The sequence below is a fragment of the Diadema setosum genome, chromosome 5 (genome assembly GCF_964275005.1).
Source record: "Diadema setosum chromosome 5, eeDiaSeto1, whole genome shotgun sequence".
Taxonomy (NCBI): domain Eukaryota; kingdom Metazoa; phylum Echinodermata; class Echinoidea; order Diadematoida; family Diadematidae; genus Diadema; species Diadema setosum.
The window spans coordinates 25,365,624-25,509,802 of record NC_092689.1 but is presented as its reverse complement, the minus strand read 5'-3'; the positions used below and the strand labels follow the sequence as shown (position 1 = coordinate 25,509,802).

General features: G+C 37.5%; 2 protein-coding genes across 4 annotated transcripts in view; both read right to left on the bottom strand.

Annotated features, from left to right (window-relative positions):
• LOC140229222 (ras association domain-containing protein 2-like) overlaps positions 1-40,378 on the bottom strand; it is a 49,559-nt gene extending 9,181 nt beyond the window's left edge. Inside the window, exons 1-7 of one of the 3 annotated variants that reach the window (XM_072309494.1) lie at positions 40,242-40,378; positions 11,184-11,322; positions 8,256-8,433; positions 5,480-5,561; positions 3,676-4,170; positions 2,969-3,122; positions 1,840-1,958 (exon numbers count right to left, since the gene is read on the bottom strand). In XM_072309494.1, coding sequence (XP_072165595.1) covers positions 1,840-1,958; positions 2,969-3,122; positions 3,676-4,170; positions 5,480-5,561; positions 8,256-8,311 — 906 coding nt within the window. In that variant the 5' untranslated portion in view covers positions 8,312-8,433; positions 11,184-11,322; positions 40,242-40,378. Of the gene's footprint in view, positions 1-1,839; positions 1,959-2,968; positions 3,123-3,675; positions 4,171-5,479; positions 5,562-8,255; positions 8,434-11,183; positions 11,323-27,666; positions 27,801-39,191; positions 39,213-40,241 lie in introns of those variants that run through there. The other 2 variants (XM_072309496.1, XM_072309495.1) reach the window with 2 other exon arrangements.
• A 22,448-nt stretch (positions 40,379-62,826) lies between these two features.
• LOC140229221 (uncharacterized) lies at positions 62,827-141,167 on the bottom strand. The gene is made up of 6 exons (XM_072309492.1): positions 140,623-141,167; positions 131,603-131,674; positions 117,781-117,951; positions 67,558-67,722; positions 64,978-65,037; positions 62,827-62,940 (listed from the first exon to the last, which is right to left on the bottom strand). Exons 1-6 carry the CDS (start codon positions 140,923-140,925, stop codon positions 62,827-62,829), a joined length of 885 nt encoding a protein of 294 aa, XP_072165593.1. The 5' UTR covers positions 140,926-141,167.
• Between the last annotated feature and the right edge of the window lie 3,012 nt (positions 141,168-144,179).

Below are 144,179 nucleotides of genomic sequence, written 5' to 3'. Positions count from 1 at the left end.
TGTACAGTACTGGTTGAGGTGGGGATTCATGTTTTGAACATTCCTAAGTGAGATAATGAAAAACCTCTTATGAAATATGAAAGAGCGTGTAATTTTAAGAAGGATTCAACGTTTATTTGATGAAAATTGGTTTTCAAATGGCTGAGATATCCAAAAAAGTGCTAATAATAAAAGGCGACATGCCACCACTTTATTAGGATCTCTTTGTTTCACCTTGTTTTTTGATATCTCAGCCATTTCAAAACCGATTTTCATCGAATAAACGTTTGATACCCCTAAGAACTGCATGCTCTTTGACATCTCATAGAGTGGTTTCTGAATATCTCGCAAAACATTAAAAGCTGAATCCTCACCTCGACCAGAACTGTACACACCCTTTAAACTCAGTGAACCAAGATGAGCAAATGTTGATTACTAAGTTATTGCAGAAGATAGAAAGTGACTGTGAACTATTCAGACGTATTCATGCCAATATCATTTAGGGGAAAAAATATGTGTATGCATATTTTTTTCCTCTTTTTTTTTCCTGGCAAATTCTCATCAATAATACATTAACATGATGGACAAAAACACAGATACAGATGTGCTGGACATTTATTAGTTGCTGTACACCTTAATGGCTTATTACAGTACGAGGCACTGGGACATCAGACACCCAATGCCATGACAAAAACACATCTGCATATCACACTGTATTTACCCTAACCCTGGTTATAACTTGAAATAGCTGTGGCTTCAAATGAAATAAATGAAATGAGTTGACCATTGCTCTATGGAGTTAATTTCTCTCATAAAAATGCCGGATACAAGGAACCAGTGTGGTTAGTGGATAAGTCCCTAGACTCCCAGTTGTGAGGTCCCTGGTTCATATCTGCTAGCAGTCGCAGTTGTGACCATTAGTCGTTCGGAAAGGACTTACAGCCATCAGTCCCATAGCAGCTGCTCATAAGCAAGTGTTTTCTGAGTGGCCACAGAAGACAAATCTACAGACAAAAGTTCAGTGCTACATCTGACACAAAAGATGAAAAGGTCTGTTGTAGGAAATTATCTGTGTCACTTTCAAATTCTGCTATTTCTGTCTTGCCTCTTCTTGGTTCTGGCCTAAATGAACTTTTTCTTGGATGATTAGATTTTAAAGCTTGGCATATTAGAGAAACACACTTACATCATCACATTTATGCCATATTAACCTTACATAGTACATGTACACCATAACATTGGTAATCATGTCAGAAAATCCTTCAAAAAAAAAAAATGGCCTTTATTATTACCAACCATTCAATGATTGGTAATATCACTCAATTTTGTGAGAATAAAAACAACCCACACAATCATTGTAACATTCACTACAGGATGAGTTGAGAAAATCCTGCGTTCTCACTGGTCAAGAGCCATGCATAAGTATTTACTGGCTGCATGTTCGATACCAAATAATCATTGTGATCACTAGGGATAGACATTGTAAACATGTTACCACATGCACTTGCAGCAAAGAGTTTGCACACATAGCGAGAGCTGGCTAGCCAGGCATTCAGTGAAATCCTGACGCATAGTTCTTATCAATGGCACGGAAATGTATTCAGTACATTTGCTAAGTGTCAGCAATTGTCGGCAATACAGTCCAAACAACAGCTTTCCGACCAAAATTTGTCCACTTTTCTATTAAACAAATGATGTGCCTTTTCGTGCATCAGTAGGAATAGTGTGCACGTGGTAACTATGGAATCTAGTCTAAGCCCATTTACACAGGCCTTATGGTTAAACAACTCCATAATCACCTTGTGCACACAATTCCTGCTGCTACATTCAGACCCATGCACCATCTGTATTAATACCTACTTCTTGAGATACTTGACTTGTCTGTCTGTCCATGACAAAGATTTTGGCGATGTTCTCATCCGGCCCGAGCTGTATTCTCCTAATGAGAGGGAAATCATGAACCTTCAGTTCCTGGGTGCCTGTCAATGGAGAAACAAAAAGGAGTAAACCATTAAGTCTTGGTATCAGACATTATGTATCCAGTGACATGATAAGTTCAGATTCAGAAAGAACGCTTCATTCCTAGTGTTTACTAATTTCAACTACTGTATAAGCTGTTATTTTCGTGAGAGGTTTAATTTCTGCAAATTTTGCAAATCACTGTTGGACCGTGAATTTAAACATGTGAAAATGTCACACATGCACTGGTGTAATAGTACACTTTTGACAGCTTCGTGTCAGTTCGCGAAAACAACATCTTGTGAAAATGTCCATGACCTCCTCATTCACGAAATTATCTGTATGTGAAAATAATAGCTTATACAGTAACAAAAAAAAAGAGGAAAAAACCTATGAAAACTTAAATATTACCTGAATTTCCCTCTGCAAAATGCTTCAAGCCATTACCAGTTTTGGCAACAAGTCCTACTCTGTAACTGGGATACAATACTACAATAAAACAACCAAATTAAGTGTTGTAAATTATTAGTTTCAGGATTTGTTATCTTATTCCAGACTGTCCACATTACCTCAAATATAACAAACAATGCTGAACCACCATGGGCATACATGCATGGGCATGTCTAGTACTACTTGTGAGAGGAAATGGTTCCAACCTACCAAGGTATAACTTACGATTAATGAAATACCACTAAAATTTTGTCCTAATCCATGTTTTCATATGTGGTCCCCCCCCCCCCCCCGAAAAAAAAATTACAATGGCATTTCTGCACTGATAACTTTCAAAATGATTAAACAATCTGAATGCTATTTCAGGTAATGAAACTATAACTTTGTGTCTAAATTTTGCAGAAAACTCAGTCCGATTGTATTTTTTGGGGGGACATACGGTATATCAGATTACATTACATCACACTTTCCTACATTCAACTGCACTGCACTGAAATGCACCACACTGTGCTGTGCAACACAAAAGTGCCGGTACATTACAAAAGAAACAGTATCTCCAAGGCAGAAGAGATGACAGTACCTCCACTAATGGAGACAGAGAAGAGACTGAACTCCTCGGGAGGGTTTTCCACGGCAAACTTATTGAGGAGGAGTTGGATGACCTCTTCTGTAGACTGGGTACTTGCCACACGGATGGTAGACACGGTGCCGTAGCGTGGACGGAAGATTCTCGTCTGAAAATCAAAGAAATGCATGCATCATTTGTACTTCTTGTATCCAAATACCTGTTGCAACAGTTAACAGAATACATGCACTGTGACAAAAACGGCACGGTCTTTGTCAGTCTAAGATATTCAGACCAAAGTTGGCAATGACAAACTTGCCAAAGTGGCTGTGTATGTGTTTATGACTGCAGCGATGCTTCAGTTTCCTCTAAACAGTCTTAGGGCAAGCTGAACAATTCTATTATTCAGACTACAGATGTAAAGACATACTGTCATATTGCAAAGTGCTTTAATTTTGGATATGATAACAGTCTCTGACTCTATCAGGACTATTAGCAGTGTTTGAAATGCACTATAAATATTACCTTCATTTGCTAGTTTTGAGCAGTTTGGACAGGGTAGATATCCAAAGTCATGTATTCATGCATAACATGGAAACTACAACAAATCAATCATACTTACCTTTCATCAACTATCACTTCCAATGACATGGCATGAAACATGTAGTGCATTCTATATCAAACTGTGATAGGCAAGGGTTTGGGTCACTCCCACATCATACCTTGGTGTTATACATGTGCCCACTGAAGGACATGGTCCTTCTCCGTAAATTCTTCTTCTGGGCGAGTGTCAAGGCCCCCTGCAATCCATCCTCACTCTCCCCGCGGCCATTGGCCTCTCTCGTCTCAATGTCCCCAATAACATGATGGTCACGATTGAGCCCACGTCGAGGCAGTGATGCGGTTAACCTGTCCGTGCCTCTATTGCTATCCTTCTGTCCATGGAACACATTATTGCTGCCCTCTTCCCCCTGCTGATCCGCGCCTTCCGACTCTTCCTCGGGGATCTCCGACACGCTGTCTCCAAGTTTCGTCAGAGACCGTCTATTCCTCGCTCCGCTTCCCATGGCTGTCATGAGTTTCTCCTCCGTGCCGTTCTCGCACGTCAGTCGGATGCTTCGTCTCTTCCACGTCGGCTCTTCTTTCTTCAGACGAATCACTCGCTGTGTACCCCAGTACAGCTTCAGGATCCCATACATCACTGGCATGCCCTTATACTGGGTGAGGAAGAAAAGCATCAAAAGAGTTCATACAGGGGAGAGTAGAAGTAGAAATTATTCACAGAATGAGCAGATGAATCGGATGCGGAGCATCTGGCTTCTGACTTCTCTGTCAACAAAGGTTGCATACTTCCCCATCTTAACCAGGCCTTGTTGAGGGTGATTATAAATGGCAAACATGACTTTAAAGGTCCAGTTTACCTTTGGGAGAAGTGATTTAAAAAAATGTTCAAGACATCACATTTCAGCATATGTGTAGGTCTGTTGTATCACAAAACATCCTACCATATAACATTTTCGTAATAAGGCCTAAAATATAAGGAGCTTTCAGTACTTTTCTCAATAAACCGTAACTGTAGACGGTTTAATCTGCAAAAATTCTTATTATAACTATTGTTCACATTTTGTGTATTTACCAATACTTAACATCGATTATACGGATTCAAATTTTTACAGTGGTTGTTTCTATCCCTAACTCACATTTTAGAACTATTTTAAAACACTAATGCTGGGTTTTTGTTTCATTTGCAAATGGTAAATTATGCCTTTAACAAGAGACCAAGGGGTCTCGCACTCACCCGAGTATCGTAAGTTCACCTTTCACATGTTCTGGCAGATTGTTACCCAAGAAGAACATACCAACACTAGGGAGCCTTGGGGAACCTTCAGGAGGGCATGGTGTCCATTTGTATATTCTATCACACTGGCAATAATATCTGCCAAGTTTGTAGAAAATTTCATGTGCATTTTTCAAAAGAAGATCAGCAAATAAAAACTGGCTCCTAATTTGGTCTCAGCCCCAAAAGTGCCACCTCTGGATCTGCCACAAACAAATGTGCGAGTACTTTCTACATCTTTATTACTCAGAGTATTTCTGGACATACAATACAAAACTTTTTAAAGATTCTCTAATTTTTTAGTTCTGGCCCCCCAAGGCCCTGTAGTTGAACATGGAGTTTTGTTTGAACAATTATGATCCTGTCACCCTAGGGATGCTACCTGCAAAGTTTGGTGAAAATCTGTCAAATGGTTTTCAAGAAGAAGCTGAAAATGTGAAAATTGCCCCCTCCCCCCACATCACCGATGTATGAGCATACAGCACTAAATGATCTACATTACTTTCTGGTTCTAGAGTAAGAGAAGATGTTAACAGATTCCTTAACTTGGGGGCTTTGGTTCCATCTGGGCAACATAGGCCTATTTAAGCAAACTGAGATCATATTATTTACAAGTTGAATGTTTGCAAAAGCACATGCAAGCTAAAAACTGACTGTGAAATCACTACATTAAAAGATTTAAACCTCACCTCATGAATCTTGAGTTGCTGGTTGCTTCTTGTTTGTGACTGGTAGAGATTGTACTGCTTCAGGCATGATGAGAAGGTTTGCCTACCAGTGCAAAAAAAAAAAAAAAAAAAAAAAAAAAAAGAAGAAGGTACAATTAAAATGGGACCTCACACATCTCTGGAACAGATTAGACATTACAGAATGGCAAATATGTGACAGGAGGCCTCCGCACTGGATGGCAGAGGTGCTACTTATTCCTTTTATTTTATCATTACTATTCTAATTATATCTGTCAGTTGAAAACAAGTCAATTTGGTAAAAGTTTATGAAGCTAACACATTTCTATCCCCTAATACAATACTGTATCTGGCTTTTCATTATTTTGCAGATATGCATTCATTTTTACAGCCCTCTAAGCGTCCAAGTATAAAGGTTTAAAAGTCGTCATAGACTCAATCCTTTTGTTTGCATTATGATATGTTGTATTCTTCCTTAACCCGTTGAGGACGGTTTGATTTTGCTACAACACACATTTCCCATAGACATCTGCCCGAGTATACTCGGGACTCGTCCTCAATGGGTTAACTGTAGTTACTATAAAAAACAATGACATCACCCAAATTGGGTGTGTACAGTTCTGGTTGAGGTGAGAATTTAGCTTTTAACGTTTTGCGAGATATTCAGAAACCACTCTATGAGATGTCAAAGAGAATGCAGTTCTAAGGGGTATCAAAAGTTTATTTGATGAAAATCGGTTTTGAAATGGCTGAGATATCCAAAAACAAGGTGAAACAAAGAGATCCTAACAAAAGGCGTGGCCTGTCACCTTTTATTATTATCACTTTTGGGGATATCTCAGCCATTTGAAAACCAATTTTCATCAAACAAAAGTTGAGTCCTTCTTGAAATTACATGCCGTTTCATATTTCATAAGAGGTTTCTCATTATCTTACTTAGGAATGTTCAAAACATGAATCCCCACCTCAACCAGTACTGTACAGTCCCTTTAAATGGAGAATTGAAATATCCGACTTTTACGTTACAACCCCTTTTCAAAACTTCTCACACTGATTCACCTACTTCTAAAGAAGGCATTGTATGTTAGCAACTGTGGAATGTTTGAAAGGAGACAGAACAAATGCTCTGACCCCCTCCCCCCCCCCCCCCACCTCAGGCAGTCATCAGTATTGCATGTACGCAACATTAGTTACGTTCAGACGGCAGGCCCTAACCTCGAGGTTAGAAAACCTCGAGGTTTAGTTCTTGCTCTCTAACTACGACATGTGTCCACACGACGAATCTTAACCTCGAGGTTACGAAACCTTGAGGTTATGCTTCTGCCCCCCGTAACTACGAGTGGGTCCCACTCGATGTTAAACCCACAAAACTGGAAGTTTCAGTCCACACTGCTAACAAGGCGTCTATTTCTTCTTTAGTCCAACCCTGTCGGACTCGCTTACCGGTACTCTTTTTCCCACCGGCGGCACCAGCTTCCTCTATCATGGTATGCAGAGATAGCACTGCACTGATGACTTTATGCTTTATGAAGATATTCGTCGAAAACAATTTTTTTTAGTGTCGGAGAAGAAAATAGAATACAGTAGCGAGTTCGACGTGTTCAGTTTCAGAGATCAAGCGCATGGGAAGAAAAGATGATGTTGTTGTGATGTGCGTCATAGGTTTTTCACCTCGGGCGCACGTGTAGTGTATTTGTGGTGTACGTTTGGGAGGTTGACCCGGAAGCAGAGGGAAATTGTGGGGGCTGGAGTTCACGGCGAGGTCACTCTTAACTTCGAGTTCGTTGTTTTTTGTGTCCACACGGTGCTTAACTACGAGTGGGGACCCCCCGCAGCTCGTGGTTAGAGCGCTGACCATAAGATTTCTTGTGGCTCGAAACATCGAGCAAACCTCGAGGTTTGCTAACTACAAGTGTGTCTTCACGGTCCCTAACTACAAGCTCTAACCTCGAAGTTTCCTAACCTCGAGGTTAAGGGCTCCCGTCTGAACGTAACTATTGGGGGAAAGGGGTATATTTTGGGGGCTCAATTCGGGAAAGAAAAAACAAATCAATTAGGGGTAGTTTTCAAATCTTTCCAGAACAATCCTAAAATAGGGTTTTGAATAGGTTAGTTTCAAACTCCTCAAATATTCCAAATTAGGGGTAATGCCACTTCTTGGTATTTGCCTTGATTCTCCAGCATGCAAGACGGGCCTTCTTTTGGCGGGATATTTTGGCACATATGCTGCAAGTATGTCATGTTGCTTGTACGTATGCTAGCAGGCTTCCCTTCCAAAAGGGGGTCAAAATCCTAGTAACCCATTTCCATCCTTAAAGGGAATATCTCACAGAATCTGGAACAAGTATAATTATGTGTATGGTTTGCTGGGGGGGGGGGGGGGACTGACACCAACATACATATACTATATTCATTTAAATTGACAAAACATATGTGTAATATCTATATTATCAAAAAGTCCCAATAGAATACATTTAGCTGAGAATCTCAATCATGAATGTAAACGTTTATTACTGTTCGCCACAATGTTTACAGTACCAAAAAAAAGTGAATTTTTTGTTAGATCTCTTGAAAATCCTGCCAAACTGAAACATTCATACAGTAGAATGTATCCTACAAACACAACCTTTGTATACAACCTATAGATAGTACACTAAGGAATTTATAGCAAAGTTGTCATTTACATGCCTATACTTCTTAATGCCATTAACTAAAGTCAGCACACACAATTCATATGACACCATGGTCCAAGAGTGTGGAAACAGGCTGCAAGACTTACCTTGATACAAGTTCTCTGTATCGATCCTCTAACACGTTACCCCCTTCCTCCGTCATGTCTGCTGCCCTCAGTGGTGTGTAAAGACAAACATGTGTTCCGTGCCAATACTAGGATGGTGCCAGCGTACAATGTGTAAGACAGCTCTGCAACTAATTCATTGATTTTCATAGGAAGGAGGCTGAAAACGGGAAAATTGGTGAAAATGGGAAACTCACAAATATATACAAAAATAAGCTAATAACACCTAAAGGAAAGGACATGTTACATAATATACCAGTACGAGCTGAAATACATAATATAATGTAAGCCATACTACAGACTTGTGCATATATGACTTCACACTGATTTTACAAGTAAAAGACACAGCTTACCTCATTAACATAATATACTTTGAAGAAGAGATCCACTGCCCATTAGTACACTGAAGAAATATTGGCAGTATATTTGGTTGGGACAACGTTCAAAAATATATGTTGCTGATATCAGCCATGCTCATGCTGTTGCTTTCAGTGAATACAGGGGGATGGGGTGAGAGAAGAGTATCCCCCCACCCCCACACAAACACACAATAGAGCTTATTGCATTTTCAGTATTTGAATTTAATGATCTGATGCATACTTTTGGTGGAACATTTGGATAGTTTTCAATCAAAAATGTAAGACAATACATTGGTTATTTTTTTTTTGGAAATTGCAATTAAAAGAAACAAAAAACAAACTTAATTCTTCAATTGTTGTGAATATTTTTCACTTACTCATCAAATAATTTGTAATATAGTGTAGCAAACAGGCGGGGGAGGGGGAGGGGAAGAGTGTGGGTGGGCAGTATCGCCTTCCACACTAGAATGGAAATTAAACAATTTGGCGTGCACTTGGGGTGGAATTTGGAAATTTTTAATCAAACAGGTAAGATGATACATTGGTTTATTTTTCTAATTTTGAAAAAAAAAAAATATATATATATAATTCTTTAATTGTAGCATGATTTCTCCTTGACCAATCAAATTATTGGAAAATTCCAATATCTGAGTCTTAAGAAAAAGGGGGGAGGGTTGAACTTCTTTTTTTTTTTCTTCTTCTTCTTTTTTTTTTTTTTTTGGGGGGGGGGGGGGACTGCCTTCCCGTGCCCTCTTCTGTGTACAGCTACACAGAGGGGTATATCTTCATGCAAAAATCAGTTTTATTCAAGTAAATGATCAGCTTGTCTTAAATAACACTTCACTCTAATAATAATACCAGTACACAGTATGATAAGGTCATCTTAAAGGGATTGTATAGTTTTGGTTTAGACCTAATTTCAGGTTTCTAACATTTTTTTTTTGCTGAGATGATGAGAAACCTCTTATGAAATATGAAAGAGCATGTAGTTCCATGAGGAAATTCAACATTTATTTAATGAAAATTGGTTTTGAAATGGCTGAGATATCTAAAACAAAGTGATTCTAATAAGTGTGGGACCCACACTTTATTATGATCGCTTTGTTTTACTTTGTTTTTGGATGTTTCAGTCCTTCCAAACCCGATTTTCATCAAATAAACTTTGAATTCCTCTTAAAATGGTTAGCTCTGTACTATTTCATAAGTTTTTTCTTGGTATCTCGCAAAAAGTTAAAAGCCCAATTCTCATATCCACCAATACTGTACCATCCCTTTAAAACACTTCATTTTAGTGCACCATAATACAATGTGGTCTGCTCATGAATCTGAAAACACTCTACTCCATTACACAGCCTGGTCTACTTACAGCTGTACCTGAAAACACTCCAACATTATATACCATTACACAGTGTGATCAACTCATTTAAGGGTGTGTTTATGCTTCCTTTGCGAGGGCAGAATGTGCGTTTTGAAACGCCAATCGTAAATGCCGATCATAAACACGCTTCCACGGGGTACTGTTTATGCTTCCTTTCTGAGGCGAACGCTTTGAACTCCGCGCTCTTCAGTCGGAATCTGCTAGGCTCAACTGCGCATGTATGTTTACCCTGGGGAAGGTAGGTCAAACTTGGGCGCGCGCTTTAATTATCGAAAAGTAGGCTGCTACATGATAGCGAAGCTAGCTACTATTCTCTCTCATCTCTCGTGCATGGTTTGTTCGTGTACGTCCGATCACATATCACCGAGACAGGTTTTCAACTTCACTCGTTTGCGTTTGATGATAATCAGTGATAACACCGTTGTCTTTTTGTACCTCTAGCTACATTTTCGCTCATTACTCGATCGTGCTGCCATCTTATCAGCTATTTAGTCGAACACGGTCTTGTTTCTGGCAAAACCGTTCAGTTCTTGCTGTGTTTCGGGCTCGGCCAAAGCAAGGAGGAGAGCCGTGAGTTCCTCCTCACTATAATTCGAGCCCTTCGAGCTAGCCATAATTACCACTAGACCATGGGATGGAGGTTAGTAACTATTGTCCAACGTGTATTGACCTGCCGGCCAGCTGCAAATCTTAACCAACTCAAGTAATTGACAAAAATAGAAGTTCAAAAAAAATCAAAGTAAAAAGGGAAGCATAAACACGGCCAGCTTGCTGTTCAGCTTATCCGTTGTCATAGCGAGTCAGCGGCACGCAGTGTGCATGCTTCCATCCATACACATGTGGTGTGTGATGTGGCCAGCGGCGCGGGGTTTTCGCCGGAACCGGAAGCACCTTTTTAATGACATCATTCTAAACGTCTTTAAATTTTGGTGCCTGTTTATACTTCCCCTCGAACAGCGTTTCTGTACGAACGCCGATCGTAAACGCACTATTTTGTGCGTTTTGAAACAACGTTTTGAAACGGCGTTTATGTCGAAATGAGCAAAGGACGCAACCGTGTTTTGAACTAAACGCGTATCAAAACGCTGATTCTGGCCGGAAAAGGGGAAGCATAAACACGGCTAAATACACATCACCTTTGACACACCATAATACACAATGTGATCAGCTCACCTTAGAGAATGAAAGATCAATTATCTGTCTCTGTCAGGAATTCACTCAGACAATTCTGGCTTTACTCTGTGTGTCAGTCCTTGGGGATATGTCTTGTAGATCAGTCAGACTTCAGGCTTTCAGGGCGTCATCTTCTCATCTTTAAAGGGGGTAAAAGAAAAAAAAAAAACACAACACAATATGATGCACGGATGCCACACTGATGTTGTTTGCATGTTACCACATCATAAGAATTAATGGAAAGTACAGAAGCTGTTATTTTTGTACAGTTTATGCCTGATATACACCTATGCAGAATTCATGGTGTAGCTTACCTATAAGTTAATAGCAACTTATGCCCCAAGTGATCTATAGTCCTGACTCATGTGTATTGCAATGACATAGTTGCTAAACATGATGAATGCATTATCATTGGTGACATACCACATGTACCAGTACTTGAAAAAGTCAATGGGGGAAAACAGGCTGTGGTTGGTTTGTTCCCAAAGGTACTTGAAAATTTGTAGATCCACATTTTCTTTTGTTTTCTTTTTAGGGGATGGAGGTCAATGGGTGGGTTAACAAAAACAAGGCAACATTCCCATATCAAAATTATTCTGAAGAACAATTAGGGAGATACTTTTACCATGTGAACTGTACATGCATCTACAACCTTGGGCAAAAATAATACCCCACTCGGGAAGACGTACACTATTGCAGGATCAGGGAGCTAGACTTGGCAGCTATACATGGTACAGCTTTCGGGATTCGAAACAGATATTTCTTTTATAATTTACACATACTGGTATCAAAACCCACAGATATCTTCTAAAGTGCAGGATAAACAAAGATTCAACTTTGGACACAATGCTATCAAATGGACCGTGTCATTCTCTTTCCCTAAGCCATTATGGCCATTACTTGCAAGAAATCACAACAGTTCTGCATTCCTCCAAGGGTCCATTTGCTTAATTTTCTATTGCTTTAGAGGACTGTCAAGTTTCCCAGAGCCATTTATTTCCAGATTCACTTGGGCTAACGATAGGAAGGAGGCTCTTGCTAGCTTCCTGCATAGGTCTGTATCAGCCACACAGGAAGTCATGTGATCTACTCAGACTGTGCACTGATGTACACAGCACATCATGAACTATGTGATGCTTGGCTAGGCATGAAGTATCTACAGGACAACCCTGTACAACCTATACATTGTTGACATGCAGCGCATTGCTTGTCAATGTGTGATCTCTTCATTCAGTAGAGCAACTTCACAAAGTAGCAATAAGCTTTGTGAAAAAAAATTATTTCAATACAACTGCATCCTGAAAATTTGTGCTCAAGGTTATACATAGCTGTAATATGACTTTATGTTGTAGTCACATACAATCTAAAATCTATCCAATCAGACTGAGAAACCAATATCTCGCATAATTAATTGAAATTTCAGAAGTGTAATGTACAGTAGGCTGATTAATCAGATTCTGCAGCCTAAGAAAACCAAACCATCTTGTAGACTGTCACCTCTGTACGGTGCCACATGATTTCAAGTCTCTGTTTCTACCGACCCTATACTTAACTCTGAGACAACTTTCACTATATCTCCATGAATCTCATTGTGTGATGAATAACCTCTTCCATCACATTTTGACATTTAGTGTTGATAGTAAGGCATAATAAAAAAATGAACATCATGACTGACAAGGACATCATGTATGCACACTAACACTGATTCAAATCAAGGTGCTACATGTAGGTACCCTCTATATGATTAGCTTTCATGACCCTCTAGTTACGTTTCTCATTGCTTACACTGACTGACTAGTCAAAGACTTAAGCTATGTCAGCTACATGATTGACTAGTTTCTTTGTACTGCAATTGTGTACATTGTATAGTTAATCAACTTGCAGTTGTGGCAACGTTGCTACCTGTACTAGTCTTAGTGATTGAGATGGAGGTAGTGATAGCTTGAGTAATGCCAGTTGTGGTGGTAGTATTGCATGCAGATGCCCACAATGTGCTGGTCCATACTACGTGTAGGAACAAAAGGATTTAATATATTACTATTCAAACTTTTTTAAGAATTACAAGTACATGTACAATGTACTCTAAAGCATTGCTGAAAAAAGCAAACATGAGGCTCTAACCCAGCAAACTGGCATCCACCTAATATGGTTTATTAAGGAACATACCTGTTAATCATATTCCCTGGGCTAATATATGATGCTAAATAAAAAAAAAATTGAACTCACCATGTGTAAAAACTGTATGTCATATGATGTCCACAAAACCACAAAACATCAACAAACTACCTATCAATCAATTAATGCATTCAGTCATGATCACGTACGCTGCAGGCCTACTGTACGAGCTGAAATTTTCGCGGTGGTTTTATTTTCGCGAATTTCGCGAATCGCCTTTGAACCGCGAAAATAACAACACGCGAAAATAACAACGTGAGAATAGGATAAGTACAGTTAGACCTCCCAACCGCGAAATTAAACAACACGTGAAAATGTCCTCCTAGTAGCAATTCGCGAAAATATCTGTACGCCAAAATTTCAGCTCGTACAGTATCATTTACATTATAGGAAGCCACCAACTCCTGTTGGAAAATTGGATGCATTACTAAAAGGAAGATACCTGTATACAACCCCTCAAAGAAAATGGTGATCTTCAAGACTACAGCATAGTATACAGTAGGGTTGAACAGACTCTGATTTGGTAACATACATGCAGAATGTGTTTCAACAGTAATGACTATCAGAAATTTTACAAAATGCAATGAGAACAATTGATTTTGGCAAGGTTTTAGATCACTTGTACCATACAGAACACACATCGGTATAGCCTCATTATACACTACATCTCTGTCTCGCTATATACATGTAAGAGCACGTGAAACCACAACTTGTACACCATACATGATTGAACATTTAGAGTCAAGGTGCCATTTCAGAAAGTTTTATTCTGATAAAAGATTTTGATTAAATACAACTGTACCTCTACCATTCTAGTCATCTGATTTCACTTGATTTTGATCAGAGTCAACTGGAACATGGTATGAAATTGCACCTATAAGGGATTACCAGACTGTTTTTGTTTTGACTGAGCAATTAATACCCTGAAACTGCAGAGAAATGTACAAACAACCTTTTACACATTACAGTGTAGTTTCACATCCTTCAATCATTAGTGTGTATTTGATACCATATTAGGTGGCCAAGACCACAGCAGATCCATTACTAACAGTTTCCCAACTTTACAGTCTAGTGCTCTTGAGATGTGAGAAGTCAATTGCTGATGCCATAATAGTATGATATATGATGCCATAGTCAGCATGATTCTTTTTTCCCATATAACTATCAGTGAGTCCAATGACTGTTTCCGTATTTATTACTACAGTTGCTATATGATGGCACCTGTTTTAAAACACAGGAATAGAGAAATACACTACCTGTCAATGTCGGACCAGAACAGTGTAACAAGACACGTACATACGTACAATTGTACAAGTATACTCTATGTTTGTCTTGTTTTCAGAACAAGATCAATCCAGACTGATAAGCATAGATTTGCGATAATCATTAACTAGAAAATATTCTTCTTGTGCTCAGCAAACCTCAGGCTATTCCTATGGGACATTACAAATGCATGGCATGTTAGAGAGAACACTTACTTCTGGAAGTTCGATCCCGCTAGCATGCAGAAAAGCTTTAATGCTACCCAGATATATTCAGATGGACCCCTTGAAAGAGGAAAGTACTTTTGTAACATACTTTCTGCATTTTGGAAGCTCTGGATAACTCAAAATATTGGAGACACCATTGCATTAGTTCCACACTGAAAAGTTTGTACGGCAATGACAGATACACATATGTATAACATCACTCACCAGGTGGCCCTGTGCTTGCAGGAAATTAGGTCTTGGTGGCAAATTACCTTGGACAGGTGAATGGCTTCCATTACCGGTATTGAGATGACCCACTATTGTTCTCTTTTTATTTTTAATAATGCCCACCAATTTAAAATTGTAACTCAATGAACATTTGAATGGAAAATCTGGTTCACTAGAGGCTGTTTTCTAATTGAGATTTAATCACCTCATTAAAATAGCATGATAATTTCCTCAAGTGCCAATCATGTTAGACAAGGCATTTACTATATGTCTTGAACACATACAGGATTTCAGGATTTTGATTTTGATTCTAATTTTTGATTAATTTCTAACCTAGACATTGAATAATGTACAGTGTATGGTTGATATGCCATCAATACATGCATGTTTAATACTGAAAATCAAAGTTCAGTTAATGCAGACTGAAGCATTTCAAATGCTGTAAAACACGATATATTCACAGCATGAAAATTTCGTGACTTGCCACTGGCATCCAATGTATATTGTGTGGCCAAGAACTTTCGCATGCATTTTAATTTTGCAAATGTTGCCACTCGCGAAATTCGCGAAATTAAAATGCACACGAACATCTCGTTTTACAGTATATATTTTTCATAACAAACACTCCACAATGTCTAACATGAAAAATCCATGTAGAATGAAATAGAAAGAATACAGACTGTGGAAAACAGTTCATGTGGATTGGTCTAGTGTGGGAACACAACAAAACATACTCGTGTATAGGTAAAGATAATGTTATCACTACCTGTGTGCAATGATTCACAGTTCCCAACCAATCTCTTACTCTCAGACAAATATTCTTGTGACTTTGTCAGAACAATGGAATATCAGGCACAGATATTTTGGGTTTGTGATCATATGATGGAGTGAGATACTGCTGAATCTGTTGATGCTGAAGGCCCACAATTGTCCTAATGCTGTGAACTATGACCATGGCTGACTTCAAGTTCAATAGCAGGCAGAGGATACAATGCAAAAGGAATTTCGTGATGGTTTTCCTTTCTCAACAACAGTCCATTTTGTTGTTTCCGACGATGCCAAGAGTTAGTAAACTATCCAACATATCACACATATCAGATTTCTTGCCATGGCTGTTGCCACTCTGTTAAAGGGAAGATAAACCCCAAGAACAATGTGGATTGAGTAAAAGCAGCAACATTAGTAGAACACATCAGTGAAAGTTTGAAGAAAATCGGACAATCGATGCAAAAGTTATGAATTTTTAAAGTTTTGGTGTTGGAACCGCTGGATGAGGAGACTACTAGAGGTTATGACGTATGAGTGGACTACAATATCAAGAAAATATAAAGAAAATACTACAAAAATCCATATTTCATGAAAATTACAAATTCCATCAACTTGATACTGACATATGTTAAGGGTAGCAATTATTCCCCCTGCTTTCTGAAAGCGGTTGGTCCACTGCTCTTTCATAATTCTAGAAAAGTGAATTTTTGTTGAATATCCTTTATATTTTCTTTGTATTGTTGTCCACTCATACGTCATATCCTCTAGTAGTCTCCTCATCCAGCGGTTCCAACACCAAAACTTTAAAAATTCATAACTTTTGCATCGATTGTCCGATTTTTCTCAAACTTTCACTGATGTGTTCTACTAATGTTGCTGCTTTCACTCAATCCACATTGCTCTTTGGGTTTACCTTCCCTTTAACAATAATACAACTTGCAGAGCTATGTATGTACATTTCCTGAGTACATCATAGATAGCTATTTAGATGGATACACAAAATTGAAAAAGAAATCACAAAATCCCCAGAAATTTAATTAATGAGATCAAAGGAAGAATAAGTGCAAATCAAACTCTTAAGAGTAGAAGCTCAGCTCAATTTATAATGCAGCATAATAGACAATGTCCATTTTTAAATTTGACTAATAATTGATATATATACACCAACATACATGTACCCAGGAACATATTATTTCAGAATCCTTTTGTGCTATCACCTAATCAATGATACGTGGTTCAGAGAGATTATAAGTATATTGCAAATGACTGCTTTGATGAGATCCAGTAACTAATGAATTGTGCATTTTAGCATATTCTCTACTAGGAATCACATACTAATGAGGTTTAGGATATTCTCCTTCCCTTGGTACGCCTACATCTCACTGATATTCCGTTCATTCATTCACAGAACCAGCAAATCTTTCTACATCATGGTAAACCCGTAATTCAGGAACAGGAAAAGTGATGAACTTTGCTGACCCTCTGAGGCAAAACTCAATTGACACTATCAGACCTGATCCTGTTCTATCATTCACAGTTGAATGCAGCGGCGTGACTTGTTGTAGACAAGTCGTACACTGTCCAAGCAGGAAAGAGTTTCATCAGAGAGGCTAGTTTTTATTCAATTTATATTCATTAATACATTCAATGCATAAAAATGTCAAAGTCTGAATCAAATGCTAGATATTATGTGATCATTGCATACAATATGGTACTAGAGCATTTATAGTGCTCTTGTTAAAGGTCCAGTTTACCTCTGGGAGCAGTGATTTCAAAAATGTTCAAGATAGCACATTTGATGCGTATGTGTAGGTCTGTTGTATCATAAAACATCCTACCATATGAAATATTTGCAATAAAACCTAAAATATAAGGAGATATCAGGGTTTTTCTCAATAAACTGTAACTGTATACGGTTTAGTCTGGAAACATCTTTATTACAACTATTGTTCACATTCTGTGTATCTAACAACACTTTACATCAAATATACAGATTTAAATTTTGACAGTGGTTGTTTCTATCCCTAACTCACATTTTAGAACTATTTTATTTAGAGCACTAATGCTGGGTTTTTGTTTCATCTGCAAATGGTAAATTATGCTTTTAAATGCTATTTCAGAATTCATATTCTGTTTCTACAAGTAATATATCTCAGTACTTAAGTTTTATGAATTGTGGTAATTCACAAAAATCAAAGAAAACTATGCTGTCTGGGTGTTACATAACTTCTTCTTTTTTTTTTACCACTTGCCCTGTTGGGCAAGCATACATGTATGAATTTTCAGATGGTTGCAGAATACTTGCCTGAACATTAATTTTACTTGCCTGAAAAGAGACATTTGCTATGCTGCCATATAAGATTTTCTTCATGTGAAGATATTTGTCAAATTCAAAGTAATTTTCATAAGCTGAAGAGAAAGTCACCTATTCAACGGTACCCAATGTACGACTAAAACTTTGTAAAGTTTTCAAAACAAGAGATGCCTCACAGTTTTGCATTGACTGTGGTGTTATCAACCATGGAAGGATGGACACGAAAACAAAATCATAAACCTGATGTTCATTTCGCCCTCCTGATGAAACAAGTGCAACCAACCTCCATCCGAACCAGGGCTCTGTAAATCATGTTGGGTACACAAACTTGGCTGCAGGATGCAAACAAGCAAATCTAATCACCATTTGACAGGCTCAATGGTCAAAATATGTGTCACTCTCCTCACAGATAGGAAGCCGCTTGTGAATTCCAGACACACAAAAACAATTAGGCCATTAATTAAAAACATCCTCTCGTAGATCGTCAGCAATATGCCGAGAAAGAGAGCAGCTGATATCATGTCCCTCAGCCACACACACTAGTACTCTTTACCGATATGCTCACTCTTCATGTTGATCACTCTCAAGAGATCTCATTTTGAGATCAAACTGCATCTTGAGTCACTGAAACCCCAAAAACCCATGCCAACAAAAATTGGTTGCCAGAATATGGTACAGTCAAACCTGCCCTAGTGGCCACCTGCCTATAGCACCCACCTGTCGATGTGGCCACTAAAAAACAAATAAAATCTTTTGAGAGAAAAGCCATGTTTTTAAGACCATACCAGTGCACCCACCTGTTGAATGGAGCCAGCGACTACTAATTTAGTATCCCCTGATAAATTTTAAGTGCATATATTGGCCACAGTCAAACCTGCCCTAGTGGTCACCTGCCTATAGCACTCATCTGTCGATGTGGCCACTAAAAAAAAAAAAATCTTTTGAGAGAAAAGCCATGTTTTTAAGACCATACCAGTGCACCCACCTGTTGAATGGAGCCAGCGACTACTAATTTAGTATCCCCTGATAGATTTGAACTGCATATATTGGCCACAGACTCATATGCAGCTGCAGCCAAGCTGATAATTACCTCCACCTAGGGAGGAAGTTATGTTTTCGTTACCGTTGGTTTGTTTGTTAAGTTAGTTTGTCCGTGTGCAAAATAAAATAACTCAAAAAGTTGTGCATGGATTTGGATGAAACTTGCAGGAAAGGTTGAGAATGACACAAGTAACAGATGATTATATTTTGGTAGTGATCCGAGAATATTTGGGGAATTTATGAAGGATTTTTGATATTTTGGCAGGTAGGGTCAATGAACTTAGGAGGTCAAGCTGCGCATTTTTGAAGTTTTCATACGCGCACTAAAGAGGGTGCTCCATTTTCTGCTAGGGCGAGGCGCGCTGCGCAGCTGAGGGTTTATGACATAACAAAGGCTTCCATATTGGGAAATTGGGCGATTTTTCAGCATGTATACCTATGGGTGGAAATCACTGATCTCTATGGAAGAGCCCAAAGTGCTTTTCCCCAGTGGTGGAGAGGAGAACAAGGAAAAGTAGAAATAACACGGTGCGTAATATATGTCCCCGCCAGAAGTAGCATTTTGTAGCAAAATGTACAATATAGGTCAAAAATCAAGGTCAAAGGTCAAAGAAGTCAAAGGTCAAAATTCTGTGTAGAAGTTTTGAAGCCCTCACCTAGTGCCATCACATAAAGCAAACGGAATCGAAATCGGGTTAGAAATGGCGGAGGAGTAGCATTTTGTAGCAAAATGTACAATATAGGCCAAAAATCAAGGTCAAAGGTCAAAGAAGTCAAAGGTCAAAATTCTGTGTAGAAGTTTTGAAGCCCTCACCTAGTGCCATCACATAAAGCAAACGGAATCGAAATCGGGTTAGAAATGGCGAAGGAGTAGCATTTTGTAGCAAAATGTACAATATAGGTCAAAGGTGAAGGTCAAAGGTCACAACTGAAATTCTGTGTAGAAGTTTGAAAGCTCCCATTGTGGTGCTATCATATAAAGCAAACAGAATCAAAATTGGCTCATAAATGACAGAGAAGTAGTAAATTGAAGATTTTGATCACACACGGACACACACACGTACGGAGCCCATTTCATAGTCCCCTGCTCGAACTCGTTTGGCGGGGACAAAAATCTCTTTGGGAAGAGCAAGATCATCGGTGGAAAGTAGCTGCTTGGCGGAGGTCTGCGCTCTCAGAGTGCTTTTCTAGTTCAGCATGTTTTTCTGCTTTGCACCCATGCTGCTCATCCTCGGTGAAGAGTTCAATGATCTGTATTGCTACATTCACTATGCAGTAATTTAAAGTTTGCTGCTGTATACATGCTATTGTGCAATAACATGTAATCAATAACAACATTGCTGAAGGTATGAAAAAATGAACACTTACAAGTATGCAGATACATTTGTACAAAGGATTGTCCAGATTTCCTCAAATTTGCTAATGTGTTCTACTAATAGCAGGTACTGCTGCATTCACTTGAAAAACATGTATATTTTAATTTCATTACCCTTTAACATTTATAATTCATATACAGTCAGGTTAAATATGGTTATTTATCAATGCCAAAAGATTAATCTTGTAAGTTTAATTTCACTCGCAAAACAATCAGAAATTTAGAAACACACAATCAAAAAATTTGAGCGAAGGTAATCCCCCTCCCACTCACACTCATAATTACAGTATCTGCATTCATACATACCTGAAATCAACAGTTTTTGAAAATCAATTTTTGAAATGCAATGTGAAAACTGTGTGTGTGGACACAACATCGTTAAACTGTCGAGATCCATTTCTATAGCGATAATTTCATAATTTGCCCTGTGCGGTGTGTGCAAATGGCAGGATGATACCTTTTTTAAAAATCCAACAAAGTAACTCGCTATAGTAAGTCCACACACTGAGATGACCATAGTCATGTTCCAGTCACTGCTGACTTTTTTTTTTCTGAACTCTCGCCATAATTTGTCCTGCCCAGCATGCATGCATGGTGGCAAACATATTTTTTGAATCACGATGCAAAAGCTAATAACCCCTGTGTGTGAATCACTGGGCACTTTTTGCAGGAGCCATAAAAAAATTTAAAAAAATGGTTTCAGCTATATGGAAACAACAGTGTCTCCATTTACTTATTGTGAGAAAGACAAATGGACATACTTTCTTTGAAAATGAGCCAAGATAGTGTCTTAAGTGGCTTATTTGTCAAGTTTGTCATAAACTTCGTTTTTCCATGATTTTAGCAATCAGTAGCCTTGCTTTTGTCCAAACTTTGGGTTTTTGATGAACACACAACCTTCCTATCCAATTTTCACAAGTTTGAAGTGCCATAGTGATTCATTCTGATATCGTCTCCACGTGTTTCATCTTATAGCAACAATTTAACAAAGCTGTCTTTTTGTCATGTTTTGAGCATTACACGTAATCACACTTTATCCGCTATTAACATCCCCTACAAGAAGCTTCTGGCAGCAAACCCCGAAACAGTTCTTCTGTTTTCTGCAACGGTTTCACTGAAAACCAAAGTAATCCTGCCGTTGTTATTAATAGCATCATAATCTCTTGCTTTGTCTCATTTACCTTGCCAACCCTGGGCGATACCACAACACAGACGAGTAATCGAGACATAAGAGCTTTGAAGGGACAGCAACTTCAGCCATGCATCATTTACTAGCTGTAGCATGATTAGAGTTCTGAGCGACATTTTGGAATGATGCATAACAAAAAGGATCAAATTATGATATTTAGGAACAGCATCAGCAAATTTAAACAAGGTATTCAAAATAGGAATAAAGCAATTTTCAAAGTCTCGGGTGCAATCCTCATGATTGAGTAAAATCAAATACAGAATTGTAGAGGTTTCACTGAAATATGAATTGAAATAAGAAAGTAATGAAGTTTTAGTATTTCACATGTTATCAAAAAAGAGTTGTATCATTAGCAACCACAAGAAATCTACAATGAGCATGTTTCTACTGAACGATAAAAAGTTGAGGCATTGCAAGGTAATGTGAGGTGATATGAGGTAATACCAAGGAGGCACTCATACCTCCTTGGTAATACGAGGGGATGCTCACTGATGCCGAGTAACACCTCAAATTTTTCCTTGCAGTAGAAACACATTGGGTAGTGAATGACGTAAGGTTGTGTGAGGTGATCCACTTTTTTAGGTGGTCGATGCGAGGTGATGCGAGGGACGATTTTCAGCATAATCAGAGCATGTGATAAAATTTACGGAAGTCTTGGAATTCTTACTGGGTGATTCCGCATGCTATTCCATGGATCATATGGGTGTGCACCCGTGACCTATCTGTGACCTTTATCCATGGCTATTCGGCAGTTTGATAGTTCCTTCGCATTACCCAGCATTACCCAGCATCACGGCATATTTTATTGCTCCGTAGAAACACATCTCATCTAAGTTGCACAAATGTAGTTTCAGCTCATATCATTGTTTGATGCAGATATATGACATGAGAAACTTTAAATCCTTCGGCTTTCTTATTCTATCATCAGTATGTATGCTTAAAATCAAAGAAACGTCCGTCATTCTGCTTCTTGGATTTTGCTCCACCTATCAAAACATAGTTCTCATATGTCTGCATAACTGTCTACTATATTGCTCCAAAATGTGGATGTACATGCATAAGAAATGAGTGAAATAGCACTGTAATAACACAATATCAATTGCATTACCATGACAAAAAGCAAAATATTATTTACAGAGGTTCGCCAGAAGTCCACAATCTCAGAGTTTACCCGATCATGGTTGCTATGTAATATTTCAACTCGATTATCCATATAATGAACTGGGTTGCAGCAATTTAATCCATTGAACTTCCGTGCTAGATTGAATTGATAATGTAATGTTCTGCCTGCCCATAAAGCTAAGCAGGGAGGTCTCTTCTGGAATAAAAGCCTTGTATAGGTGTACAATGATAAAAATTCATCAGCCAGGTAAGTTTCATAGTAATCGTAGACCCCTTCGATATAATTGCAAGCATATTCAAAATGGTGGTTCAAAAGGAATTTTGAGCTCTTCTGTTCTGGCTTTAACTATCAAGCCACTGCACCTTAGATTCAATGTTACAACATACAATGTATGATACATCCTGGGCAATAGATACAGAGAGTGTGTGGCTATTTCAATACTCATCTGAGTCAATGAGTGCTGACATCAGATTACAAGTTCAAATCTCTTCAGAGAAATGAATTTAAGATCTGTCTTTTTTCTCCCCCTTTTTTCCTTTACATACAATGTATTTGCTACTCAGAGTCTATCAAAAAAAGAAAAAAGGCAGGTGTTCATTCTGATCCAAGCAACAGCCATGCTTGAAAGTGTGACTGTGGTCAACTTCCTCATATTCTAGTTGCTAGTTCCACGCTTTGCATGAAAAGACATTATGAACACTAAAACATGGATAATGCAGGGAGGTGGAAGAAAGCACTGTACCAACACAACATTGTGCCTAGTGGTTACAGACTGCATAGTGGAGTGCACTATTATAGAGAGCAGAATACTTCTCATTTTGAAGCAAACACTTGGCAGTCATTTCCTGGGTCAATAACTCAAATTAAAACATTGATTAAATACAAAAGTGTGATTTTCTATATGCAGATTAGATAATTGTGTCAAATGGCATGCATGAAGAATTCCATTTGTTACACCAACAGACCCAGGGCCTATTGTTATCAAGACACAATTTTGCAATTTCCATCTTTACAGCTATCACTAAAATCTTCACCCTTGAATTAATGAAGTTTTATCTACATGTACAAAGAAACTTGTAATAACATCTTATCTGTGTCACATCATTTTGAATTCATGGTGCAAAGATAATTTCTTTAAGTTCTTTGACTTTGATCAAAGTACTAAAGCCATATTCCAGACCCCGGTCTACAGATCAAAGACTACACCAGGCATATCCCCCTCTTCAAATAGTGAAATAATGCCTTCTGGAATCAGAGTGAGTTCTCAACCGTACATGTTTCTACTCTATAGGTAAATGAGAAGTACACTTGCATTGCAGTTGCTTTGATCCCTTATGTGTGATCTTACACAGTGTACCGACAAGTACTGTATGTACATATCCACCAGTGTATACTATGTGAGTGATTTTTGATGTCGCAATATTTTCCATATTCACTGCTTTCAAATAACGCATGATTTTTGCAACTTTATTTACATAAGAAAACAACATACAATACCCTAACAACCCTGCAGCAAAAACACTAAGTGAGATAGACACAAGATAAGTTACAGTGTACAACTGTAAGTGTTTCGAACATCTGCTTTGAAGCTACATGTAAAGTGCAGTCAAGAAGCATTTGAAACAAAATAATGCCACTTGACAAAGTACTGTACCGGATTGACATGCTCACTTGAACAACTTTTTTTTTCTTTTTTTTTTTTTCTTTTTTGCTGTACAATCGTATCACAATGTTTGTAATTATATTCTGAATTTAATTCAACTTTTTTGTTCTGTATCAAAGCACTTTCAAAACGCCTGTATGAAGGATAACAAGGTGTATGAATGTTATCTATTCGTAGTATTATCATCTTTTCATCTACTAGTACTAGAAATTGGTCTGAATACAGCACAGTGCCTAGTCCACCAATCTAGTTATCTGTTGTCACAATCCCCTTCAGACTTTGGGGTATAATACATTACTGGTTACTTAGACTTCAACTGAGCAACCGAACAAATTCATTGGCTGCTGTTAATCCTTAGCCTGCTTGATCCGCAGAAATTATAAAGCAGATGTAGCTCAGACTAGAACAAGGAAGCAACACTTACGAAACAGGGTAGATTGCTAAATTATTAATTACGGTATACTGCATGTGAGCAAAAATTCTGCTGCCACAACTAATTTGAGTGACATGACAGAATTGATAGGTAGTGTGTGCCATCACAGTTGCACCTAATAGATGAAGTAAACTATTGTAGTGCAATGCACACTTAGTCCATGCTTCAGTTACAAAGATTTCACTGCATCACAATAGGAGAGTTTCAATGGTCTTTTGTTAAGGAACACAAGTCCCTCGTCAACGGTCTGTAAAGTTTGGCTCTATGTTGGCAGTCTGCCATAAAGAACTCCTGCACTCAAAGGTTGCTAATAGCCTAGGTAGTTATGATCATTTCATTTCATTAATATGATGTATCACATAAACTAAAGCCCCATTAGTTCAGACTAACTATACAGATCATGAATTTGAGACTTCAGGGAATGCTCTGATTCCATAACCACAATGAGTTTTAGTTACAGGATAACGGTACAGGCATCTGTGATATCCTATCAAAAGGTCGAGTAAAAGTACATAAAATGTACTCATTTTGAACTAACATTTCAGCTAAACGGTTTCAACAGTAAATCATAACACTGTAAAATGCCAACATAATTCACCAGAGACAATTTGAAACTTGATCAGCACAGTAATCATGAGTTTTCCATGCAAGAAAGAAAATAAAACGAAATATTAACAAATCTTTATTAGTGATATCATGAAATGCCAAACAGTGCAAAATGAAAGTTTGGAAATGCAAACCACATGAATTGAATGTGTTATACAGAAAAGAAAGAGAAAACTGGACAGTTCATTTCACACTTGTGTTTCAATACTGACATGAATTGCTGTCTCGCATAATGCATACTCATGACCAAAACCATGGTAGGAATTTGCAATGCCATCGTAGGGCCTGTCATTAAGTGTCACCAAACCATCAACATGAACATACAGGTCCACCAATATTCTCATCTCAATAATGGCCTTTCCAGAAATGATTCTGGATGGCTGGAATAGTTGTGCTGAATGCATCTCGTACCCTGAGTATGCTTCGAGAACTCTTTCCTTGGTTGACATACAATCACACCCTGTGTAGACTGATAATGACTGTTAAGAAATATGCCATCTAATCATAAAGGAGTTGGATTTATTTTGTCTGTTAATAGTGTGCTCTCCATCAAATACAAATGAAACTGCAAACAAGCATGTGAGACTCTTCTACCATTGCCATCAAAAAGGTGCACTGATATATTTTTTAAAACTTATGTAGCACCGAAATGTATTAAAGAGCTCTAATGGCTCTGTTCTTTTTAACAAGCTTGATCCATTATGCAATTCATGTAAGCATTGTCCTACACACCCATTTCAATCTGACATTAAGTGCATTCTAGTAAATCTACATGTATGCATGGTTTGGCAGGTTTGTTTTAATCAAGCTCATGCAATGGACAAGTGGTTATTGTAACATTTACATCCCAGCTAGGATGTTAGCTAGCCCGACCAAGACGCCGTGCAAAGCACGGCACACTTGTGTACATCGACAGGGCTGTGTATGGTTAGGATGTTAGCCAGCAACTTGTCTATCAGCAAGAGGCCTACAATTTCTCTGTTTAGATTTCAAAGAAAAAAGATAAGAATATTTAGATGCTAATATCAAACTACCAACTTAGTACACTATTCAATCACCAATTTAATTTTGTCACACACATACCAAACTAGAAAAGCACTCTGAGAGCGCAGACCTCCGCAAAGCAGCTTTCCACCGATGATCTTGCTCTTCCATAAAGATCAGTGATTTCCACCCATACATTATATTTATGCATGCTGAAAAATCCCCCAATTTCCCAATATACAACTTGTAATAGAAGCCTTTCTGTCACGTTATAAACCCTCAGCTGCATGGCGCACCTCGCCCTGGCAGAAACTAGAGCATGCACTTTAGTGCGCGTATGAAAACCTAAAAAAGGTACAGCTTGAACTCCCAAGTTCATTGACCCTACCTGCCAAAATATCGAAAATCCTTCATAAAATCCAAATCATCTGTTCCTTGTGTTTACATCTCAAACTTTCCTGCTTAATAGTGCAAGTTTCATCCAAATTCACGCACAACTTTTTGAGTTATTTTGCACACAGACAAACAAACAAACAAACAAACAAACGGTAATGAAAACATAACCTCCTCCATTGGTGGAGGTAAAAATCAGAAAACACCATAACTTCCTTTACAATATAAAACAACAATCGGTTTGGTTTACAGGAGGCTGATCATGGAGCTACAACGCAGTGTTGCACTGCGAATAGCTCCATGCGGACCATGCATGGTCTGATCACATAACGACATGAGGCTAGCACCGCAGGAGAAACTAAGTTTCTATTTGAAAAAAAGAAAACAGTTTCTTCGCTTAATTATAGTCAAAATAGTTTGACCAGTAGGCTAGATCTAGAACCTCTAAGTACAGTATCGCTGAGACACAGGAATACGTGAGTACAGTCGAATACATTCTCAGCAGCAACACACAGGGGGTTTATCGGCTGTGCGACACCCGAAGAATCTCGGCGGTTCACCACCACCGGTCGGTCGCAGTCCCTTTCCAGTGCTAGCGCAGTGGCACGCAGCGCGCAGTGCAAACTTCGATTGTCTGCACTTCTCTGCCTGTCATGTTAACCTGAGCATAGTATTTCTTGAAAACAATATCGGATCACCGAAAAGTGGGATAATAAACTTACCGATGAAAGTTGGTGTGCTGATTGAACACAGGTAACCGTTACCTGCAACGGACGCGAGTAGCGATAGCGTGACAGTACTGGCGTGCCAGAATTAGGCACCGATACTTCCGGGTACGCAGCTTCCACCACGCTTGTCCACCACCACACTGTACTCGTGTATTAATACGAGTATTGGCCAGCGTTGCCAGGTCCCAACAAAGCAAAATCACCAAAAGGCATGTGAAAAATCACCAAAAGCCATAAAAAATCACCAAATTCAGAAACGCTGGGTCAGGCTTCAATTTAAAAGACAAAATGATGTCAATAAACCTTCATCAAACACTCTGCTCTGCGCTAGTCTCGGTGCAATTTACGGCGCGCGCGCCGTAGTCAAACACACTAAATGCAAAATGTGCACGATGTGCATGGATGAATATCTGTGTGTGGTCAGTGGTGCTGAGTGACAAAAAAGGGGCACATGTTCTGTTTCTACGGGAAATAAGGGGAAAACTTTGGGCAAAATGCATTTTCGTTTTCTTTGGTGTGATTATTTTCCATTGGTCTAAAAAATCACCAAAAAATTACCAAAAATCACCAAATTTTGATTTGGTTACCAGGCTAAAAATTTGTCACCAAACAACTTCAAAAATCACCAAATTTTACCCTTTTTGGTTACCGAAATCACCATCTGGCAACACTGGTATTGGCTCGTTACAAGTACTGTACTAGTACATTAGTATTCGATCTCATTGTACTGTATTCATCTCTTCCCACCTCCCTGGTTGTTGTGAGTTGGCAGTGCTGCTTCAGAGGTGCCATGCGCCAGTGAAATTCAGTGGGACCCCCCCCCCCCAAAAAAAAAAAAAGAAATAATAATGATAAATAAATAAATAAATTAAATTAAATTAAATTAATAAATAAACAACAACACACACGCACACACGAATGCAAACAAAAACAAAAACAAACAAAGAACTAGACTTAGAAATTTGTCATATTATAACTGACAAACATGTTTTCAGAGAACAGATACTAGTATTCGAACTTGGCATTTTGCGAACGATAAAGCTTTACACAATGAATATTGCACAAAATCTCAGCAACATTGAAGTCTGCGTTTCAATTAACCCGATTCTTAGAAAATGATTGCAACATCCAATTACGGCCACATGACAATGCGTATTCGAAAGTGCCAGCTATAGGCCCAAAACCACTATTTCGGCGCAATTGGTCAAAAATCGTGTCGCTTATGTTCCTACTCACCTAGGAGAGATAAAAAGCTCTTTCAAAATGCCCCTGTGATTTTATGTGATGCCAAGGGACATATAAACAAAAACTGAAATCATTTCGAAGGCGAAATTATACCAATAAGCCATTGGTGGAGGGTTAAGTTCGGCCAACAGGCTTAAAAGTGCATGTCGCCAACGATGATTTTTTATGTTTTCTCAACTTTGTGGGAAAATATGAGCATAAAGAGGAAGCTTACTCACGGTTTCAGAAAAGTGGCTTAAGGTTCTACGAAAACCTAACACAACTTTTTAAACTAACCATTCTTTATCAACAAAATAACTGATGGAAATGTGTCGCCAGATCCGCTGAAACCTACGTTACCATCTTTGTACTGCCAACCTGGTTATGCTATTACAGTGAGTACTACACAATTGTATTGTTTTTCTGACCAAAAGGGGTGTAAGTTTATGTTAAAAGATATTTCATCACTCAGCTTCAAAAGACATGCGACTGCTAATCTCGCAAATATAGATTTTAAAAAGGTAGATTTAAGAGAAGTAACATACGTTACCATCTTTGTAAAAAGTATGAAGGTGCATGGCTCTGAATGATTGTTCTAGAGTTGAGACTAATGGAGTAGATTGTCGTCATACCCATGGGTGGCAAAAGATTCATTATTATGTTGCTAACTTATACGATTTAATCCACAAGTGTAACATACGTGATGTAACTTACGTTACCACCAAATAACAGAAAGCTTAATTACACCATTAATTACCACCTAAATGTACATTTCTCGAATCTGTGCCGTCGATTTGAGGTCATGGGATAGCTCAGCAACTTCTTTCAATGGCATCTTGAGCATTAGCAGCGCGCAAAATACCTTTACATGATGTGTTGAAAAAATGAGTAAGTATTTGATTGTTGGAAATGTGTTGTTGTTTTTCATAGAATCATGCTTTACTTCTGTTTATTGCGTCTTTATTAAGTCAGTAGATTCCACCGTAAAAATCCAGTTATTGCTTTGCTGTACAGGTTTATTCTTTTGAAATAAATCACTCAATTTATTACGTAACGTATGTTTCAAATTTTGGTAACGTAAGTTTCAAGATGTTGTCATGTTGATAACAGACAATCCACAGAAAAGCCCATTTAATTTGAGACAATTTAATTGTTGCAGTTATGATGCTGATGAGTTTCTCCGTCAAAACATATCAAATTCATTTACAACTGTACGTTCTTGTTTGTTAGGAGGATGCAGTAAAAGGGGACATAATCATAGTATCTTTGAAAAAAATCGTTTGGTGGGCGTTGATGTTCATCTTGGCTTTAATGATGTCATATTCCAGGTATAAACAATGAATTTAACATTTTTTAAGAATATTCAATGAATAGCTAATAAACTTAGGGATAACGCAGATCTCTACTTCAAAACTATTGGATCAGGTCCCTGCATTAATATAGTAACGTAAGTTTCTAGTTTTGGTAACGTAAGTTTCATCAATTCATGTCATTGAAAAAGGATATTTTAGAGAATGTGCGTGGATAAAAATAACATTTAATTGTTCTAGAACTATAGTTGAAGGAATTCCATAGGGAAATAAGTCTTTTCAATTATATTTATCTTCGGTTATCATAAATCAATATGGTGACTTACTACTACCTGACTTTTTTTAGCGGAGAAAATTAACTCAAATTTGTGTCGTTATATCGTTGATGATCTCAAAGTGAAGAAAAACACACTTTGAATGAAGAAAAGGTAACAAAAATACATGTGCATTTAAGAAATTTAATTTTAACTATTACTGAGTATACCATCATAGATCAGGCCTACATGATAATAATAATGCTAATAATAATTATAGTGATGTATGTTTCAGTAAGATATATGTTTAAGACATCAACATTTTTTGTTCTTCCTTCTCGTTGAAGTTAATGCAGTTGCAATGGGGAAGAGCAGTGCTGAGATTAAAACCCCATATATAGGGAACGTATAAGCTGCAATCAGATTGGCGAAAAATCATATCTCTAAACAAAGATTCAAGAAAAAAAAAACATGTACCCGTCACGTAGTTGACAAAAAAAAAGAGAAGCAAAGTCACGCATCTTTTTTCCTTTTTTTTTTTATTTACCCTACCAGGGTAACTATAGGGGAGGGGGTTCGAGGTCCCCCGCCCCTTTGCCAGCAGTCAAAATATAAACAAAAGGAAATAAAAAGAAAAAATGAATCGCAGAATCCTCCTCCCCATTTTGAAATAAACAAATAAAAAAACATGAAATTGGGCTTGTACTGGCAGCATAGAATTAAGCTGAAGCTTTTCTTTATATTTCTTCAATTTTCTTTTTTTTTCTTTTTTTTTTCTTGCTTGTCAGTCGATGAAACCCGGTAAAAGAAAAAGAAATGAAACAAAAGAAAAAATGGCACAGGAGCTTTTATTTTTCTCCCAGTCAGGTGATTAAAACTGGAAGTAGTCGACTTTTTCTAACTCTGACCCCATCCCCCACCCCATGAAAATCCTATACTTACGGGCCTGCCTGTAATCATTATCAGTACCTTTGTTGTGCATGTATAGCAATTTGTCCTTTCACTTTTCTTTTGAAAGATTCAAAAACATTTTTCCATGCAGGAGACAATTTCCAGATACGGCAAGACTTATTAATGCAAGACTTGTTATTCCTGTTATCCTTGTGGATTATACTGTCTTATGCATACATAACAAGGACAATCGAGTACATTGTGATCATTTCACTAATGACAATTTCATTCATCCTACCCAGTATTGTGCTAATGCAACTATGTGATTTGACGTTATTTCATCGACCTCATTTGCTATAGTCAACTTAGTAAAGTGGTCATTTATTTAATTAACAAAGAACATTTCTTGGTTCCTTCTGTCCCTATCTCTTGTTTACCGAGTTCAGAAATTTCAAATACAAGCAATACGGCGTTATTGTTCATTATGAAGCACTTTAATAGAGTAACCATCTCGTTTCTACCATTTCTTGTTTCATACAGGTGTTAAAAATTTTGTGAATACTATTGTATTGCAACTGCTATTTTCAAACTGTTCCTGCATAGAATAACTGTTGCGACAGCAAAGTTATGGAGTCTGTAAAGTTATGGATTCGAAACATATCTTTCAACAGCATGAAGTGACAGCTGAAGATAACAAGTTACAAGACATCAATATGAAGATAACACGTTACAAGACGTCAAGCATACGAAAACTTCCATTATGATAAGATTAAAGTGAAACCTACGTTACCCACCACTCGTTTTATATTACACGTACATCATGACAATATTTTCGTCCGTGAAGGCACGTGAAAGCATGTTCCCAACTATTATCATTTCAATGCCATAAATTCATAAGTATGAAGCCAATTGTCTTCAAAATATTAACAGTAACGGATTAATGTTCTACTCCAGAGTTTATAAGCGGACATGTTATAAAGTCTTGCAATTTTACAACTATTTCAATTGTAATTTTTGAGAATTGTATCACCATGATATTGCGACATCTTGTTGTAATATACGTTCACTTAGAGTTGACGAGAAATTAATGTAAGAATATATACCAAAACCAAAAAAAAAAAGTACCAAAATCAGTTGCACATGTAGTAGTAATATCTTTGTAACTTACGTTACATTAACGTGAAACATACGTTACGTGGAATCTGACGAATATATTTTTGCGCACATAGATTGATATGTTTCATCGATGATACTCAAGAATTGGCTGGCAATTTGGGACTGATAAATGTTGAAAATATTTTCTGAAGAAAGTCTGACATCAAATTATCGAGAAAACAAATGAACATTACATGAAATAAGATTTAACACAATAGGACATGCTGTGTTCAGTATAGCATACAGGTCATTTGCCATTCTTCCCATCTGCAGGCAGCATTTACAAACATGGCAGCCGATGGTATACTTCACATCTGACGCATAATTATCTCAATCATAGACTGTAGTCACAAATCTTAAAGCATTTGAAATACAATGACATTGGTAACGTATGTTACATGATGAAATCTACGCCCTATGAAAGAAATTATCACACCACAAAAATAAAGCAAGATTGTGTGTTCATATTTTTCAACTACAAACTTGAATATTTGTGTCATGGATTGGTATAAAAATGAAACCTATTCTAAAAACTTCCCAAATTTTCGCGTTTTGCGATTGTCCAATTGTGCCGAAATAGTGGTTTTGGGCCTATAGCGAAATCTGGGAGAAATCCAACCTGACTGAGCTACTGCTCAATGAATATAGTCCTATTAATTTTTGTTTCAGAAAAAAAAATACTGCCATAATGATAAAACGTGAAATAATCAAATTTTGCAATCGATATTCTCGCCATTATGACGTCATCAAATTGAATTTTGAAAGAAAATTTAATAATCTACAATAAGCTAAACCATTTCGGTACAAATTGAGATACTCTGAACTTGAAATCTGATCACGTAATTATGAACTTCTTTTTCTATTTCATGCAGAAATTTGATACTTTTATTTCCTTTCGCAAGACTTATAGACCCATTAGCTGACACCTATCTCTCATCAGCTGTCAGAATATGTAAGAAAAAAAATGGGGGGTCATCGTCCATCCCAACGAGTTACAACGGATCTAAAATAAACAGTTATCGCACGTTAGCACTGTCATCAGAATGGTGGAGGGGGACGACGTTGCAGGGCAAAAAAAAAAATAAAATAAAATAAAATAAAAATAGATAAAAAAAAATAAAGGTCTTCAGTGAAAAAACATAACCTTACGTACTTCCGGGCTAAAAAAAAAAGAAAAAAGTGTGGGGGCCCAAAGTGATGATACCTTATGTATTCCTTTGTATGGTGCACAAAAAGTGTGGGGGCCCGAGCCCCCACGGCCCCCACGGTTCCGCCGGCCATGTACAATAACCACCAGGTAACCACCACCACCACCACCACCACCACCAACAACAACAACAACAACAACAACAACAACAACAACAACAACACTCTAAGTAAGAAAAAAAAAATCCCCATCTTAGCCACAGGGAAAGACCGATGAAGGCCTAACAGTATAACAATTCAAGTCCCAACCAATGAGAGCTTGGAGACAGGCCAACTAGGCGGGCTGCGCTTTGTAGAAATGCGCTTCTGACCCAAAGGTAATTATCAATATACAAATATAATTTGCCTTGAGAGTTAAAACCATGGGTAGAGGTGACTCTAAAATAGTATTATGACATATTCACAGAGGGGCGAAGCCCCGAAGTGCATTGCACTTTTGGAGACACCGAGGCCCATAGTTTTAGCCATACAGAAAATCCAAATTAGGCAGAGTATATTTGTATTACATTTGTAATCAAAATATAGGCGTAAGACATCAAACAAAAGGATGGGAAAATATGAGTCGAAACGTGTGGTTATAGGTTGTAGAGGGATCCTACAGTGACCGTATGAAGCAAGGCGCGAGGTGTTAATTTTTTTTTCTTCCAATTTTGTGCCCTTTCACAAAGTGACCGACGAAGCAGCACGTGATGTCAGAATAGCTTTGTGATGTCACAATTACTTAGATAGATATTGTTACTAGTCATAGAGCTCTATGTTACTAGTACACTTCAAAAAAGTGACTTTACGAAGTATTGCGCGTGAGTGACAGAATTGCTTTGTGATGTCATTGTTGCTCAATGTTAGAAATGGTTACTACAGTAGTACATTGCAGAGTGATTGCACAAAGGAACGCGCCATGTCAAAATTGCTTTGTGATGTCACAATTGCTTTGTGACATCATTTCACATACAATTTTAATGTCAAACAGGCAAACATTCTGAGATAGTTGAACATACATGTAATCACGTGAAACTATCAAACAATCACTAAACCTTACTGCCTTCAAAATCTGAACAAAAGACCTTTCTTTTTTATTTGGTTTTTGTTCCAGACCATACAGCAGCGCAGCGACAAAGTGAAGTTTTACATCACTTACAAATCCTTCAATAATCAGCTATCCCAGTGAGAGACACGCTTCGTTCAGAGTTGCAATATTCACTCTCTATCTTCTACATTTACATCTGTTTTGTTTTTCTTTTGACATTGTGTTTGGCTTCAGTCTTCTTGAGCATGCGTCGGTATACAGAATCATTTCACTTTAACGATCGAGCCATTCACACATATAGTAGAGGCTCCTATGTAATCCCGTGAGATTTTTGTGCCAAAATTGATTTTATTAGCTAACTTTGTCAATTTGGGGGTGCTGAATCCAAAAAAACTTTGGTTCCATTTTTTCCAACCACGTCTTCATCCGCCATTTTGAATTTCAATATGGCCGCCATAGCAAACTGTATTTTGACCCATATTTCATAAAGTGAGCATTGCAGAAGCTTCAAATTTGGTGCAAAATGCATGAGTGTGATGTCAGACACTCTGATATATCTTTTTCTGATATTGTGGATTGTTTTGTATAGTTTGTAGGCTGCCATCTTGAAATTCAAAATGGCCGCCATAACGTTTTTACCCATATCTCAGGTTGCAATTATTGTAGAAGCATCAAATTTTTAAGAATGCACATGCTTGTGGTGTCCAACATTCCAGTACAGCTGTTTCCTAATTGTGGATCATTAGACAGGCAACCATGTTGAAATTCAAGATGGCTGCCATAGAAAACATATTATACTGTTCTAAGCGCCTTAGATGAATTTGCTAAAATTGTTCTAGATAGACCGAATTCATTTACAGGTCAAGCAGAATGACAGCCATCTCTCAATTCAAAATGGTCGCCGTAAATTCAAAATGTAAGGACGAGGTTCCAATGACGTCATCAAGCCATGCTGAGGGGCAAAAACTGCGTATGGGGGGAGGGGGCATACCACCCTCCCATACATGTGGGCAAGCGTGTAAGCGTTACATCTCATATAGCCAGGCGGATATGCGGTTCGCGAACTGCACGCTAAAGCGGTTTGTTTTTGCCTCTCAGGGAACACATTATTTTGCATCGTGGAACCTCGTTAATGATTGTATTTAAGCCAAGTCAGTAAAATATTGTACAAAAGCAAGCATTGATACAACAGCAAGTGATCTTCAAAAACTTGATGCTGCCTCGAGAGAATGAAGACAAACAAGGAAAAGTCTCGCAATGGCCAATGGCAAGAAATGCCATGGTCACCCTACCAGGCATCCCATTCACAAGCTTGTTTGTTGGCCACAAACTGAAACAAGATTTGCTAGACGCTAGATATAATTCTGAAATAATACAGAATGAATAAAGAATGAGTAGGCTTTTTCCTGATTGCCCTTGAGTGGGTCATCTTCAATTATCAAGACTTCCAAAATGCTTACTGCTGTACAGCCAATGATTTTAAAACAACAAAGGAGTAATAATAGCTCAGTTCTGTGGCGCTTTGCATGCATCAGAATTCCTCCACAATCTAGAAGACCATCACATGAGGGTAATCTCAAAAATTGTCATTGCCTTGAAGCTGATGAATGTGGTGTTTGGCAATCAGCTATCGGAAACATTCAAGGGGGATATTTCTAGAAAGAGATGAAAAGGACAGTTTTCATTTTCTGTAAGACTAGGAGAATTAAAATATATTAATCTCTGGGAAAGTATGAAAAAGGGCAGACATTCAACTCGTGCCATTAAAATACACCATGTAATATTGGATCCAAAGTCATTAAGCTTAAAAGGATCACCAACTTCTCATAACATTTCTACTGGCTCTACAGTCTGATAGACCTGTCATTATCCAGTCATTGCTGAACAATACAATTATTGGAAGGTATAAGTTCTAAGTAATTCCACAATCACTCTTCATCTCATAATTTCATGGTCTTGTCCTCATTCTCACTAACAAAGGTTCATTTTCCATACCCATATGCCTTAGAAACCCACAAAACTGAGCCATATAATCAGCATGAAAGTTGAAATACTGAGCAGTCATTTCCATCTGACACAGAGACCACATCACGGAAAGAAAAGAAACAAAGGGTTCATCAAAGATGCCATGGGAGCTGTCACCCGTCACTCACAACGAGGAAACAGATAGCCTTATTCCACTGTATGTAGATGCTACTTCAAGAGCAACGGGATAATCAGAGATATTGATGATTATTACGTAGACACTGACATTTCAATTCTAATCATGGATCTTGTAAGTTTGCTTAACTTACTGCATTGCATGATATCTGCTCCATCACTGGAAAAGGAAATAATAAAAGTACAATTGACATTACTGAGAGATTATGTTCTGCAGTTTGTTGCGAAAAAACAAAGGTCTGCTTTTTCATGCCTTTTATGGTGCTGGTTGAAGTTGAAAATTTGAGGATGTCTCAAAGAGCAGATGGACCAAGAAGTATCTAAACCTGGAATCATGCAGAATGTGCAATGACACAGTCCATGCCTTCCAGAAGTTTGGCGTGGATGACTTCAACCATGCAGGACAATCTCCCGCTTTACCCTCATAGAGTCTTGATACAGCAAATCCAGAGAGCAAGCTCGTAAACTCTCACAACCTAATTTGTGCCTCTACTACAGGGAAATATGATATATATATATATATATATATATATATATATATATATATATATATATATATATATATATTATATTGTAGTTATTTCCAGAGGGTATGCATAAAATGTTCAATCAACCAATGCTTTGAGCTTCCTACACCAACGGTGGCCACAGAATTCATTATCATGCTCATAGCAAGAAACGCAAAAGTCACTGTTTCTGGAAGTTTTTTATAGAACTAATTCTAAAAACATATGCAGGGAATGAGCCTAGAAGACATTTTCTATTAAAGTGACTATCCCATGAATTTTTAGAATGTAGGGCTAATGTTGTAAACTCTCCAACCAAATAGTCTAAATGGGGCATTTAGTCACTCAGACACAGTTATTAAGAGGTTCTTTTGAAATTCATTTGTTTTGACGTCAGATTCACATGATTTCCCATTCACAATTTTTACCCAAACGCAATGCTTTTAAAGGAATGTTTCCCATGGCAGTGTACCTACAGGACAGGAAGCAGTCCCGCCTACGCAGTTCACTGAAGTGATTGACTTATACATGAGCGTTCCAGCATGCTTGGGTTTGCAGTTTAAAGATCTTACAGCACCAAATATGGTCGAAATCAACTTGAATTTCAAGAGTGGCGGCCAATGCGAATAATCCATTATTACAGAATGTATAGGCCCTATGTGTGTTTTTTTAAAGAATGTATACTGTACGCCACCATAAACATTCATATGTCTAAATGTTGCTTGTAAACAGAGATATTAGCTGAAAAACAGCCATTTTGAATGTTAAGATGGCCTCCTCGAAAGTGATCTGCAATTTAAGGGAGGGGAAAAGTGCATCTGAATGTTCAACATCATGAGCCCGCTTTATGCCCGAAATGTGAACTTTCTTTATAACTTATAAACATGAGATATGGGTCAAAATATACATTCTGGTATGGCGGCCATTTTGAATTTCAAGATGGCCACCTTCAATATCAAAATGAACCATCGTTTCAGAAAAAGATGTTTCAGAATGTCTTATAGCATATGCATGCTCTTTGCCCCAAATTAGAACCTTACACAAAGTATACGATATGAGATACAGGCCCAATTACATTTGTTATTGTGGCCATTTTGAATTTCAAGATGGCCGCCAATGAACATGATCCATCATTTAAAAAAAAAATTATATACTATATTAGCATGTCTGACATCACAAGCATGCTTTTTGCCCCCAAATTTATACTTTCCATAATGCTTACAACTTTTATTTATATGGGTAAAATATAGTTACCAATGGTGGCCATTTTGAATTTCAAGATGGCTGCCTAAAAACTGTATCAAAACTATCTACGGTATCAGAAAATGGTGCATCAGAATGTCTGACATCATAAACATGCTTTTTGCATCAAATTTGAACCTTCTATGATGCTCACATTATGAGAATTGGGTCAAAATACAGTTTGCTATGGCGGCCATTTTGAAATTCAAAATGGCGGCTGAAGACGTGGTCGGAAAAAATGGAACCAAAGTTTTTTGGATTCAGCACCCCCAAATTGACCAAGTTAGCTAATAAAATCAATTTTGGCACGAAAATCTCACGGGACCCAATATTTCGACATAGCAGACTGTACTAATACCACTTAATGCTCATTTTTAGATCAGTTGGCAACGTTATTCCGACAATGTCAACTTCTTAATTCCATCAGTAAAACCATGTCCATCAGTACTTGTATTGTTACTATGATCTTGCAATACTAATAACTGCAAAGAAAATTAAGATTCTGATGTTTTCAGGCCAATGCTAACTCCTCAGGAGTACTTACTGCTTGGTTTTGACTGCGTTTACATCGCACTATCAAGATGAAAAGAGACTCTCCCCACCTCCCTGGTCCATCCGAGAGCCCTTCGCGCGCGGAAGGGCTCTGGTCCAGCAATATGAATAGCGCCATCTTGAGTTCGTGTAACGCTCATTCAGTTTGTCCATGTGACAACTTCTCCTCCCCTCCCCCTCTTCCCCCCCCCCCCCCTCACTTCCTTCTCACCCCACCCTCCATCTCTATCTCCCTGCCTCTGTCTGTCTGTCTGTTACTGTCTCTTTATCTCTCTCCCTCTATCTCTCCCACCCTCTTTACTAATTTTTCTTCTTCATCTCGTATAATACATTGCCATGATTTCTCTTGTACATCTTTTCGTGACCATTATTACCTTGGGAAAAAGACACTGTGGAAGCTCACTTTATTCATCCTTTCGGTTTTTTTTTTCATTTATCATATAAAATGCTGTGTTGAAGGTAATAAAAACTGAGAGGCTACAATATTAGTCCAAATATAAATGACTTTCTGTTCAGCCGCACCATACCAGGGGAACATTCAGGGGGGGGGGGGGGGTGGGGTGGGGATGAGGTGACTGCGATTGCATATGGCACGTTGAAAAAATTATAAAACTTGTTTAACCCTCTGACATTGAATTAAAAAAAAAGTTCTTTCATAATTGTCATTGAATAAAAATAATAATAACAATAATAATTTCTTTCATAATTGTCATGTCCTCGTTCCACCCTACCCTCCCTCCCTCCGACCGTGAGACCAGGCGAATTATGAAGTTTTGCCTTCAGAGTGTTAGAAACTTTTGTGACAAAGAGAAAGACATAAATAACTGCTGTCCTATATTTCAGTCGACGATACAATATCACACAAGATACAGAATGTAGGCCTATATTCAATTAATTCTCTCAGAACGTAATCAAAACAATCCATCCGCATGATTTTCCTGAACCAATTGCAGAAATTTAAAAAAGTTACTTGATCGACTTAAAAAAAATAATAACTTGTCTGCCGGGGTTGGAAGATCCATGCAGTGTTATCAAACCGAACTCAAAGGGTACTTCGTGCCACTTGAAGCGGCCACTGAATGTGTTCAGCGTCTGTTGTCGAAGGCCGTCCGTGTCACGGTCGCTCCGTCACAGCTGCTCTGGATGTGCTGACTTGGCAGACAATCCCGCTCTGTACTCTCCTCAGCTCCATGCAGACTCCCCGATATACATGATTGAAAGAATTATTGGTTATCGCTTGTCGGAAATCCCCTCAACACAAACTTCGATAAATTTTGAAAGAAAGCAGGTGCCATTTTTATACGCCTGGTCCGCAACAGCCAGCCGAGTTCTTCAGGCCGATCCATCCTGCATCCCAAGTCTTCGCCCACACAATACACTGTTGGAATTTTGATCGAGATGCATCTACCAAACACCTCAGTTTTATTGTAGCTCCATGGTTTGAGTGACGAAATGACAACCCACGATCACCCAACCGTGTTTGTTCCGGAGGATGATTAATCATCTTTGCCGGGCTCATATTAGATACCATACCTAGAGCAGATTCACAGAAACAACAACAACAACAACAACAATAACAACAACAACAACAACAACAACAACAACAACAACAACAACAACAACAACAACAACAACATCATCAACATCAACAACAACAACAACAACAACAACAACAACAACAACAACAACAACAACAACTAGAAATGTCGCTAAGGCGACTGGGTAGGTAATTGCCTTCGCCACATAGCATATTCTTCTTCCAAAGGTCTCCTGTACATCTTGACGGTCGGTGTGAGATGACAGTTTCACATAATTGGTTAAAAAAAAAAATCACAATCAACAAGTTTGAAAGTTTGATTGCAAAACCCACGGTATGTTCAGTGTTTATGAATCCCCTGAACCAGATTTTACTGGGATAGCTAATTGCTCCAGAGACATTCATTCGGGAAATTAAAAATTTTCACCTGACTCTTGCCCTTTGACCTCTTTGCTCACATTTTTCTCCAAAATAATCAATGGCTGGCAATATCCAATTTTCATGAGAATACTTTGTGCTTTTCCCCCAAAACTACGGGTAACAAAAGTGGCAATTTAACATGATCATTCAACATTTGATCCCATGGCCCAAATATTTCCTTACATAATCATTGCGTATACATGTATAGTCATTATACATGAGTGAGTAATTCTCAAAGTATGGAGAAAATAATTATATAGTGTAATTTCAGCATTACATAACAGATTTTGGGATTTTCACCAGGCCTTTGACCATTGACCTTAGATCCCATAAACGAGATATTATCGAGAGATTTATTGCCAGGCAATATGCATGCATATATAGGCCTACTAAGTTTCATAAAGATAACATGAGCCATTTGCAAGATACGGGGGAAAAAGCGAAATTTTAGCATTTTTGCTTGACCTTTGACTCCAAGGCCCCAAACTTTGCTTATAGGATCTTTACCTAATACATATTATTGCTTCATGATTATAACTTCAGGCATTGCAGAGATATGGGGAAATACTGAAATTGTGAGAATTTGACCTTGACCTTTGACCTTGAGAGTGTGCACCCAAAAGTTGATAGGCACAACTTGCAGGTTTCATTTCAGTGCCTCAAACCGTTTTGAAGTTACGCTATATCCTCAAAATCGATTACAGACGGACGGACCGACGGACGGACAACCCGAAAACACAATACCTCCGGTGTCACTTTGTGGCAGAGGCATTCCAAAATGAAATAAAAGAAACCGTTCTCTGAACAGAAGTCAAGCACCTAAAATTTCGTCATGGAAAATTGAAGGGGTCGGTGCATTATAGTGCTAACCCACACAATGTTCATTTTGAGATAATCGCTTTTGAAAGTTTGAAAAAATCCATAAATCAGGTTAATGACTCGAGAAGGCCAATTTTTTCGTACATGAACTTTTACATACTCAAGATTGAATAGTGTCTTCGGGAAATTTACTACGCTGATATTTTGGCGGATTTAAGAGGATTTTTCAAGTCACATTTTGAATTTGTGGCTTAGCACTTTATTGCAGCCAAATCCGTCGTGTATACAAATACTCTTTATTTTTTGAAAACTCACAAAATATCAATATCTCTTCGCTTAAAATGGAAAATTAATGTAATATTTGAGTTGTCCTCCTTTGTGAAGTGAAATCAAAATAAGATATACTTGTTTTTAGCTGTCTGTATTGTATAATCTGTGTGAATTATGAAGACAAACTTTGCATATATTTCAGACGCACACACATGCACAAAATCAATCATATACGCATAAAGACATCTTGAAATGTGGATATTAAACAATTTCATCAATTCAAGTTTTAAAAGACAAAGCATTCAATGTCATACAAATAATATGATTTGTTTGGGGGGTTACATCTCATTGAAGATTTTACATCTTTCATGTACCTAAAAGCAGGGAAAGAGTCCCTTCTTCTGCATTATGCATATAATGCATTTTAAATTTAGAGTATCTACATCAGAGAAAATAAAGTAAAATGGTACATATCAACATATTCCAGAGATTATTGTCTTTTGTTAAAGGAAATAAAATACCATAAAGTAGACATTAAGGCCTTGTTTAGCTACATTGGTTTTCTTGTTTAGGGTATCAAAATCACCAATAGTACTGTATAATCCTTCTTTGTATGGCAACGAATTTACCAAAAAAAAAAAAAATGGCGTTGCATCAGAATTATGACTGTACATGCCTCAATGAATCCCCTCCTCCATGCTCGGTAAATGCAGGCTGTATGAAATTATGCAGGAAAGTTCTTATCACAAAATGAACGACTAACTCTTAATGGCCAAAAAATCCATGAAAAGAACATTTTTAAAAATTGGGAAAAAATCTCTTTGGAAGTCTGAACACTTATTAATTTCGTATATTCGGATAGACCATACAAGCAATGTGCCGAATAAGACCAAAATAGCCTACGTATTATACCAAGTTGGTGTGTTTATATACATATATTTTACCCCATATGCACGTTTTCAGACTACATTTGGATCATGAAGATCATTTAGGAACAAGAAAAAATGTTCTCATGTCAAAGCTGTTACGGTGACAAAAACGTACACGAAAAAATGAAAAATCTATATGCTGTCAATTAGTTTTATCAATCACAAATCTCCAAATTAATTTGAAGGAAACTTTCTTTCTTGTAAATTAATCTTAAAAACAACCCTGTGAAAAAAAAAATAACTGAAATTTGTAACAGAATACAGCAAATACATTTTCTTTCCAACATGGACACTTCTTCATAAAAATGCATGATAAATACCGAGTTTAAAGGGTAAATTCAGAAGTGGGAAAAAGGGAGCTATTGACTCACAATGAAATTACGTTAAAAAAACACTATAATATCAGCATTGATGCTTTAAATTCCGCTTTGATTGCTTTCAACGTTTATTGATTTAAATTGAGAAACCCTATAGAGGTATCAACAACGTGGAACTATGAATTTTATACGACAGCGTTAGATTTGAAAAATAATGTTTGCAGTTATATCAAAAATGTAACATCCTTTCAAAGGATGTTAAACATGTAAGTATCGTGTCTCGGTTATATAAGAAACTACAGGGAAGCACAGCTGTATTGACAGCGGCAGGATTTTTTTTTTTTTTGGAAAATTTGAGGTAAATAAATCGATATTAAGATACATTTTGTTTTCATCCATTTTCTACTGTCTATGCCTATAGCTAATCCCCCTAAATATGGCTGTGAAAGCATAGCAAAATTGCATTTTATTCAAAAGAAGTTACAAATTAATCAATTACAATTTCAAATGTTGTTACACTAGTGATCTAACTCTGTAAGAATTACTAACAGATAAGGCACATGTTCAAACATCCAGCTATCCGTACATTTTTTTTACCCATATGAACGTTTTCAGATCACACTTGCATCGGGAAAACTAATAAATTTAGAGACAATACACTTATTACAATAAGCCATTTCGATGAAAAAACCACACATAACAAATGAAGATTTATATTTTGAATATATTTCATCAGTTATTTAACTACTGATTAATTTTGAGGAACCTTTCGTTTTGAAGCGAAATGTCAGCATGAATAAAGTGCTAACCCACTAATGAAACTTTAAGGTGCTGGGACAGACCATGAACGTTGATTAATTTTCTTATAGGTCATAATGCACAATGCTAAAATACTCCTAAAACCAGTGATTGTGGTATTTTGGTGATAAGTTCAACAAAAATAAAAAACTGGCGAAAAATGTCATGATCAGTAGAATTAGCATGAAAATAGTGCTAACCCCATACACAGTACAAAAATTAACAAAAAATACTCATTAAATGCTTAAAATTTCGTTAATGTTTATCTCATCTCCATTTTCATAACTGGCAGAAGAGTACAAGTTATGTTATGAATCAGAATCACTCATTTTTGCAGATGAAAAAGTTTCCTCACTGTTCAGATTTAGATATTTTTATGACAACCTTCTGTCTGCTACCATGGAGGTCGCCATCTTGAAAAGTGTGGCTTAGCATTATATTCCTGCCTATAAGATGTGATTAATTTTCGGGGCAAAAACATGACTGCATTAAAAACCCATTTATTGCTTAAATTTCAAGATGACATTTTTAGGGATTATAGAGCTGTGATTCAGGATGGTGTAAATGCATGTAACTCATTTTTCACCAAAGTGTGGGTTAACACTATAATGCACCGACCCCTTCAATTATATGGCTATTTTGTTTGTGAGAGTAGGGACGATCCGTGTTATCACAGAGCTACCACGTAGCTCCATTGATGGTGTCATTCAAGCTTGTCCAGTCATGATATATTGCCTCTCAACGAAATTTTCTTGCCTAAAACTCTTCGCACACATGTATTTATCTTGCCTTCTTTTGTTCTATCGTGATGGTCACACAAGCAAAAAGCTAGCTACATATTTTAGTATGGTTACTTTCGAAGGTAAAACTGAACTAAAGTACTACTAATTCTAAACAATGTTTTATAGCATCTTGCAGCGCGATGGACTGCGTGTCAATGAGTATTACAACGGCGCCTGTGGCTTTATGTGGTTACTGAAATACAAATTCATGTGAATTCAGTGAATGTAGAAATTATTAGTATAGGACACTTAAGTTAAGTTTGAGGAAAATCAGACAGTCTGTTCAAAAGTTGTGAATTTTAAGATAATTTACAAATCTATAACAAGACGAGAGAATTGACCTTTTTAATACAAATGAAATTTCGTGGAATTCTGGTTATGTTTTAGTTCTTAAATTATCATTCCTAACTGTGATATCACGAATATTGCTGCTGTCTTCTTATCAGCGATGACAGCACGTGGCTTTAACCAAAACTTTTGAAATTCACAGTATTTGAACAGACTGTCTGATTTTCCTTTCATAATTTCATTCTTTGTGGTATTTTTTTTTTACACTTTGGGAACAAAAATAATGGCTTTGTACAATTACCTCTGCAACAGTTGATCAAACTGCATTTTTGTTTGTCAGTAATCCTAGAAAAAAGGGTTCTTTTATCTTATAAATCATACTGCTTCTCCTCTTGTAGCTTCGAAATATTAAAATGACTTGTGCAAAATAATGTAAATTTTACATCCTGGACAAGGCTGTAGAGTCAGGACTCAACATATCTACTATTAGGAGCCTATACGGCTGGAAAAAAAGAGGAAGAATAGTGAGTGATATACAGTTATTTCGAATCATTCTACGCTTCAGTTCTGCTAAATATTATACAGTGTACCTTTACTACTCACAAAATACGATTATGCCTGTAACATGCTGCATGCATCGAATCTTGCGCTGTGGAGTGCAATATTCCATCCACTCCAATAGCGGGTGGCATTTAAAATGGACTAATATCAAATAAAAGTGGCAAAAGTTATGGAGATCAAAGGTAAGATAAGACAAGTGATGGAGTTTAGAAGGTTCACACGTTTTCAGGGGATTACACGGCGATACACTTATTCATCGTTCGCACATGATATGCAAATTAGACAAGGAAGTCGTTACTCCACGACCCTCCACGGTACACAATAAATGCACTAGGCATATATTCGTACATATTATATAGATCTAGTATTCAATATTGTTAATTCGCTATAAATATATACAATGTAAATGATAATTCACTATCATGTACCATATCCCTTTACACTAAAAGTTACCATTGTTTTGTTAAAACGGGACAACACAAAAATAATGTGATTCAAAGGATAGGACACTAAGGTAGCAAAAAAAAAAGAGTAGATACATGTACTCTATTGTAAAATTTTGTCAGTGTATAATAGGAGACATAATGTGATTATCTTCACCTCTTGTAATTTGCATGTTTATGTGAAGTTGCAAATATATTAGTTCGATGAAATCATGCAAAAATGTATGGGCACAGTTTTATGAAAGTTGACAGCCTTGCCAAGTTGTCAGTCTCTTACAATTTCAGTAAAATCCTTGGTTTTTATTTGCTTGAGATGCTCTGGTCACTGTCGCCATGGTAATTGTCAGAGACTGACAACTTGCAGGGCTGTCAACTTTTATGAAACTGTTCCGTGGAAAGCTCCAATCTCTTTTATTTTATGTTCATTTTTTTTTGAATTCAACATCTCCCGTTTTGTTTCTTGGATGTCATACCAGGGAGGTGCGAGGGAGTGAGACCAGGGCCCCATTTCATAAAAAAAGTTGACATGATAGCAACACTTGCTGGAATGGCAGTTGTCATGGTAATGACAAGAATCCAGCTTCCTGATTGGCTGTTGCAATGGGAAGTTGCCATTCCTGCAAGAGTTGGTATCCTAACATCTTTTATGAAATGGGGCCCTCATCATCTACCTTGTAGTGTGGTTTGACATGTCTTAATCTGTGTGGCCGTGTCTTTGTACATGTTCTCGGCGAGCCATCTTTTGATCAATGTACATTATGTGTGGTCAGGTCCGGTCAGAGCAGCATATGTAGCTGTGAAATTGTGAATACATTGTATCATAATGTATGCTCATCTTACATCTTGTATGCTACCCTTTCAATGATCGGTTTTATCAAATCCATGTACATGTAATGGAAAGTAAAATCTACATATTCACCTGAAATAAAATGTATGTTGTTAGTGAATAAGAAACATAATGTGATATGTATACACCTCTTGCAATTTGCATAATGTTTATGTGGTTGTGAATATATTTGAAGAAAACATGCAGAAATATTTGGAAGGCCTTAGACTCTATTTCACGTTATGTTTTTTTTTTTTCATTTTTGATTCTTTGTTTTTTCTTAATTGTTACCTTGAGGTCACAACGTGAAGCACAACGTACAGTGATCACACCAGCAGTAGCGGATCCAGAGGGGGCGCAACCAGCGCACGCCCCCTTTATTTTTCGTAAAAAACCCCCAAAAGAAATAAAAAGAAAAAAAAAATGAAATGAAACCCGGAAGTGGCGCCAGAAATATCAGTTGCGCCCCCCCCCCTCCCCTTTACAGAATTCCTAGAACCGTCCCTGCACCAGGGAGGTGCGAGAGAGACCTGTTCATACAATGGATCTTAGTGTTTGACTGCTTTTTATTTGTTTGCTCGTGTATCCATCTTTTGATTGTGTGGTCAGGTCCTGTAAGATCAGGATGCTTGGCTTTAAAATTGTGAATACATCAGTCATCGTATTACATGTACACTTAACAACAACAAAAAAAAAAATAAAGAAGAGAGAAAATAAACACTTTTTCAAGCTCATATTTTTCATAGAATATTTGGCTAAACATTGATGTTTTATATACCATGTTCAACGTAATTCAATTGGCTACCACCCTGGTAGGTCATTAAAAAAAAAAAAAGTTTACGCATGAGTCAATACACGAATTTTTGTCTGCCAAGGCACAAAAGTAAAAATTGCAAAACTGGTCAAGTTCTCATTCATGCGTATGTGCTCTTCCATATAACACAGAGAACAGACAGATTTAAAACAATACAAAACAAAAATTAATTTGCAAAAATCACCCACTGATCTCTATAATGTCTTTGTAGCCCCGAAAGGTAATGAAAGGCAAAAAGTAATGGAGAAAATGAAGAATCTTCTGTAAAATCCACATTCAAATGACATCAGAGAAGGGGCAATATTAACAAAAATAGTAGAAATTCGAAACGTTATTTCAAAGTAAGAAAATTGAAAATGATATTTAGTTCTTGAATTTGTCTCATAAATTCTTACAGAAATTCTTTTCATTTCATCACCTTTGCGGCTTACTTCCTATGTCGTTTGAATTTGAGTTGACAAAAAACTCCAATTTACCCCCTTTAGTTACCCACGCTTTTGAGGATATAAAGAGATACAAGGGAACAAAAACTTATTTTTGCTGTTTATTCATGTCTTTCATTGTGTTAAACTTATCTTTTGTTACGAATCAATGCTATCGTGAGGGGCATTTGCAAATGAATGACAAAATGTCAATTTTTGCAATTTTTACTTTTGTGCCTTGGAAGACAAAAACGGATGTGTTCACTCGTGGGTGAAATTTCGTTTTGTACTATACCCTACTGGGTTGATAGCCAATTAAATAGCTAGCCATTAATATAGTATATGAACAAAGATATTTATGAAAATCTTCCTTAATAATATGTAATGGAAAAGTTGTTTATTTTTTATCTTTTTTTTTTTTTTTTTTTTTGGGCTGAGTGTATATAATGATTATATACACCTTACATGTCACCTCTCAGTTACTGCATAGTGGTTATATCAAAATCCATGTACATGCATGTTGCAATGGAAGGTAATGTTCGTTATTCCGAGACACACAAATTCCATATACCTAGATATTCGTTATTCCGGGGAAAAAAAAAAGTTAGTTAATCCTAACATCTGTGGCGTGCTTCCGAAGGTTCTTTATTCCGAAAGTTTGTAATTCCGAACATGAATTGAGGTTCGTTATTTCGAAGGTTCGTTAAACCAAAAATGAACAAAGACTATTCCGTATTTCTGAAAATGCAAAGAAAGTTCGTACATGACATGTAGCAAACCAACCGTCAGAATTACGAAACTTGTTTCGTTTTCGGAACAACGTACCTTCGGAATAACGAACTTTCAGAACACAATGTAAAATGAACCTTATTTCATTTTTGTATTAACAAACTACTAACCTTCGGAATAATGAACTGTAACCAGATACATTAGATGTCGCCGGTAGTGCATTTACTCATGCATAGTCTCTATCGTGTTGCTTGTTTGTTTGTGTGGGTGTGTGTGCGTGTATCTAGTGCCTTTCTACATGTATACTTTTGCATTGAATTGACAATTCATGCTTTGCTCTGGATATTGCAGTGTAGGGCCTAATTTATACTCTTCATTTGATGAATCTTTGATTCTCGCTGGTTGGAATCGCGAGAATAAATTCAACAAATGTTCGTGCCGCATCTGTTTTATAATACATTGTATTCAATTAATAATACATCAGTGAGAAGGGCATTATACCCACGCACAAGGTACCTAAACACGCAAGAGGCGATAGCAGAGGGCTTTTGACTGTTTCGAAGGTACACGTACAATGTATCGAGTGTGGATACAACAATATAGGCCTACAAATTGTAACGGCCTTACAAAATTACAGTAACTTGGTTTAGTTTTGTAAAAGTGATGAAGCAGATGCTTGTCGTTTGATAAATCATCCCCATCGCGGGTAATTACATGTATATTAAATAATATAACCATGGAATCTCGCCCGATCCCTCGCGATGTGAAAGTGCTAATGACTGGTCATTATACATGTTCTCTATCATAAAATGTTAATGATGAAGCACATCCTAAATCAAATTATTGGTTGGAAGCGTACATGACCACGTAGGACTCTTGATTTTGTCTCACACATAACTTTTGTTTATGGCTGGCATTAGTAGGTCTGAAGTATAATGGCTGGTCATTAGCCCTGCCAAGTCGCAATGCATGGTATACCGTAGGGCCCAACGTGTAGGCGATCGATCGTTTTGTTTAGACTACCAGGTACTCACGAAAATGGCCGCCACTGAATTTTACAATTCAAGGATCAGCTTAATCATTTTATATAAAACGAATATTACCCATACACATCATACCGTTGTCACTATAGGAAAATTGTCTGCACTCAGTACCAATCGATTTCATCGCAACGTAATTTATTCAATTAATATTTAATTCATCTATTTAATTGCAAGCAGCAATTTGTGCAAAATATTACCAGACCCTAAATACAGTCAACCTCGCGTAAGTCGACATAATCGGGACTGAGAAAAACACGTCGACTTACGCGTAAGTCGACATTTTGTCGACTTATAAATGAAAACTAATTTCCCGTATACAGAGTGAGATCACGATGCGGATCGCTACCAAATCTTACTCCTTTTGCCGCCAAAACATACCTACTGACATTAACAACAATTATGTTTTAGTTCATGCATAAATCTCGCCCGGATTAGTAACGACAACACACAATTCCCAAATCTCTAGAGAGATTTTGAGATAGCGGGATCGGAAACCTGGGCCCGTATGTTTCTAGAAACTGTACGTTTTAAATTTGATTTGAAAAATCAAACGCATATTCCCCAAATTGCATGCAACTTTGCGATTTAAATTCAAATGCGTGATATGCGTGTGAATTCGTATGATTCTGGCGAGATACCTTTTCAGTGCCGACTGAGTTGAAATATGATGTGTGATTTTCCTTCCCTAAGTCGCCATATTTGTTTTGCTTAAATTTCTATTGCCATACTCTGAAAATGAATTGTTCTCGCGTTCCGATTCGCAACATTACCGCTCTGTAAGGCGCGGGCCAGTCTGAAGTAAAAAGAAGAAGAAAAAGTTTGTTAATCCGAAAACGACATCTTTCGGATTATTAACCTTCGGAAAAACAAATCTCTTCCCAACGTCGGACTAATTTAACTTTGGTCTGAGATTTAAACCTTCAGCATAGCGAGCTGTAACAATAATTTGCTACTATATTTTCATTGACATTTCGTGAAGCAGCATGCGTTTCGGTAGTTTGAAACGTGTAAATGTTGCGATTTCTTTCCCCTGCTAGTGCAGACTAAATTCAGTCATGGCGAAAGTTCCGTTACGAAATAAAAAAATAATGCAAGTCTTTTCAACAATAACGCACTTCCGTATAGATTTTTATGCGTTTAAGCGCAGTTTCTAGTTTCGTACAAAAACCGCAAGTCTTTTCTGCAACGCTCTTGCGTTTTAAATACAGCGTTGCTTGTGATTTGATTGACTTGCATTTGATTTTTAGAATTGCGTTGAAACGCAATTGAGTTTACGTTTAGTTTCGGATGATTATCAAACGCAAGTCTTTTCAGCGTTCCGTGTGATTTGATGGACTTGCATTTGATTTCCGGGGTTTCGCTTAATTTTTTAATTTTACGTACGAAATAAAAAATGATGCAAGTCTTTTCAATAATAACGCACTTCCGTAGATGTTTAGAGATGCGTTTAAACGCAGTTTCTTATAGTTTCGTACAAAAACTGCAAGTCTTCTCTGCAACGCTCTTGCGTTTAAACACAGCGTTGCGTTTGATTTCATGGACTTGCATTTGATTTTTAGAATCGCGTTTAAACGCAATTGAGTTTAAAAAAAAAGTTCCCTAAAATTTTCTAGTTTCGTATGATTATCAAACGCTTTTTTTTTTCAAAGTCTTTTCAGCGTTCCGTGTGATGATGGACTTGCAATTGCATTTGATTTTCAGAGTTGCGTTTAATTTTCAATTTTGCGTACGAAATAAAAAATAATGCAAGACTTTTCAACAATAACGCATCTCCGTAGATGTTAAGAGAAGCTTTTAGACGCAGTTTCTAGTTTCTTACGAAAACCGCAAGTCTTCTCTGCAACGCTCTTGCGTTTGAATACAGCGTTGCGCGTGATTTGATGGACTTCATTTGATTTTTAGAGTTGCGTTTAAACGCAATTGAGTTTCAGGTTCGTACAAGTATTTTCTAGTTTCATATAAATGATTATCAAACGCAAGCCTTTTCAGCAACGCACTTGCGTTTATGAGCAATGTTGCACGTGATTTGATACACCTGCATTTGATTTTTAGTTGCATTTAATTATATGTAGTTGCATCTTAATTAATTTTCTAAAAATGGGCCCAGATTTCTAATACCGCTTCGGAATAATCAACGTAAGAATATTCGGATAAACGGAAACACCTATTTTATGTTCTGATAATGATTCTCTACTAGGACCTATAGGTTTACAAAATTTGTGCGTTTTGAGAAAAGGGGGAGACTGAACTACTTTGGGTACCACATGTAATTCTCCAATGTAGTAAATGAGTGTATGCCCTTTCTATTCTGGCGTACAAGACAATGGACGCATGGCGCGAACGCTACCGCGCCGTACACTAGCGAATTATGGAGTTAAATGCTGCGAATCGGAGCGGGAAAACAATTCTTTTTTCAGAGAATGGCGATAATATTTTGAGCGAAAAAAATTATGTCGACTTAGACGAGGGAATTAACACGTATTTTAGCTCAATTGGCACTCAAAAATCAGGTCGATTTATAAATGTCGACTAAGACGAGGAAATTTTCAAGGAATAACAAAGGCAAAAATCGGGACTTTTTTATCGCGTCGACTTAAGCGAGTTGTCGACTTAAGCGAGGTCTACTGTACAATTTTATTGTGCAATGTGTAGGCCTACAACATGTATATGAAGTGTGTGGATTCTTTCGCGCTGTACGTAACGCGTATAGCAACTAAATCATGACGAACATGACGTCATTATGCAATCGGTAAGTGTATTTTCATTAAAATTGGAGTAGACCTATGAACAGATAAAACTTATCACGCTTGCGGGGGTTTCATATCGCGAGGCGTTCATTGCATTGTCTGATGCGATTTATGCAAACGTCAGTGGTTGGTAGCCCAGTCAGTGCCTTGTATATGAGAAGCGACTCGCACGACAGTGATCCGGTCCAAGTAAAATATCATTTTGCAAATTTTGTCCACTATATAAATCAGATAAAGACCATTTTTTATCAGTGACGTTGCTAAATTATAATGTCATTATCCCTCGGGATCTCAACTTTATGCGCAGTGTAGTCTGGGCTCCATCCCTTTTTTCCTTGGTGCGGTACACCGAGTCCAAGAGCTAGACTATATCCCCTGTGACCTTCGGAGAAAGACCAGTAATAAACAACGCCCTGACGTGGTCCTGTATGGATACCTGTACAGTAAGTGTAACACTCTCATCTCTCATAGTAAGAGAACAATAAACCGTTTCCGTCTTCGGAGTAAATGGCATATTTATTAGATTTCAAAGCATGCAAAACATATGGCATAATTACAATGGCAATACATTGACTTGGCAAAGTTTACAAATACAGATACATCTCTCTCACATGAATAAAGCTTCAAACAATTCAGAGAGACAGAAGCATTTTGTAGAGAGATTACTATGGAAGCTGGTAGTGTTACCAACCATTCTATATTATAGAATGCATAGCAACATTACAGCAAAGTTATATGTCCATTGACAACGTTTATGCTTCACTTCGTATGTCCTTATTACAAATCATATCAACACGTGATATAGAGCTACACTTCTGGCAAGTTAAACCAGTGACATGACATGACATGATGTGTGATTTATGAAACTTGACTTGGCAAAGTCCCCTAGCCAGGTTAATCATTGTGCAATTTTTTTTTTGTTCGGATGACTGCTTTTCATCTATGAAAGATTTACGGTTAAAAAAATAAGTCTTGTGTGCAATTGAGTGTTTTAGCCACAGATGAGGTTGGCTGATAGAGTGATGTGTGTATAGTGGACTGAAAATTAGTGTAATGGACTTGTCTACTTTACAGCACAACGTGCCTGGTTATGATGCCGTTTGATGACAATTTGCTAGACAGCTGGGGCGAACCACAAGGGGTCGGCATCATTCCCCGTTTTCCACTATACAGCATGGGTTTCGTTTGTGAGGCGTTCACCTCTTCGCCAGGTTTGCATCCTTCTCTCTTAGCTTGGAAGGGAATTGGGATCTTTACAAATGACAGTGTATGAGTCGTGACTCCCTAACATTTGGGACCTTCATGAATGTCCTTTCCTTGGGACTTAGTGTTTTCCAAGAGGGGAAGATTCCATACATTTCTCATTTAGACTCTATGGGAATGGAACCCGAATCATTTTGATTGCAAGGCTGCTGCATGCTGTACCGACCAAGTCCCGGATATGTCACCTAACCACCCTGAAAGGGATTAATGCAAGACTGACTTGAACAGACTTATGTGAAACATGGCCGTTTAACTTTCATGAGGTTGATTATTGTATGAAACTTATATATGTGCTTTATCAAGATAACTGTTGTGTGGTTGGTCACATTAATTCATATACAAGTCACATTTAAGAGGTACGTGATATGGAGCATATACGATATCAGTGTTTCCACAACTTACGACCACTTGAACTAAAAGCACTGTTTACTTTCACATAAGACATCACCCTGCATTTTCTGTCTCTCACATGCAATTACAGCTCTATATGAGAATAGGAAGGTTATCACAAGCACTTGACATAGCCGATGTACATACTTTCCACAATATTTACACTTCATCTTGTCAGTCAAGGTAGTTACATACAGTATTTCTTTACAGCTAATACACATATGATGGAAGCCAATGAAATGTACTGATAGGTCAGAATATCAAGAGGGAGAGAGAAAAAAAAATATTTTCATGAAGTGTCCAGGTGTTCAGGAAAGAGAATGGATAATAAAAGGGCATTTTCAAGATACTGTTAGCTCTACAAATGGTCATAAATATCACAACAACAACAACAACAAAAAACTTCATCAAAAGCTCCTCAATTTGTTGGAGGAGAGCTAGATGCGAATGGATCACTGAAACAAATTAATCAATGACGGTAAATGATCAGGTCCCATTGTGTTCTCTTCTGTAATTTATATTTGCTTTTCTCATTAGATAGTTTTTGATGTGATCCAGATACAATGTGCAGTGACTGTTTGCAATTTGAACACTGAAGGTGAGACTTCTATATATATCACTGACATGTAAGATGAAAGCAGTCTAGTGAAAGACTTTTAATTTACATTCAGCCCTCTCTTATCAATTTCCAGCACAGCGTACATGTACCATTTTTTTTTTCCACTGGGGGATGAAAAGACAAGAAAAATAGTAATGCCACAAAGTGTGGTGATGTTCATTAAACTTTCAACATATTTTAGCTGATGTTTAACAATGTCATCCATCCTATCGATGTAAGGAATATCAAGTTTGCATGAGTTGTGCTAATTTTGCTTTAAAAACAAAAACAAAACACAGGTTTATGCTAAAAAAAAGTCACATAAATTTGTCACATGAGGACTTTTCATGATTCGTTGACTGGAAGGAAAGAGTATGCCTCCTGCATTAGAAAATCATATCTTGATTTCCTGAAGCCAAGCTAACATCTTTATAGAAAAGATATGTAAATGCAGAAATATTAGGTAACAAGATTTACACCTGTAACAGCCTTATGGGTGCAATTTATGTCTAGGTTTATCATGAACTGATAAAACAAATAAGTGAGTCCCCTAACTTGCACAATGTCACAATTTGTAACAAAAGACAATCCCACTGCAGCAATTATCGATCATCCTTTGTTCATACTTACTCACAATCTTATACAAAATATCCCTTAAGTATTACAGGTCAATTGACAAACCCATATATATATAGAACACTTCAACCTTGAAGGCAAGGTGCACAGCAAAGGTGAGTAAATATATTCATCCATTTTTAAAAGCAATCTAAAATGAAACAACAGTAACTTCTTTACATCCCACTGTATGAATGATTTTTAACATCTCGTTTTGATATATATATATATATCCACTACCTGATGGGAATTTTGTGACACTATAAACTTTCTATACTGTACATAACTTGGAAGCACTCAGCTCAAACATTGCAATACAGCAATTCATAAATTAATCCTTCAAATCAAATCAACATACTTTAAAATCACCATAAATCTTAGACCATATTCTTGCTAGACTGCAGACTAACTGGGTTATGCATTTTGCACACATAACAACTTGAAACAGAGTAACACATAACAGCCATGAAACCAACATTGGTACACCCGAGGCATGAACTTGAGTAAAACAGATCAGCTTGTAGTAACGCTCCACTAAATTGCGTAAAAAAAAAAAAAAAAAAAAATGGAAAAAAAATATATGTCTTATATTATGGCTTGCCGGATTCAGGGGCAGATCCAGGAATTTTATAAAAGGGGGGGGGGGGGAGGAAGAGGCTTAGAAAAATCAAAGGGGGTGCACCCCACTCCTTTTTTTTAATTTCCTTTGTTTAGGTTTTAGGTTTTGGTAGAAGATATCTGAGCCTACAAATAACCATCTTTCTTGCTCTCTTTTCAATTCAATGTAGTTTGTAAATGGAGGGATACTATCTTGTGGCGATTAGATGAACAGGAATAAAAATCTTCTAGGTCTGGCAACACACACAGTGATATGGAAGATTCCAGGTTGCCCACTGGTGACTTGCATTGAACATTTAAGGCATACGATACAAGATGTACAGGAAACACCTTACTAACCCTCATAGTTTTGGTGATAAACCAATTTGTGTCCCCCCCCCCCCCCCCCGACTGATTGGAACTAGATAATAATGATAATACAAGATGATAACACATGTAATAATAACAATACAAATAATAATGATAATTATAAGAATAATATACCCAAAAGTCTTAGGTCATCTTCGAGACATTTGATATAATTCTTGAACATTCTAACTCTGCACAACTTCTCACATGAACATTCATGTAACCATAATAATGCCCTGAATCCCTCGAGAACTGTTTTAAAGAACAGTTTGCATGATATTGCTCATACATACATGGAACTTTGCATTAATGCTTTTCCTGAATCACAATATATTTTCAAACAAATGCACACATTTACTAAAGTGTACTTTTCATTCCTGGAATGCTAAAACCACTGTACTCTTTTACCATCACTACATAAAAATGCAGAGTCAATCAACAACAATGCTTTAAGCTGTAAGGGTGAAACAGGTTCTTATCTTGTGACATGAAATAAATCCTAAAAGCAACAAGGCAAATAGGACACACCTGGCCTCAATGCAGTCAATGCAGTCTTCAACCATTTTTTTTTCTTCTTTTTGGCAGATAACATTTTTCCATGTTTCACTATACCCCTATCTACTGAAGCAGCTAATCTGGCTGACAGCCCCCCCCCCCCCCTCAATCAAGTTAGCTTTTGAGTTAGCTCACACTTTGATGGCATGTAGAATGGAGATATCATCAAATCCATGAACTTTTGTAAGGTCTTTTACTTCTTCACACAGCAAAGTGAATTTGGTGATTGAATATTGGCAATATTATCCTTAGCATCTGCCACTGCAGCATATATATATGCAATGTTAAAAATCATAAACACAAAACAGGGGCTCAGTTTAAATGGGAAAGGCAAGTGCATGTATGTTCTTGGGGCATTCCCTCTATCTTCTTAACAATAACAACAAGACACTTTCTTTTTTTCAAGACCGTATGACTGGAAGTGATAAGCAGAAATAATGTAACTTTTAAGACCTACATACTAACAGAAAGAAAATTTAGCTAATGTTTTGTTTGATGATACTGCAAATCTAAAGCAATACAACTACCAGTGGTATGCATTATTTGATGTATACAACAATACAAAGATGAACATGGAAAAATAATGAATATGATGAAAAATATGAATACATTCAAGAAGAAATGAAAGAATCAAGAGACTTGGAAGTGTCTCAAAAGAATATTGTAAAGAAGAACAATGTCCTAAGCTGGGAATCAAACATCCAACACATGTACAGTCAATATAAGCATAAGTATGCTATGATACAACAATTTAAGATTAATGAATGATAATATCAACAGTATAATACACTTCTTTACCAACAAAAGTAGTACCACAAAACCATGAAACTATCATCACTCAAGAAAATGATGAAAGATATGCAGGATTCTACACACTAATATTCAGAAACATAGGCTCATCTGTAATGTCTAAAAAACTACCCATTTATACACATACATCAAACTAGATACCAAGTTTGTTTAAATGTAATAAGAAGAACATGTTTGAAGTTATTTGAGCTAAATACACATATCACATTCTAGAATAGAAAATATGGCAAAATACTCTGTTCCAGGAGTTCAGTTTGAAAATACTGAAGATCATTTACATAGACCTGATAAATAGAAGACTGATAAAAATAGAAAGAAAAGATGACAAAAAAGATTTTGCTCTGTCTCATTTTCTGATAATACATAAAAAAAATCAATGTCATGTTCAATTTTAAAAATGTTCCTTCTAGTTTTCCCAAGGCAACAAATGCAGAAACATCTTGGAAAGAAATATAAAAGGCAGCAGAACTACTTTGAAGAATCCATTTCTACATAACACAGAGAGAAAAAACAAAAAAAAATGTGCTCTCCTCTTGAATGTTGAGCAGGCGATATGTTTCTGACCAATATATGCAGATACAAACTTCCTAGATAAAATGTGATACTGTTCTTCTCAAACACACTTGCAATATTTATATACAGTGATACAAAAGTCACAATCAACCACGTCCACGATTTTGAGTCAATATTTACTCTGTCAAATGGCAAGAGAAACAGGGCGTATATATCCAAGTAAGAAGCTGTGGCACTCTTTCTCTCATTGAAACTTAATGAGAATTCTTTAACATGACTCCACATATCTAAAATTTCATGTGGAAATTCTAGACATTGTGCCCAGCATCCCATTTCAAACAGACAACATAGTTGCTGTATGCTCCTCAATTTGTTCTTCAAAGAACTATTTCGTGTGGAAAACAACAACTTCTTATCCTAAAAATAAAAACTATAACTATATCGATCTGATGTGATTCTTTCTCAAAGTATGCCTCATTACAAGAGCTATGTAACTATTCAACAACTTTGTGCATGCTCCTTAAGGGATGAATGTCTTCCTGACAACTCCGAAGTGATGATCGACTCTGTTTTGTTTGGAGTTACCATGCCAATCATGATTGTGAGCTTGTATACTGTTACCAGCAAATATTTCCATTGCCAGAATGATTACTTTCTTATCAAGACATATACAGCCAGTGTTTATCTTTTGATTTATAGTATACACCTCAGTCTCCCATCATAATTATATGCACATATAATATGGTTCCATCACTGCCCAAAAACAAACTCTGAATGCTAGGAAATTTACAAAATCCACCAAGAAATTAGTACACATCTCAAGACTAAATATATAACTATATACAGCTTGTTAGACATGATATATGGAGTAACATAATATCATAAATCTTTCAACATTTATGATAAAAATCCACATAGGTATGACAAATATATAAATCCACAGCTTGTTGATAAAATTTGCATAAAAGTTAACACCAAACATGTACAATCTTTTTAAAATCTAAATATACATAAGATCTTTTATCTTTCAGCCAGGTTTTTTTGTTGTTGAATAGACATGGAGGATCACATTCCTCTTTGGCAGTTAAGTTCTTGTCTTGTTGGTGGTGATTTTGACCTCAACTTGAAATTATGTTGCACTTTGATGCACACATTCACCAGCAAAATCAGAAAAAAATGAGATGCAATAACTTATTCTTGCTTCACATATAAGTCACCTAAATGAAGGATGTGTTTAAGGAACAGATCACCATAAATGAATGTACATGGTTATATACACAAGAAGAAAGAGGTATGTGTTTTCCTCAAATTGATACTGAGCTTAAATAAATTGAAGGCAAGACTTCCGTTGCTAAATAGCATTAGATGGGAATAATCATAAATGCCAATTTCCCTATCTCAAAATTAATCTGACACTTTTTGGAACTGCATAAATCAGTAACTGAATGTAAGTACTGGAATAAAAAGCAACTCAACTGAGACACAAAAACATGCCATTCTGAAGTACTGTGAGGGGATTTTACTTGAGCATTGGGGTATACATGAATATGCCTACCTCAAGCTACTAGAGAAAGGAGCTTCCTTCTGAGCACCACATGCCCTTTCTCCTCTTCTCTCTTTAGCAAAAACATGTTTCATTAAATATGAGAGAGAAAGCATGAATATGTACAGCAAGGTTTTCTTCATGAGCAGAATTCACTCCCCTTGATAAGCCTACATCCATCTGGCCTCCTTGATAACATGATTCAATGGGGTGGGTGTCAATTTGATCAGTGGAATGTCCAACTCAGAGAAAGCTTTAAGTTATAGAGGCAAATGACTGAAAATTAATCACATAAAAGAATGAAAGAAAAAAAATATGAGGAAACAAACTTAATTGTGGCTTCTCAGTACTTCAACAAGGTTGTGTGCACCACCATTTTTATCAACTTTTTTTATCTACATGTATTTATTTTTTTTTCTTCAATATTCCACTTCCAGGAAATTTCACATTCACCTATCAAAATGAGGGAGATTTGTAGGAGCATCCATGGGATTCTTTTTTTTTATGCTCAATGGGCAAAAATGATTCCAAAATCAGTGAGACTTTTCCATCACCTTGTCAAGACATTGAGCTATAAATAAGTTTTCAGGAAGCCCCCTGCAGAATCAGAGAGACTTTGCAGCCCTGGTATATTAATGTTATGATGCTTGCTTACTGCAATGGCTTGACACAGTGTTTTTACATGGAGTCCCTAGTCATTTGTAGACTGGACTACTGGAGGAAAGAAGGCTATTTCACAAATTTACCCCCTTCCATTCAATCATGTGAACATACAAGCAGAATTAAGTTCATTATTATGTGCTCTATAAACAATTGGTCTGATTCACAGAAGTATGTGTACCCAAAAATATTGCTACAGACTTGTTTGAATGTGTCATGATAGGAGGCCATTCCATATCTGTTGGTGGTTTTTGAAAAATCACATGATTTCTCCGGCCCTAACGTGCCGTGAGTTATCACTCTGCAATAAGGAATACCAGTCTTGTGGGGTGGGTCACAGAGAAATAAACCAAGGTAGGACATAGTCTGTAGAATATGAGCATGGGCCAGACTTATGTCTGTCCCTGTCCATAAAGTGTCATAGGGGCCAAACAATCTTGTAGTCTCCTTTGCAAAGAACATATTCCAGTTCATCATCAGAATGGACAATCCTCAGGGAAGCTTACTGCATTTTTACACAGAGTTAACAACTGGAAAGTCTACAAAGTGTATAAACACCACACAGAATTACCACCTTCTGATACTTAATCTACTGAGAATAAAAAAAAAAGTGCCAGTGGAGAGTTCATTCATTCAGTAATCCTTACTTTTGGGAGCTTCATGATAGAGGTCCAACTTTTGTTCACCTTGCTCACACTTTGATTTTCAATGAAACTTGCTGTTGACAGTCCTACTACATACACGCGGAAGATAAAGAATAAATTTTGTCCTACACATTTCTCCTCAAAACAACGGACAATAATCATTGGAGGTTGTTCTGTTTGAAGATTTCTACACACGAAATCACCAAAATGCATCCTTCATTTACTGTATGTTGTGCAATAAATACTCATCAGTGAGTGAAACACCTCTTACTGTAGGCCCTATGTTTAACTCTGTGAGTATAGTTTTGAGTGTTCATGGCAGACAAACTATCTTGTTTATTAATTGGCAAGAGTGAATAATATTAGCATTACAACACCATTCTCTTTTTTTTTTTTGCTTATGAAAGGGGGAAAAGACATCAAGTAATATGTGCTAAAGAGTGGCACTGTATGTCCTGCTCTGAGTTGTCTTTTTCACTTGCTCTCTGTCACTGTACTTTTTTTTTTAATTCTCTTTTAAAGATTTGCAATATTTGTCCATTTAGGTTGTCCAAACAATCAAGGAAAATTTGCTGGCATAACTACTCAAAGCAACACCCATGTGCTTTTTCAACAGAGAATCCTGAAATATGAAATAAGGTAGAATGTTATGTTTCTGGAAGAGCAATATTTAACTAACATATAAAAAAAAACCAAAGGACTTAAATTCATAAAAAAATAATGATATTAAAATGACACAAGAAAACATTTTCTTTGAGAAGAAAGCTTACCATTGCTTAGAGCAAAATCAAATTTCTCAGGATTCAAAGTCACTGCAGCACATGGAAGTTTAAATAGAAGTAGAAACATGATAAAGATGCTGCACAGTGATATGACACCATCACAAGAAAATGCCAAGTTCTTGAGTGGTGATAATGTTATTTACCCACAAAAAATGTTGAAAAGCACCATCCATGGAGCTGTGTGATTTATGGCAACCGATGCATGATGAATTTTGTCCATTAGCAAAGGGCAGCTTTTTAGCACGTGAGCATGGACAACCTATCAACCATGAACTACCACTAAATCACTAAATATCGTGATATAAACTGGACAAAACTAAAAATATATTTCTATTAATTAAGATCCCAATTGTCTGTCAGTGGCTCGCAGACATTGGATACAACTCTTTGTTTTTGTTCTTTTCTATTATACAATGGATAGGAACTTCAAAGTTTATGACAAAGTCCATTAACTCTCTGATTATTGCAAATGATATAAGAGGTGACTATATTGTTAAAAGGAGAGCTTATTTCCATGACACTGAAGATTTGAGTGGGTGGAGTTCACTGGACTCGTCTGCAGTAGTAGCCAAGTGCCTTGCACTTCTCACACAGATGCTGAGGGTGCTCTTTGCTCTGATCAGACACATCCAATCCATCGGGTTTCTCAAGAGGGCGCTGTTCATAAAGAGAAATAAAAGAATGAACAACACTCTTAATTGACGAGTTGACAAAGAAGAGTTTTAGGAATAGAGCTGAATTTACACTGCAGCTTCACTGATCATGCAAATGATTTCATACAAACTAGCAACACCATTCATGATACGTAGGTTCAACAAAAATATTAGTGTCAAACACGCAAGCTCAGATTATGAAGACATAACTAGTTTGGTCAGTTATTTCGTTTTCACAAAATAGGACAATAGTGAAAAAGCAATATCTCTTTACAGAGACAAGAACAAAATATGTGCATTTGACAAGGGGCAAGGAATTGGTATGGCTTTACATCAAAGTAACTTTACGTCAGAAATTCATCTCTCCTCTTTTCTTCTTTGATACCTCACTCTCCATAAAATGCTGAGGATGTCAAAAAACAGAAGCCATTCAAGCTATTCTTGTCAGACATTGAGAAAACTGACTTTTGAAAATGCATGACTTACATGACATATATTATAAATCAAATGTGAAATATTGTTCTAAACAGAAGTGTAAAACAGAATTCCATGTGAAGAATCATATCACAGTGCAATGTCTTTTTTTTTTCTCTCTCTCTCTTCTTAAAAATACCGAACACTGAGATCTTAACTTTGCATGCACAAGATGAGAGTGAAAAAGAAACTGTTATACTTTCTCAGAATGACTTTACTGACAGGTCACTAAAATCGGAAAAACAGAGAAGTTGTGAATAGATTTTTTTTCTTTCATTTCTGTTTGTTGTTGTTGTTGTTGCTGATAATATCAATCAGTGCAGGCTCTGGTTTATATTGCCTCACATGCCAGGGACATGAAATTCACATTTCCGAGCCAATGAACACAGAAATTAAAAAATGTCAAACAAACAGTAAAAACAACTAAATAGGCAATGACTTTTCATATAATGATATCAATGAAAAAAAAATCTACAAACTAAACATAGAGGTTATGCACTATGATCAACACGGCCTACCATCACACATTTTTAGTGAGGTAAGGCATGTTGTAGCATGATTACATTCTGATTTCTCTAGCTGTTTGAATTCCATCCCTTTGTATTTGATTTTGTTATGAATACTAGTGAAATGTTAGGAAAGAAGACAATCTGTCTTGCTTACCAATCCAGAGAGTAGGGGACCCTGCTTCAAACAGGAAACAAGATCGGGGGTTCGACGTACTTTGCTTGTTTGATTGGGGGTTTTTTGCCTTCATACAGCCCTCCTGAGTGGTACTCTGAAACTTTGGAGCAATTAGTTCAGGAGGCTAATTTGGCAAACAATCATGATTTCCAGAAAGTTGTCATAACAGTCATTCCTTCCCCACATTTTAGCCTCCCTTTTTTATTTTCAATATTTTTGCAAGATTGCCAGAAAACCCTTCATAACATTCAAGTAGGAGCCTTACATTTGGTTTTATAAAACAGGTGGTAAATTTTAACATGTAATCACCTCCTTTTCTTTGTGACACACTAGAAAAAAAAACCAAAAACAAATGAAATGACCCTTTAAATCAATTCCTGATAATGTGATCTACACCTGAATGAGAAACAGTACTTAATTGTTTTCATGGCAGATACCAAAACAGCCCCATTTATACCAAATCAGCCCCATTTACATCATTACATCTGAAAGTGCATTTTCTGGTCACCAAGATAAAACCAGTGAAACTATTTATCCAAAATGCTTTGCATTCAACCAAACTTCAGGCTATACTCTCATCCGAGCTTCAATTTACACAATATTCTAGGTAAAATGCTCCAAAGAATCTTATTCAAACTGGACTGATATAATTACTTTTACATCTACAGACTATGCCATGTGCCTAATACAAATAAATAAAAGATTCTAAACTCAGACTTAGTATTACAAAAACAATGATTTTCTTCATACAAATCTTGTATCTTTCTAACAGTATCCTGTGAAAATTCCCCCTTCAACCACTCAGGAATGCTTGTGCCCTAATTCATATTTGAGCGTTTCATGAACTGATGAGAGAAACAAAGTTTGTGCATAACCTCTATACCTTTATCTTCAGGTGGTCGTATGCAGACACATCCAATCCATCTAGTTTCTCTAGAGGGCGCTGCAAGGGTTTAAAAAAACAAAGAGAGGGGGAAAGCAGAAAACAAGGGAGAATATATATGAGGCACTATAAGCACTAAAACTATACACACAATAATTCATGCAAGATGGAAGAATATGGCAGTGTACATACAACATGAAATCCTGGTTTATGTGTTCCTTATTCCAATGACCTTCCATCATAAATATTAAATATCTCTGATGGCACATGTGAAAACTTGGTTACAACAAAACTTAAAGTAGTTTTCATTTGAATTTAGGGTTTTATATAAATGATTTAACAATAACAAATTTGGAACTGGGAGTCAAATTCATTGCCCCCTCTTCAATCAAAAATTGCCCTCAACAAGGAGCAAAAAGAGTTTTGCATGCTATTTTTTGAAACTGTTCTAAGTGTAATATTCCATGAAAGAGATCCTCTATCTCTTTTTATTTTCTTTAAATCAACATTTTATAAAGAACACATAGGGACAAGAACCCCTTACCTTCTCACCTATGAACATTTCAACTGTATGATCAAAAAATAATTTTAATTAACAATCAATGATTCATATCCCAGATACACATCTTTGAAGATGTGAAGTTAGATCTACAAAGTGCAATTCAATTGTGGTGCCACATGTTGCAATTGAACAACATGAAATTTGCACATCACTCATGCAAAGTATATAGCAACAGTTATATAACAAAGCACAAACAAGTTCTAGATATGAAGGATTGAGTATAACGCAAACATCTTCCATACAATCATGCAATGAATAATATTGAACACAGTCAACTTTCAGCCAGTGCACAAGACATAGTGAAAGGAGTTACATGTGTAAGTACATTTTAAGCTGCAAGAAAACACCACAACATGTCAACTGGAAATAAAGTTAATGAACACTTTTGAAAATATAGATTACAAGCCATTGTGATAAAGAATCTTAGAAGATCCATTTTGACAGAAACACTGATAAATCAACAAGGATAATTAAAGAAAACAGAAAAAAAAATAATTCTTTACCATTTAATCTAAACAACCAAGTATAGGTCTATATGGCATTTCTTTTAACTCCTACCCAACATTGGTTGAGTGATTCTCCTATTATTTGTATGCTTCCCAACTTTGCTTCTCTGTGCTATTCAGCAATAATGCCTCTGGGCACCATTTGTGGCAAGAGCATGCAGAGAATATCCCTCTACACCCCTTCATTTTCCAGATGTAACCATTTATCTTGATGAAAAGACAAGCTAATTTGAATGATGAAGATATTCAAACAATATTCAATAGTGTTGAATAACCTGGCATTTGAGAATAGAAAGAGTTAAATAATCTGAAAGAATATACTTCATCCTGTGTCTGTACGAACCTGGCAAGTCATGTACAAAGTCTTATTGTTAGAATTTAAGACCAATATAGTAAACACCATTCCAAAAGATCCTATCACTCATGCAGGAAAAGTGAATCATAGAATATGAAAGACAAAATACAGTATTCATCGCATAATCGGGCATCTGATAATCGGGAACCTCGCTTAAATGACATACGCTTCCCAGAAACATTTCCAATGCACGTTATTTTCACTGGATAAACGGGCGGGGACCTCTGATAAACGGGACAATTTTTCTTCAAGCGATCTTTGATTTTGTTGATATTTTACACAAAAAATCTACCAAAATACCACAACAATATTTCAGAGATTCCCTATCAGTTGTCGTTTACATCGAACTTACAAAGCAAGCTTCGGACTGGTGTGTTTTGACCTCCGTCCATCCAGTACACGTACATTTCAGCTCGCTGCCCACCTTCGCTTTTCTGTACATGTGTACGTGTATGGCGAGCTAGATCGCTACATATTGACAACACATGTACAGTGCAGTGATCGCGGCAAGTAAACAATCAAGCCGTGATGATTGAATGATTTAAGGACTTTTCATTGACGTTCCCACCACGTATCAGTTCTGGGTAATCATTTCCCATGGTTGTGGATATGTATTTATACGGAACGCCCTACGTGTTCAAGAATTCTACGAATGTTTAAGAAAGTGCTAGCTTTTAATCCACATATTTTGTGTTTGGAGAGAGGTGACAGAAGAAGAACCCGATTACTTTACATCATTGCGAGAATGCAGGGAGAGCTAGAGGGTCGCGCCGAGGGGTAGCGTGGTTGTGTATTCATGTACATGTACAGTACGTCAGTATGCGTGTGTGTGTGTGTGTGTGTGCACTACATGTACATGTCGTATGCCGTTAGTGTATGGTGAGTGCTCATCGCAAAATCGGGCACCCCGCTTAAAGGGGCCATGTTTGCTACTCCCAACCTGTCCCGATTATGCGATGAATACTGTATATCACAATCTGTGACATCGAAGAGGAGGATTTTGCCAATTCAACATGATAGTATCATAATTCCTTACAGTCCTGAATTCTACGAGGAAAACATCATATAAACTCTCCATTTTCCCTCTTTTCTGCAGCTGCAAAGTATTGGCGACTGGAGAAGGACACCAAGTCCCTTCACAGTGCTTGCCATGTTACCTGCTTGTGTGGGTAGACATTGATATGGCACTTGATACACTCCTGCCCCATGTTGGCCCAGCTGTTCCCACTCATCCACTTGCGTTTGCATTTTGGACACTTGTACTCCCCAAAGCACCGTTTTTTGCCCTGGTATGGGGTGAGTCCTTCTCCTTTTGGTCTTGCCTTAAGGAAAAATATAGAAACAGAAAAGAGAAACAGGGGAAAATGATGTCAACTCAATCAAGCTGTGAAATGACAAGACCTTCTGCATGCATGACCAGTCATGGGACAGTTTTACAACTACAAAATATTCAGTAAATGGAGGTACCCCCTCTACTGTTGAATGTAGAGCCAATACATTGTGACCTCTGTACCCATATCATTCATCAGCTCTTCGGAATTACTCCACTGGGATTGACTTCTAGCACAGTATCTGCACAATGCGAGTTATGCAGTAGCTTTCACTCACTGACGCATCCCTCCATCCTTCCTTGCCAGCACAGCAAACGACCAATACAATATGATTTTGTTCATGCATCAGCAAATCCCTTATCTTTCCCCTTATCTTCCAAAAATCAAATCATGTCAAACTCTTCCTGATAGAAGTCACATAAGATTGCAGTCCATGAACAATTACGATTATGTGACTTCCTCAATTTGGGGGGGGGGGGGGGAGCATAAGCGACGGAGACCTTGCTTGTCAGAAAGTGTAGCCAAGGCAAAATGTGATGCAGTGCCAACATCAGAACTTCGCAGACATTGTGAGCTAGAAAGAAAACAAAAGATATAACAATAAAACAATAACAAGGAGTAGAGCCATGAGGTTTTCTCATCCCATCTCCACATACTGTAAATCTGGTCCAGTCAGCAGTCACCCACACACTGCTCACACTCAATCACCGCTGTGCTACAAGCCAACAAAGTTTAGTCAAGTGTATCACAGTACCATATGGTGGCTAGTCCATAAAGCAATGCTCCCTGTTGCAGCTTCAGGGCTAAAGTTCAGGGTTATGGATGAGCAGTAACTGCACGTCTTGCTGTCTACATCAGAAGAGATACACATTCGACCACAGGCATAGATCCAAGATGATGCGTGCATAAGTTGATCAAACATACATATAGGACTTACCAATGCACAATACACAGCAACATACTTGTCCAATGACATGAAATGTATACGGTCTTAGTTCCAACAATGCCACTGATAATTTTTTAAACAAATGCAATCCTTTTCCAAGTACAACAATGTATTTCAAACCAAAATATCTGGAAATACTTGCATGATAAGTAATATTACAAAGAAACAGCTTTCACATTACCACAAGAAAGCAAGAGTGACTTTATTCCAAAATGTTTCACATTATCACTGACAATCTGATATGTTCACAAGATTAAAAAAAAAAAAAAAAAAAAAACCACCCACAAAAACCCTAATGCATCTTACATACAAATCCTCATGTGACAGACCCGGTAAAGATTCTTTCATACTCAACACAGAAAAATGTGGCCCCACCATTCATTTCCAGCCGAACTGCTCACAATGCTGGTCTCCTGCATTCAATTATCTCCCATATTTAGTGGAAAAATATCTGTTATATATACATCTTATTTATGTATTCTGTATATATGTTTATTGCACAAGACTATTGCTTATGCTTATCCAATTGTGTAATGTTTTGTTATCATTATATTCACTGCATTTGTTATTCTGTGTCTTTGAAATTTGTACTAAATTTGTATTGGATTGAATGCAAAAATAAACCAAACCAAATCAAAGTAAATTTGTTGTGTGCTAGTTTCTTTTTTGTACATCATGAAGTAGAGGTTATGAAACTTAAAATGAGCATATAACTTCAGTACTATAATGACATCTATAAAAAAAAAAAATAGTAAAATAAAGTCATGATAGCAAATGATGCTCATCCACTGAAAATCAATGATGGCCTTGACTAAACAGAAGTGTCTACATACATGGTTTTTTCCCCTGGGGAGTAATAAACCAAGAACATGACCAGCAGAAGGGATATCTGTTGCAGCATTGGGAATCCCCAGAACTCTGGTATCATTTAAAGCAGAAACTCACAAAGAATTGCCTTTAAAAAAAATAGAGAGAAAATGAGATTATAACTATGCAACAAACACTTGAAGAAAATCATTCCCTGTTGCCAAATCTTTATATCCCAATTGTTGAACAAATGAGTTGTAGGTATGTACAGTATATAATTGTGAAAATAGTAATCATTATTTTAGTTTCATGAGTTTATCTAAAACTGCAGAACTATATAAATGTACGTACATGGGGCTATATATATGTGTGTATATATAAATATATATATATATATATATATATATATATATATATATATATATATATATCATTAAAATTGAACACAATCACATACTTTTGATGCCCTTAAACCCTAAAAACTACACAAAACTTGATCTGCAAAAATCTCACAATAGTCTCTATCCTGACTTATATCTACTCACATCCCATTGTTTTCAAGCATGCTACTGGTAATGTGCAGTCACGTTAAAAAAGTGGGAATTTGGTTTTCAAAACAAGAAATGTTTTGATCCCTTGAACCGGAGAATGACCCCATCAACCCTAATTGATAATTTCCCCCCTGAAAAATAACATCTACAAGCAGGACCCCAACCCCGCTCTACACAGCACAGTCACCCATGGGGAAATGCCTGCCTGAGCTGATATCTGTATCTGTGAACACACTCATCGGCATTCCATTCTTGCTAAACTGCCTCTGCTGGGAATCCAACAAGAGAGCCTTTGTTCGTCCAGTGTATTTTTATCTTCCCGCAAAATGTTTCTTGTCAACTTCCATCTTTATGTTATGCCCAAAACTATGGAACAAGTCATACATGTGCTTTTGGGATGTTTCTTTATCTTTCTTCAAACATGTGCTTGTCACAAACCTGAAATATTTCAAAGCATGCAAATATTGATTCAAATATAATGACACAGTTGCAACTGACTGTGATGGAATTACACATAATTGATGTTAATCTGCAATTACAAGTCATTCTTACAGTCATAAGTATAAGTAATGATAGTCAAGTGGTCATTTCTTCTAAGATATAATACAGATAAATAGATTCAAAAAAATCATCAGCAAATTCTGAAAGCTAAAAGATGAGATTTCTAAAAAGAGATTTGACACTTTGAATCACAGTTATATGACATGAAGGCCTACCATTTGTGATGCAAAAATTCAAGTTTGATTATAAGCAGTAAAATAAAAGTATTATTTTCTAAATCTGAAGGAAGGAAGCAAAATTAGTATTTTCTCTTAAGAAAAAAACCCCAGAAATGTCACTATGGCAACTGGCATGCCTCTGCCATATCATGTAATTCTCCAAATAGGTCTACAGATTACCTTTTTGAATTTGATAACAGATGGATACACAGACAGGAAAACATAATGTCTCTGGTGACACTTTGTGGTAGAGGCATTAAAAGATGTGTTAGCATAATAGACAATGCATCCTATTGTCCAATATTTTCAGCTGTCATGGTTGCCTTCTTCAGCAAGACGACCCAGAGGTTAATATTTGGTACATGGGTCAAGAATTGAAGTGTTTAGGACATATTTCAAGAGAAGAGATTAACTTTCATGATGATGTTAATGTAATATTTAATTTGTATTACATGTAAGCGTTGAGCAGGTAATTGAGTAGAAAAATGTGTTTCTTGCAATTGTGCATTAAACAAATGATTCACCTATTACCCATAAATACCACAACTAACCATACTGACCTTCATGAGGAATTGCATTTTACAAAACCTGAAAACTACAACTATGAAATGTCTTCACAATTATTGGCATGTTTCCAGGTCAACCTGGTAAAGCAACCCCTTCGTGATGATGCATCTTACACAGTACTGTAAACAGGACATTTTGCAGCATGAAATTTTTGCTAACTGGAGCCAACGGCCCTTGTCATGGCATGAAATTCGTGTGAATTGCCTCTGGCATTCAATGCATAGGCCTGCAGCGTAGACAAGAATTTTCCTGTGCACTTTAATTTCGCAAATCTTGGCTCTTGCAAAATTTGCGAAATTAGAATGCACGCAATCATTCCTCGTATTACAGTATATAGTGCTTAATCTGGCCAAGAAAGTCAAGGTATTCGAATCCCCATAGCGCACTCACCATTCATTTAGTGCCACTTTACTGAGTTTGACATCCCCAGAAAGGAATATTTGCCAGCACTTCACCTACGCCACTTGTTAGTTTGACACTAGTGCCATTGTAAATGCACGCAGGCTGTATATTTTGACCTTAAACCAGGGTGCAGAGATTTCACACAGGAACATACTAAAAATAGTAACAACACATGATATGTGTGACCTATATGCTAACTATATTTAATATGACTCATGACTTGTATTTTAATGATGCCAGGAGAACTTTCAAGGACCAAGGTGTTCCAAAAATTTTGAAAGTCACTGAACAGCTACTAAAAATATCACCTTTAGTTTGTCTTTTTTTTTTAACACCTAGCTTTCTGCTTAGTCTGTATCAAGTCATTGCAACTGTGCATTGTAAAAACTGAGAGAAATCACAGAGTCTAAAATCAGGATGACACTTTTTTTTTGTGACAGAAAATGACACAAGCATTCAGCTTTCACTCTCACAGCCCCTCAGCTCCATGCACACAACATAGGAACGCGATGCCTCCATGTACTAGAAAGATGACTGGTGACCTCCGACCCCACATGACTACTGCTCCAATACGTGCCCACCAGCATCTGTGCACTGCACTGACAAAGGTGATGAATAGAGATATGACAACATGTGTTTCCCATCTTATCATTGTGTAACAACAGACCAGGACATGGCAGCTTCTGTTACCTTCATTAAAGATGACCCTGTTGGTGGCACACATGGCAGAGTGGGACCAGTTGTTATTAACATCTGTACATTATCACACTGTATAGAAAGAACATCACAGGACGTGGGTTCTGTAATGGCATTACTATTGTCATTGACACAAACACTGCGCACATGCATACTCACACTTCTGAATGTGAAAGACCTTAAACTGTTGACCTGTTAATCACAAGTACACTTGATATCTATCACTTACTTATAGACCAACAGAAAAGAAATTGGTTTCAGACATTGGTAATAATTGAAATACCCTATCTTTTCAATTGGTATAGGCCTACGTGCATAATAAGAAAAGCATCGTAACCCCACAAATTTTGCCTGACTTAAAATGTATTTGTATGTGATCCACAATCCACCAATCATATCGTCATCCAGGAATAACTATGATTTGTGTGTGGGTGTGTACATGTTCATAAGACATGTATTCCAGCAATGCTTCAGGCTTGAAAATAAAATCACTCACTTACAACATGGACCTACAGTAGGTCCATGTTTACAATATGTGCAGTCCTGCCTAAGTACATACACACACACACACACACACACACACAATGGTGAATGAATTTACAAAGACACAGTATTAAAAGGATAAAATTGACATTTAACTTTCTGAACTGTTTAACTATGTCTAGCTTCTCTCAGCTTCATAATATTTCCTTTTGATTGTGTATCATTCTTTAATATTTGTATCATTCAATGTTTAACTTTGCTGAAATTTTCCTGAATATTTTCCTGAATTATTAACAGGTCAATAATATGACTGCACAACAAGGAATGAAAGTTATGATATTTGATTCTGTCTGGACTTTCTTATACATAGTCCAAATGCTGGTTAGGAGAATTCCATCTATTCCACAGAATTAGTTTGAGTATGAAACTGTCTTATGAAAAACAGCATGACTATATATACACATTATGAATCAAAACATAGACAATAAGAGAAATAATACTTTCATGTAAACTATGTCTGGGAGAAAATTATATTTTGATGAATTTATCACCTGGACAAAGCTGTGAAGAGTTTTATCATGTCAAATTCATTGTGCATGGACTGTCATTACGCTACACCAGCATAGTTAGAATACAATGATAAGCTACAGTACCTTGGGCTGATCTACATTACGGAGGTTTTAATCTACATTCATATCACAGATTCTCCAGGGTACACAGAGAATATTCCTGTTTCTCATTCAACAGTTGATAAGGATTTCTTCTGATCCATGCATTTCCAGAAAGAACAACACACATGTCTACCGATAACAACTGGAAGAGGAAACTGTCCTTTTAATCATATTTGTCTTCTCTGTGAACTGAATGCATTTAAACTACTGCTGATGAGTTCCTCAGTAATCCACAGGGTCTTAGAACTGATTTGCCTGCAACAGAAGCAAAACATGTCTGATGCACCTGTCTTGAAGATGAAGCCCTCAAATCAAGATGTCAACCTCAATATATGTGACTTCAATTGGGGGGGGGGGGGGAGGAGTGGAATAATATAGCAACATGATAGTGTTCACAGGGTTCTTTCCTTCTGCATACTGTCTCTCATTAGTCTTGGTTTCACTGCATCAAAACTTTCACTGAAACAAAAAGTCTCTTGAATAACTTTTGTAAATATACAGTTGCCATTACTTTTCACCTCTCCCTTGTGTTAAGTTGTCAAATATAGTAACTTGTAACAAGTATTTCAGTCACGATGTACACCAAACAGAATTAGATTTTGGTTCATAAAGCAGATACACATTTCTGAATCATCTGGCTGAAATGAAAGGTATCTGAATGAACATCATAGCCAGATAAGTAAATACCTTTCGACCAGCTTGAGAAGTAGGGAAGTGTACTGATTAGTGAAATGAACAGTGAGAGTGAGTAGATATGTCATGATCTCTTTAAGGACAAGTTCAGTTTTTATACATGTGGATGGAGTGAGAGCAGCAATAACAGTATAAAACACGTCAGTGAAAATTTGATGAAAGTCGGACAAATTCCCTTGACTTGTTACTAACAATGTAAAAAGGGTAGGCCCTAATATTACTCCCCCTGCCTTCTGAAAGAAGCCAGTCAAGTGTCCTTTTTACAAAAATACAATTTGAAACACAAAAACTAATTACAAATGTAGTTGCAATGATACATGAGCAAGCAAATAACACAAGGCTGTATACAAATAAATTAAGGAACCAAAGCTTAACACTCAAATGAAGAAATTATGCGCTATTCCCCCATGTTATTAAAATTGCTACAATACTGTAATACATGCTTGATTTGATTAAAGTACCAAAAAAAAAAGTTAAAAGAATTTTCATGGGAAAGATAACTTTTTTAAGTTTTTAAAGAATTCCAATTTTGCTTCAACAAACACTTCCATCTTTTCAAAAATTTGTTGTCCTTGAAAAAAACAACAACTTTCTTAACCACAATGCTTCTGAGTCTGACAACTCGTTTCCAGCCAAAGGTTAGTCTGAATAATATCTGGAACTTCAATCTTGTTCCTACTGCATGGACAAGTTCTAATGTCAATGACTCCAGTAAAAGGAATTCAGTTTTCTGCCCTTTATAACCATATTGGAATTCAGTAAGGTTCAGCACTGCACCCCCCTTTTTTTGTTTATTCAAACAACTTTCAGGACATAATACTATCTTACTAATTTTCTTACTTTGTGACAGAGCATGAGTGATATATTCAAACAATCTCAGACTGACTAAGGCACTTAAATCACAGCACTAATCACTTAAAATAAAGGACAAATAAATGTCAATATGGCAAATAAATACTGCTTTACAATTGTAACTACCACAAACAATGTGCAGTTTTCATGACAGAGGAAGTTCCTTCCACTTGAATTCCTGTTCAAATTATACTTCATAATGATATTACCATATTTCACTTCTTATGACCTGGTATGGGAACAATATCTGTGGTATAGTTAATAGATAGAATGCACAGTGAAACAAAAACAAAACAAAACATATCCCTGTGCCTGTAATTACACACAAGCCACTTCAAAACCTTCTCTGCTCCTCTGTTCCGGAAAGTCATTGTGAAAATAACTGATATTTATATATTGCAGAGCAGCTGTTTATTCTGCAACATTGAAATATCTACACTCTTTCTCCTTGACAATAAGACTGAACTAAATTCCCACATAGTGTCACATACAAAACCAATGTGTGACAATCTGTTAAAGTGAAGAAAATTTGTTATACCAGTAATTTAGTACAAAGTATGTACACATTGTGCGTGAACTCAATTCTACGTAGGCCTACAATAGTAATTTGCTTTGTCTCTCTTAAAACTGGTGCCCAATTTCAGACATTGAATGACTTTGCTGTTTGAATGATGCACTTATGATGTCAAAATGCATGATACAGTATTCCAGCAAACAAATGTTTTAAGAATTATGTTGTCACTATCAAGAGATTTATGGGTAGGCCTTACATGAAAATGTCATCATGGTCATGACCTCTATAATCTTTGGGAAATATTGAGTATAGTCACTCCAATCACTCAAGATTCTCACTTATTTGAAGAATTTAACATTCCTTTTCAACACAAACTTTTTCAAAATTTCTCATACGCAATATCAGAAAACCTAGTAACATACAGGATCATGCCAAATTAGACTTTCCAAACTTCATGTACGCGAAGAATTATTGGTGTTTGGATAGTGATACAAACATAGATTTAAGTCACCAGCATTCATACATCAGCAAAAAGATGGCACTTTATCCATCTCAAACTTGCAAGTATGTCTTAAAAGACAAAATCACCCAAATAATCTGTGTGGATTGAGTGAATGTAGCAATATTAGAACACATTGGTGAAAGTTCAAGGAAAATCAGACAATCCATTCAAAAGTTATAAATTTTAGAATTTTTGTCCAGCCACTGCTGGATGAGAAGACTACTACAGTTTGTGATGTTACATATGAAGAAGGATATAAAGAAAACAAAGAAAGTTCAACATACTTTTCTCTTTTCTAGCATAATAAAAGAACACTTGACTTGTCTCTTTCAGAAAGCAGGGAAAATACACTAACAAGTCAAGGGAATGTGTACATTTCATAAGAGATGAAATTTTATAGAATTCTCTTTATATTTTCTCTGTATTGATCATTATTGATTTGCACTGAGGGGAGTGTCACTCAAAGCACACTTCACAGCAGTGTAGGAATACAAGGTCAAGGGTCACCATTATGGTAGATTTCAGGATTGGTCAACAAAATATCACAATCAGCAATTAGGAAATCTCACTGTTTGGATCACAATCAATATCCCACCAATTTTGTTTATACACAACTGCCAAATAAACAAAGCTACATAGTACATTTATATAGACCCTGTGCTTGATTAGAGGCTACATACGTAAGTACAGCTTAACCATGGGATGCAAAAAACAACAACAAACAAAACAAAACATGGATACTTTATTTGCATACCATTCATATATACACACTAAGCTAGGCTAATTATTGAAAAGGTTTTTAAAGAAATCAAAATGGTAATTGTGTGTGTGTGTGTGTGTGTGTGCTTGAAGAATTCCCAGTTTTTGCATTGAACTTAAACAACAATAACAACAACAACAACAATTATTTCTTTCCAGTGTTTGTGAGTAGGTCTAAATCTTAGAATTAAGAAGGGCAAATGCCAATACTGACTATTGCCTACACGATTGTACTTTACATCACGCTGTTGATACGTAGATATACTGGTACATTGTACCTGGAGCTTTGCGATGTATATAGGCTTAAGCCTATGCACATGGGCAGATCTTTCTGCATGAACTTAGAAAAATTCATGTTAATGCATACAACTGTCATTTGACATTCATATCTCTCTCTTTTTCTCTCTCTCTCTTTGAGAAGATGAATCACTTCACGCTGTCATCCTATCCTATCGCATCATTCTACAGTGATTATGATGTGACTTGTGTTAGCAGCACCCCACACACGAAGCCTCATTCATCAGCATCAGGGCATGTCTCTTTGGCTGGTCATCCAAACAAGTTTACTCAACAAAGGTGTCTACCAGTACATGGTCCATTTGAGGTCCATCATTTTTATGACCTCCTGCAGAACACAAAGGACTTGCATTATCAAGGACACTGATAAGTGCTTTAATAAACTCCCATTATTACAAGCTTTCTTTTTCTTGCCTCAATGTTTACACATTTCTTTGGGGGTATACTACATTTCATTGCAACAAATATCAATACCATTTACTCCTTTAAAACAACATAACTTTTCTTGCCCTATGTCTAGGTTCTTAGTATAAGTTGTTAGTTATATGTGGACATTGAAATATCAAAATGTGATGTAAGAGAACAGTGATTTCCCCAGTCCCAAGGAATTGCTGTAACAAGAATCCTTTGTAATTCTTATAACAAAGTGACTGTTCCCTGGGCATTTTACAGCTTGATGAAGTGAGAAAGGCCATCCACCCTTTGTACAATACCCTGCCGCCTTCATATTTGGAACTCAAGATTTTTGCCAACAAAGGATAAAAACTCTCTTTTTTTTGTGGTCTGCACCAAGGAGAGAGGGAGTAATAAAATTGTTTCATAGGGCTCATTCTCCCTCTTTCATCATAAGTGGCAGGAACTTTTGCTCTGGAAATTTGAAGCTTTGGAAAGAGCTACAGTATACCAAGGACAGTTTAGTTGCCATGGTAATGGGAAATTCCTGGGGAGGTAGGTCACTGAAAGGTTCCATCTGGTTGCTATACAAAGACTTCTGCCGCATCATCTGCCCAGAAAAGACCCAGTAGCCCACCCTAAACAGGAGAGTTTTTTGTCTTTAGTTTTACACCTTTGCCCAAGGGATGGTAATGTGAGAGAAATATGATGGGCAGATCTTATATGAAACTGCAAAGGGAACTGGCTGTCTTCAGAAAACATGGCAATTTTCTAGAAAAATATCGACATTAAAGGTACTGCTCTACTATTTTTTTTTTAATCGGACCTGCATGGTTGTGCGAGATAAGATTGACCTTACTTGATATTGCCCAGAAATAGCTGTGTTGTATCATTGAAACGACAAGTTTATTGGCATGATGATATTCATTCATAGATATTTTGATAGTGACAGCATAATATTTTTACGTAAAACTTTTATATGCTGGAGCATTTCTTTTTAATGTCCTTGAACATCATCACACACAGCTCAGTCAATACAATCAATAGTTTCTGAAATTGGGCCACAACAATGTTGGACAGTAAATGATACAATGTACATGCATTTTAATCTTTGGTTAGGAAGAAGTGTGGCATTCCATGACTTTCATCTTACTTGCCTGATCACATGGAGATTTATAGAGTGGGAAGGTTGACCTCTTCGCACATATTAGAGAATCCCCGTAACAAATTGTGTACAGCATTATCAATGATCTCTTTGTGAATACACACACAAGTGAAGAATCTATACTGGAGGCAACCAATACAAATTTAGCGTATGCTTTGGCAGGTGCACGTATTCGCTGACTGGTGCTGTTTGAATACACACACTAGTGAAGAATCTATACTGGAGGCAACCATTACAAATTTAGCGTATGCTTTGGCAGGTGCACATATTCGCTGACTGGTGCTGTTTGTGGTTTTCGAATTTACTCCGATGGGCAGTGAGTGAATTGAGTCACCTACGAATCCCTAAGCCAGGGCTCCACACTAACTTTTATTTTTGGTGGCCCAAAGGCAAACATCCGACCTTTTTTGGTGGTCCGATCAGGCCACCAAATTCCTCATTTCTGAAATTTTGGTGGTCCGACGTGCGTTTTTGGTGGCCCTGGGCCACCGAGCCACCGTTAGTGTCGAGCCCTGCCTAAGCTACTGGGTAGCATGGGGAGACTCTAATGGGGAAGGTTAGCCTGATCAGGGAGGTGAGAAGATTGAATGGATCTTAAATCATTGGTTGTCCATAGCCATGGATGATACAAGATTTCTAGTTTCACTAAACAAATTGAACTCAATCTAACATGTCTTGCTTAAAGTGGACATCTACAGTAGATCTGTTATGCGATTTTTTTTTTTTCAGTTTGACTTGTGTTACACGTTGATGTTTTGACATGGAAGGATACTGTAATTACTAGAAAGAGAATAGGAATACAACTTAATTACACAATAATCAATCAATGGCAAAACTATTTACAATGGAACTTTTACTTTCTATCGGGGACCCCTTCCTGTTTAGCTGTTTTAAAATTACTTGAGAGAGTTGTTCTCTTGAACAAGCATTTTATTCTGTATTAAAGATGTAGTGTGTAGGCCTATTATCAAGTAAAAAATAACAGATGTTGAATCTATCTTCATAGTCATGAATAATACACTACTTCTGTTGTTTTTTCCCCTACCTTCAACTACTTATACATACTATTAAACCTATTCAGCTCTAGTGAGAAACATCCATCTACTGCTTCTATCATGATAAAAAAAATAAAGTTCATGTTGGATAAAAGCCCTGCAGTCACAGAGCAGTACACTGGTCACTGCTTGAACTGTTTACCTTTAGGAGCAGTGATTTAAAAAATATTAGAGTTATCACATTTGATGCATATGTGTAAGTCAGTTATATCACAAAACATCCTACTAATGTACCATATAAGAAATTTGCAAAAAGCCTAAAATATAAGGAGATATCACTATTTTTCTCACTAAACTGTTGTCATAACTGTAGATGGTTTTGTCTAGAAACAATCTTATTATAACTATTGTTCACATTTTGTATATTTAACCATACATACAATTGATTATATTGATTAACTTTTTTTACACTGGTTGCATCTATCTCTAGCTCACATCCATTCAGAAGTTATGGATTTTGTGCCATCATCACTACAAAAAAGAACAAACTTGTGATGTTACAGTAGGGCAACGATATAAGGAAAATATGATGAGAATTCCATACATTTTCACATTTCTAGCATACTGAAAGAACTTGTGACTTTTTGTATCTTCTTTTTAATTCAGAATCCACAGGGAATAAAAACCAGTTTAGGGAATGTGTACTTTTCAAACAAAGTGAAATTTTGCGGAAGTCTCTTTGTAGCCTATATTCTTGGTATTGCTCCCCTACTGTGAATCATGGACTACTGCTGCCTTTTTGTCCAGCAAAATATGTACGGGGGAACATTAATTTAACAAAAGTTAAAACATTTACTTGTAACTTTTGAATGGCTTGTCCCATTTTCCTAATTGTCACTGATGTGTTCTTCTAATATTACTTTACTGGATATGTTAGGCAGTAAAATACAAGACTGCATACACACAATTTCATGATGCAATACCTTTTCTTTGGTTACTTTACCTTGGCTGACTAAAAGACTGATTTTCATCTAAAAGATCAATCAATTGTCCTGTTTCATGGTTTATAACTAAACTTCATGGTTTAATTCCCTAATAAGGCAATCTAATGGCAGTATTTTCCATATACTATAGAACTATAGAAACGCACTCAGAGAGCGCAGACCTCCGCCAAGCAGCTCGTTACCATCCATACACGTATGCTGATAATCGCCCAATTTCCCATACCAAGAAGCCTTGTGTTTACCTCATATCAGCTTCCTGCATGCTGCGCGGCGCCTCAGGCAGAGCACATGCTTTAGTGCGCGTATGTAAACCTCAAATACGCGCAGCTTGAACTCCCAAGTTCCATGACCCTATATTTGCCAAAAGATAACAAAATCCTTTGAAAATTCATACAAATTCTCAAATCACTATCAAAATTTGATCATCTATTCCTTGTGTCATTATCAACTTTTTCTCTTAAGTTTCATCCATATCTGTTCACAACTTTTTTGAGTTATTTTGCAAACAGACAAACAAACCAATGCCAACATAAAAATACCCTCCTTGGCAGAAGTAATAATATAGGACCTAAAATGTATTGGACATTTACACTACCCCATGAAAGGTTCATGTCTTTGAGATTGTTTCAATGCCTGAAGATTAATCATGACATTACTCAAGCATACAGAATATCAGATTTCCTTTTATTATTTTCAAAATCATAACAAATAGATCCAAGATTTATTTTCATCATCATTATTTATCATCATTACACCAGCACAGTTACTAGATTAGAATACATGACCTTTGTTTCTTTAAAGGTCCAGTTTACCTTTGGGAGCAGTGATTTAAAAAATGTTCAAGATATCACATTTGACGCTTATGTGTAGGTCTGTTGTATCACAAAACACCCTACCATATAAAATTCTTGCAATAAAGCCTTGAATATAAGAAGATATCAGTGTTTTTCTCAACAAACCGTAACTGAAGATGGTTTAGCCTGGAAACATTTTTATTATAACTATTGTTCATATTTTGTGTATCTAACAACACTTAACATCTATTATACAGATTCAAATTTTTACATTGGTTGTTTCTAGCCCTAACTCACATTTTAGAACTATTTTGAAGCACTAATGGTGGGATTTTGTTTCATCTGCAAATGGTAAATTATGCCTTTAACATTACAGAAGTTCCCTCCAATGTTTGTTGCTATTTCATAGCATAGACACACAAGCAACAGCTAGTTTATATGTCATACCAATAAAGGATGCAAAGAATGAGACCAATCAGTCAACAGTCATAATAAATGATCTGGGCCCTGTTGCATAAAAGGATGCAATCAAACATAAGTCAAAATATCAAAAATAAAGTCAAGTATCAGCCAATCAGAATTGAGTATTCAGAGACTTAACGTTTGATTTTCTGACTTCTATTTGATCTCAACTTGTATGCAACAGGACCCTGGTACAATGAAGACAGTTACCAGTATTGCTTATCAGCTTTCATCAATTTTAATCAACTTCCTGCTGAGTGAAGCAGGGAGCTTCCAGTTTAATGATAAAGAATGCTAAAACTAGGTGAAGCTATTAAATTCCATTTCAAGGTAACCTTCCCCTGTTCCCTCTGATTATGTAACTCCCCTGATAGAATAACAGTATGTGTGAGGGCAAAGCTGCCTCTTATTTACAGCTGTTTATTTTCTCACAGTTCCTGCTTATACACCACCAATGTTTCCTTTTCCACTCTGCCCCTGGCATGCTTTATTTGCACCTGACCACTTCCTGAGAGCTAAATTCCAATCATAACACCCATGAGAGTCTTCACCAAGCCCTGCCATTACTATCTCACAACCAGATCAAATGATCTTGGGGTGTTTGTCACTGAACCCCCCTTCCATTACAGGGAAATTGTTTGTCTGTCTACAGACTGCCACTTTACATCTATAATGCATCTACATGCATTGTCAATTTATATTCAAATATTCTGCAAATTGTTTTAAATCGCATATATTCAACAATGTATTCCTTGTTACATATTATTGTTCTTATGTAATTTTTGTATCGTGGAAACTTTGAATAAACTTGAAACTTGAACTTGAATTTATACATACACACATACATAAGCACACACACACAACTTGGATAATAACAATAAGAAAATTTCAAAATGTCTTCAAATGTCATGAAAAAACCTGACAAATATTTTTCTTGTCAACACAGCAGTTTTTTTTTGACAGTATCCTCTCTGGCAACAACTAATGATGCAAATTGGTTCACACTCAGGCATTAAATAACATAAGTAAGATCTACTACAGCTAGAAAGTACTCAGATTGTCTGGAACTGACATCAAATATCAGGACATTATACAAAACACTTTCATTCTTTCAATGTTATTTCCAGTGTCATGGAGGAACGTAAGACAGAACAATCAACCTACAAACACTGTTACACTTTTGTCTATCCAGAGGACAAAAGGGACCTAAGTATAATCAAGGAAGACTGAAATGAGAAACGAAAAAAAAAAAAAAACTGCATGAAATCTAAAGGCATTATTTCTCTTATCTTTCTATTTCACTATATTTTCACTCTTTTTATTATTTAAGTGAGAAATATGTTCAATGAAATCATTCCTACCCTGTCCTCTGATCATTACAACAGATTTGATACATACTCTGAATTGATAATATATGCAAATTAACTGTTACTAATTCCACTTATCCAAAACTTATTACAATGACCTCTACACAACATTACATACATTAGTCTTCAACACTTTATACTGAATACATATTCACATTATTATATCATTTTCCTGTTTACAAGTCATCTACATGACATGGACTTTGATAGCAACAAATATAACCTATACAAGGATACATTAGTAACCTACATAAAGTATTTATTGAAATTAAACTTCTTTAGATTTTGATGATTGCACAATCATTTTCAAGAAGTTATATTCATGCAATATTAAATACATAGATTTTTTTGAGATGATAATGGAATATCTTATGATCACACAATCATTTTCCCAACATATATGAGTGTGTGTATATGTATACTTAATCATAATTCATATTTAATCAAAGTACACGTGTATGTATTCAAATATATAAAGCATACTCAATAATAATTTAGGTTAGGAAAGCAACGACTAACGGACAAAGAAGCAAACTAACGATCGCATGGGAACAAGTATTTGCTTGGATACCAGAAATAATAATTTGAGACATATCATTCATTTCAACAGCCATTTTCACAGAAAATACATAAAAAATCACCTCATCAGAACCAGTGGACTATGATAAAATCATATAAACTGACTGTGTATGTTGAGTTAATGAAGACTACAAATGATGGCACAATAATGATCCTGAGTTTCCCCAGTCCTCATCCCAGCTATGATATTGATATACATGATCAGTTCAGCAAGCACCAGATTTTGCAGTATGCAGTTTGATTTGTCGGACCAGTATTCATATGGTGCTGTGTTACCATTTGCATAACAGGGTTTACAGAGTGGCAGATAGGCACATTCGCTACCTCGTAGTGCCACAAACAGCAACATTTGGGCCTTTTTGAACATGCCACTACTGTGTTTTTGTGATTTTTGTGATCTGATATTTTTGTGATAGATAGAGTTGGATAATGAATATTCAAACAAATGGGAAAGAGTGAAATTTGAATAATGGACCAAAATTTGAACATTTGCCACTTCAACACCACCAACAATATTACATCTCAGTTTATTTGTGCCTTGTGTAATTTTCCCCATTCCATTTCCAGTTTTGTACTTCACATAAAAAACTTGAAATACACTGAACAGACCCATTACACAAACTGGTGATTCATCGACACTGTTTGATGCAAGAAGCTGGTTTCTCCACTGCTATTTGCATTACTTCAGGATCATGAAAGTTTCAATTCATCACTTTTCAGAACCAGTTAATCACCATGGTTGAGGTCTGGACATACCAGTCAATCTTACACAATCCACTACATTCGCAGCAGTAGCTGCCGTGGTCTATGGAGAATGTCTAATCAGCAGATTTATACGAAATATAACATCTGATGATCGGTAGTCATTTTCATTTTTGCTTTATTTTCACTCCTTTGAGCATCTTGAGGGTTTTTGAGGTCTCATTCACATGTTTCTTTTGATCATAATACTTCTAAGCAATGCTTCTGATGAGGATTTTTTTTTTTTTTTGCAACTTGACAATATCCATTAATTCTTTTGCGTGGACATACAAAAAAAAATATTGCTTACTCTTGTGTTTTGCATCATGATGCGAATAATGGTCCATCTTGATTGTTTAAAAAACAAAACCTATATAACTCTTGCCATATTTTGGCCCACATGGCATGTGTGGAAGGCACATAAACAAATGTCTGATTTCTTAATCCCACAATGCAACTCACCAAACTACAATGTATGTTCGTCAACTTGGGTGCCCTGGATCATGCTCTGGTCATTGTTCTAGCATGCGGTGTTTTGAGATTTTATTAAAGTGCGCTATTTGCAGCCTAGTGATTTGTTGTTGTGGTTGTTTGTGTTTGTTTGTTTGTTTTTTCATGAATGATCATTGGCAAATAAAAAGCTTTTTTTGTTTGGTTGCAAAAACTGATGCCTTCTGTGTATGCATATGGCTAGTAACTACAGTCACCCCTGATTTTTTATTTTTTATTATTTTTTTTAATATTTAAGATTTGTTACCTCCAAGAAGTTTATCTACCTTGGTTGTTTTTATGAATTTTTTCCCACTCTACCAACAGAAAGCATGGAGAGAAGGGGAGAGTAGGAAAGACTTGCATTATCAGGTAGGAGTGATCTGATGAGGGCTGGATATGAGGTTTACTTATGGATCACTGAATGCGGTGGGTATAATGCAAATTGAGAGGTCCTTCTGAGTAGAAGATACATCAAGTGTGATCAGGAGGAAAGGGGGGGGGGGCAGAGAAAAAGGAGGGGGAAGGAACAAACATGGGTGTGGATAAACAGTTTCCTGGACATCACAGATCAAACAAACTTGGTTACACACTTGCAAGTTTACTTGCTACTGTCAACAAAACAAAACCTGTTTTCTCTTCTCTTGGGGGAACACACACACACACACACACACCAAAAAAAAAAAAAAAAAAACTCGTGGGAAATTTCATCAGCTTGGGCTTGTCTGTCTTGTGGTGAGAAAATTGAGGTACAATGACTCAAAGGCTCTATAGGCGTGTCTTCATCAGCCCGAAGTTCAAACTAGCGGGACATTTTGCGGTCTTAGAAAATAGCCCGATACAGCGAATGTGCGTCTTCATTAGCTCGTACAGCCTGCTTCGGGAAATTAGTCCGAAAATTGACGCATGCGCACTTTGCAATATTACTCTGCCTGGCTCGCGGTTCGAAAGTGGATTTCCCCGCTCAAAATCTCCTATCCGCTATATCACCGTATGTACGATTCTACAACCAGGGAGGTGAGCAGTACAGCAAATTCTCTCCAAAGGGATATCAATAACGCTACTCTTTCTTCTGTCCAGTGAGGCATCTTATATGAAATCAACGAATTGCAATGTTTAAACAAAGCCAAAATGTACACAATCTGCAAGAATCTTCAGCTAAGGTAGAGTGGACCAGAAGAAGAAGTTTACAAAAAAACAGCTAGCATGCACGGAACTGAGTTTTGATAGGGAGGCGTGAGAAAGTATCACCTCCCTGGTTTTAAAGATGACAACAACAGTAGGACTATAGTACACACATGTGATCCTTGAATACACCGTGCGTGTAATGTACTATACACAATCACTAGCTTGTACATGCGCTTTCCATTGCCAGCTGGCTAACCAGAAGCGGTGAGGGATCGAGAAAATTTCGACTGATGGAGACGCACCCAAAATAGCGTGATATTTCACGAATTAGCGCTCTAGTTGACGAACTAGACCAAGATTTTGGGGGAAATTTTCCCGATCAAATAGCGCGCTATTTGCGTCTTCACTACAGAGATAGCGCGCTATTTTGACATCGGACTAGTTTGGTAACCGCAAGATAGCGCGCTATTTTGAAACTTCGGGCTGATGAAGACACGCCTACTGGGTGTGTTTATCTAAAAAATTTCTGAGCTATAATCATGATCCTAAACACATCTTTTTGTTTTATGTGGCAAATTTGGGTGATAGATAAACTGAACCGTGTTAGCGTTTTCAAATGCCTTTAGAATCACTGATTTGAAACGGCATTCAAAAGACAATTTGAAATGAGTCAGAGACCTTTTTGCAAGTAGATAAAGGCAATGCCACTTTGAAATGCATTTATATCTTCAAGGTGCCTAGGTAATTTCCAATTAAATGTATGCACCATTTGTGTTTTCTACAGCTGTATACATTGCTTGTGCAAGAATGATGAAGGCATGTTTGATGGAATGCAGTTGACCTCTCCTTCCCCGGGTCAAACGGTGCAAAGCAGCTGCGCAGTGACAACACTCCAATGATTATATGATGGTTAGATAAATGCAGCACCCGAAGAATCACATTTAAAACCAAGTTTGTAAATGCCATTCAAAACACATTTTGAAATGTTATTCTCTCTCACATTAGATAAATGCAACCCATGTCATTGCAGTGAGTAGTAATAATAGACACAAAATTTCCATATTTTACCCTTCTTCGATCCTAGATGTGATTGCATAATTAGGTGATCCGAGTATCCTCTCGGATCACCTTCTGTATCTGTACTGATTCTTTGTTTTTCTTCTTCTTTCTCCGCAAAAATTGTGTATCGCTAATCTCTTGAAAGTCCTCTTCCTATCAATGTCAAAATTATACCATACATGTATCATGTCCCAAAGACGATCCTCCTAATAAAATCATAGTGATTAGTCGACCGTGACGTCACTATGACGTCATTATATGAAAACACATTCTCAATCATATCTCTTTAATGGAATGAAAATTTTCAATGAAATTTACGTCATATATATTTCAAGTCAAGCGCATTCTACTCATATAATCAAAATTCATATTTTCTCTTAAAACGTGCGCGTACGCGCGCGTTGAAATATTTGTATGCTCAAATCGAGCTCAAATTTTTTTTGCACACGTTTCAGAAGATTTAGAGCATTTTTTGAAAAATCGAAAAAATTGGACGGACGCGTACGCGCGCGCACATATACGCACGCGCAGCTCATACGACATAGAAATTTCCCGTTTTTCACACTTATCGGATGCCTAAAATGTCAAGGAATATTTCTACCAAGTTTCAAGTCAATCCGACTCAATATGACGTCACACGGGCCCGTCAAAGTTGAAATTCCGCGCGCGCGTCAATGGCGATATACAGTGCAACAATGCAAAAAAACCGCCAATTTTGAATCCGATTTTACTTGTCAGGATGGACGGTGACCCCCCGTTTTCTTTACATATTCTGAAAGCTGATGAGTTGTACATGTCATTTCATGGGTTGGCGATGCTGGAAAAATGATTGAAAGATATCAAATTTCTTAATAAAGTAAAAAAAGTAAATTTTCAAAATGACATCATCAAATTTCAAGTTCACTCGAGCGTATCTCACTTATCCTTTGCCAATTTTCACACAAATTTCAGTATGTTGTAGCTTATTAAATGCTCTTTCATTAATATAATAACAGCATTTTGATTGGATGACGGCATCACCTCGTAAAAATGGATTCAAAGTAATCTTGTCAAATTTGACCATTTTACGTGTTATCTCTATGGGAGTGCAGTTTTTCTGGAAATGAAAACTGACATGACTGTCTTTATCGAGCACTAGCTCACTTATGCTTCGGTGAATTTCTCCCATATCTTAGAATGTTGTAGCTGAGACTGTGGGCTATCGTAAGTGTGCCCTTCGTTTTTTCATACGGAGTCGGCATCACGTCCAAAAATTTGGTTGAAATTAAAGCTTATCTTCGATGTATTGAAATATTTCTTCCTTTCTGCAACTTTCTTTGCAATAACTCAAGAAAAACATACCCTATCACCACCATATTTTGCACATATTTAGTTCATGTCACGTACATTATCTCATAAAATAACAACTACTTGATTAGACACCATCTTGGGTATGTAAATTAGGGTCAAAGGTCATAAATGTTTCATCCTGTATCTTGGTAAATACATGTTCTTTCTTTCCCATATTTTGCACACGTAAAGACCATGTTATAAGGATCATTTCGCAAAATAACTATTTTTGGCTCAGAGGCCATCTTGTCTGTGCAAAGTGGGGTCAAAGGTCATATGTACTTCTTCCTGTATCTTCGTTATGACGTGTTATCTCTATGGAAGGGAATTTTTCTAGATGTGAAAATTGACCTGACTGTCTTTATCGACGACTAGCTCACTTACCCTTCGGTGAATTTCTTCCAGATTTTAGTATGTTGTAGACAATTTAATACTCTTTAAGTTTTGTTCAATCAAAGTTTTAATCGGATGATGTCTTCACCTCGTGAAAATGGATATAATGTAACCTTGTCAAATTTAACCAGTTTACGTGTTATCTCTATGGGAGGGAATTTTTCTGGAAATGAAAATTGACATGACGGTCTTCAGATTTTAATATGTTGTAGCTGAGACTTTGCGCTATCGTATGTGTCCCCTTTGTTTTTCATATGGTGTCGGGATCACGTCCAAAAACGTGGTTGAAATTAAAGGTTATCTTCGATGTATTTTCATCTTTCTTTCTTTTTCCAATTTTCTTTGCAATAACTCAAGAAAAATAGCCCCTATCAACCCCATATTTTCCACATGTTTAGTTAATGTTACATACATTATTTCATAAAATAACTACTTGATCAGACACCATCTTGGGTATGTAAATTAGGGTCAAAGGTCATAAATGTTTCATCCTGTATCTTGGTGAATACATGTCTTATCTTTCCCATATTTTGCACACGCAAAGACCATGTTACAAGAATCATTTCACAAAATAACCACTTTTGCTCAGATGCCATCTTGGGGTGCAAAGTGGGGTCAAAGGTCAAATATACTTCATTCTGCATCTTTGATAGTGTATACGGAATTCGGTACCCAAGATGGCAGGTCTGACTCCCTTTTCAAAATGAGAATCCAAACATCACACGACCAACGTCCCTAATCTCAGGTGAAAACTCGAATCATTGATTTAAAAAAAATCGGATCACCTAATTTGTCAGTCTTGACAAATTCCGAGTCTAGTTACTTTAGGCTTTTATTACACTGATTATTCAGTTTTTCTCCTTGAAGGTTGTACGCCCCTTTGACAAGCATTACAAAATTTTTAATGGCTAAAGAATAACATCTACCAACACTGCATGTAAAATCTTTCGGCAATACACCTTAAGAGTTAAACAAAAATAATAAAAACTAACCCCAAATCACTCAAGAATTATACGCTCCCCTTTTGTAGCATCTGTAAGTAATGGTTAAAATTTCTTGGGGGTCCAAAATAAATTCACTGGAAGTCTGTAGTATTGCTTCCCCCTCTATCATAAAGTTCCCAGTTTTATCATTCTGAGGAGAGGTCTGAAGTAAACACCTACAGTTGTATCTTTACAACAAACCAGCTTGTGAAAGGAATCATATTTTCAGGGTTGCGAAAGGAACACACAAACTTGAATTCTAACTTTGATGTGAAAGTTACAAATACAGCCTTCTCTTTGCACTATGATGGTATGATGTAGAAATCTGCAGTCTCTGCAACTACTTGCTTCATCATGTGTGGTAACTATAGGCCCGTACACACACAACGAAAACCGAAATTACAATCGCGATCCAAATTTCGATTTTTTTTTTTCGACCGTTCATACACAGGGAAAAATCGCACTTCGCAGGAAGGAAAGAACAATCAGTGGCCAAATTGCGCACGCGCAAAACTTGCATGACCGAAGACTGACCCCGCGGTCCCAATAGAGTTTCGCACGCGCTACGAACGATGGGATTAAAAATACCGATTTCCGAATCTCGATCGCGCTCACACACATGATGCTTGGCAAAATAATCACAATTTTTCTGAAAAATCGCACTAATAGTGCGAGTTGGATTGCGATTAGGATCGCGAAAATTAGTGAGATTTTTCTGTCCACACAGGAAAAATTTTCGAAATTTTTATCGCGATAAGAAAATCGATTTTTAAATCTCACTTTTTCCCTTGTGTGTGAACGGGCCTTATGTCATTGCCTTCCATTCATTACAATTATCTACTGTGACATTTTTATCAAGACCTACAAACCATTTATTCTGAGGAGCTCTGTCCTCTTATGCAACCATACATGTACATACAGTATATACCTACATTTTATTTGCATAGTTTGTATGCACTGTGGATTGTCTGGCAATCCAATATTTTCCATTTTCTCTCGCTAAACATGTCATGCAAAATTCATCAGTATTCATTAAAGGGACTGTACAGTACTGGTTGAGGTGGGGATTCATTTTTTGAACATTCCTAAGTGAGATAATGAAAAGCCTCTTATGAAATATGGAAGAGCATGTAATTTTAAGAAGGATTCAACGTTTATTTGATGAAAATTGGTTTTCAAATGGCTGAGATATCCCAAAAAGTGCTAATAATAAAAGGAGACATGCCACAACTTTATTAGGATCTCTTTGTTTCACCTTGTTTTTTGATATCTCAGCCATTTCAAAACCGATTTTCATCGAATTAACTTTTGATACACTTAGAACTGCATGCTCTTTGACATCTCATAGAGTGGTTTCTGAATATCTTGCAAAACGTTAAAAGCTAAATCCTCACTAAAGGGTGTGTACAGTTCTGGTCGAGGTGAGGATTTAGCTTTTAACGTTTTGCGAGATATTCAGAAACCACTCTATGAGATGTCAAAGAGCATGCAATTCTAAGGGGTATCAAAAGTTTATTTGATGAAAATCGGTTTTGAAATGGCTGAGATATCCAAAAACAAGGTGAAACAAAGAGATCCTAATAAAAGGTGTGGCCTGTAGCCTTTTATTATCATTACTTTTTTGGATATCTCAGCCATTTGAAAACCAATTTTCATTAAATAAACGCTGAATCCTTCTTAAAATTACATGCTCTTTCATAAGAGGTTTCTCATTATCACACTTAGGAATGTTCAAAACATGAATCCCCACCTCAACCAGTACTATACAGTCCCTTTAACCATGGGATGCAAAAAAACCCACAAAACAAAACAAAACAAAACAAAACAAAACAAAACATGGATACTTTATTTGCATACCATTCATACACACTAAGCTAGGCAAATTATTGAAAAGGTTTTTAAAGAAATCAAAATGGTAATTTTGTGTGTGTGTGTGTGTGTGTGTGTGTGTGTGTGTGTGTGCTTGAAGCTAAATCCTCACCTCCACCAGAACTATACACACCCTTTAATGTGTATGTACAATGCACCCTTACAAATAAGAAATTAATCCTTTAAATACCTACAATGTATAGCGTGTATACCCGGAAACAAAATATCTGAAAAAACAAAACAAAAACAAACTAGGAGCTAATGAAACAGTTTACTCAAACACTCTGGTGTTCAATCTTTCAAAACTAACCACATCAATCAATCCACCCAACTTATTTTCATATATCCTAGTCTACCAGTCACATACAAATAAAAACTAGGATGTTATTGTTAGAAGAGTTTGTTCCTAAAATTGCTGTATGAATAGCTACATCATAAAGCTTTTGCTTTCAATTAACTCTTGAAGTTCTACTGGCACTCTCAAACCAGGAGATGACTGTTGGATATGTCATGACCACTCAGTCCTAATCCACAGCGACATCAATACTAAAAGTCCAATCACTCCTGTAATCACATAATTAATCTCTTCAACTATAAGTCTTTTCACATTGTCCTCTCTTTACTCCTTTCCAACTCATCACATTTTATTCATCCAACTGATGGACATGCTCACACAGGCAGTTCCTAAAACAAATAAACAAGAAAATAATCCACCCATCAAGGACTCTTAATCAAATCTCTCAATCAGCATCACCATCTGACACACACTGAATGGGAAATGCATGTTTGTTACTCGCCATCTACCCTCCGTCGCTGTAATTGTACATGGCTGTCAATCGACAGTCTGTAATTAGGGGGCAGAGTGCCAAACTAGGTCAATTAAAAGTAGAGGGTTCATAGGATTGTCATTTTGGGTGTCTTTTAAATAACAACCCCTCAGGTACAGAATGAATAGGCACTCTGTTCAATGACACATCAAAATGTTGACAGCATGAAACTCATCTTCACTGTTTTTCTCTGTATGCTAATTATTCATTAATATATGTCAAATTGAGTGACCGTTTGATAAACAATTCAGATCTTATTTGGGTCTACTTGTAAGCAGTTCAATATTGTTTCTCCTTGAAAAAGGTATAAATCAGTTATACTATAAATACTTAACTGGACTATTCTGTGCAATAGCTGAACACAAAGTACTGAAATGGAACAGGTGTACTAATAGGGCTACATGGATGTCAATTCTTCAAATGATTAGGGCCTAATCCCTGTCTACACCAAAATGTATACACTCTCAGTCTCAGGCAAGATCTTCACTTTCTTCTCTTGCTCCGTCATGTTTGTTTTCCCAAACTTTCTTTCTCTAATCAAAATGAGACCGATTAATAAGAACTGGAAATGATTTGACACAAATTATGAAATTTCATCCATATTCCCACTCAGGAACATGTCCTTACATACCTGTAATCAGAAGTATCAGGTCATATGGCAGACTTCCATATTGAATATCCTAAGCATATACATAGTAGTACACTCTTCACTTGACCTGTAGGTAGCAATTACATGCTACCCTTAACTGCTACTATTGGAGGTTCATTAATCACAAATATCAAAACAGTGCATCCACATAAATTTGTATACCGTATTGTATGTGCATATATATGCAATGATGCACAAATAGACTTATGTCAAAATGATTAAAGATACAGCAAATAAAACTAAGATAGGATTAACATGTAAACCAATTTACAGCGCAGCTGAATACTGGATACTGTGCTGTGGCCAGAATATGGTCTTGAGTGTACCATGCCATTTGCAGTTTATCTCTACCCTCCATAGTGCACACATGGCTAGTGGAGCCAGAGAGACTTGGCTGGTTAGTGGAGAGAGTGTTGTATGGAGAATGGGAGCAGGGTAGATGGAAGATGGTCGCCGTGGTGACTCAGATGACATGGAATGAGAGCAATGACATCCGATATGCACTATGCCTGATATCACATCAAGATGATTCTACTCCTCACTCTACTCAAATACATCCTCATCTACTAGCACCACTGACAAAGAATATCTTGTATTCAGAGCTCAGAAGATTCACATGGAGTTTATCCCACCAGGAACATTCTTCATCCCTCTTCAGCATGTTTGTCTGTCTGGGATTTCCAGTCTCACAACTACGAGAAATCATGACATTCTATTCCTAGAGCATGGGATTTTACTTCGAGGGAACATGGTACATTGGTAGCAAACCAAAACACACATTTGTTCATGCCATAATTTTGGTTATCTCACAATCTCCTGTCAATGACTAAAAAACGCCCATTGCCATGCCATGATGTGGTTCATGTAACATATATTACTACCAAATGTTATTATTCTTGTTGCAATGTAATAGAATAGAGGTTGAATTTGCATCTTTCACATTAGGCAATATTCACCATACTTTCAGGAGTACAACATAATTAGCCATTCTGTTATTTCACAAAATACATCTATATATGGCATGGAGAGTGAATTTCTTTCAATCTCAAATGTCCTGCTTCCTCTTTTTGTCACATTCTACAGAATGTGAAGGTGACTCTCATATGTCAGTGACATAACTGAAATAAGAAATACATGTGCACATGAGTATGCAACGTAAGGTACATGTAACCCTTCTTGAAAATTCATGGAATATAATACCAATAACCTACTAGCTAACCATAAAGGTATACATTACCAGTAATAAAACTGAACTAAAAAATGCACGTGCACATGAATACGCAATGTATGGCACATGTAACCCTTCTCGAAAATTCATGGTATCTACAATAGCAATAACCTACTAGCTAACCATAAAGGTATTCATTACCAATACTTATGTGCCTTGCCAACACTATCAACCACTATCTACTATTTTCTTTTATTGCACATGTTTCTCCTTCTTGTTTTGTCCAAGAAAGTTAGCAGTCAGAAATTTTCATGTTGCTAAAGGAACCCGGCGGTGTGGGTTTTTTCTTTTTTTAATCTTCGTGTGCATGACTAGTAAAATATCACTATAAAGAATGATACCCATCCTATTGCCAGTCATGCCAACTAGTTTGAGTAGAAATAGCATATGGGAAAATGTTATTTTCTTCAACAGTTCTAGTCACCGCAGATCTTATACAAGCAACCACAAAGCAACATAACCGATACTACATGTTAACAGTCACTCAGTCTGTTTGTAGTCTGTCTGCATGGGACATACATGGAATTCTCTGACATCTACCAAACTAAGATCTTTAGAGCATAAAAGTGCAATGAATGTCCAGTTTAGGAAATGTAAAAAAAAAAAAATCCAACTTTATTTCTTCATGTTCATTACAATTTTTTTTTTCTTTCCTCTTATAATTTTCTTTAGATATCAGTGTGGCCTAGATAACTTGTTTTGCACTTGTCTGAGTCACAATGCTAACAGCAAATTTCCTCTAGACTGGAAACAAATTTAAAGGTAGACCATCGGACTGTGTGTGGAAGCAAGCTACACTGTACAACTCTTACACAATACTAGTATTGTATTCAGTTTTCTTGACAGAGTTGAAGAATGTAGCTCTGAACATTGAGTTAATGGAGACTTGCAGTTGTAACACAAAACTCTACTAAATAATGTTGGACGACACCAGGTAAATCCTGAGCAGAAGCAATTTCCAGGTCCACCTTTCAATCAGAACCTCCCCCGCAGAAGTGGATGCTGCCAGTAAACTAGGCACTTGAAATGGGGATCAACACAACACTGGGGCCCACTGGATTGCATTGGACTAATAATAATAGAGGTAAGACAACTTCATGTTTATTCATCATTTTTGACAGACTGTCCTTGTCATATTTGTAAAATGAATGAAATGCTTTCTGAAATGATTTAGTGCTTTTTACTTCATCCCTACTGAAAATTTGCCATATCTACTTTTTCCTGAATTTTCCTGAATGACTCAGTTCTTGTGACTTCGGATGGTATGTCAGAACTAAATAACCTTGATACACTATAGGCATAATAATAGTGAATATGAATCTCGAAATTAATTGGACTTTATACGGGCATTCTAGACCAGGTAAAACTTAGCTGAAAAGAAAGAGTATTATTTTACAAGCAAAAGAGTGGAAATTGGAATTAAATCAGATTAAAAGTAAGGAAGTTATGACATTTCAAAGATTCCCTACCTTTTTTTTTTAGATAGTTATTTAAAAAACAGAAGTCGGTATGCTGATGATATTGTCATCTCATAATTTTTTTCCTTGATCATGTAAAAAAAAAAAAACTGTTGTTGTTATAAAAGTACAAAACATAATGTTATTCTTAGCTGAATAACTTCAAAGTTATGATCATAATAGCGTTTGATCAAAAAAGCTATTTCAATATTTCACATAAAAATTAATTGCATGGCAAGTTGTGAGGCATTGATTTACTCAACTCACTATTTGCATATTCATATTGACTGTTCAAGAACTGTTTTATGAATATTAGCAGAATTTCACACTTTCATAACTTCCCGACTTCACATCATATTTTCATCACATTTTCACTGTTGTGCTTGTAAAACTGTACCCTACTCTTTCTTTTCAGACCAACTTCCAACTGATCCAGAATTCCCCTTTAAGTACAAAGATGCATGTATATGAAGTCTTACTCATCATGTGATGACTCAGCTATGTAACCAAGAATTGTTTTTTTTTTTTCATGATCTACATAAAGCATTTGTTCGATGAGTTGTTAACATATGTAGCCCAGCCAGTTGGCTATTAAAGGGGCTTTACCAAATACCAGTTTATGTAGTCCTTTGATTTTATTCCATCCTTTGTGCCCATTTACAAACTGGAAGCACATTCATTTGACTTTAGCTATCGCTTTGTTCCATCCATCTCTCAATATGTTCATTCAGGACCAACACCCTCTCACTAGAGGTCATGCACTCTCACTAGAGGTCATGCGGTCTCCCTACTGGGGTCAGAAACTATAAATCATCCCTTATCTATGAATCATACAGGAACTGCCCATTCACATAGTGTTTCTGAGCTCAGTCTGTTACTACACCTAAAGATCATATTTCAATGTGAATTCCCCCATATTACTCCCACAGGCTATCCCATTCACACAGATAGCAAAATCTAAAACAAAGTTTATCTTCCTTGTGTGAATAATGTAGTCTAGGCCACTGACCGGCCAAGCCCAGAGTAAATGGCGACCTTTGTCCTAAAACTTGGAATCATTAATGACTGAGGTCAGATTAAAGAGAAACCCAATGGAAGAGAAAGTAAAGAAATGAGAGATTGTGCAGACCTCTACCCCAACCACAATAGCAACCACTTCGAAGGGTTTGTAAATAAACCAGATGCATCAATGGACAGCTCAAGGCAAGTCACATCTTAGTAATCATTTTTTTGGAAGAGTTTGGAAGGAAGATAGGCAGAGCCAAAGAATATTCGACCAATCGGAATTTGTTTTATACTTTATGCCCAACCTAAAATGTAATCAACCAATGGTACTCGACAACCATCAGTGACTGACATGTAAAGTTAACCAATTAGCATATGAGTTGTAGAGAGAGGGTTTTAATATTAATGAAGATTGTTTAGGATGGAGGTGACATGAGATGTGGAGGTGAGAGAAAATGATAACTGAATGCGATTTCTCCTTTGGACTCGGAAGGGAGCAGTCATGCCTCCCAAATCCTTATAATCCAGAGCAACTTTTCCTTTAAGACTCTGAAGGGAGCGATTATATTTCCCTAACCCTGCTAACTTCGAGCAATGCCTTTCTGAGACTTCTTGTCGGGACTCCAGAGGAGCAGAAATGTTCCAAGCATCTTAAAAGTTGCATAACTTCTACGAATCTCCAAAGGGGATCAGTCTCGCAACGTGAAACTTCAATATGGTACCTTCCTGAGACTTTGCACCAACTTTCTACAGCTCCTATTTTCATCTTATGTGCACTTGAGATGCTTGTCTGATTTTCCTGATCCCGGGAACGGATTATGTCGCATCAACAGTTACAATTGATGCTTTTGGACTTCGACAGAAGACGTTGATTCACATTGTGTCGTGCCCATGTTCCTGTCGCCTATTCAAAGTCGACACCGAGTACCCGAACAAATTTGATGGAGATTGGACGTCCCGACGAACACTCTCGACCCCTTTTTTTGGAGCCAAGCCTGGAGCGCCGCTGCCATTTAACATTGAGGATCCAAACCATGGAGACGCCTCCTCCCATTTCGCGTTTCGCTGAAATTATCTAATTTGATGACTTGTGCATCCTCCGAATTATAAAAACGGACAATGGACTCCGCGCACGGTACCGTGAGTAGCACAAATGAAGTTTAGGGTTTTATAATTCACCTCCATATTAAGCATTTATAATTTGCATGAGTAATTAAGGAAATAATCAAGATACACCAAATTGATGGTTTCAACCTATCAGACTTGCAAGACCCTAATATAATGTGGCATCCACGTAAACCAAATGTCTGTTGTCTTCATTACTTAGTGTAAGGAGTTTATATAGCGCATGCTGGAGTGATTGTGATGGATGCGGTGGTGGTTTATGTGAGAATTAATAACGATGACCAGTCAACTAGTGTAAACATATAACTTTACACATTTTCATAATTGAGGCAATAACAGACCAACCAAAACCTAAACCAAATCTATAGCCTAAACCTATAGAGGAGGTGAGGGTTGCACGGAACTCACCGACCTTCTTTCCCGTTATCAGCACGATTTGACCTCAATTATTTGTAAATTGTTTGAATTTTGTATTTTGGCAGTGATTTTTTGTTTTTGTTGTTGTTGACTGGCATCATAAATAAATATATCCAAAGTCACAGCAACTCCAGCATGCGTAACTCTATATGAATTGATTGAATTTGCACCTCTCAGAATGTTAGGCTTTGAAATACTGTAGGTACTGTGTATGACTCATCCTATCTTTGGTTAAGTTACTTTTCACTTTCCAGTAATCCTCTTGTAAGGCTTCCCAGTAGGATTCTATTTGACAAGAGTTTACATTTTTGTGTGTGTTTTGCGTATGTAAAGAGATCAGACAAGATGGCAAACATAAAAGGTGACTGTACTGTTTTTGTTAAAAACTTACCTTTGAATTGTACAAAGGAAAGTTTGGGAGATGTTTTTGAATCAGAAGTAATTAATGTCTCATTTGGTAAAGATTCTTTAACTGGGGAAATGACTGGATCTGCATACTGTACATTCAAATCTGTGAGTGATGCATCAAATGCACTAAAGCAAAATGGGAGTGAATTGTCAGGGAACAAATTGGAAATTGGTGAGGTCCCACGATCTGCCCTGTACCTTGACCCCAGTACACACTCAAACAAAACTGCCAAGCCCCCTCCTAATACCAACACTCCCATGGTTCTCCAAAATCATGGGAGGTTATCTTTATTCTCTGGGGACAACAAGTTCAAGGGCGGTGAGGTGTCTTTCGAAAGTTGGAAGTACGAGGTGGAATGTCTCCAAGGAGACAAACACCTCGATACTGATACTCTTGGCCTCATCGTCAGGCGATCTTTAAGGGGGGAGGCTGGGCAGATAGTCCTTCACATGGGGGCCGGGGCATCTGTGCAGGACATCATAAGCAAACTTGAGGGACTGTACGGCACCGTGGAATCGGGCGCTGTATTACTTCAACAAGTATACGATTCGAAACAGGGAAGCGAAGAAACGATTGCAAGCTTTAGCGCTAGGCTAGAACTTGCAATCAATCGTGCTGAACAAAGGGGAGGCATATCCCCACAAGCACGAAACGGGACATTAAAAGTGGTGTTTTGGAAGGGGCTGACCAACCTGAAAATCAAACAGGCGATTCAGCATAAAATCGAGTCAGTAGTTGATTTTGATGATCTTGTCCGCGCAGCTCGCGTAGCCGAACAAGAATCGATTGATTTTGCCAGCTTCCATATGCAGACTAACCCCACCACCGTAACTAAACCTAGACCCTCTCACCCTTCTAACCGTGTTGCAGCTGCCTTTGCCCACACTAACCCTAACCCTAGTAGAGAATCTGACTTAGCGTCAAAGGTCGACGAACTAAGTCAGAAGTTACATAGACTAGAGTGTGAATCAAAGGCCGAGTTACCCCGTCGTTCAAACCCCACACGAAATTTACCAGGTCCCCCAAATGCACCACAAAACCCGTGGCACAATAGGTGCTATAACTGCGGTGAAATAGGTCACTATGCTAGGCGCTGCAGCTTCCCCAGGAACCCCCCTCGCCCCCCTAGAATGGGCCCACCCCGTTCGGGTCCCCCAGGCCTAGCCAACCCTCCCCCTCCTTCACTACCTCATCAGATCCCACCCCTCATGCCCCCACATTCAGGGCACAATTTAAACGGAATGGGACCGCTGCCGCAGGGCGGGCAGTAGGTCATAAAGTTAGCGGTTCAAATCCCCAGCAACTCAATGCCCATAAAGTAAACAAACTGGTAGGCAAACCCATGGAGTCGTATTCAGTAGTGCATGGTAAACCTTGTAAATGTCTCATCGATACAGGCTCACAAGTAACTACCCTCTCGAAGTCGTTCTACCACTCTAAACTTCGGAATATTGAATTGCGTGATTTGGATGAGGGTCTGAGAGTGGAAGCTGCTAATGGGCAACCCGTCCCATATGCAGGGTACATCGAAGTGGACATTGAACTCCCAGGCTCACTACCAAGTCCAGCAAAATTTACTGCCCCTGTCCTAATCGTAGAAGATACTAAATATAACGAACAAGTCCCGCTGACAATAGGCACCAATGTGATCCTAGCATGCATGGAAGAAGGCTGTAAGTCTGGGGGAAGTAAGTATGTAAACAGTAGGAATGTAGATCCCACCTGGAAAGCTGCATACAATTGTTTATCTAACAGTGTACATGTGACACATGACCGCGGAGGGAAAGTAGGTACCCTAAGACTAAAAAGTAACAAAGCTGTATGTGTACCTGCAAATGAAATGATTGTTGTGGAATGCGAACTCATGTCAGCTCCCATACACTTTGAGTCCAATGTTCTCGTAGAAACAACTTCCAAAAGACAGTTAGCTAGAGAAGTACTTGTCGAGTCGGCTGTAGTTACAGTAAGCAAGGGGAATGGGCGATATGTATCAATAGCCCTTAAAAATCATGCCCCCTACCCTGTTTGGTTAGCAAAGAGAACCATAGTTGGGGATGCCTATATGTGTACAGTACATGGGCCTATTCAATGCAATAGTCAGAGTGCTGGGAGTGGTAGTCAGGGTAATGGGGAATCCCCTCCCAAGGTAAACAATGTAGTAGACGAGTTAGACTTCTCTCAGTCTCCAGCCTCAAATGAAGAGATTGATGGGGTCAAACGGGTGCTAGGGGAATACCCTCAAGCATTTAGCGTAAGTGATTTTGACCTAGGCCATAGTACAATCGTAGAACATAACATTGACTTGACTGACCAACAACCATTTCGAGAACGATATCGACCGATTCCCCCTTCCTTGTACGATGAAGTTAGGGCCCATTTAGACACCATGAAACAGGCTGGGGTAATTAGGGAATCCCACTCTCCCTATGCCAGTCCCATAGTCCTTGTACGTAAGAAAGATGGTTCCCTTAGATTTTGTGTAGATTTTCGAAAATTAAATTCCAAGACAATTAGAGACTCTTACGCACTGCCACGAATTGATGAAACCCTACAAGCCCTCAATGGTGCTAAGTGGTTTAGTTCCCTCGATCTGCGCTCCGGTTATTGGCAGATAGGTGTCGCAGAAAAGGACAAGCATAAAACAGCTTTCGTCCTACCCCCACCCCTCGGACTATGGGAGTGCAATAGGCTACCTTTCGGACTGTGCAATGCCCCCGGTACATTCCAGCGTGCCATGGAGCGTTGCCTGGGTGATCTGAACCACAAAATATGTGTAGTCTATCTCGATGATATTATCATCTTCTCTCAGACCATAGAGGAACACGAAGACAGACTACGACAAGTACTCGACCGACTGGCTATGCACGGCTTTAAACTGAAACCCACTAAATGTAAACTTCTACAAACTAGAATAAAGTACCTAGGACATGTAATTTCTGAAGACGGAATCGAGACTGACCCGGACAAAATCGAAACAATCAAAAACTGGCCCAGACCTAAACGTGTGCGTGATGTGAGAGCTTTCCTTGGATTTGCGAGCTATTATCGGAAATTTATTTCCGGTTTCTCTCAAATCGCCAAGCCCCTGCACGAGTTACTAGGGGGACCCCGCAAAAGAAAAGGAAAACCCTCCCAACACAAACCTCCCCCATGGAATTGGACCCCTCAGTGTGAACATGCCTTCAAAACAATCAAAGCAAAGTTAATGAGCCCCCCTGTGCTGGCATATGCTGATTTCAGTAAACCGTTTATCGTTCATACAGACGCCAGTACCACAGGTCTTGGTGCTGCTCTGTATCAGGTAGATGAAAATGGGGTTGAAAGGGTTATAGCGTATGCCAGTAGATCTCTTAGCAAAAGTGAAATGAATGCCCCTGCACACAAACTAGAGTTTTTGGCTCTAAAGTGGGCAATCACCGAGAAGTTTCATGACTACCTCTATGGGAACAAAGTGCATGTTCTCACTGACAACAATCCACTGACTTATGTCACAACCTCTGCTAAACTAGACGCCACAGGTCAGCGATGGCTGGCAGCCCTCGCTAACTTCGACTTGACCATACAGTACAAGACTGGAAAAACTAACACCGACGCTGACATACTGTCACGACGTCACGCTAACCCCAGTACTGATGAGGCTGTGTGTGAAGCTGAGAGGGAGACTAACAAACTGAATGGGCTAAAAGTAGGTCAAATCACCCCTGATGTGGTTGAAGCAGTGTGTAACTATGCCATTAATGTGACTGTTGATGATTACCCCCATGTAGAAGTTATTGCCCAATCAAGTACTGTCATACCCCCAGAGGTTGGGACCCTACCCTCGTGTAATTCTAATTCTCAGCTAGATACCCCCGACTGGGCTGCAGAACAGCGTAATGATGGCGTCATCAGTAGAGTAATATCTTTTGTAGAGACGGGGATTCCCCCATCAGCTGACCAGCTCAAAGCTGAGTCACACGATGTACAAATAGTGTTGAGAGAATGGAAGAAGCTAGTAGTGTGTGACGGAATCTTGTACAGAGTAAGAGAGGACCAAGATGGGGCAAAGGTCAAACAACTAGTGCTCCCAAGTAGACACCGGAGACAGGCATTGCATCATCTCCATGACGACACTGGTCATTTAGGCATAGAGCGTACTACAGAATTGGTTAGGGATCGTTTCTACTGGCCTTATATGGCACGGGATGTCGCAAGTTATGTGAAGACGTGTGGTAGATGCTTAAGGAGAAAGGGGGTACCCGAATCACATGTAACAGCCCCCCTAGTAAACATTAAGACTAACCACCCCCTCGAACTAGTATGTATGGATTATCTCACCCTAGAGGAATCTAAGGGAGGGTATTCTAACATACTGGTCATCACTGATCATTTTACCCACTACACAGTAGCTGTCCCAACCCGAAACCAAACGGCCCTTACCACAGCTAAGGTTTTGTTTGATCATTTTCTTGTACATTACGGCTTCCCCTCTCGTTTGCACTCTGATCAAGGGAGAAATTTCGAGTCAGAAGTGATCAAACATCTATGCAAGCTGGCTGGTATTGAGAAGTCCCGCACCACCCCATACCACCCCCAGGGTAATGGGATGTGTGAACGTATGAACCGAACCATACTAGGTATGCTCGGAACACTCACCGATGAACACAAAGCTGATTGGAAGTCACACTTAGCCCCCCTTGTACATGCCTACAACTGTACACGAAATGACGCAACAGGGTATTCTCCCTATTACCTCATGTATGGGCGTCACCCCCGCCTCCCAGTAGATGTACACCTAGGCCTAGACCCCAGGGATGAGGGGAAGGGTGACGCTGGCAAGTATGTAGAGAACCTAAGGAAACGCATGGACTATGCGTACAAACTGGTAATGGATAGAACTAGTAAGCTAGCTGCCCGTAACAAATGTAAACATGACAGTAGACTACGGGAGAACACACTAAAGCCAGGCGATAGAGTGCTCCTGAGGAACGTAGGAATCCAAGGGAAACACAAACTAGCAGACAAATGGGGGAAATACCCGTACGTTGTAGTCTCACAACCTAACCCCGATCTTCCCGTATTCCGAGTTCGCCCTGAAAATGGGATAGGTAGAATTAAAACCGTCAATCGTAATCTCCTCCTCCCGTGTAACTTTCTCACCCGAGAGGAGAACCCCACTTCTAACATGACCCCACCTAATAAGCCGACTAGGCAGCCCAAAGTACAGGCTCCGTTAGAAATAATTAATGAGAGTGAAAATGAGAGTGAAAATGAGAGTGAAAATGATCCAGGTGTGTCTATATGGGCCACACCACCTACCCATGATGAAGAAGAGGCCACGCCCATGGAGCTCGATGAGGCAGTAAATGTAGTTAATGAAGGGGATAACGAAGCCCCCATAGAACATGATAATGAACCTGCTGTTTTGCAGGATAATGAAGACATCGATGTAAATATTGACGTAGATGTAAACAGTGGGACTAGCGAAGGGGAAAATCTCCCCATAACCCCTGAAATTGAGGTCGAGACACCTGACCCGCAATTAATTACTGAGGAGGACCGCTCTATCCGACGGTCCCAAAGGTCCTCTAGGCCACCCGATAGACTAGTGTATGATCATGCACAGACCCTCTCCCCTCCCGTGGAGAATTACGCCCCTGCTCATCAAAGTTTTACTAATTCTTTGTTCGGACTTGGAAATCGTCTTTGGAATACTTTTGTGGGAGGAAATACCCCACAACCCCCAATTGTTACTGTTTAAACATTTGGTATTGTGACATCAATATGTGTACTCAGTTTGTTTGTTGTACACTGCACTGACTGCAGTGCTTTTGCACATAACCGCGCCATCACGGTAAAAAGTTGTATTGTCTTTTCTCGTTTCAAAGTGAGATCCTCTTGTATTTAGGGGAGATTGTAATTTTTGGTGAAATCATTGATATTTCATCCCTTTTTGCTAAATAGTGAACGTGACAGAGCTCATCAGTCATAAGTTCTGTTTGCTATCTTGTTTGGTGTGAACTAATGTTGTGGAAGCTGCATTTCATATGGATTTTTTTTTGTCGAATTGACAAAATTTGTCGCAAATGTACAAGTTGCCTTAATATGTGTTGTGTATTAATTGTATTTACGCTTGATATCGGTTTGTGAAATTTGTGCTATTTATCGTGAGATTTGACCACTGTACAAGGAGTACAATGACAAGTCCTGTAGTTGTTTGTTGAGAATTTAAAGTTTGAAGTCTCCTTACGCAGATCAAACAGTCTGACAAATTTCTTTTTAATGTTACCGTATTTGTCACCATAAAATGACAAACCCTCAATTTCATTTGTTAAGCATAGATTGCTTACCAAAAAGTATGTTTTAAAGCCTGTGTAGACACACCAGGCCAAGACAAAAATACGATTATGTTTTCTACATGCAGGAAGAACATAGTTTTTTTTCATGATATCTAATTCATGTTCGGCCATAGGTGGCTATGGTCCGCTCGGTTGATGGGACAAAAAGTTGAATCTAGGCCACTCCAATAGAGGACCAAAGTTGAATTGTATCGTGACTCATTTTATGATAGTGATGTTGGCTGTAAAATTACTGCCAAATGAGTATAATTTTGCAGGCTTATTTATGTATCAACCCGTTTGACTGATTGACAGAGAAGCATTCATTTCTGTTTTATTATGTTATTAGTACATTTACATTTGTGCTGCTCTTTTTTTTAATTTAGTGGACTTTATCCACACTGTTCTATTTAAATGTGATAATTAAGATGTTTTCACGCTACAGGGGATGACTCTCCATGCGCAAGTCAAGATGATATTACTTTGGATTGATTCATGTAAAATACTTCGCAACTTGAGCATTTGCAGCCAAGTAATCTTACATGATATCTTGTTGTTTTTGTGTCCCAAAACTGAGAGGTGCACAAAGTAATGTGTTATTCGACCTTTATAAATGTCTGCAGCTTATTGTTATGGATTCTTGTCACTATCAACCATATTTAATCGCATTTAATCACAGTTTGCTTAAGAAACAAAGTGGATGCCAAAGTCGGCCACTGTTGGTTGTCAATTATACATTAATAGTTGTAAACTGTAAATATGTAAATAAGTGACATACAATCAAATTTCGAGGGCGAAATTTCCTCGGAGGTGGGGTAGATGTAGCCCAGCCAGTTGGCTATTAAAGGGGCTTTACCAAATACCAGTTTATGTAGTCCTTTGATTTTATTCCATCCTTTGTGCCCATTTACAAACTGGAAGCACATTCATTTGACTTTAGCTATCGCTTTGTTCCATCCATCTCTCAATATGTTCATTCAGGACCAACACCCTCTCACTAGAGGTCATGCACTCTCACTAGAGGTCATGCGGTCTCCCTACTGGGGTCAGAAACTATAAATCATCCCTTATCTATGAATCATACAGGAACTGCCCATTCACATAGTGTTTCTGAGCTCAGTCTGTTACTACACCTAAAGATCATATTTCAATGTGAATTCCCCCATATTACTCCCACAGGCTATCCCATTCACACAGATAGCAAAATCTAAAACAAAGTTTATCTTCCTTGTGTGAATAATGTAGTCTAGGCCACTGACCGGCCAAGCCCAGAGTAAATGGCGACCTTTGTCCTAAAACTTGGAATCATTAATGACTGAGGTCAGATTAAAGAGAAACCCAATGGAAGAGAAAGTAAAGAAATGAGAGATTGTGCAGACCTCTACCCCAACCACAATAGCAACCACTTCGAAGGGTTTGTAAATAAACCAGATGCATCAATGGACAGCTCAAGGCAAGTCACATCTTAGTAATCATTTTTTTGGAAGAGTTTGGAAGGAAGATAGGCAGAGCCAAAGAATATTCGACCAATCGGAATTTGTTTTATACTTTATGCCCAACCTAAAATGTAATCAACCAATGGTACTCGACAACCATCAGTGACTGACATGTAAAGTTAACCAATTAGCATATGAGTTGTAGAGAGAGGGTTTTAATATTAATGAAGATTGTTTAGGATGGAGGTGACATGAGATGTGGAGGTGAGAGAAAATGATAACTGAATGCGATTTCTCCTTTGGACTCGGAAGGGAGCAGTCATGCCTCCCAAATCCTTATAATCCAGAGCAACTTTTCCTTTAAGACTCTGAAGGGAGCGATTATATTTCCCTAACCCTGCTAACTTCGAGCAATGCCTTTCTGAGACTTCTTGTCGGGACTCCAGAGGAGCAGAAATGTTCCAAGCATCTTAAAAGTTGCATAACTTCTACGAATCTCCAAAGGGGATCAGTCTCGCAACGTGAAACTTCAATATGGTACCTTCCTGAGACTTTGCACCAACTTTCTACAGCTCCTATTTTCATCTTATGTGCACTTGAGATGCTTGTCTGATTTTCCTGATCCCGGGAACGGATTATGTCGCATCAACAGTTACAATTGATGCTTTTGGACTTCGACAGAAGACGTTGATTCACATTGTGTCGTGCCCATGTTCCTGTCGCCTATTCAAAGTCGACACCGAGTACCCGAACAAATTTGATGGAGATTGGACGTCCCGACGAACACTCTCGACCCCTTTTTTTGGAGCCAAGCCTGGAGCGCCGCTGCCATTTAACATTGAGGATCCAAACCATGGAGACGCCTCCTCCCATTTCGCGTTTCGCTGAAATTATCTAATTTGATGACTTGTGCATCCTCCGAATTATAAAAACGGACAATGGACTCCGCGCACGGTACCGTGAGTAGCACAAATGAAGTTTAGGGTTTTATAATTCACCTCCATATTAAGCATTTATAATTTGCATGAGTAATTAAGGAAATAATCAAGATACACCAAATTGATGGTTTCAACCTATCAGACTTGCAAGACCCTAATATAATGTGGCATCCACGTAAACCAAATGTCTGTTGTCTTCATTACTTAGTGTAAGGAGTTTATATAGCGCATGCTGGAGTGATTGTGATGGATGCGGTGGTGGTTTATGTGAGAATTAATAACGATGACCAGTCAACTAGTGTAAACATATAACTTTACACATTTTCATAATTGAGGCAATAACAGACCAACCAAAACCTAAACCAAATCTATAGCCTAAACCTATAGAGGAGGTGAGGGTTGCACATACAAAACAAACATCTATAAAATTAATGAAGACAGTAACAATTTCCTATTAAAAAAAAAAAGACTGGAATCTTGTCAGTGTCAGCCCTCCCTTTGTAAGAGGATGTGTGAGGAATAAGTGATAAATATGAAGACATCAGTCACTGACAGAAAAGTGGCATACAACATATTTGCTATTATCAGCTGATGATAACAAACAAATTATCATATTATGAACAGTTATTGCAAGTGATGCATGCAAACAAAATGCATCATATACATTGCCCATTGATCCTGTTGTGGCATCCAGGAATTTTGATCATCGTCCAAAAAGGAAAGAAAAGAAACCACAAAGCTGCCTGAACTTGAACTAGGACAAGAGGAAATTATTGAAGTATGCTGAAAATACTGAGCAAAAACTCCTATCTAATCTACAGATACGAACATATGAACATGTTTGCTTGATTTTAATCTATAGCCAAAGAAAATAAAAAGTTTAGCCTTGTACACCATGTAGGCCTGTATACCTTAACCTTGTGTAGTTCTTTGAATTCTGCCTTCAAGGTTGTTATCATTGGCAAATTTAACAAGACATCCTTCATCCATTACAAGCTCTCTGAGCGTTAATCATACGGTCTGGCTTCATCATGACAGACCAGGATTTCTCTGCAGCTGAGCGACAATTATCATCTGATTACTGAAAAGTTATGACAACAGCCAAAGATAAATAGTGTCATAGAGGAATCTTCCTGAGAGAGCTTGGCAAACGTCTCCGTTTACACGAGGAAGAGGGTCGGGGGAGGGAAATGAGCGACAAGAATCCAAATGCCATTGCCAGTATCATATCACATTCGCCTCTCAGACGGCAAGCATCTGTTGGAAAGGGATGTCACTTGAAGCTAACTTGTAAAGTGCCAAGTGCTCAAGAAACGCTGGTTCTGCTTACCATTTGTTATGCTGTTCTTTAGCAGAATAAGTAGAATCTGTAAAGTGTTTGACCTTGCAAATTACGATGTACATGCCACATCTTATGAATTGACGCAATACTTATCTCACACATTGCCCACAGAGCCTAAAAGCTAACAAAGCTTACGAAAATTAATCACCAATAATCTCATTGCCTATGAGGATCTGGTATAAAAAAAAAATTCTATGATACAACTGTGAAGATATACTATCTCCTTGTACTGGGATAAATAATGTCATCAGCATCCTTCGAGGGTGACAGTTTGAACAGTTTTAGGTCAAATGAGCCCTGAACATCACAGAATTTGAAATGATTTCATCTGTCAATATTAGTTTACATTTCCACTCAAATCATTTTAAGTTCAGGAAACACTTAGATATTCCCAAATTCATCCTTTTCATCTCTACAAAATCAGGAATGTTCAGACAAGACTACTTTATGTCAAGGAGCAACATTATTCCTATTTTCAATTTTGTCAAAAAAATTACTGGTTCTCCACAAATTTGACATTAATGTCATTATGAAACACTGAATAACTGGCAGTTCTCCTACATTTTGAAGATAACCTGCATACACTGTACAATGAACATATCTCATCATTAAAGTTATTCACCATCTTAAGAGGAAAAGGTTACGTTGGCGAGGTAACTTGCCAAATCTACCCTCAAACAAGATTTCTTGAAATTACCTACAGCTTTACAGGATAACTGTTCCTAACTTCAGTAGTTTGGGTGGAATATTATGGTCTGCTACCACAGCAATGTGCTTGAGGAGGTTCACACTTACTCAGAAACTAAGCATTCAGAAGAACAATATAGCTAATTGACCTCCAAATACCTAAATTAATATCTTACCAGTAGGTTCATCTTCTTGAATCTATTTGCTTTGATGGAAAAGTGGAGAAAGATAGGAAGAGAATGCCAATCACACACACATACACACTCAAAAGACAAAATTTTGAAAAGAATGAAGTCATCTGTTCCTGCTGTGACTGAAAGAAAGGCACAGATGGAAACAAAGACAACCACCATTCATCACTGGCTCTCCCATATGACCTCTAATGACCTCTCATCATTAACACACTCCCCTAGGAGGAGATAGCTGAGAGGTGTGAGGGAAATCTGCCCTTTTGTAACCACTCCAGTCTACCTACACTCTCTCTCTCACATAGCATCATGATGTAAACCAGTGACCCCATATTGACTCTGGGGAATTCATTATTAAAGTACTATAACTTTCCACTATGACTTTCCACATACACATGTTGTACGGTCTTTATAAGAATATACATGTATAAAGGAAACAATTATTAGAGCATTCTCTGTGTGTCACCTGGGATCTAGTGGTGGTATGTGAAATTGGCGTTTGTTTTACTTTTAATACCTTAGAGTATTGGGGTTTACCAGGTCTGAGTATACCCAGTACTGTAGTTCTGATTGAAATTGAATTTCGTGTACAAAAGTAAAAGATCAATGATATCCTATGTATATTTTGTTTCACTATGTTTGGAGGGAATGCACCCTACAAGCATTGCTTCTTCAGCATTCCTCCCCATCTCCTGCATTTTCTAAACTTTAAAATGTTTTGTGCTTTTTTGCACCCTACCGTTTGTTTATCCATAAATATCATTTTCATATTTTGTAATTGTTGGCACATATATGTACTTATGTTTTATGTGAGGAAAAAAAATGTATTTACATGTTCTGTTAGAGATGAAAAATATATAAGAACATCTAATCAGCTAGAGAACCTAAGCACTTGGTTATCAATAAACGATCAACAAAGGCATTTTCCACAACTTGGAATTGGTCACAGAGGTCTTGTATCAGTGTTTATCACTAGAGAATCTTTATGTTCTTTTATAATTTTTCACACTCATGATTTCCTACTATCCTTGCAGTAGCAAATTTCCCACTCTACATGACAGGTTGTCTCTCCATACAACATCATAAATTCGGATACAGTCAACCTTGCTTTAAGTCAACTTCACATAAGTCTAATGATCGCTCAAGTTGAAGGTCTTTTCAAGCCCTCTTCTCATTATATTCTCTTGATTTAATCCCTATGTAAGTCAAATTTTCTCCCCACCAAGCAATTTCTTCAGTCCAAATCGATTTGACATAGGCAAGGTTAAAGGGACTGTACAGTACTGGTTGAGGTAGGGATTCATGTTTTAAACATTCCTAAGTGAGATAATGAAAAGCCTCTTATAAAATATGAAAGAGCATGTAATTTTAAGAAGGATTCAACGTTTATTTGATGAAAATTGGTTTTCAAATGGCTGAGATATCCAAAAAAGTGCAAATAATAAAAGGCGACATGCCACAACTTTATTAGGATCTCTTTGTTTCACCTTGTTTTTGGATATCTCAGTCATTTCAAAACAGATTTTCATCAAATAAACTTTTGATATCCCTTAGGACTGCATGCTCTTTGACATCTCATAGAGTGATTTCTGAATATCTCGCAAAATGTTAAAAGCTAAATCTACACCTCGACCAGATCTGTACACACCCTTTAACTGTATTTGTATTCTCTCCTTTCAAGCATTCTTGAACAATAGTACCATTATCATTGCAAGAATTTTGTAAGTTGGTTGAGATCAGGATCACATCTTTTTGATTCAACATTCTCACTGTTTAAAAAAAAAAATGAGGGGTCCTGATTATTTGTGAGTGGAGGAGCATGTTATGAATGGTATGCTGACTATCTGTCTCAAGGCCGATTCAACAAACTGCAGAGCTCCACAACATGGTAAAAGCAGCAAGGAGCTACACATTCAGTGCATTGTGGGATATAAAATCTCGAATTTTTTTTTTGCAGTCACCATTCCCACTGACAACTCTGTATCTTTTAGCAAAAAAAACCCCAAAAAACTGGCACTAATTTGTGTGATTTAGATCCCAACGTAGTCTCGCGAACCCCCCCCCCCCCCCAAGCTAGGACCTATATTCTGTTCTCAATGTAAAATTCCTAAATTTGGGTCACTATCAGGATAACAGCCTAAAAACATGCTTTTTTTTTTTTAGTGCATGAGAACAGCACTAGTGAGAGATGTAGGTCCTACACGTTTCAGAACATCGACACAAAGGCAGAATACTCCTCTTCAAACATTTCCATGAAACTCAAAGCTTTCATATCCACCATAGAGCAGGTCTGGTGTTTGTTTCCTGGATTTAGAGGCAGACTGTGATGGAATGTGATGTCTCTGAAGGTTTCCTGACAAGAACTAGACTTGTGGTAACTTGAAATCTGGTTTGTTTCCCTCATATGAGTAATACCAAACCCATCATCATCATCTTTAATGACCTGATCCACTTGAGATTGAGCATCTCAACCCATATTTCCCAATACCACCCCTCCCCCCCCCCCCCACCATTTGTTCCATTCCTGGTATTTGAACTCTATGGAGATGTAAGCCATTGTCCCCTATCAGTCACTGTATCCACACGATTGAAGGAAAGTTTTAAGTGAAGAAAAACTGTACAAAGTACTTCAAATGCTATACGACATTTGGGACAAAATAATTGAGACAGTTCCAAAGTTTATTACTGACAATTTCCATATCCACTTCCAGTTTCACACAGTTCACAAACTCATGTGTGTGTCTGAATATGAGTGTTGTTTGGAAAACATACCAGCTCTCATCCTGTAATTATTACAAATGCAACTAAATTCAAAGGTAAATTGAGGAGCATCAACCATCTTCTCTGCTGTATCCTTTGACAGTTTCAGATGAGATATTTTTGAAGCTCTCCCAGTTATCTGCCACTCAAGAGTTTACTGCTACTGTACGATCTGAAATTTTTGCGTACAGATATTTTCGCGGATTGCTACTTGGAGGACATTTTCGCGTGTTGTTAATTTCACGGTTGCGAGGGTCTAACTGAACTTAGTTATTCGCGCGTTGTCATTTTCGCATGTTGTTATTTTCGTGGTTCAAAGGCGATTCGCGAAATTCGAGAAAATAAAACCACCGCGAAAATTTCAGCTCGTACAGTATTGTCACTGCAACAGACATCCTTTTCACTAAGAAATATTGGTTCAGTCTCATATGAGCTTTTTCATGGAGGCATAGGCTAAGGCCTACAAATGTTTCATGAAAACAGGGTCCATCACACACACGCCAAGGTGACTGACTGCTTATTCAAGTGGAAATATCTTTCTTTAGGATACCAATGTGTCCACGGGTCTTGTGAGTATATGTTTAGCACCCACTTTCAGTTTTAGTTTTTTCAGGGCTAAAGAATGACAACAGAGCCTTTTTTTAGAATGTCACACATTTTCCATTAATCTAATCTAAGATTGAATAACATCTTCATTTCCTCATGAGACATCACTTCATGTCTATGAAATCAAACAAATAAGCTTACACAAGACTAATGGAGTTTACACAGCCTATTTAAGGAATGGCTAATTACAGTCTGTACCCCCTAACTCTAGAGGCAGTCTTCCCACATTAAATAGATTAAAATATCCACTCAAAATGGGGCTAACGTTCTTTCTTTTATCCCCAATGATATGAATAAATGAACAGGTTTTAGTGAAGAATCTGTCCCTAAACAGCAGAATTTAACCATTAAACTTGCATAGATCTCGGGCAATATCGTCAAGCAGCCAGCCTCACTCTGTACGCCTTATGAACAAAGGTTCATAGCCAGCCAGAGACACAGGAAATTTCTCAGGACGATTGATTTCCTGCCTCGTTTCCACCTCCACCCTTTTGTATCATGAGTTCAGGTTTGTTTGGCCATTAATGTCAGGACTTGCTTTGACATCCTCCCAAGGTCTGTTTGGGATCCTACGTGTTTTCACCATCCAAACTCTCCTACCACTGACAGTGAATGTCTTCCTTTTTTGACAATATCATATTTCATGCACCTGCCTTCTCACTCATGCCAGAAGCACTTATCACAATGGGCTGCAACTACTGACAACTTGAGCACACTTTGTGACGTACACCCTACCATCTCTACTGATAAACAAAGTACAATATTTTACTTCACTTGATGAGTTCTTTGCTCTGCATTTAATTAAACTTTTTAGGAATGTTCCATGCATCAGAAAGCAAAAAATGTAAACAAAGTACCGAACAGACATTTCTAACATAAAATGTTTAGAGATTATGTTATGATGAATTTGAATAGACTTGTATGAAATGTAGGCCTAAATGATAAAGAAAAACATATGGCTCATCCACTTAATATTTTACATTGATTTTTAAGAGTTACATTTTGTGTGTGTTTGTTTGTTCTGTGTTTAGCTTTTGTCCATGATATAACCTTAGTTCAATGAATAAATTACAGTATTTCATATATTTTCTTCTAAATCTTGCCATAAAGATAGAATGAACCAGACTTGACTAGCACTTTTTCCTTTCAAAAACAGCATTTCACATTACCATTTCATTCGTAAATTCATTGACTTTCGATAATTGTTCATATCATTCGTAAATGCACGCATGTCATGTTCCTCGTATTCTTCTGTTTCCTAGATATTCAAAATTATAACAAATGTATTCCCATTTAATACACTCATATCCTATTTGCTGTTGACATTGTAAACTTGAAGGCAGGTATTTAGTCATTAGTTGTTGGTATCATTGTTGATGTTGTGGACAAACTCAATACATTGGTCCCGACTTAGATACTTTAAGTCCTTGCAATGCCCTTTAATGGGTATGTTACAATTTAGGGCCTACACAAATCCTGCTTGCCTGCATTTAGATTTATTGGACTGTCACAATTTGTAAGCACTGAACACTGATGAGTGAAATCAAGGAGGTATAAGTCCTTGGTGAAATGAAGAACACAGAGATGACACAGTGTTGAAATATTGCCTGATTTCGCTTTTTTTCTGTGAACAATGAATGCTCGGAAATGACCACTGACATACTGCATTAACACAATGGCCCTAATTCACGAAGGTGGTACAAACCATAGTTTTTTATGGAACGCCAAGTGTCGCGCGGTCTATTTTGCATGGCCCATTTCATTAATGAAATGGTCATTTTGTCGACAAAATGACCATTTCATTAACAAAATGATCTGACGAAATGACTGATTTTGTAACAAAATAGGCCATGTGACACTTGGCGCCCCATACAAAACTACAGTCTTTGGCCATGGTTTAAACCATGGACAAGATTGTACAAGATTGGCCAATATGTGCAACGAATGATGACACACAAGAACAAAAACACCCCAAAATACTGCTTGCACAAATACCCTAAACACACACACACACACACACACACATTCTTGTGTTACAGGCTTACATCTGGGTATGTTCAAAACAGTTTCACAAACACAAACACATAAATGCAAGTCAGTTACATACAAGTTGTACATCTTATTTTTTATACATCATTTTTTTTTCCAAACATTTAAATACTTTTCTCAGGCATCCACTACCCATCTCAATAGGTTTCCTCTGCTCTAATTTCCATTTCTGCACTGTTCAACTGTCTGGACTGGGAGATCTCAGTAAGTACAAAAATCATGCAGGTCTGATTTTACCAGAATCACGGTCAATTACCTACTGCTGTTTTCCCCTTCCAAATCTCGGTCACACACTGGTAAGCTCATTGGAAGGAGGACTGTTTTTTAGGCTTAACTCACGCAACATGGCCTAAATATCAAACTCCTAACCTTGCTCCATTCAGCCGTGGCAATATTTGTTGCCTTTCTGGTTTTGAAATTACCTGTAAACTGCACATGTGAATTCACATTCTCAAGAGCAACAGTGACCATTTCTCTCCTGTACTTCTCTATGTGTCTGCTTATCTACTCTCATAGAGCATGTATGCCTCATCAGCATAGTGGGCAAAGTACTATCAATTGTAATGATGGTAGCAATGATAGCAAAAACAATCATCGACACTGTCATTTTGGTCTATATTTGAATATTGATACTGGTGTTCAATAATAAAATAAACATATGAATAAATAAAATCAACAAACATATCAATCAATAAAGAAGAATGTAGGCCTAAACAAATCCCTGATGAGGTTCCAAGGGAGGTTCTATAGAGCCTCTTTGAGAGAGCTGTGACACTGAAAACACTTCACTATGCCACTACTCAAATTGTCTATACAGTGGCAGATTTACTTCACGGCCTACACTCATCCTGATTTGCTGTCTTCTCGCTATGTTTACAGACTAGTATGTAATTTCACAAAATAAATATATAACTAGGCCTACATAATAAGAGCTCATAAAAGAGTGCTTATTGTATTTATCACTGATATACAAGTATTTTTATACTCTCCATAGCATGATGGGGGGGGGGGGGGGCTACAGTCAACAGTGTATCCCACATGACAAAAGTACACATACCTGCCTACATTTGAAATTAGTTTATTAAAGTATGAATTAAAAAAAGTATTTGCAACTTTAGGTGCCCCAAGCTCAACACAATGCTAGATGGTACATCACGTATATTATGCTGACAATATCAGAAATCGAACACAGAAAAAAAGAAAAATCATTTGAGCTACGTACATGCAACATTTTGAAAATCACTTTCAAATCAACAAATTGTACGAGTTGTTAAATTATGAATTCAGAGCAGCCAATAAAGTTCTACAATTGTAAACAATCACAACTGAAGGCCATTTTACATGCACCAATATTCTTTCAAAAATGATCAATCCAGTCCCTTTCAACAGACATCACAAACCACAAAGTACATCAAAAAAGGCTTGAGATTTGTTCCCATGAAGTCGTGATTGTTGGCCATTTCTGCCGATGAACAGTTAGCTGTGCTCAATGAAACCAATGCCATGCACCATGAATGCCAGAAATGGTGTGGTATACTCTTGGCACACCTCAGTGAAAGACTGAAAAGCAATCTCACAGACGCACCTGTTTCACTTATCACTAGTCTACAATGAACTCTTGCTATCAACTAATGCAATTGTCTAAGAAATGCCAGTCATGAGGAAAATCATTCCTGATTTACACGCTCTTCCTCTCGTGATGAAAAACAAAAAACTGCCCAGAGACTCCTCCACTGATTTGTGGTGCATTGTAAACTTCTACGGCCAACACCAATGCATCAAAATCAAGGGAAATTCCGCAGAGCACCCAGGGAGATGTAGTATGTGTTTTACATGCATGTATAACAGGTGAAATTAGTTTCCAAATCAGGGAGGATTTTATATTTTCCTGTCAGTACAGGAACAAGTATATAGGCCTAATATTTAAGGAAGGGAATATTAAAGAAAGACTTGGCAGCTTAGCTACAGACCGCCACAAATAATTATAATATATCACTCACGCCTCTTAAGCCTGCTGTTATTCTTTGTACAATCAATGTACATTGTATATGCCCGCATACTGTACATAAAACTACCAAATGTCAAATGTGGCACTTAACTGGTCAGCATCATTTTAGGATGATCATCTTTTTACTTTAATTCTCCCTCACCAACAATGCTCCAAAATGCAGTTGAGAACTATAACAAATAGGCCCTTTTACACACCAATGTTGTACTTGTCTTGATATATAAAATTGCATCATTTCATTAACTGTTATACCATGACCTCTTTTCACCATTAATCCATAAGCCCGTCAAACGGAAAGTGTTTTTTTTTTTCTTTCTTTCTTCTTTTTAGAAACTCGACAGAAAAAAAGAAATAACAGACTGTTCAGTTCATAGAGAATGGGAAAGACTCACCTCCGGGCAGTCCTTGATGTAATGTCCCTTGTTAAAGCAAAGATGGCACAGGTAAGTAGGGGGCGGCCTCTTTCCAGGCTTTCTGTCATTCACTGGTACGAGGGAGAGATCATTGAACTGGTCTGCCAGATCTCCCACGCTTCCATAGGGTGATGTAATGAGCTTGGTTTGCTGGAGAAGGCACAGACACACGCCAGAAATGTTAGTTAATCAAAGGCCCTTTTTCACTAGGAAATATTGCCACAGTTAAAAAAAATCATGTTTGAATTTGTTTTCCACAATGACATTTAAGTGGCCAAGTAAGAACTTTAAATTTTTCTTTATCTAATTGAATGGAATTGATTTGACTTTTCATATTTCATAACAAAATAAAATACACTGCATAGAACGCATTAAAAAAAAATTAGAAAGATGCAATTATGTAAGAGCATGTAAATAATACAAAGTCTACATCTAAATGAATGAGAAAACTACAAAGCTGTGAGTCCATAATGAATAAAAGACTGAAACATATGTCAGACAAAACCAAGTAAAAGCAATGTTTGCAAGAACTATAGATGGTTCCTTCAGTTGAATCAGTGCATTACATGTATATTTTTTTGCATGCACAATCACCATGACACTGCAGCGTATATAAGTAACTCCAGCTGCGATATCACAATAGCCTGGGCACCTACAACTGTATCTGTAAGTTTTGTGTGCGGATATGAGGGAGGAGTGTGTGATGCCCATATGACAAAATAAATATAAATTTTCAGCTATGAGTGCTCTCTTTGCAAAATGCCATTACAAACTTCACAGCATGTAAGAAAAATCATTACACCCTGATCTGTATTTTTTTTTTCTTTTTTGGTGCTTCTTACATTAAATTTATTTAGGGCAAAATAAGAAAATTTAGTTGAGGTGAAGTTTGGAGTACCTAACCTTATGACCTCACATACCTTCTTGCCTCCCTGGCAGTTTGACCTACTCAACCAATGACCTCCAATTTGTATCAAAATAAACAATCATCTCTGTCAAGAAATCCATCCAAGGCATATGGGGGAATAAAACCACATTGAAGAAATAGAAAAAAAAAAAAAGACTCTTTCTCTATGAACAAAACACTCATGCACAAAGCACATACAAGTACCTTTGCCCCTTCCAATATCTGGTGTCCTGAACATAAAAACCCCGCAAAGACAAATGTACATGATGAAAAGTAAACACGCAAGCATAACACATTAAGCAATTGTGGCATATTTATAATTATGTACGTGTGTGTGTGTGTGTGTGTGTGTGTATATATATGTGTATGTATATATATGTGTGTGTGTGTATATATACATATATGTGTACGTATATATATATATATATATATATATATATATATATATATATATATATATATATATATATATATATATATATACATGTATATATACTAGCAGCACCCGTGGAAATCCACGGGTCTGAGGGGTTTTATCTTTTTTCTCATATATACGATTTTGCACTTTTTTATTGATGAAATAAAAAGAAAATTTTCATTTTTCTTTCGTTACTTGTGCTCTCTTCTACCTATGACCACCCCCATCACACACACACACACACAACACACACACACACACACACATTTCCACCTCGCAGAACAACAACAAAAAACAAGAGACCCGCGGGTCACGCGCTCACCTGAGTTTCGCAATTTCACCTTCCATGCATTCTTGCACACTCTTACCTGAGAACATTGGAAACTTAGGTCTGCATATGGATCCCCCTCAACTCCCGGGGGGGGGGGGGGGTGGGACCCTTAGGGGCCCCTCAAGAGGGACATGGCGCCCATTTGAAGGAATTGAGATTCTATAACCATAGGGATGCATCATGCTACCTGCTAAGTTTGGTCAAATTCATCATGAGGTTTTCAAGAAGAAGATGAACATGTACAATTCAGGCTCCATTACAACTGTACGACTTCTCCCCATCCCTCTCCTGGGTCCCAAGGGGGGGGGGGGGGGGGGGGGCACCCCTGATTTTGCCAACCCCATGAACAAACTTGAGACTACAGTCATCAATGTACTAACTCATAGTATCATCTAAGCCCTATCACTTCTGGTTCTAGAGAAGATTTTTAAAGGTTCCTTGATTTTAGGGGTTTGGGCCCCTTGGGGACCCCCCAGGTGGGCCATGGTGCCCATTTGAACAAATTGAGATACTATCCCCCTAGGGATGCTAACTACCAAGTTTGGTGAAAATCAGACATGGCAATCTCAAGGTAAAGATGAAAATGCACAATTTAGGCCCCATTTGGACCCCTTCCCACCCCCCTCCCCTGAGTCCCAAGGGGGGCACCCCTGATTCCCCCATGAACAAACTTGAAACTACAGTCATCAATGTACTTACTCATAGTATCAATTAAGCCCTATCACTTCTGGTTCTAGAGAAGAAGATTTTTAAAGATTCCTTAATTTTAGTGTGTTTGGGCCCCCCTGGGGCCCCCCAGGTGGGCCATGGTGCCCATTTGAAGAAATTGAGATCCTATCCCCCTAGCGATGCTACCTGCCAAGTTTGGTGAAAATCGGTCACGGGGTTCTCAAGAAGAAGATGAAAATGTAAAAAGTTTACGCACGACGGACGACGGACGACGCACGACGGACGACGCACGACGGACGACGCACGACGCACGACGGACGCCGGACGAAGAGCGATCGCAATAGCTCACTTGAGCCTTCGGCTCAGGTGAGCTAAAAACATTCAGGGAAAAATTACCAAAAACGCTTATGAGTTCTGCCCACAGATTCTTCCCGTCGGAACGGGGAGATACTATTGACACTATGACTTTGATATTAATTATACCCCCTGCTAGCTCTTGCATCCATGCAGGCACCCGAGGGAATCCGCGGCTGGTCTCAAGTCTTCACATTTTTTTTCCATTCCTATTTCTTTCCCACATTTTGAGAGAAAAATATAATATTTTTGTCTTCATTTGCTCCCTCCCTTTTGTTTTTCATCACCAAAACTTGGTTTGAAAGATCATAGAACCATCCGTTTATCTGCTTCAGACTATACATCATCATTATTATCATCATATTATTATTCTTATCAGGCCCCTATTGTTATATTGTTTTAATAATTATTTGGGGAGGGGGATCATAGTCATTAGGTTTTTTTAAGTATTAGGCACCCATGAGAATCCACGGGTCTCAGGGCTTTCTTCAACCACGTTATGAGAGAAGAAATACACAAAGAATATTTTCGTCTTCATTTGCTCCCTCATTTCTGTTTTCATAATCAAAACTTGGTTAGATTGATCTAGAACCACACGTTTATGTCATTGATACTGTTCATTTTTTATTATTATTATAGTTATTATTATGAATATTATTATAATCATTATTATTATTATCATTATCATTATTGTTATTTTGTGGGAGGAGAGATCACAGTCATTCGGTTTTATTATCATTTTATATAATTCATTAACATGGGGATGAATCCATGGAATTAAGGAAAAAGTTTATCGGTAAAGCATAGTGAATATCTTTTTTTTTCCCGTCATATCAAGGTTACTCTACCACTGATGGAAGTTTCAAATAGCTTCATTATCATTGATATTTCATTTAAAACATTAAAACAATCCAGCACCTGTTTGTGTCTCTTCCGCCCACTCTTAGTTATGGACCATTGTAGCACCCCCTCCCCTTCATTTGCATTGGCCTATTGTATTATCATCATTATCTAAGTATATTATTTTTATTGTTATTATCATTACTATTATTGCTAACATTATTATTTTAGATAGGGGAGAGGAGAGAGTAGAGTCATTATATAGGGATGATAAACCAAGGGAGGCGGAAATGTTGAAGACAGTCCTGCGCAAACTGTCCAAAACTACTTTACTGCACTAACATACGTAATCTTGTGCTGAGAGAAATAAAATATTTTCGTCTTCATTTGCTCTTTTTTTTTCTTCGCCAAACCTTGGTTTGACAGATCATAGAACCACCCGTTTATCTGCTTCAGACTGTACATTATCATCATTATTGTTGTTATTATGTAACTATCACCATTATTATGATTATTATTACTTTTTTAAATTATAATTATAACTATTATTCTCGTTATTATTATTGTTGTTAATATTATTATTATTACTATTATTTTTATTATCATTATATTATCATTATAATCATCATTATCATTTGGGGAGGGGGAGATCATAATATAGACTTCATAATAAGTCGGCACCCGTGGGAATCCATGGGTCTCAGGGCCTCGTATTTTTTCTCTAATATTTTTCCCACGTTATGGGAGAAAGAAAATTATAATTGTCTTCATTCGCTCCCTCTTTTAATAATTTTTCACCAAAACTTGGTTTGATGGACCATAGAACCACCCATTTTATTTCCACTTGTAAATGCAAAAATAGGCGGTCGGCAAAGCGCGGGTTTCCCCTACGTCCGCTTATCTTATGAATATTTATGTTTAGGGCCAGCTATATGCACTAAACGTATGGACATCGGCGCGTGTATTCTGATACGGAAGCGTACGATTGGCGAGGACAAAATTTAAGTGGATATTTAGCCGTCCTAAACAGTCACAGTACAATAATACCCGACTTCAGAGTAAACTTAATGATGTACCTGAGCTGCATAGTATCCTGCAGTTGTGCAAAATAGGTAGACCTACAATAAAATAACAGCATTCGTTGTTTTCATTTGGGCACGCCAATGGCGAACGTCACTGACACTGTACGTAAAATGCCCTTGTATGACCGCGCCACGCTGCCATATGAGAGTCCATATCACGCTCACGCAGATAGTGTTTCGTGTAACCATCGCAATACATACACAGGCGCAGGCCACACACTGGCATACCGTACCCAAGAGTACATCACAGAACTATACACACACTCGCAGTGTGTAGAGTTCTGTGGAGTACATGTGCGCGTGCGTGCGCGTCCGCTGGAAGATGATAGATGCAGGATACTCTCCTGCGGCCTGCGGCCGACGGCACCGGTCGCAGCTGCCCGGAGCCGACGGCTCGGGAGGAGATAGACAAACCAGCAACGCCGGAATAAAGCAGGAAATACATAAGGCCGTGACAACAACAACAACTTCACCTTTTACTGTAATAGATATATTTATATTTATATAATCTATATCAATATTACAGAATGTGTCTGTGTTATTAAATAATGTGCTTTCCCTTGACCCAAAGCTACACAAACTTTGAGTAATTTACCCATAAATTTGTCATCTCAAGTATTCACCCTGACTTTCTTTAAAAAAGGGGATTATTAGCCATTTTTTCTATTTCAAACACTATACACAAACATTAAAATGACAATTGAAAGGTAGTGTTGGTACAGAGACCTTCATTCCCCCATTCACAGAACAGTTTCAACTGCAAATATGACTTATTATCACAAGACTATTTTTTATTACATTTTCCGAGAATGTAATAAGACTGTTTTTGACGAAATCAAAGGAGAAAAATACAGCCAAGGGAAAATGATGGGAAGATGAAATATCACAATGGCTCCAGTCAACTAAGGCAGCGAGTTTTACCACTGAAACACTGCAAAACATGATATTTTTACGGCATGAAATTTTTGCGAGTTGCCTCTAACATTCAATGCGTATAGTGTAGACAAGAACTTTCATGTGCACTTTAATTTTGCGAATCTTAGCTCTCGCGAAATTCTCGATATTAAAATGCACACAAACATTCCTAGTTTTACAGTACATTCTACGTGTGTCTGGCCACATACCATGACATTTAAATTCTTTTCATTTGTTAAAGTCTACAGAGGGGGCATTAAGGAATACAGTATGTAGGCCCTATATCGTTGGCTAAGAACCAGAAGGGCATTATCACACATTTTGGAGGGTATTTAGTTATTGGTATCATGTTATAGAGCTTGATCTTCTCTACATTATGCTGTCAATTTTAATTATCATCATTTTCAGTATGATGTTCAAAATCAAAACCACAAGGGCACTATTTATCCAATATTTGGAACAGTGCTTATAAAATCTACCCACTTTTAATTTACACAATGTATTAAACTTTTTTATTTCATTAAAACTGACTGTTATGTTTTTTTTATCATTATTATGCTCACATCTTTGAATGCAATAGTCTCCTTTTGGTTCTTAGCTGATATTTTCTTCATCATAAGCGATAGTATAAAAATATTACTTATATTATTATTTACATCATAATAAAGATCAATGGCCAGAAAACATTGTAATATATCATTGACACTTACCACATATAGACAGTAAAAATTATTTTACAAAGTGATGTCATAACACTGAAAACAGAGAGGTATTTAAAATAGCTGACTTTTCCCCCCTAATTGTATGGCAAGCATTGTAACTTGCATTTCAGGCAGAAAAAGTGAAAAAAACTTGCAAGAGTACACAAAATAATGATATGGTCATGGCAAGAGGAAGAAATGGAGCTTCAATCCAATCATTTGAACAGGTTTGTGTACTCCATACACGTGCCACACATGAAGTGGCACACCACTGTACAACGCACAGCAGCTGCTCCGGTCATGGTACGCTCGAATGTCAACTGCTTGGCTAGAAATAAAGTCGAGTGGAGAATATCGTCAAGGCCTGAACTCAATATCCAGGCTTTCTGGTCTGTTAGCCATCATCAAAAAAGTCGGTATCCTTTCACTGAAGAGTGCTTACTTAACAAGGACTGACGCCTTTTTGTCCTTTCAGAGCTCATATTACAACACATATCACAAGTATTGCAAATGTGTTTGCAGCTTTTATAAAAGTGTATGGATAATGTACACGTACACCTTCATACATACAATGTGTGCACACAACAAATACTTAATTGTATACATTTTATTCACATTAAATCCATTTTTTTTTTTTTTTAATCCTTCTTTACTATCAGATGCTTCGGATACTAGCTTTACGTGTAACATCTCCTGGTACCGAACATCTTAATATGTTTAGCTTTTTTATTGTATTTAGGTGTAATCATATCAGCTCACATTGTACATGCATGTGTGGTGTGTATGACAAACAGCTGTATGCTGAACTGAGAGTTAAATTATTCAAGATACTGTCCAATTATTTCCAATAATCTGTGTGATCTTATACAAATTGTTTTACAACACAATATAAAATTGTAGCATTGATGTATCCAGTACACATTAATTCTGTGTTTCTACAAGAAACCAGAATTCATTTCCATCACACTGCATGCATTTTTTTTTTTTTTTTTTGCATAACAATATCAAACATCATACCACTAACAACATTTGTGATTCCCTGTGAAGAAATACAACTTAGTATTTGCATGTGTGCATACAAACTTAAATGCTCATTGGTCCCAAATCAGGCAAATAAAATGCAAAGACACTCAGCTGGTAGTACAGTATTATGAAGTGGACACTACCTTGATTGCTCAATAAGAAAAGAAGAACAGCATAATTCTGTATCAATAAGTTTCAAGCTAACTATTTCTCCTGAACAATAATACCAGGGAGGATATCCCACCTCCCTGATTACACTAACCTCCAATTTAATTTTAAGTAACCTGGTGTACAGTTTGTAGTTAAATTGTAAGAGCACAGTAGGCAGGCCACAAACACTTTGGTCAAAGTACAATCTCTAATATCCAGTAGGATTAAGATAAGTAGACAGTATGGAACAGATTGTAGAATGAAGTTTGCTCTGGGAAGACATGCTGGATGGTGACTATCACACATCAGCAAACAAGAAAAATATGAATGAATCATACTATAGGGCATACAATTTAGATTGGATGAAAAATACAAGGACCAAATCACAGTGATTTCTTTGAATTCAACCAATACATGTACCAACAAGCTGGAGTTACACCTCTTGTGTACAAGTCAAAAGCCTACTGCTATTGTTCAGGGTGTAGGCGTATATGGCTACAGACTTCTGTTATTGAGGAAGCGGCATATTAGATGAGACAATTCTCTAGCAAGCCAAAAAACCATGCTGGGTTCAAACCTGACTCAACCCTTCAGATAGCAGTCTATCACCCTCACTACGCTGTGTCTCTGAAGTTGTTGCACTGGCATGTTAAAAAAAAAATGATAACACCCAGCAAGAGTGTATTGGCTATTTTTGTGCAGTAGCTGTTAGCAATGAAGCACAACGCCAGCGCCTGCCTACCTGTGTAACACACCATGAATTGTGGGTAGATTCTTACAGCGGGCTAGGAAATGTATCATCTGTCGCGTCTGAGTGAAATGAGTCAGTATTCGAACGACTTAAAATTTTGTACTGGTCTTGCTTACGTAATATCATAAAAATGCAACTTCCACTATATCACTTCATGGGCAGCATGTGTTGGCAATAATGATAGAAGCCTGATACTGCCAAGCATAACATCTTTCTCACTTTGTCGTAAGGGCAATTTGAAATTCTGCAGGGACCAAACAAATTTTATGGACAAGTACCCACACATTTTGCTGACCAAGCAGTGAGTTTTGGTTCACTCAGAATGCAAGCATTGTGGTAAGCAACACAGAAGCGTCGAAGTCCAGTAAATTCATGATTATAAACATGGTCTGTCCAAGGAGGTACTAGGCGAGCGCCTAGTACCTCCTTGGTCTGTCCAGCTCCATGATCATAGCTTAAAATCATTGCTAATTATGCACACTTTCACCAAAATCATTAAAAAAATGGTCACAGCTTAGTATTTACGCCAATGCCACACCACTGAATGAAAGCTGAAGCAGAGGTAGAATTCCACAAATATGGGTGATAACAGGAATTTCTCATAGAACTACATAATACCATTTTGCATTACACAAAACAAACAGGAAAATGTCTCTCAAAGGTTTTTCTTTTCACTTCGTAGCCAAAACTGCAAAGAAAACTAATCAATGACATCATTTTATAACTTGAGAATCCTACTATATCATGTAAATACAATACAAATGTAGGCCCATTCACACACAAGGGAAAAAGTGCGATTTAAAAATCGATTTTCTTATCGCGATCAAAATTTCGAAATTTTTTCCAGTGTGGACAGAAAAATCTCACTAATTACTGCGATCCTTATCGCGATCCAACTCGCACTATTAGTGCTATTTTTCAGAATAATCGCGATTATTTTGCCAAGCGTCGTGTGTGTGAGCGCGATCGAGATTCGGAAATCGGTATTTTTAGTCCCATCGTTCGTAGTGCGTGCGAAACTCTATCGGGACTGCGGGGTCAGTTTTCGGTCATGCAAGATTCGCGCATGCGCAGTTTGGCCACTGATCATTCTTTCCTTGCTGCGAAGTGCGATTTTTCCCTGTGTATGAACGGTCGAAAAAAAAATCGAAATTTGGATCGCGATTGAAATTTAGATTTTCGTTGTTTGTGAACGGGCCTATTGTATCATTTTGTGCCTCCCCAAGGCCAAGATACATTGTAGAGAGAAACTGAGCACTCAAATTACATGTACATGCAAATTTGGGCACTTTACAAGGGAGCTGATGATCAATAATAAAGCAATGCAGAAAAGGAATCTTTCTGTTATGTAAAATATATGACCATGACTTCATGTGCTCAAAGCTCTGAACTCTTAAACACAAAAGACAACAAAAAAGAAAACTCAAAACAATCTAGAGAGAAAAGATAATATTTCTAGAGATAAACCTGAAAGTCTTGACTGCCTTGAGGTACATAAAACTAGTATCCAGTTCTTTTGTGTATTCCCTTTGAGAGAAACCTATAAATACATTCATCATATTCTAATTAAATCATTATTTTACACTTAAGGTACACATAAATACACTAATATTTGCCCATGAATTCAAGGACCTGAAGCTATGAATCATATCAAATACATGTACATGTGAAATCATATTAAAACATTTTGTACCTCAAAAATTAAAAACAAGGATTGTGAGTTGAAAATCAATGCGTCGTGATGCCATAAAAAGCATTACCATAATTTTAATCATCTTCTGTGTATCTCTCTGAGAGAAACATACTGTACATAATATCATATTTCAACTAAATCAATGTTTCTCCTACACATGAATAAAATAATATTTGCTCATGAATTCAAGGACCTGAAGCTTCTAATCATATTACATGCATGTACATGCGACATCAAGGAGAACCATTTTTTTTCCTCAAAAATTCGATAAGGATTGTGAGTAGAAAATTAATACGTGTCACGATGCCATAAAAAGCTTTACCATCATGTCAATCATCTTCTGTGTATTTCCTCTGAGAGAAACATATGGGTATATTCATATCTCAATTAAATCAAACTTTTTAATATACATAAATACACTAATATTTGCTCATGAATTCAAGGACCTGAAACTACCAATCATATTACTTGCATGTACAAGTGACATCAAGGTAAAATATTTTTTTTCCTCCAGAATTCAATAAGGATTATGAGTAGAATAATTATACAATGCCATGGAAAGCTTCATCATCATTTCGCGGGTCAGAAACCGAATTTCTTCTTCAACCTTAAGACAATGACATTCCACCTGGACTCAATCTGGTAACAGCTGGAAGTTTCGGCCTCCATATCAATGTAGAATGAGAATGACAGCGCTATACATTATTTTTTCAATTTCAATTCAATAGTTTAATCATTTCCATAAAAAAAAAACATGATTCAAAGTGGTACACCTGTACATGTGTCAATTTGACTTTCATCCAACTGATAAGGACAGTTCATTGAACACAATATAAAACATATGCACGAATGATATCATAACCAAAACAGGAACAGTGCACACTTTGCCATGGTAATAAAAAAGAAGTAATCATAACGATGGAAAAGAGTGTTCCACTAAAAAGCCAAGCTTGTAGGACATGGACGTGGAGTGTTCAAAGACTGCAAGGGACACGACAGTTCTAAACAATGTGATAAAGAATTTGCCTGCTACCATCATTATTACAACCTTTTATCAATGCATTTATAACATATGAACATTCAAAGAGGAATTTAACTATATATTGAAAAAAAAAAATCTTGGAAGCTCACATAGCTGTCGTCTTCTGCCATTTCAACTGGAAATCACAAAACTATTCATAAAAACAAGATTGTTATGCATTGCATAAAAATGTTCAGTACTTCAACCCACTAGTAGAATACAGCAAAAAATATACTTCTGCTCCAGTACAGAAGATTTTTATGTCTTCACTTATGCACATTCTATTCACAACATGAATATTCATCTTTTTCAATGTAAAACAGGAGCAACAAACTTTAAAGAAATGCATATACAAAAGTGAACCTTCCCATAAAACATCTTCTGATCTGCAGATGCAAGTTTCTGGTTCCACAGAATAGCCAGCCTTCACAATAGGCCACTGCACAACATCAAAGTAAAGCTCAAGCCATTACTCATAAGAATTGTGATTGATTGCAAATGGCTAAAGAGTATTATGAATTCTGCCAACAAAAATTTTAATGTCTCTTCCTCTACTATCATTGGTGGACAGAAAGAAGGAGGAACAGATCAGAAAAAAAAATTCCAGGCAGAAATAGACAGCACCTCTCAGTGTCTGCTGGGGAAAACCAATTAAAAGTAGGAAAAACACAGAGAAAGTGTATTTGCATTAGAATTACCGTGGTAATTAAATGCCATGGTAATGTGTTGTCACCATTTGCATTGGTGAAGTAGCACAGTATTACATGTACTGCAGTATTTCAGTTGGTATCGTTCTTTCTTTAAAAAATACCATGGCACTCTGGCCCAAATTACAACTCTCCAATGTATAAAGTAGGCCTACTACACAAAATGCATGCATATCTCCTACAGGGAGAAGACAGGTATTGTATTAGGTCACGTGAGAGATTCATACACTTGAATGTGATGGATGATTATTTAATGATGTGATTCACACTAAAAGCTCGCATGCATATTTTGCACCAAGTATGAATTACCATCCTAAATACCATGGTATTTGGCCATGTACATTCGTGAGGTATTTCACGGTCTATTTGCATTCACATTATGAGATACTGCACTATTTCATCAAACATGTAGGAGCTACAGCTGTAAAGTGTGAATGGGCCTCACAAGATCAAATGCCATTCAAATATCACTTTCAGTACCTTAAAGGTACATTTCATTTCAATGATCCAAACATGGACAAAAAAGACTGCTTTTCATTCAGTTCCAGAAAGTTCAAAGTAAAAATTCTAAAAATCTAATGTAATTTGACCGACCAGATTAAACAATATCAATTGAGGTTTTTGCAAACCAATGCTATTCTTTTTCATTTACTTTCACTAGAGTGGTATGAAAGAAATGCAATCTCATGAATTCTGGTCTTCATTGATTTTTCTGATTACAGCTGTATTTGCCCAAACACACTACACTGTCTCTTTTACTAGAGAGGAGAGCAAAGAAAGCTGTTTTTTCTGGAAAATGCAGAAAACTTGGCATGTACTTTAATGCCTAGAGTGGGCCTTTTTAATGAGCAGTTAAACTCAGCTAGAGCAACAATCTTGGGGTCGATTTGTTTTTACAAAATGTTACCCATCACAAAGGTTTGCATAAAGGTAATGCCTTCCTTCCTCTTGAAAGAGGAGTCAGGAACACAAGGGATTTATAAACTGGAGTTGAAATATCTTTTTCGCAGATCTATGTTTCACTCATATTAGTGCATAAAGATATTTATAGACAATACAATATGATAATTAAACTCATGTGCTTATGAACTCAAAACATTTTCTTCTCTCCCGATTGTTTCAAGGAAATTTAATACCCAATGGATCTTCTCCAACAATAAAATTGATGGCATCTCCCATGCCTTGTTTAGGAAAAAAAAGGTTAAGTGTAATACAGTCTATTTTGCAGGATCGTATAATTCATTTCATGTGTTGTCCAGACATACATTTCTTCTCTCAGTATCTCACACCAGTAAGCACATAAGATTGTTGCACCTACCTTTTTCTTATCTTTCACTTCAGAGCACAGAATTCACAGAAGATCTGCATAATCAAACTACCTCTGCAAAAGTTACATGAATATTATAAAACCACCAATTTTCACGTGCATTTTAATTTGGCAAATTTTGCAAAATCAAAACGCATGCATACAAAAGTATTGCACTAAAGGAAATCTCATTTCCTCTTGTGCAATACATGTACTCTCACCTTTCCCATTATTGATGCTCAGGTCTGATGTGTATTCTCAATCTCATGTAGGCTTATACAATTGTATTACCAGTGTTATTTTAATTTCAATTATGAGTCTGATGTAAAGCAACCATATCAGCCTTCGAGCTGCTGAATTTTTACTTTATATTTGCACAAAGAATTGAAAACTTTGCAAATTTTTAAATGCAGAAAAGAATATGATTAACAAGTTTTCTTTAGCTTCTACAGAGACACACAAACACACACACACAGATACCAGTACACAAAGTGCCATGAGGTTCTCATCTTCTCACCTCCCTGCATAAACAAAGATCTGTATTGTACATGTACTTATACCATTTCATCTGATCACGCGCATGTCCTCGATTTCCTCTCTGGTATATGTATATATTATATCAGGAATTATTGCCTTCATAAATCATCCACTGGTATATCAAAAGGGGGGGGGGTTGTGAACTTACTTAGTACCTCCATGGTACAACATCAAGCATCGATTATAAGGTCAGTAAGAAATGAGAGTTACAGCCACACAGAAAGACACTTTCATCACAGCAACTCTTGACGACATTATTACATTTAATGCCGTCAGGTCAGTGCCACTTCAATGACCTTTGACACTCGTCATGATCCAGAGCTGTGGAAGAGTGTACCTCCAGGGGCTGGTAAAGAGAGACCATAATATCAACGTTTGCATCAAGCATCTACTTACTGTTGTGGCTGTGACTGGGATATGCCTCTCCTCACGATGATAGTGGTGGGGTGTGTGACCATATGGCAGATTCTGGAAAAGAAAAAAAAAAAAACACCAAAGACAGAAAATACACCATTACAGAGAGTAATGTTTAAATGGGCAGTATGATTCCAGAATATTCACTACAGACAAAGATGGACTGAATTTCTACAGTATTAAAAAAACCCACAAAGGATAATAAGGAATTGCGAATAGGAAAAACGTTAATGACCCTCTATATGGACACCTGGGGGGTGTTTCATCAACGTTTGTCGGCGCTGACAACTTAAATCACCATAGTAACAGTCAGTGACCAGAGCATCTCAGCCAATCAAAACCAAGGATTTTGCTGAAATTGGTCAGCGCCGACAAGCGTTGATGAAACACCCCCCAGAAGACAAATGAATACAGTAGGTAATACGGTCTCATATTACTTTTACTTGAAAGTTATGCAAGACGAATTCACAGAGAATCCTTTTTTTTTTCTTCAAAATGAGATTATTTACATGTGTGTACATCCAGCAAAAGTTTTTTGTTTTTTCATCTACTAGGAGAAAATTTACTTCTCAAAAAAAACAACAAAAAAACAAAAACAACAGAACAACAGGAATGTGTTTCATTGGGTTTCTTTGGGCTTAAAGCTACAATAAGGATTGTGTAGATATTACAGTCACATGATAAACGTTGCCCAGCACACTTCACATTGATTAGACCCTTTAATGCTGTTTGTTGCATTTTGTCCAGATCCACATACACCTTTTCAAACAGTTTTCCTTATATTGTAACGTTCATTGAATTAATAGCTTTTTCTTTGAAGTATATAAAGTCTGCAACACTGGCCTTCAGCCAGAGGCATAAAAACTTCACCTATTATTTCTTTTTTCTAGTTGACACATCCTGATTTATGATTAGTTAGAAATGGAAAGAATCATCTTCATTGGTTTCTTTTTCATTTCTTTGAAATAAGCACTGTTGCTTTTATTATTCTAAAATAAAAAATTACATTCCAACTCAAGTACTATATTTTTGTAACAGCAACCATGCAATTTGTTTGTATTTTTGAAGAGTTTGAACACAAAACAAGCTAACTCCATTCCTGCTAAGTTATCAATTAAAACTGAAAAAAAAAATATATATATAGATTACATATATATATATATATGTGTATATATATATATGGTAATGCAAAAACAAGGGATATTTCTAATCACAGCTTCAAAATTATTCCTTCTTATGTTATTGGCCTAAATGAGGTTTCACTGGAAAGATATTATTTTGCTGTTTCCGATAAAGGGCTATTTTACGATGGTTGAAATGGTTACTAGCACACAATGGTTGAAATGGTTACTGAGCAAACTCTTCACTTTTAGTTCGGCAAACCTTCCCAGAAGGAGAAATCTCTGGACTGCCTACGTCATACTTTCTTATCGGGTAAAATTTCAAGTTCATTCTGAATACATGAATACCACTTTCATCCAGCTGTACTCAATCATCTGTTCATCTAATTACCAGCATATCACATTCCCATAATTGATCCTACAGACATGTCACTGAAGTAGCGTATTCACATACTTTGACCTTGACCATTAGGACCCCTGACTTCGCACACGCACGCGCGCACACACACACACACACACACACACACAAAGACCTCAGTGAATGGCCAATACACCTTTGCATCCAACCCATTTCAATGCTGTCTGTTTATCACGTCATAATGATTTACCGTGAGAAATCCGCCATCACCGTTTCATTTTCAAAGAAATTCTTATATGCCATGGAGGGTTCACACCCTGTTCTCATTCATTATAACATTACCGCATTCATTACTAATAAGACGGGGGGGGGGGGCGGGGGAATCACATTCCAATACAAGAAGCTCCGCCCCACTTCATCACTTCATGCAATCACAAACGTTGAAGAGTTGCCGATTTGTTTGTTCATGCGCGGCTCTATCTAACCATGGGTCCAATCATGGGAGGTGGGATGCCTCCCTGATGTTACCATCTCAGGTACGGTTATTGTGAGAAACTTCCCACAAGACAGGTTTGTGAGCGCCGCGTTTGTAATGTTCCCTGCTGAATGGGAGGAATTTACAACGGATCAATATGCGTGTAACACGGTGTCAGAAGGAGGGGAAAAAATGTTTTGCGCGCAAATTTCAGACAGAAAAGTGTCCTTTCTGCAGATCATCTTCGTTGCTGGACATTACTCGTAGATCCTCTCTCTCTGAAAGCCGTGAGAAGACCGAGAAGCTCAGTGACAATCTTCCTCAACAATAAAGGAACTTTTTCGCATACAGAATCAGACACTGTTTGCCGTTCTAACATATTCATTTGGCTTTCCAATCGCGAACCGTCATAACATCATAATCTAATACCGGCCGTACGAAACCCGCAACACTTTGCATTGTACCAACAATCGCTGGAGACATAAATGCCATAAAATTCCTTGCAATCTACTATGACTATATCGGAGATAAATACATGCACAGCGGCACTGATGGAGGATTCATTTATAAAATTATCTTCAATGACTTTTTGAATGTCTGTCATGTACAAGCATACAATCTTTATTTTCTTCTGCGTTTCGAAGACAAATAACACACGGGTGATCGCATTGAACTTTCAACACTTCTAAATACCGGTACACCAAATTGTTGGTGAATACTCGAAAATCCTAAGAGCAATTCATTGCTTACGAGGGCAATTCCAGCGTTACGGACATTACATTTAGAGAATTTTTGGTGACTTTGTGGGCTTACTTCAACAACTCGGCAAAATCATTCTTAATCCATTCATGATTTATTCTAACCCAGTCATCCTGAAATGTCAACAGTCCGAGTTATGATCAGTTACTATGAACCATTTGGTAAATGTTACACAAAATGTTTGCCGTTACGGACACTACATTTTTGGACACGATTTTTTACCTTCATGTGGATATGTTGAGAAATTTATGAATCAGAGCATTAAGTAAAAAGAATTTTCTTCTGAAATGAGTGCTCTGGTCCTGTTTAAGTTGTAGATTGATAATGGTGTGCAACACATTCAGCATTTACTCTACAGGGTCACAAATGTAGCGTTACGAATATTACAACTTTGTCCACTTTTTAAAGTCCGAATAATCATACTTTAACACAGTCCATATCTCAGACATGGCCAATATTAGTGTTTTTTTGGTTCATTCTTAACCCTAAACTACTTTGAAACTAATGCTGAAATGTTTCTGAATATGGAATAATGAGAGTCAAAGATTGTGTTTTTACAAAAAGTGTCAAAAATTTTGCCCCAAAATTGTTGTTTTTTTTTAAAGAAAAGAATGCCTAAATATACTTTAATTGTATCAAAATACCACTTAAATGAAAGAACTAAACAAGCTCTAGCATTTGATACTAAATCTGCCCCTGCAGCTCATATATTTTTCAAATTATTGCAGATTTATGATTTTTAGGAAAGGTAACATTTTTCGCGGAATTGCCCACATGTCCGAATTCAATTCATTTCGAGTAAATTCTCGTATCAAATGAAAACTTTTCAATAAGTAGGCCTATCTGGGTGCACACGGCTTGCGAAAATAAGACCACTCACACACAATTTAGGGTGATGTTCCTTCTTCTCACGGTTCGTTAGTCCGAAAATGAAACAAATGAAGGTTCATTTATTTTGAAGGTACGTTAGTCCGAAAATGAAATACATGTAGGTTCGTTTAATCCGAAGGTTCATAATCCTGAAACATGCAAATTCCCATAGGCCTACCTAGATGTTCGTTAATCCGACAATGAAAAAAAAAAGGGGGGGGGGGTCGTTAACCCTAAAATAAAATAGAGCTCGTTATTCCAAAGGTTCGTTTTGAAATAAGTATCGTTGAATATTCCGAAGGTGGTTTGTAATAATCTGAAAATGAAAACGAACAGACGGTGCGTGCTAACGAAACCTTCGGAATAAATGAACTGTAAATGTAATCAACAATTATTGGTAATTGGTGTGCATCATATTATTAAGAACAACTTGACATAATTATTTGCTAAGTTTGACATCAAACTGACGAAAACACGATCACGAATGTGCTCAAAATAATGTCATCCAGGTCGTTACTTCTTTAGACGGGCCTATCAATGCTCAGAAATTTAGGTTAGGCGCGAGGGCATGAGACGCACGGAGCGGCCAAAGGGCGTTTCTAACGGTCACACGCTTGACAAGCTTTTTCTCACGCCTCACAAAAGAAAAAAAAAATCAAATAAACAAACAAGATTTCGAATAAAATACCAAATTGGATAAAAAGATAACAATCTCAAACAAAATTACCCTGCATTTCCAGAAATAACAAAGCCGAAAGATGTCACCAATTATGACCAACGATATAGGATCTAGCCTTCTACATTGTAAGCTCTGACTTGAAAATTGAAAACTTATTCGAATTTTTTAAAGTCTTAGAATTCTTCCGTCAAGGTGTTTTTATTGCAACTGATTGACAAATTGCCCTACATCGACGTAAATATTAAAGCACTGAATTGATCTGGGCGTACGTACTCGAATTGTTCGAATTTATTGATGAATGATAATAATGATAATAATAACAATAATAACACCAACAATTGAAGTAATAATGACGATAATTAGGCCCCTAAATACCAACATTAATAGAACAATAACAATAACAATAACAATAACAATAGGGACAAGTCTGGTAGCAATGAAGAAAATGATTGCGTCTGTAATTTCGGGGTCTTTATCTTATTTTTTTTTTCGACTTTTCTTGTTCATTGGATTTTTCCATGTCGGGATAATTAAGGCGAAAGAGTTTTACGGGAGAATATTATCTCGGCATCCATCTTGCTGGTCGAGTCGCCTGAGCATTGACAACGGGATAGCGAGGCCAACCAAGCACCGTCTCATGGAGTACCGATGTGGCTGTATGTTGCATGGACGACAGCCAACGCAGCAGTTCAGATAGTCTTCATTCAAGTCTTCTTTATCTATCCGAAACTCCGTAAAGGAATTGTCGATAAATTTCAGTCAGTATTTAATTCGGTCTATACAGTGATTTTACAAACAAATTCAAATACATGTACGTTCCGAAATCTGAACGTGACTGTGTTACTGTTAGGTCATTGTGTTGATTGTAGCTCAATGGTTTAGCAATTTCTTTTCCAAGCCAACGTGGCATAAGATGAAGCTGGAGACTACTCTTCACTCGTAATTGGAGCCAGGAAAAATGCTTCGCCGTCTTCACAACAAACCATCTGGAGGTCATGACCTCTCAAGTCGGCTCTGTACTGCTGAGCTTTCAACAATGACCAAAAACGGTCTACAGCAAGGCAACTTTCGTCCTATTTTGCAAGAATAAACAGCAACGCCCCGTTCCCGATGGTGATATATACATTCCACACTAATTTGAATAATGGACTGTAATCCACAAAAAGAAATGTGAATTTCAAATGTATCAAATAGGCCTACATTCCGCTGTGAGGTGCTTATGTCCTATCAGTCATTAAAAATACAATGTACTTTATTGGCGCGCGCACTCGGCGCTGCTACGTGTACATCGTAGGTTTAACTTATCATTTCTTGAATTTGCAACGAACATCATCGACTAATGAAGTTTAATAACGTCACAACAGATTATCGAAAAAAAAAATAGTCTCTGCAAGTCCGAAAGAAAGAAAACACCACTCTCCACGCGTTACCGTCTCCAATTGACAGCCACAGGTACTCCCTGGAAAGTTGACAAAATCTCTGGAGGAAATCGCCTGAGTGACTAGACAACTTCCCTTGACTTCACTCTTGCTTCATGCTCGACATCGCCTATGCTTGCGTTTTGTTTTGTTTTGTTCAAATCCAAAATTACTGACTGCGTGACTGAATAGCCGAGACAAAAGAATTAAAAGAAACTGAACACTGGAGCAAAACTTGGAGTCGGAAGTAGTGACAGTCTATCCCCAAATCCCCAAACAATTACTAAAGGACGCGAGTCTCACTGGTATCAGACAAAATAACCTGAGCTAAGAGACAGCTGACTTGCCAATTTTGTGGGAAACTAATAATCACTTCTCTGTGCACATCAGCTTCTGTCTGAAATAAGGAACTCCGTCTATTTGGCCCTTGCTTTAGCCTTACTTTAATTGACAGATGACTTTCCATTGGTTTTCCAAGATGAGTCGGTTTGAACTGAAAATTTGACAACCTCATAGTCAGGCCTGGATTGCCGAGTCTATCGAGAAGTAGGAATAAGCAGAATTTGAGGCAAAGATACCTTCTACTTTGGGTCTTTGGTATACAACATGACACATGTTTCAATATTGCATAATTGACCCCAGCGAAGAAAAGCGGGTGATGTGATTTGTAGTAAACTTTTGCATCCTCCGTTTCCTGTACTTTTGTAAGCGTGATAACGAAACGCGTATCTGGTATTCATGTGTACAACTCCAATATCAGAATGTGATACTTTCTTTCCATTTCACGACGCAGATAACGCAGGATACCTGCGTTTTCTCACGATAGTTTTTTCTTTCTCTTGTTTTTTTAATGAAAACAAACGGGTTTGTGAATTGTCAAAACTCCGTTTAAATCACCGTTAATGTGGGTTGTCATTTCAATAACGAGACCATGTAGGGCCTACTTCGTTTTGCTCCAATAATATCACACGGTCTGTAATTTCATTAAGTTCTTTTCCTCATTTTGAAAACCTCGTTTTGCTCCAGTTATCACAGTTTGTAATTTTTGAAGTTCTTTTCCTTATTTTGAAAACTTCAAAATCTCCATAAAATTGGAAAGGCAAATATAAAAGCTCATCGTCCAGGAGAACCTCTCGATACAGTATGTTTCCACAAGTGTTTCTACACATTTTCAGCTTTTCTGAGTTCTTAGAAGTTTAATTGACAAAAAGAAAGTGTCTCTGAAATGTTTCCCGTGTCATTTTATATGCCTACTTTGTTCTATGCTACCGATCAACCGACGACACTTCAAGAGAACACCAACTTCGCTACGTACAAGAGTTGGAAACCCTCGGGCTCGGTCTCTCTCCACATAGCATTCTGGCCTTCTCAAGTCAGCGGTTCCACCAGTATTTTGGTCGATATAATAGCATAATAGCGGATATATCGGCAGGTTGCTACTCTTGAGTTGAGTACACATGTTTTGTGTCAGGGTCAAAAGTTAGTTTACACGAGCGATTAGGGCTTTTGTGCAGACAATTGTGTCAACAAAAGGCGGATAATTCTCGGACAATAAAAGCGGCATTGCAGCACTTGAATAGGAATATCCATCAAAAGGGAACGCGCGCGTCACACGCCAGAAGGCACACACGTGGCGTGCGCTGAGCTTGCTGCATTGATCCGAAGGCTTGACGAGAGAAGAAGGTACGGGAAACTCTCGGCCCGCGAACACGACAGCGATCCGATCATATTCGAGTGAAATCTGTTTGTTGTTCGCTGAAAATTTTCTTTTTCTCTCTTCCGAATTCCGTTCCGAAATTAAAATTACACTTACAAGTTAGCAACGGCTATCACCTCACTAAAAGTATTTACAGAAAATGTTGTTCGGAGATTTGTTACCTGAAGAGTAGGCCTATATTGCATGACCAATATATTATACCGTGACAACTTGGCTCTCGAGCTCTCGTCGTCCTCTACACTTGCACAGTGAGGTGCAGAGAATATGTGAGAATTGCCCTGAAAATACCAAATTAAGCTTCCAGTCAACCAACATGCCCCTTCCCAGCGTTCTGTGTTAATAGGCCTACATTCTTCTACTAGTTGGTATTATGTTAATCGGTATGCCGTTGCTTCATGTCTTAAATGCATGCACAAATTCCACCCAGCATTTTCTCCCGGACGTCGTAAAACACAAAGAAAGAAGGAAAATTAGCAAACATTGCGGCAACATTGCTACAGAAACGATATGATTCACACTATTTAAGCAAAACAAGTCATATACAGCGTACTATCATGTTGTTGGCCGTTCCCCCAGGACCCAGTTGGGCGATTGGCCGGACAGAAACAACATCGCTTCGATATACTTTGGTTATCGTCAATCGATACGAAAACTATTAAATTAAAGATTCTTGCTTACGTTGTGGTGCATTAATTCTTTAAAAATTGTGAAGCTAAATCACTATTATCATTACAGCAATGTGGCGGCAGTGTTCGTCACCTAATTAATGTACGGCATTCGTACATGTATGTACAATAAGAAATACCTAAGAAATCTGTCAACGAACAAGTTGCAATTGTGCATGGATTTTCTCGAACACCGACGGGAACATGAAGAGTATAAACTCGTAGTCAAACAGCTCAGGTTACAATCGTTTAGATGTAGTGAGTGGAATAAAACAATCGTGTGGTATATGCAGTATGAAATGTGGAACAAACTATTTCTCCAGTTAATATGCACCATAAACCACTATCTTGGGTTTATGTCATGATAGTTGTTGTTTTTTTTTTTTGCCTTATTTATAATAGATAGCTTTCGACTATTTCCAACGCTCGATAAGCACGATAAGTTCAAAGGTCACGACACTGAGCTGATGTCACAGAATATTGCACACAACACGCACATACCATAATTCGCCCGTTTTCAGTTCTGCCTGTACAACCTCCATGACATGACGTTCGACGTCAACAACGATAAACGAACTTTTACCCAGTATGAGCTAAATAGAAGGCAAAGACTGATCATTTCTTGTTCCGCCAGTAACAATCAATTATACATAATTAATGACGGAATTTACATCCCTGTAATATATCAACAACTTTTAACGAATTTACACTTGGAAGACGTTCATCGCGTCTCGAAATTCGTTGCCGCCGTTCACGCCATGCACGTCTTAAATTAAATCGGCATAATTTTTGTATATATGTCACAGTTCCCCATACTTTTACAATGACTCTTACTGCCTTTTATTTTCCTGATAAACTTGAATTCATAAAATATGAGAATACACTGAATGGGAAATCAAACTCAGTACAGACTTTTAGTTCAGACACAATTGGCATGTACCTCATTGATGTATTTTTCCGGCCAGTTTCCCGTCAGTCCAAGACTGAACTGTTCGAGTGTGTGGGCATGACGGCTGTTACTCGTCACAGCCGTGCGGGCTGCGCCCGCGAGCTCGCTCCTGAATTGCGCTTCGGTCAGGGCTCCATTTGTAGTGGCGAAGTTATTACTGTCACCAGACCAATACACCCCGTTACTGGTCAAAATCTGCCTCGTTTGTGGGGAATAGATGGCTGAAGTTGCGTTGAGGTTCATGTCAAATATTTGTGGCCACGAAGCCTTTTCCGCAGCCATGACTTCTCCCATGATTAAATCTCTGATCTCTCCACTTGTATCTTGCTACACACACACTTCGGGTATATATCTCCGCGGATATATACTCGAGAAGAGCGAAGAGACGTATCGAAATCAGGGTTGAATTCCGTAAACTTCTGATGATAAAGTCCATGCATCAACAACTTTGCGCGAAAATATATCATCCAAGAAACAAAATAATCCAGTTGCTGTTCAAATGAAGCAAAATTCGTTGTTTGCGATCAAAAGCTCCATATTCTTTTTCCATGCGTAACTTTTTGGCCACATAAACTCCCAGACTCTGGCTATACAACGTGCAGCTTCCGATACTCGGAACGCTCGATCTTCCATAGGTTCATTCCATAGGTTCAGCGTAGATTCTCGGTATGTATGTACCGTCATGTACATTACACTGGGCAGGCTGCAGTCTGCACTGTAAGCACTATCATCTGCAGGGGGACGTATGTCAATCATTGGGGGTACTAAATGACCAATCACAGTCCCCCTTCCAGAAGAGGTCGCCGGAAGTCTGAACTTTACTGCCTTGGTTTGAAAAGCAACTATACTGCTATTGCATAACAAAGCGAACCGTGTGAGCCATGCATGCCACAAGGAATCGGCATCCAGTGTAAACAAACGAGCCTGGATATGGTTGATTTTACAGATGATGATCCCCGAAAACACCACGTTTCGATGATGACTTCCTCACACAGTAAGGGGGCGTGTACTGAACTAAGCTATCACGACATAGATCACAACACAGTTATTTAGATCTAAAAGTTCGAAGTTGCGGACACTGGAATTGTTGGGAAAGGCGATGAATCGCTAAGAAACCAAAGATAAACCATGGAGATAGCCACATGGATAGACATTACTCCGCTCGAGCCAATCCTAATTCATCGAATGGTATCTTGCACAGAGTTCATGTTGCGAAAAGGCTAATTTACGTAGTTGCTAAAGAACAAAATTCGTCACATAGTGATAGATAGTTATCAGCGCCACCATGAACCAAACAAACGAAAACAATTTGATTCATGATTGTAATTGATCTATCCCTGTAACAGTAGTTAAGCGGCTTATACTGGAATTCATTTTTATATTCTATATCTTATATACGGAATTCATTTTTATATTCTATATCTTATATACGGAATTATTACTTGCTGCACAATATGATACGTACTTATGGATATATGTTTGTTTAGTCTTTATTATTGAAAAGAGAGGCTTATAAACTTCACTTGCCACTTTCCACCTCGCCGAGGTGCAGCAAGCAGGTTTTGGGAGTACCTCGCTGCTGCAGATCCCGGCATCTACCTCATTTGGTCTATATAATATGTAAAACATAATTATTTTTCTAGTCTATTCGTTCCTGGCATACGATGCCTTCGCAAGGACAGTGGATTTCTCCGACATTATACTGCACTTATATATATTCATATATATTTTCTCATTATTTTTTTGTTGTAAGAATAATTCAAACATTTGTAAATCCCCCGTTTCGTATGAGTCGTCTGTACCCATTTAATTCTTATAATTTGGTGGTATAAATTTACATTGAAGATTGTTATATGACTCCCACTTTCTGGCACTGATTTTCCACTATCTCCTTCGGCTTGAACCCCGCAGGTACTCATACATCATTGAAACCACCCGTATATGTTTGTACAATGTTTCTCCAATGTTCTGCTGCAAAACTACCTTGCTGTATCAACGCCTCTGGTTTTTCCCGTATCAATTTAAACCTCTGTGTTATATATTTATTTTTTTCTTTCCCTCAAAACAATGATATAGCTATAGTATTTTTCCATATTCTGTAATACATATAACTGTGTGTATGCCTTATTGTAAATACTGTCCAAGAAATCCAAGAAATCTTGCGCATATTTCTCAATTAGCGCGCTTATTTGCCCTGCGGCGACGGTGTGAATGCTCGGCCAAAATCAACAGCTTTTTATATATATATATTTTTTTTAATTTTCGATTTTATATTCCAGCATTCAAAACGCACATCACAACAGCGTGCGACTACACCTTTGTGAGGCGCAAGAACAATAGATTTGTTGATTTATTGATCGGCAATTAACGAGCTTTTTTTGTCTGAATGAACGCTGGCAAAAAAAAAAAGAAGAAATCTTTAGATTTGGATCGCGATCACTACTATTCCGCTATTTCTGAGCGTGTGAACGCTCGCAAAAATCTCGAGATTAGGAGAGCGCTCGTCATCTCACTATTTTGTACATGTGAATGCTGTTGTAATGTACAAAATCTTTAGTATCTTTCAAGTTATGTCTTAATGTAAAGCATTGACACTTTTATTTTCAAAGGATTAAAAAAATAATAGTGATTTACCAGATCCAGATCATGACAAAAATGTTTTATATCATATTCCTTCCATTGCACTAATTTGCAGTTTGGTTTACAGTTTCTGTTCTGGTTTTGGATGAAAGGAGAACACAGTGGTATGGGAAAAGGCATGGAAAGATCGTGTGATTTTGTTTTATTTTGTTTTGTTTTACTTTGTTTTACCAGACAGAAGAATTTTTTTTTTCACACTGAACTGAACTATCTAAAAAAAAAATATCCGACATGCCCACTGCAATCAATGAAACCACGAGGCTTCCAACACAATGCCACGCTCCTTGATGAAATTCTTGCATTCTCAACACGTTAATATCCTAGTATATGTGAGAATATTTTGCTAGTTCATTTATTTGTTTTCCTTTTTTTCATGAGTCGTCGCCCACAATATAGGGTTAATCTGACAGCATTCATTATACGGTGCACAAACAACCAATGTAAACGTGGCCATTGTTCTGCAAAAAGGGGTGGGACACAGTAAATGTTGCTGGTGCTAATCCACCTAACTCGCTACCCCTGAAAATTACATTTATATGGGTTTTAGTGCTCCTTATAGCACGGGTTCTTTGACTTTGTAGCAGGTATACTGCATTGCGTATAAGATAACCGGGCATACTAATTTGTGCAGCACTAACGGCTACAATGTTTCTGCTAATTGTATACTCATGAATGGTGACACCAAGAAGAAAAAAATTGAATCTCTAGTGTTCTGAGTGAATGACCCTGTGGAAAACCTAACAACAACCCCTTTCCTTGGGGGTAGCTAGGGAGGGGTGGAGGTTTCGAAAGATGGGGGTAACGAATGTGACTTTACTGCTATCCTCTTTTATTTTCAGCTCCATACTTGTAGGCCTATACAATAATAATGTATAAGTTCATGCTATTATGAATGCCCAATGACGCTG

Coding starts and splice junctions, on each gene's coding strand:
- LOC140229221 (XM_072309492.1), bottom strand. CDS start 140,925: ATGGGAGAAGTCATGGCTGCGGAAAAGGCTTCGTGGCCACAAATATTT. Junction 131,675..140,622: donor CGGAAAAATACATCAATGAG/GTACATGCCAAT, acceptor TTTCTTTTCCAG/AATCTGCCATATGGTCACAC. Junction 117,952..131,602: donor TCCCAGTCACAGCCACAACA/GTAAGTAGATGC, acceptor TGCCTTCTCCAG/CAAACCAAGCTCATTACATC.